This window comes from Pogoniulus pusillus, chromosome 39, assembly GCF_015220805.1.
Source record: "Pogoniulus pusillus isolate bPogPus1 chromosome 39, bPogPus1.pri, whole genome shotgun sequence".
Lineage (NCBI taxonomy): Eukaryota > Metazoa > Chordata > Aves > Piciformes > Lybiidae > Pogoniulus > Pogoniulus pusillus.
This window is the reverse complement of record NC_087302.1, coordinates 7963536-8083517: the sequence shown is the minus strand read 5'-3', so window position 1 is coordinate 8083517 and position 119982 is coordinate 7963536. Positions and strand designations below refer to the sequence as shown.

Sequence of the window (119982 nt, the reverse complement as noted above, 5' to 3'; positions counted from 1 at the left end):
CCTCCCACCGGGGGGCTCTGATCTCTGCCCCCTTCGCTCACTTTTCGGGCTCGGCCGAGCGATGCCCCCGGGCACAGCTGCGTTTCCTGTGCCCTTCACACATCGAACAGACTTTGGGTTCGGGCGGGCAGGGTGGAAAGGTAAAAATTCCTTTTGGCTGAGGGCTGGGAGGCTGAGCCTGAGCTCCCCAAGGCTCCCACTGGGGTCTAGGGGGGGAGAGCGGGGTCAGCCAGCCGGTGTGGGGACAGAGCCCCCAGTCCCCTTGCCTACTGCCGCCCTGAGCTGGGGGAAGTGCCTTTCGTGGCGCCGAGGGCACTGCCAGGGGCGGTTCCTGCCCCCGGGGATGCTCCGGCCCTGCTTGCGCAGCGCGGCTGGAGCGCGGAGCCTCACCGGCAGCGGGCACCGCCTGTACCAGCCCCGGGGGGCGCACGGCGCCACCTGCGCACCTCCGAAACCAGCCTCAGCCTGCCCAGGTCTCCCACTCTCCGCATTAGCTTCCCCCCGCCCAGGTCCCGGCCCCGGGCCGGCTCCGGGGGTCCCGCGCACGTGGGCGATGCAGCCGCGGAGGCGCGCCCCCCGCTACCTGTAGCTTTGGCCAATCAGAAAAATCCCTGCATCGTGGCGCAGCCAATCAGCGGGCTGTCGCTAGGTAGATTAGAAATGGGGGTCAAACAGAAGAGGGCGGGCTCCCACCCATGGTGCAAGCGCTCTTGACCAGTCACGGCAGGAGGAGGGTGATGATTGACAAGGAAACAGGCTAACCATAAGGCACGGGGCGGGGCGCGCCGCGGGGGAGGCGTGCTCCGGATGAGAGCGACACCTCCCTTAACCAGTCACAATAGGGAGGCGCGCCGCGGGGGCGTGTCGCTGTGTGGCGGGAGCCAATGGGAGGCGGGGGCGGGCCGGCGGCAGCGGGCCCGGGAGCGGGGCGGCGGTGGCGACCGGAGTCGCGATGGGCCCGCGGCGGGCGGCTGGGCTGGCGCTGGTGCTGGCGCTGGCGGCAGCGGCGCTGGGGCTGCGGGAGCCGGCACGGCACCGGGCACGGCTCCCTCGAGGCAGCAACGGCCTGGCGGCGGCGGTGGCGGCGGTGGCGGGAGAAGGCGAGGCCTGCGGCGGCCTGCGTGGAGACCCAGCCGCCCTCGGCAACAACACGCACCAGGTGAGGCGGCGGCGGCGGCCCGACCGACAGCCGGACGGACAGACCGACAGACCTCCAGAGCCAGCGGGGAGGGGCAGCGGGACCTACCCGGGCCGGGCCGGGGTGGGGGGGGGGCGACATGGGACACTGAGCCCCGCCCCGCTCCGGGATAGGCGGAGGGACAGCCCCGACCGGCCCTGGCCCGGCCTGACTGGCGGCCCGTGGGCAGGGCGGACGGACAGACGGACGGGAGGACAGAGACATCCTCCCTGCATCCTTCGGGCGGGCAGGCAGACATCTGCCCTGTGTCCTCTGGGACAGACAGACAGACAGACACCCGCACGCCCTGGCAGAGACAGACAGACATTGCCCTGGGATGGACAGACAGACAGACAGACATTGCCCTGGGATGGACAGACAGACAGACAGACATTGCCCCCTGCCTCCCCTGGCACGGGCAGACACCTGCATCTGCTGGGGTAGATGGACAGACAGACAGACGTCCCGCGGGGTAGGTGGAAGGACTGACAGACGTCTGACTCTGGGCTGGCTCCTGTGTCCCTGGGTGAGCAGGAGCAGGATGGGGCAGACAGACAGACAGACGTTGCCCTAAGGGGCAGACAGACAGACAGACACCAGCCCATGGCTGCTGGCAGAGGCACCTGCTGCAGCGGGACAGACAGACGGACAGCCCCTGGGATGGATGCATGGATGGATGGACAGACAGACATCCCCCTCCATCCTCTGAGGCAGGCAGGCACTGCCTGGCACCTGCTGGCAGAGGCACCTGCTGGGGTGGGACGGACAGACAGACAGACAGCCTGTGCATGGCAGCGCACCCCTGTGCCCCCCAGGGGCGGGTGGAGGCTGCCCCCGGGGCTGGCACCAGCCCCGTGCGGGGATGGGTGCTGGGATCTGCCGGGAGCTGTGCCAGGAACTGCCAGGATCGATTCCAGGATCTGTTGGGATCTGTTGGAATTGGTGCCAGGATCTGTTGGGATCGGTGCTGGGATCTGTAGGGATCAGTGCCAGGATCTGCTGGCTCTCGGCTGCCAGCTGTGCCCGCCCTGCTAGCCCTGCCAGTGGCCGCAGGGTGGCTGTGCCAGCCCAGCCTGCCCATCCCCGCGCTGGTCCCCTGCCAGTTTGCCTACTTTCTGCCCTCCCCTCCGTGAGGCAGTGCCAGCCGCGGGGCAGGGCACAGGGACACGGTTGGCACTCTGCTGTCCCCTCCCTGCCAGCTCTGGGCTGGCCCTGCACAGGGGCTGGGGGCTCTGGGGGGCATTGCCAGGCTCTGAGTGGGGCTGGGGAGGTGCCAGCACTGGGCGGGGGGGGGAGTACTGAGGGGACTCTCCTGTCCCCGTGGGGATGGTGTCACTCCTGGGTGGGTGACAGGGACCACCAGGACCGTGGTGTCCCCGGGGGGGGGGGGCACGTTCGGGGCACTGCCACCCTGCCCTGGGGTGTCCTGGCGCCGGTGCCCGCACTGAGTGCGCTGCTCTGGCCTCTCCTGCAGTGTGTCTTCGATGACCTCAGCGGCTCCGTGTCACTGTCCTGGGTTGGGGACAACACTGGGGTAAGCCCTGGGGGGTGCTGACCCCCCCCGACATCTCCAGTCCTCTCCGGGGGTGGGCACCAATGCCCTCATCCTGTCCCCGAGGGGCTGCTGGCACCTGGGCTGGTGGCATGGGGGTGCCCGGGTGGGGGCAGCTCTTCTCCGTGGGGCTGGGGACACACAGCTGAGCGCTGTGGCTGTGGCCTGACCTCTGTGCCCCCTCCCTGTGTGCCCCCTCCCTGCCCAGGTCATCCTGGTGCTGACCACGTTCCAGGTGCCCCTGGTGATCATGAGCTTCGGGCAGTCCAAGCTCTACCGCAGGTGAGACCTGCCCGTCCCCACCCGGGGACTGGCACCTGGGGGGTGGGTGGGTGGGCAGGCAGGGGACCCCCCTCCCTCCCCCTGCCAGGGTCTGGTGGCACTGCTGCCCCCTCCCGTGGCACTGCTGCCCCCTCCCGTGGCAGCGAGGACTACGGGAAGACCTTCACGGACATCACGGAGCTGATCAACAACACCTTCATCCGCACCGAGTTCGGCATGGCCATCGGCCCCGGCAGCTCGGGCAAGGTGGGAAGGGGCCTGGCACCGCCGCCCCCCGGCGCCTGCCCGCCTCCTGCCGCGCTGCTGGCACTGCTCCCGCCGGGGCTGAGCCTCCTGCCCTGCCGCAGGTGATCCTGACCGGGGACGTCTCGGGGGGCAGCCGCGGGGGTCGCATCTTCCGCTCGGCTGACTTCGCCCGGAGCTTCGTGCAGACCGAGCTGCCCTTCCACCCGCTGCTGCAGCTCTCCTACCACCCCCGCCGCGCCAGCCTGCTGCTGGCCCTCAGCACCGAGGTGAGGGGCAGGGGGCACCTCCCCGGGCACAGCCCTGCCTGCTGCTGCTGGCCCCGCCCAGGGCCTGGCTGCGTCCTGACCTCCAGCCCCGCCCAGGTCCTGGCTGTGAGCTGAGCTCCATCCCCGGCCAGGTCCTGGCTGCGTCCTGAGCTCCATCCCTGGCCAGGTCCTGGCTGTGTCCTGAGCTCCATCCCTGGCCAGGTCCTGGCTGTGTCCTGAGCTCCATCCCTGGCCAGGTCCTGGCTGCGTCCTGAGCTCCATCCCTGTGCCCAAGGCCTGTCCACGACCTCAGCATGGGGACAGGGACATGGCTGGGGATGGTTTGGAGGCCCAGAGCTGAGGGCAGGAGCTGGGGGGGGTCTGGGTCTGTGGGTGGGTGGGTGTCTGTGGGTGTGGGTGGGTGTCTGTGGGTGTCTGTGGGTGTGGGTGGGTGTGAGTGGGTGTCTGTGGGTGTGAGTGGGTGTCTGTGGGTGTGGGTGGGTGTCTGTGGGTGTGAGTGGGTGTCTGTGGGTGTGAGTGGGTGTCTGTGGGTGTGGGTGGGTGTCTGTGGGTGTGAGTGGGTGTCTGTGGGTGTCTTTGGGTGTGGGTGGGTGTCTGTGGGTGTCCCTAGCCTCGCTCTCTGCTCCCTCAGAACGGCCTCTGGGTCTCCAGGGACTTTGGGGCGAGCTGGCAGGAGATCCACAGAGCTGTCTGCTTGGCCAAGTGGTAAGTGGCTGCCTGCAGGGGGCGCTGCTGGCACCCTGGGGCACTTTGTCACACCTCTCTGGGGGTCTCCTCTCTCTCCTCCTCTTCCTCAGGGGTGCAAACAACAACATCTTCTTCACCACCTACCTGAACAACTCCTGCAGTAAGAGCTTCGTGGTCCGGGGGGAGCCGGGGCCTGGGGGGGCTCTGCTGGCAGGGGAGGGGGAGTCACCCAGTGGTTGCTGGTGGGTGCTGGGCAGCACCCTCAGGCCCTCAGCCTCTTCAGGGCTTGCCAGGCAGCCCCAGCGGTGCCACCTACAGCTCTGTAGTGGCACTCAGCCCCAGGGTGTCACCCTCAGCCCTACAGTGTGACCCCCAGCCCCAGGGTGTCACCCCCAGCCCCAGGGCATGTCCTCTGGAGAGCCTCCCCAGCAGCCCCCTCCCCAGCGGGCATGGCTGTGCCCAGAAGGGGCCAGGCTGGGTGCCAAGGCCCAGGCAGTGGCAGCGAGGGGGCTGCAGCTCCTTAATCCCTGAGCCTTCTCCTTAAGAAGCTGACCTGGGGCTGCTGGAGCTGAAGAGGACCAACGACTTGGGCAGGACCTTCAAGGTCATCGGCACCAAGATCTACTCCTTCGGCCTCGGGGGTCGCTTCCTCTTCGCCTCCGTCATGACTGAGAAGGTCCTTGTCAGCCCTGTGCTGCCACTGCCCCTGCTGCCCCCCCCCCTCCTGGCGAGGAGGATGAAGGGTGAGGAAGCTTCTCTCCCCCAGGGCACCACCAGGCGCATCCACGTCTCGCTGGACCAGGGGGAGAGCTGGAGCATGGCTCAGCTGCCCTCCGTCGGCCACGAGCAGTTCTACTCCATCCTGGCGGCCAACGACGACCTGGTCTTCATGCACGTGGACGAGCCAGGGGGTGAGTGGGCACAGCTGGGCACAGCTGGGCACAGCTCTGCGCCTCTGGGGGTGGGGCTGGCCTGGCCCTGCTGTGCCGCGGAGGAAAGACTCTGCCACGAAGGGGTGAGGCCACAGCTGGGCACAGCTTTGGGCCCCTGGCGCTGAGGAGGGCTCCCAGGAGAGGCTGGAGCAGGTCTAGAGAAGGGCACCAGAGGTGGGGAAGGGTCTGGGGAGCAGGGCTCGGGGGGAGCAGCTGAGGGAGCTGGGGGGAGCTCAGGGTGGAGGAGGCTGAGAGGAGACCTCGCTGCTCTCTGCAGCTGCCTGAGGGGAGGCTGCAGCCAGCTGGGGTTGGGCTCTGCTGCCAGGGCACAAGGGGCAGGATGAGAGGAAATGGCCTCAAGCTGCCCCAGGGCAGGTTCAGGTTGGCCACGAGGAACAATTTCTGCCCCTCGAGGCTTGCCCAGGCCTGGCCCAGGCTGCCCAGGGCAGTGCTGGAGTGCCCACCCCTGGAGGGGCTCCAGAGCCTGGAGCTGTGGTGCTGAGGGCCATGGCCTGGCAGTGCCCTGGCACTGCTGGGCTGAGGCTTGGACGCCTGCAAGCTGCTGCCCGTGCCCGCTGCAGACACAGGCTTTGGCACCATCTACACCTCTGACGACCGTGGCATCGTCTACTCCAAGTCCCTGGAGCGCCACCTGTACACCAGCACGGGCGGGGACACAGACTTCACCAACGTCACCTCCCTGCGCGGCATCTACATCACCAGTGTGCTGTCCCCGGGTGAGCGCCGCCCCGCGGGCACTGCCAGCCGCCGCCTGCGCAGGCTGCACGGAGCGGGACGCGGCGGGCACCGTCCCACACCCGCCAACTCCTCCTCATCCTCCTCTTGCCTACTTCTCATCTTCCTCCTTCCCCTCTGCCCCTCCTCTCCCCCCCCCAGACAACTCCATCCAGTCTGTCATCACCTTTGACCGTGGGGGGCAGTGGATGCCCCTGCGGAAGCCCAAGAACACCACCTGTGACTCCACGGCCAGGAGCAAGGAGGAGGTGAGTCTGTGCCCCCTCCCTGGTGCCACCTGTGTGCTGAGCAGGGAGCCAGCCTGTGCCCTGGCTCCTGCTGGAGACGCTGAGGGCATAGGGACAGCTGGGCACGGGGCTGAAGGTGGCACTGTGGGGCTGAGGGTGGCACTGTGATGGGGCCATGGGTGGCACTGTGGCGCTGAGGGTCATGCCATGGGGCTGTGGGTGGCACCGTGGGGCTGTGGGTGGCATTGTGGTGCTGAGGGTCATGCCATGGGGCTGTGGGTGACACCGTGGGGCTGTGGGTGACACTGTGGTAGGGCTGTGGGTTCACTGTGGGGCTGCCTGGCAAGTCAGGCTGGGGGGCCCTGGGGGTGCTCCCCAGCATCCACTGGGCATTAATGGGTGACTGCCCTCTGCTGGGTCTCTGCGGGCTCCTGGCTGGGCACTGCTCCCTCTCTCCTTCCCTCCTCCTTTTCTCTTCCTTCTTCTGCTCTTGACTCTTTTCCTTCTCCTTCTCTCCTCCTCCTCCATCTCCTCTCCTCTTCCTCCTCCTCTCCTCTTCCTCCTCTGCTCCTCTTCCTCCTCTGCTCCTCCTCCTCCTCCTCTCCTCCCTGTCCTCTCCTCCCTCTCCCCTCCTGTCCCTCCTGCAGTGCAGTCTCCACATCCACGCCTCCTACAGCATCTCGCAGAAGCTCAACGTTCCCATGGCTCCTCTCTCCGAGCCCAACGCCGTTGGCATCGTCATCGCCCACGGTACCAGCCCTGCCCCGGGGTGGGGAAGCAGTGTGGGGACGGGGAGCCCAGGCTGGCACGTGTGCCATGTGCCCACCTCCCTGCAGGCAGCGTGGGGGGAGCCATCTCGGTGATGAGCCCTGACGTGTACATCTCGGACGATGGGGGCTACACGTGGGCACGGATGCTGGAGGGGCCTCACCACTATGCCATCCTGGACTCGGGGGGGCTGATCGTGGCCATCCAGCACACCAGCCAGCCTGTCAGCGTCATCCAGTACGTGCAGGGCAGCCTCAGGCCGAGGGGGGGCTGGGCAGGTGCCTCCTGAGCCGCCCGAGTGTTGGGGGAGGGGAGAGGAAATGGCCTCAGGTTGTGCTGGGGACAGGCTCAGGTTGGCAGCGAGGAACAACTTCTGCCCCTGGGGAAGGGAAGCTGAGAAGGGTCTGGGGAGCAGGGCTGGGGGGGAGCAGCTGAGGGAGCTGGGGGGGTCCAGCCTGGGAAGGAGGAGGCTGAGAGGAGACCTCACTGCTCTACCACTCCTTGGCCAGCTGAGGTTGGGCTCTGCTGCCAGGGCACAAGGGGCAGGATGAGAGGAAATGGCCTCAGGCTGCCCCATGGCAGGTTCAGGTTGGCCATGAGGAACAATTCCTGTCCCTCGAGGCTTGCCCAGGCCTGGCCCAGGCTGCCCAGGGCGGTGCTGGAGTGCCCACCCCTGGAGGGGCTCCAGAGCCTGGAGCTGTGGTGCTGAGGGCCAGGGCTTGGCAGTGCCCTGGCATTGCTGGCTTGGCCTCGAGGACCCCACACGGTTCCGTGGTGCCAAGGTTCCCCCTGGCCCTGGCAGGTTCTCCACGGACGAGGGGCAGTGCTGGTACCAGTACAGCTTCACCTCTGAGCCCATCTTCTTCACCGGGCTGGCCTCGGAGCCTGGCGCCCGCTCCATGAACGTCAGCATCTGGGGCTTCCGCGGCAGCTTCCTGGCGCGGCAGTGGCTGTCCTACACCATCGACTTCGGCCAGCTGCTGAGCCGCCCCTGTGAGCGCCGCGCCGGGCACCGCGCGGGGGCAGGGACCTGGGCACAGCTGGCATGGGGGGCACACGGGGCTGAGGCTGCATGGGGGCAGGGACCTGGGCACGGCTGGCATGGGGGGCACACGGGGCTGAGGCTGCGTGGGGGCAGGGACCTGGGCACAGCTGGCATGGGGGGCACACGGGGCTGAGGCTGCGTGGGGGCAGGGACCTGGGCACGGCTGGGCTGGAGGGCACAAGGGGCTGAGGCTGCATGGGGGCAGGGACCTGGGCACGGCTGGGCTGGAGGGCACAAGGGGCTGAGGCTGCGTGGGGGCAGGGACCTGGGCACGGCTGGGCCGGGGGGCACACAGGGCTGAGGCTACGTGGGGGCAGGGATAGGCAGGGAATGGGAGTAGATGGGGCTGGGGGCACACAAGTCTGGGGGCAGACAGGGCTGGGGACAAGCAGGGCTGAGGGTAAATGGGGCTGGAGGGCACACAGGGCTGGGGGTGAGTGGGGCTGGGGGCACACAGGGCAGGGGTGAGTGGGGCTGGGGCCAGGCTGCAGGTGCCATTGGCAGAGCCCTGGGCAGGGCTTGCGGCGCTCAGCCCCCGCGGTGGGCAGCAGGCGCCAGGGTGCCGCGGGTCGGAGTTGCCAGGCGGGCGTTGGTGCCCGGGCGGCCGTGGCAGCGAGCGCCGTGCCCCGCAGGCGAGGACAAGGACTACATCATCTGGCTGGCACACTCCAGCAACAGCAGCGACCCCAGCGACGGCTGCATCCTGGGCTACAAGGAGCAGTTCCGGCGGCTGCGCAAGGCCTCGCTCTGCCACAACGGCAGGGACTACGCCGTGGGCAGGCAGCCCTCGCCCTGCCCCTGCACGCTGCAGGACTTCCTCTGGTAGCCGCCGCGGGCACCCCCTGCCGCGGGCACCCCCCCGCGGGCACCTCCTCCCCACCCCTTCCCCGCTGCCGCATGGCTCCAGCTGGTGCCAAGCTGGGGCTCAGCTCCTTGCCCTCCTGTGCCCATTGCTGTGGCACTGCTGTCACGCACTGGGTCCTGCAGTGCCCCCAGCTTGGCTCTCCCTTGCCCAGCTGCCCCCCGCGCTGCCGTGGGGCCGGTGGGCAGTGCCACCCAGCTGCGTGCCCGGGGGGGGTCTCAGCTGCCTGTGCCCTCCCCCCGCAGTGACTTTGGCTACTTCCGCCCCGAGAACCGCTCCGAGTGCGTGGAGCAGCCTGAGCTGCGTGGGCACGACCTGGAGTTCTGCCTCTACGGGCGCCAGGAGCTGCTGCGCACCAGCGGGTGAGGCTGCGCCCCCGTGGGCACCCCCCGGGGGCAGGCTGGCACCCAGCGGCCGCAGAGCCTGCCCCGGTGCCACCGCCTGGGTGCCACCGCCTGGGTGCCACCGCCTGTCCCCTCCCCCCCCAGGTACCGGAAGATCCCCGGGGACAAGTGCGTGGGGGGGGAGAGCCCCAGCCGGGAGGAGAAGGACATGAAGAAGAAATGCACCAGCGACCTGCTCAGCCCCGGGCAGCTGGTAGGGCACCGGGCACGGGCTGGCACCCGGGCACTGGGGCTGGGTACTGGGCACTGGGCGCAGCTCTGGGCAGCAAAGGCACTCTGAGCATTCGTGTGGCACCATCTGGGCACATTGGCAGCTCTGGCATGGGTGGCACCAGCAGGGCACAGTGACAGCTCTGGACATCACTGTGCCACGGGGCTGGGGCAGTGACTTCTCTGGGCATTGGTGATGCCAGGGCTGGCCCCTGGGGGTGCTGGTTGGGTTTAGGGGTGTCGCCAGTGCTGCCCAGCCCCAGGCTTGTCCTTGTGCCCGCAGGCAGCGTCGCCCAGCTCCATGCCCATCGTGCTGGCAGTGGTGGCAGTGCTGTTTGTCACTGCTGCTGCCAGCGTCCTGCTGGTCAAGAAATACGTCTGCGGGGGCAGGTGAGAGGACACCCAGTGCCCAGTGCCACCCACGCACCTTGGCATCACCCGGTCCCACCCCTGTACCCCACTGCCACCCACACACCTTGGTGCTGCCCACATAGCCCAGTGCTACCTGCCCACCTCAGTGCCACTGGCACACCTGGTACTGCCCGCACGGCCCGGTGCCACCCACACTCCCTCTGTCACCCTCACACCCCACTGCCGCCTTTACCCCGATGCCACCCCTACACCTCGGTGCCAGCCGCGCCCCCTGGCGGCAGCGCGGTGCCATGGCAGGCAGTGCCCGGTGCCATGGCAGTGCCGTGCCCGCAGGTTCCTGGTTCACCGCTACTCGGTGCTGCGCCAGCACGCGGAGGCCAACGGCGTGGAGGGGCTGGAGGGGCTGGGCAGTGCCAGCCTGGCCACCAAGGGAGGCTACCATGATGACTCCGACGAGGTGAGCGGGGAGGGGGGCCCAGGCTGTGCCCCCCAACTCTGCTGGGGCTGGCACCCACCCCTTGGGGGCACCCACACTCTGTCACCCACCCCTTGGGGGCACCCCTATGCTGGCACCCATGCCCCTGGCGACAGCCTCGTGCTGTCACCCACCCTTCAGGGGCACCCCCACTCTGTGTCCCCCTGCCCCCCCATGTGCCACTCTCCTCTCTCCCCAGGGCCTCCTGGAGTGACACTGGGGACACCACCGTGGCCCCCCCAGAGTGGGCAGAGCCCTCCCTGTACCCTCTGCCTGCCCCCCCCCCCGAGGGCTGCTTTGCTGCTGGGTCCTGGGGGGGTCTGCACTGAGCCCCCCCCGGCCTGGGGCAGCTTTTCTGGGCTTTTCCTCCTGGGGTTGTCCTTTAGGGAGCCAAAAACCCCTCCCGGACCCCCCCCAAATAAACATCCTGAGGGGGCTGGGGACAGACCCTGCTGGGGGGGACACAGACACAGACCCTTGCGGCCCCCCCTGGCCCTGCTGCCTCTTCCTGCTCCAAAGCAATACCAGCCAGACCCTGCCCCCCCCGGACCCCCAACTTTAGGTGTGGGGGGGGTCCCTGTGGCCATGGGGTGACAGCCAGACCCTGCCCCCCTCCCGGGACCCCCCCCAGGATGTTGCAGCAATAATGAGACAAAGATTTGAAGCCTTTTGAGGCGGGGGGGGGAGGGTGCAGGTAGAACAAAAAAGGGTGGGGGGCATCTCACAGCAGCTCCCTCCCCCCCCCGCCCAGTCCCCTTAATTCAAGGTAGGTTCTTTGCTTGCCCCCCCCCCCCGACCCCCCCTCTTGCCCTCCCCCCCCCAGGTTCTGGTCCCAGCACTGTTAAAGTCCCTTACACTGGAACCCCCTTTTTGGGGCTGGGGGCACTCCCATGTAGCCCCCCCAGTCATAGCTGAGGTCCTGGGGGGGGCTTCATATGACTCCCCCTTCCCCCCCCCACTTTGCACCCCAGTTTGGCTATGGCTGGGGGGGGACATTACTTGAGCACCTCCCCCCCAGGCTGCAGGGACTGGGGAGGGGTCCCCTGTGGTGTGTGTGTGCCCCCCCCAGTGGTTAGGGGTGGAGGGGGGGCCCAGAATAGGGAAAGGGTCCCCCCCCAGCAGTTGAGAGGGGGAGGGGGCTCCCAAAATGGGGAGGGGGTGCCCTGTGGTGTGTGTCCCAGTGGATAGGGGGGGCACAGAATGGGGAGGGGGTCCCTTGTGTGTGTCTGTGTGTCCCCCCCCCAGCTATCAGGACAGGGCCATGTTGTCATGTGTGTGTCCCCCAGCATGGCACTGGCAGAACTGGGGGGACCCTCCCCCCCCTTCCAGCCCCCTCCTCCCTTCCAACTCCCCCCCCCCCTTGCATGTGCTTCAGCGGCCCCATGGGACTCGCTTGGGGACAGGGGCTGGGGGCAGGGACAGTGTCACAACCTCCCTCCCCCTCCCCCACACTACAAAGCCATAACCCCTGAGGGGGGGGGAGCAGTGGCACCCCCAGCCCCCCCCATTACCCCTGGCCTGGTTTGGGGGGAGGGGGCAGGGGCTGAGCCCCCACTTTGTAAGGGCAATTTCTGTATATTTGGGTTAGAAATAAAGCCAAAAATGGACTCCTGAGCTCCTGCTCCGGGGGGGGCACTGGAGGGGTAGGGGTGAAGTTGGGGTACAAGCTGGGGGGGGGGCACCTGGGTGGGGGTGAGAGGATGATGGAATGGGTGGGGCTGGGAGGGACCTCCCCAGCTCCTCCAGCCCAGCCTGGGCCCCCCCTGCAGTGCCTGCGCCTGCAGCTCGGTGAGCAGCAGGGCACAGGGGGGCAGTGCCAGGGGCACATGCCCGGGGGGGTGCCAGCAGCTGCTGCCCCTGCAGCGCCAGGGGGCACCCAGGCGTAAAAGACTAAAGTTTAATCCAGTTTAAGGCCACTCAATACAAACGCACAGGGGGGGGGGGGGGGGCATGCAAGTATAAACCGGGGGGGGACACACAGAGATCTGGGGGGGGGAGGCTGCCGGTGGGGCTGGGAGGGGGCTTTAGGGGTGCCTGGGATGGACGGGGGGGGGGGGGGGCATGCATCACCTGCAGGGGTGGGCTCAGTGTCACCAGGGCCATCAGAGGGGGGGGGAAAAGTGGCTCCTGCCCCCCCGGGTTTGTGCTCCAAGGGATGGGCACCTCCTGCCCCCTCTTTTGTTTCGTTTTGCGGGGGGGCAGGATCCAGCCCTCAACACCAGCCCAAGCTGTGCCAGGGTGGGGGTGTGCCAGGATGGTGCCAGCTGGATGTGGGGTCAGGGATCCACCACGGACAAGGACACTTTGGGCCAACAGCAGTGAAGAGACCGAAAAGGTCTGGGGGGGGGTGGGGAAGAATCCCCCCAGGGACTATCATCACCCTGGGTCCGTACTGGGCCCACTCAGTGCCACCCCCACCCCCCCTCAGTCCCTGGCAGGGTCCTGCTGCTGCCTTGAGAGGAGAGGAGAGGAGAGGAGGAGGGAGAGGAGAGGAGAGGAGAGGAGAGGAGAGGAGAGGAGAGGAGAGGAGAGGAGAGGAGAGGAGAGGAGAGGAGAGGAGAGGAGAGGAGAGGAGAGGAGAGGAGAGGAGAGGAGAGGAGAGGAGGAGGAAGAGGAGAGGAGGAGGAAGAGGAGAGGAGGAGGAAGAGGAGAGGAGGAGGAAGAGGAGAGGAGGAGGAAGAGGAGGGGAGGAGGAAGAGGAGAGGGGAGCGAGGAGGGGAGGAGGAAGAGGAGAGGGGGAGGAAGAGGAGAGGAGAGGAGGGGGGAGGAGAGGAGAGGAGGGGAGAGGAGGGAGGGGAGGGGAGGGGAGGGGAGAGGAGGGGAGGGGAGGGGAGGGGAGGGGAGGGAGGGGAGGGGAGGGGAGGGGAGGGAGGGGAGGGGAGGGGAGGGGAGGGGAGGGGGGAGGAGAGGAGGGGGGAGGAGAGGAGAGGAGGGGGGAGGAGAGGAGGGGGGAGGAGAGGAGAGGAGGGGGGAGGAGAGGAGAGGAGGGGGGAGAGGAGAGGAGGAGGAGAAGGAGAGAGGAGAGGAGGAGGGAGAGGGAGAAGGAGGAGGGAGAGGGAGAAGGAGGAGGAAGGAGGAGAGGGAGGAGGAGGAGAAGGAGAGTAGGAGAGGAGAGATAGGAGGGGGGGGGGGCGGTGTGTGGCTTCCAGGCGGGCCGGGCCGGGGGTGGGTCAGGGCTCGGGGGGCGCTGCGGGCCCGGGGGGGTCGGGGCTGGGGGCCGCGGGCTGGGGCTTGATGCCCCGAGCCTTCATGTAGGAGATGAGCTGCTCGGGGATCTCGGCCAGCACGTCCTTGGCCAGCCGTGCCATGCTCCGCACCGCGCTGCCGCCGCACAGGTAGTCCCGGAACGGCACGAACTGCGGGGGGGGCCGCGCTGCCGCCGCTGCTCCGCGGCCCCACAGACCCCCCCCCCACACGTCCCAGTGCCCCCCTCCAGAGCCCAGTGCCCCCCCATGTCCCAGCGCCCCCCACACTGTGCCAGTGCCCTCCCTGTCCCCACACACCTCCAGCTCCCAGCATGTGCCCCCCCCATACCCCAGTCCTCCCCCACCCCTGCCCCCCCCACTTCCCACTGCTCCGCCATGCCCCAATGTGTCCCCAAATCCCAGTGCCCCCCCCCACTTCCCAGTGCCCCCCACTTTACTTCTCACTGCCAGCCCCCCCCAAATATCCCAGTCCATTCCTTCATCCCCCATCATGCTGGCACCAGTTGGTGCTCCCCCCCCCGTAGCAATGGGGATGCAATGGGGCTGATTTGGGGGGGGGTTCCCCCCTCCCCAGCCCCCCCGGTGGGGCAGTACCTGCACAATGTCCCTCTCGGCCACCCTGCCGCGGGAGGAGATGCGAATGTCGTCACCGTCCAGCTCCACCATGGCTGGGGGGGCACAGGCAGGGCTCAGCCACCCACGCCCCACGGCGGGGGAGACCCCTTTAACACCTCCCCCCCCCCCCGATCCCGAGCTGCAGGGCAGTGAGAATGGGAATTAATTACTGGGGGAGCTTTAATTTGGGAGGGATTGGGGGGGTGTCTCTATGGACCCCCCCCAAAACAAAACGGGGGGGCCCTCATTCACCACCATCCCATCACCATCACCCCCCCCCCACCAGCTGAGCCCTGACAAATTCAGTGCACGGTTCCCCAGTGGCCAAAGGCAGAGCTGGTTCCCACCAGACCCCCCCCTCAAACCACCTCGGATCCTCTTTGGACCCCTCCCGGACACCCCCAAATGCCCCTTGGACCCCTCCCACCCCCCAGCCCCCCCTCCAGCCTCACCATCGAACTCAGCCTGGCCCACTCCGACGATGATGATGGACATGGGCAGCTTGGCAGCCTGCAGCAGCCAGGTGGGGTGCACAGAAGAGACCCCTAAGTGCCATGGTGCCCCCCCCAGCCCCCAGAGGTGCCAACCCAGCACCCACCTGGCTCTTTGTGCAGCATCTTTGCTCGGAGGGTGGGGGAGAGGCATCAAGACAGGGTGCCAGTAGGGAGCTCCATGTGACACCCCTTGGGCACCCTGGCATGGCTGCTGCCTGCTCCCCATGCTTCAGGCTATGGTGGGCATCCAGTGCCCGGGTTGTAATGGGCACCTTGTGCCCTGGGCCGTGATGGGCACCATTCACTTGGAGTCATGATGGGCAGCCCACATTGAGTGCCATGGTGGGCACCCTGCCCCCAAGGCTGTGAGGGGCACTCCATGCTTGGGCTGGTGATGGGCACCCTGTGCCCAGGGCTATGATGGGCACTCCATGCTTGGGCTGGTGATGGGCATCCTGTGCCCAGGGCTATGATGGTTATTCTTGGGGTTGTGAGGGGCCATGGTGGGCACTGTGCATCTGGGGCTGTGATAGGCACCCAGGGTCACGATGATCACCCCACACCCAGGTCTATGCTGGGCACCTTGTGCCTGGGCATCCTGCACGGCACTCCCCAGCCAGCTGCTGCACCCCCACCAGAGGGTGACAAGCAGGAGCTGCCCAGCCCACGCTGTGCCCCTGTGCCACCCGTGGGTGCAGGACAGGCACCCAAAGGCCCAGGGAGTGCCGCGTGGGGACCACGAGGCTTGAGAGCACAGCCTGGGGACCTGGGGGAGCACAGCAGGGCAGGGGTGCCCGGCAGCTGGTGGCACTCACGTTGACGATGGCCTCCTTGGTCTGTGCCATGTCGGAGATGACTCCGTCGGTGATGATCAGCAGCACGAAGTACTGGGAGCCGTCCAGCACCGCCGCGGCAGAGCTGGGCACAGCCCCTGAGTGGCACCGCCGGGGGGGTGGAGATCCCCCCGGCCCCGCCCCAGACACCCCCCACCCCTCGATGCTGGCACCCCCTTACCGGGCAACGTGGTTGACCACGGGGGCGAAGTTGGTGGGGCCGTAGAGCTGGACGCTGCGCAGGCTGCGGTGGTAAGCTTCGAGCACCCCCTCGATGCCACTGCAGGCAGGGTTGGCAGCGTCCCCGTTCTGCCAACACAGGTCCAGGGGCAGAGTCACGGAGTGCCAGCGGGCACCTTGCTGGCTCCTGGGCAGATGTTGCCCCCCAGCACCCCCAGGGCCTTCTCCTGGGAGCTGCTCTCCAGCAGGTCCCCCCCCAGCTGTGCTGCTCAGGAGGTTGTTCCTGCCCAGGGGCAGGCCCTGCCCTTGCCCTGGCACAGCTGCAGGAGCTTCTCCTCCCAGCAGCTCTCCCAGGACCCTGCTGGCCTTGCTGGCCATGGGGGCACTTTGCTGGCCATGGGGGCTCCTTGCTGGCCATGGGGGCTCCTTGCTGGCCATGGGGGCTCCTTGCTGGCCATGGGGGCACCATGCTGGCCATGGAGGCTCCTTGCTGGCCATGGAGGCTCCTTGCTGGCCATGGGGGCTCCATGCTGGCCATGGGGGCACTTTGCTGGCCATGGGGGCACCTTGCTGGCCATGGGGGCACCTTGCTGGCCATGGGTGCTCCTTGCTGGCCATGGGGGCACCATGCTGGCCATGGGGGCTCCTTGCTGGCCATGGGGGCACCTTGCTGATCATGGAGGCACCTTGCTGGCCATGGGGGCTCCTTGCTGGCCATGGGGGCACCTTGCTGGCCATGGGGGCACCATGCTGGCCATGGAGGCTCCTTGCTGGCCATGGGGGCACCTTGCTGGCCATGGGGGCTCCTCGTTCCCTTCCAACCCAAACAGTTCCACCCCGCTCAGCTCCCCCCAGTCCCCACTCGTCCATCCCACACTCCCTGAGCTTCCCCCGCAGCGTGTCCCGGGCGGCAGCATCCCGCGGCTGAGGCTGGCACCACTCACCCTCTGCCCTCCCTCCCCTCCCCCGCCCTGCCGCCCGGCGCTGGGAGGCTCTGGGGGCGATGCCAGCACATCCCCCCCCCTCTCCCTTTTCCCTTCGGAGGGCACCCCCTTGCCCTCACCAGCGGGAACTCGTGGGACACTCTCCCGTCGGGGGGGATCTTGGCGCCGAAGCCGAGCGCGGGGAACATCTTATCGCTGTCGTAGTCCTGGATGATCTCCCCCACGGCCTTCAGCGCCATGGTGTAGGCGTTCAGCTGGTAGGGGCTCAGGTAGTGCAGCGAGGTGGACTGCGAGGGGTTCCCTGCGCGGGGTGGGGGCGCTCAGCCAGCTCCGAGCCGATCCCCGCCCCCTCGGCCATTTAATGATCTCCCCCCCCCCAGCTCACCGTTGGAGGCAGTGAAGTCGATGGCCACAGTGAAGTTGATCTGCGTCCTGCGTGGGGGGAGAAGTAGCTTTAGGCATCCGGGGTGGGCGATGCAGGATGTGACCATGGGGCTGAGGGGCACAGCTCCCTCCCCAGTCACCCCCCTGGCCTGCAGACCTGCTCTCTCGCGGGGGGCACCCCACGGATTGGGTGTGTGCCACTCACCTCACCCCCGCGATGAGGTTTGCCACCCCTCCTGCACGCAGGTGTCACCTCCCGTGCCCATGGTGGGTGCTGGGGGCGCCCTGCCCAGGACCACACCGGCCCTGGTCCGGTCCCCGGCGTGAGCAAAGCGAGGCTCATGTCCCCCCACCCCCGTCCCGCCCCCGCGGCGCTCACCCTCCCCTGATGTAGTCCAGGAAGGTGTGGTCGGACTCGACGGCGAAGGAGAGCAGCGTCACCTGCGGGGGCACGGCTGAGCCGGGGGCAGTGCCCGCGCCCCTGCCCCCCCCCTGCCCTCCCTGCCCTCACCGTGCCCGAGTTCAGGTACTTCTTCTTCTTCATCTTCTTCCTGGGGTTCACCACCTGTGGAGGGGGAGCAGGGGAGCTGCAGGAGGGCACCACGGAGGAGGCTGTGACACCCGTGGGGGCAGCACGGGCACCTTGGGGGCAGGGACTGTGACACCCCAGAACACATCATGGGCACCTTGGGGTATTAGCAGCCAGGGGTCCAGCACAGGGACCATGCCCCGTGGGGTGCAGGTTAGGCACTCAAAGGACCATGGCACCCAGGCATGTAATACAGGATCCATGGCACCCTAAGGTGCAGGATGGGCACCCAAAGGACCATGGCACCCAGGCATGTAGTACAGGATCCATGGCACCCAAAGGTGCAGGATGGGCACCCAAAGGACCATGGCACCCAGGGAAGCATAACGCCCATGAGTGAAGCATGGACACCCGAGGGACTGTGATGCTCCAGGGTGCAGCACAGGACCATAATGCCCGTGGGTGCAGCAGCAGCAGGACCGTGGCACTCATGGGTGCTGCCAACCGCCCCCCCCCCACCCCGGTCCCTGTGCCACTTACCTCGTAGACGTTGAACTGGCTCTGCCCCCGTGCCAGCTCCCGGTAGCTGGTGGTGAACTCCCCGATGAAGTCGTGGCTGTGTGGGGTGCCAGGAGGGTCACCACCAGCTGGGCTGCAGGGGCAGCCTGGGGTGGGGGTCGCCAGGGTGCCCCTCCCCGCGGCTCACCTGCCGTCACGGTCCCAGTCGTACACCTCCACCTTGATGGCTCTGCAGGGCAGGGAGGGGTCACAGCCTCTGCCCAGTGCCCCCCAGACCCCCACCGGAGAGGGGTCACAGCCTCTGCCCAGCACCCCCCAGACCCCTCCAGACCCCCCACAGGGGAGGAGCTGTGATGGGTCCCCATGGGTTTGTTTTGACGCCTCCTTGGGCCTTCTTCTCCTCCTCCTCCTCCTCAGGCTGTTTCGGTAGGCTATTTTTATCCTCTGTTGCCACAGCAACGTCCGACAGGGGCCAAGCCAGCGGCACGACGCCAGGCTTGTTTGCCAGGACACGCAGCTGGTGGCACTGCTTTTGGGGAGGGGGCACACCCCCAGCCCTGCCTGTGTGCTGCTGCCGGAGACTGTCGCCCAGGTGGGCAAACTGAGGCACGTGGAGAGGGCCGGGGCAGGGCTGTGGGCACCAGAGAGGAGGACAAGCAGGTGGTGGCACCGGTTCTGGGGAGGGCTGGCACCTCGCTGGGGGTGCTGGCAGAGCCCCCTGCCCTCAGTGGGGAAACTGAGGCACACAGCAAGGGGCTTCTGGAGGGCCTGAGTGTGGGCACCAGAGAGGAGGACAAGCAGCTGGTGGCACTGGGTTTGGCAGTGGGCACACCTCTGTGGAGGTGATGGGAACCCAGGCGGGCAACTGAGACACGTGGCATGGGCTGGGGCATGGCTGTGGCACAAGCAGCTGGTGGCATTGTCTTGGGAGAGGGGGCTCAGCCCCAGGGGTGGCTCTGTAATGATGATGAGGAGGAGGAGGGTGAGGATGATGGAATCCATCACCCATCTGGATCAACTGAGGCATGCAGTGAGAGCTGCTGGCAAGCCTGAGGGCACCACAGCAGAGGAGAAGCAGCTGGTGGCACTGGCGTGGGGGAGAGGGAACACCCCCAGGGGTGGCTCTGTGATGATGATGAGGGGGAGGATGAGGATGATGGAATCCATCACCCAGATGGGTCCACAGAGGCATGCAGCAAGAGCTGCTGGAAGCTTGAGGGCACCACAGCTGGCGAGGGTGCTCTGAGCGGCAGGGGGCACCTCCCCAGGGAGGGAGCCTGCTGCCCAGCTGGGCAAACTGAGGCACACGGCGAGGGGTGGGGCAGGGCTGTGGGTGCGCTGCCCAGGAGCGGAGTGAGCCTAGGAGCCCCCCGGAGCCCCCCGGAGCCCCCCGCGGCCCCGGCACGCACCGGTCGTAGTCGCCGTTGCAGAGGGCGCGCACGGGGATGGCGAACGCCTGCCAGACCGGGTTCAGGGTGTTCCGCACCACCTCCGTCTTGTGGCAGATGGTGAAGCTGAGGAGGGGACACCACCAGGTGGCACCAGGAGGTGCCGCCCCGGCGGGCACCCAGCCCAGCACCCGAGGGGTGGCTCTGGGAGACCTCCGCCCGAGCCAGCCCAAGCCCCTGGGGCCGCTGAGGTTCCGGAGCTGTCTCAGGGCTGGGGATGTGACATTGCCGCTGGGGGTGGCACAGCGTTTTGTGGGGGGTGGCACCGTGGTTTGGGGGGGGTTGGCACTCACGTCCCGTCCTCGTTGCTGCGGTAGAAGACCATGAAGGGATCTGACTTGCCGAAGAAGTCCTTCTTGTCCAGCTTGTTGGCACAGAACTGCAGCGTGGCCACGTCCTGCCGCGGGGGGGCACCGAGGGTGGTGTCACCAGCCCCGGACCCCCCTGGGCACATCGGGGTGCAGCTTCTTGGCTGCAGGGATCACCCTCGAGGGACCCAGAAGCCATGGGAACGTGTCAAGCCTGCCCCTCATCTTCCTCATCCCAGCGTGAGGAAGGCCAAGAAGGTGCAGCTATGGCAGGGCGGGGGGGGGGGGGGGGGGGGGAGGGGTCTGCAGCCTCCTTCCATAGGACATTGAGGTGTCCCCAGGGTGTCCCCAGGGCCGTGGCTCACCCTGCAGTTGCCCAGCTCTTCGGCGAGGAGGATGATGGTGCCACACTTCTTCCCGGGGATGCCACTGCCAGGAGGTGCCATGAGCCCGGGGGACACTCACACACCTGGTGACCGTGGTGTCCCCTCCCCCACCCCCCACCCCGGGCCCCTCCAGGACTCACCCATTGGACATGGCTGGAGCAGGTCTCCTGCCCCGGGGGTGTGTGGTGGCTGTCCCCATCCTGCTGGGACACAGAGGTGTGACAGAAGGGATCCCACTCCCCACCCCCCCTCCCAGTTAAGCTCAGATCCCCCCCCCAAACCCTCCCCCCCCTCAAAGGGGACACATGGGGAAGCTGTCACCAGGGGCTGGACTCCATCCTGGCCACCTGGCCAAGGACCCAGGCACACTGCCAGGGACAGGGCCATGGGGACACTGCCAGGCAGCCTGGCACAGGCTACCCCGGGGGGAAACTGAGGCACAAGGAGGTGGGGGGGGGGCGGGAAGGGGCTCACGTCAGAGGCTTCTCCAGGCGGCTGCCAGCTGAGCCCACGATCTCGCCCAGGGTGCAGAAGGCCTGGCCCAGGAAGTCCTGCGGAGCCACCGTGTCACCAGGGGTGCCCCCCGGGCTGGTGGCAGCAGGGCACAGCTGCCAGCCCCACGCTTACGTGCTTGGACAGGTCTGGGCTCTTGGAGTCCACATCGTACCTGGGGACAGAGCAGGGCACCTGGGCCAGGGGCTCTGGGCACAGGGGGGCCCTGGGGACAGCCATAGGGAGGGGATGGGACACGGGAGGGGAGGATGGGAGAGGGTGGCCAAGGGCGTGGGATGGAGGTGGGACAGGGATGGGGACAGGAACAGGATAGGGGTGGGGACGGAGTGGCCTTGGGGACGGCAATGGGGGCAGGGGTGGGCACAAGGATGGTGATGGCACAGGAGTGGAGACGGCAGGGAGAGGGAGAGGGAGAGAGGAGAGAGGAAGGGAGGGAGGGAGAGGGAGAGAGGGAGAGAGGGAGAGGGAGAGAGAGGGAGAGGGAGAGGGAGAGGAGGGAGAGGGAGAGGGGAGTGACAGGGACATAGCTGGGACAGGGCTGGTGGTGAATGGGATTGGGATGGGAAAAGGGATGGGGATGGAGAAAGAGGAAGAGGGACAAGGACAGGGACTGGAGAGTGACAAGGACACGTCTGGGACAGGGACAACTGCAGCACCCTCCTGGCACCCCCAGGCACAGCCTGAGCCACCTCAGCCAGCTCTGGCACGGGAGAGGGACACAAACGTGGGGAGGCTGCAAGTGAGGGACACTGGGGAGAGAGAGGCTGTGGTGGTGGTGCCAAGAGGGGGGCAGTGTGGGGGCACTGGGGGGGCCACTGGGGGCACTGGGGGGCCACTGGGGGCACTGGGGGGCCACGGGGGGCACGGGGGCCACTCACAGGTCGAAGCGCAGGTTCTGCTTCTCCTCGAAGAAGTAGTCGAGGACGAACTTGCGCAGGAAGTCAGGGTTCAAGGTGTTGTCGATCACCTCCGTGCGGCCGAACTGCGGCGTGGGGACAGCGGCGCCAGGTGGGGACGCGCGGGCGGGGCCGTGGGGAGGAGGCCGTGGGGAGAGGAGGGAAGGGAGACGTGGGGAGGTGGAGGGGCAGGGCCATGGGGGCGAGGGGACACGAGCTAGGGGCCACGGAAACAGGAGCGTGGTGACACCCGCGGGGACACAGGGAGGTGAGGAGGTGGGGATGGGGGTGCAGGGACACGGGGGCAGGGGCACAGGTGTGGGGACAGCGAGCCACGGGGACAGGGGCGTGGGGACTGACACGGGTATAGGGACGGACATGGGGACAGGGAGTCATAGGGACACAGGGACACGGGCAGAGGGACGTGGGGACACAGGGACACAGGGACACGGGCAGAGGGACGTGGGGACACAGGGACACGGGCACAGAGGGACATGGGGACACAGGGACACGGGCACAGAGGGACACAGGGACACAGGGACACGGGCACAGAGGGACACAGGGACACCGGCAGGAGCAGCCCGACAGGGGCTGGCGCCGGCAGAGCAGCACAACGTGGCACAGGGTGGCACAGGGTGGCACAGGATGGCACAGGGGACAGGCGGCCAGGCACGACGGCCCCAGGTGCCCCTTTGTCATCGTGTCGGGGCTGTGCCCCAGCCCCGCCCGGCCATTGAGGCCCCTCCAGCCCCTCAATTAAGCCCCGGCGCTAATTACAGGGCAGGGGGAGGGGGGCGGGGGGCGGGAGGCGGCGGGGGGGCAGGGGCGACCCGGGGGTGTCCCCAAGTGTCCCCTCTCTGGGGGACAGCCAGCAGTGATTGGCCAACTGTTTGTGTGCTGACAGCTGATTGGCTGCCTGCCCAGCACCCCAACATGCTCCCCAGTAACCCGACATGCTGATTGGCTGGCACCCCAAGATGCTGATTGGCTGCCTGCCCAGCACCCCAACATGCTGATTGGCCAACTGACCAGCACCCCGGCATGCTGATTGGCTGGCACCCCAACACCACTGGCATGCAGGTTGGCCACCATCTGATATGCTGATTGGCCAGCAGGCTGGCACCCCAACATACTGATTGGCTGGCTGCCCAGCACCCCAACATGCTGATAGGTCATAATATCACCATGCTGATTGGCCAGTTGACCAGCAACCCTCCATGCTGATTGGCTGGCTGGCCAGCACCCCCACATGCTGATTGGCCAGGTGGCCAGCACCCCCACATGCTGATTGCCCAGCACCCCGCGCTGGTGCCCGCAGGTGCTGCCCTGGCACTCACCTCCCGCCACTGCCGGCAGCCAGGGCGCTGGGTGTACAGCACGCAGACTGGGGGGGCACACTCAGACCCCTGCACACCCTCTGGACACCCCCCCCACACCCCACCTCGACACTATCTGACCCCCCCAAACCCTCCGGACCTCCCCCGACCTCTCCCCCCGCCCAGACACCCTCAGGTGCCCCAAGCCCCTTCTGGACACCCCCCAGAGCTCCCCTGCCCCCCAGGACACATCCCTGGACCCCTGCCCTGTGCCCCCAGACCCCCACCATGGGCACCTTCTGGACCCCCCCAGGACACTCCTCGGACCCTCAGGACCTCCCCCAAACCCACTCCCCACCCTGGACGCCCCCAGCCCCATTGAAGATCCTCTAGACCCTCCCTGAAGCCCGCCCCCCACCCTAGGGTGCCCTCTGACCTCTGTGTGCCCTCAGCCCCACTGAAGTCCCTCACCAAGGACCCCATTCAGGACACCCCCCCAGCCCCCCAGCCCCACTCACGTGGGTCTGACTTGGAGAAGGTGTCCTTGTCCAGGAGCTGCCTGCGGGGAGGGCACTGAGTGTGAGTGTGCAGCAGTGCCAGTGTGAGTGCCAATGTGAGTGTGAGTGTGCAGCAGTGACAATGTAAGTGTGCCAATGTGAGTGTGCCAGTGTGAGAATGAGAGTGTGCATCAGTGCCAGTGTGAGTGTGCATCAGTGCCAGTGTGAGTGTGAGTGTGCAGCAGTGCCAGTGTGAGTGCCAATGTGAGTGTGCATCAGTGCCAGTGTGAGTGTGCCAATCTGAGTGTGCCAGTGTGAGAATGAGTGTGAGTGTGCACCAGTGCCAGTGTGAGTGCATGTGTGGGCCCCAGCCACGTCCGGGGGGGGGGGTGCACACCCCTCTGGGGGGGTCTCGGGCTCGTGTCGGGGTGCAGAGCCTTGGGGGCCCCCCCCAGAACCTTCCCTCCCCTCCCCGCCGCAGAGCTGGCAGCGTCCGGCCAGGGACTGGAGTGTCCCTGACGGCGTGGGAGGAAAATAGGTCGGAGCGGGCGGGGGGGGGTGGGGGGGCACAGGCTGCAGCGGGGGGGGAGCACCCAGCAGGGCTTTCCTGGGGGGTGGGGGCACAGGGCACCCGGCACGGCCAGGGGAGCACCCACGGCAGCCGAGGCGGGTACGGGGTATGGCGGGGGGGGGGGCACCCAGCACAATCTGGGGTGGGTGGGCAGGGGGGCAAGGGACAGGGACACTCCAGCACCCAGCACCCCCCCGGTCTGCAGCGGGGGGGGCAGTGAAGTTTCACACTCCCTCCCCTCCCATCATTTGGGTCCCCACAGTGACAACTCCCAGAGCACATGGGGGTGTGTCCCCCCCAGCCCCCCAGGCTGGCACCCACATCAGAGCAGGTGGGGCAGGATCCGCCTGGGGGCACCACCCCGATGTACCCCCTCAGTGCACCCAGTGCCCCCCAGTACTCCATGCCCGCAGCGTCCTCTGCTCTCCCAGTGCTTCCCGGTGCCCCTCACACCCTCCACCAGTGCCCCCCACTCTCCCAGTGCCCCCAGCACTGAGTGCCCTCATGTTCCCAGTGGCACCCCCAGCACCCTGCTCTCTCGGTGCCCTGCACCTGCGGTGCCTTTGTCTCTCCCAGTGCTTCCCAGTGCCCCCCGCACCCTCCACCAGCGCCCCCCACCACTGTGCCCTCCACGTTCCCAGTGCCACTCCCCCCATGGCTCTCCCAGTGCCCCCACACCCTGGTACCCACCACCCGCTGCGCTCCCCCCGCTCTCCCAGTGCCCTTCACCCGCAGCGTCCCTGCCTCTCCCAGTGCCTCCCAGTGCCTCCCACCACTCGGCCCCACCACCAGCCGCGGTCCTCCTGCTCTGCCCGTGCCCCCCCAGTTACCACCCCCACTGCTGCCGCTCCCCCAGTGCCTCTCTACAGCCTCCTGCTTCCCAGTGCCTCCCAGTGCCTCCCATTACCTCCCAACGCCGCCTGCCTCCGCTCCCCAGTGCCCCCCCGTACCCCAGAGCGCTGCCTGCCCCCGCGCCCCACTGCCTCCCAGTGCCTCCCAGTGCCTCCCAGTGCCTCCCAGTGCCTCCCAGCGCATCCCAGGATCCCCCGAAGCAAACTGCCGCCTGCTCCGCTGTGCTTCCCAGAGCATCCCAGTGCCTCCCAGAGCATCCCAGTGCCTCCCAGAGCATCCCAGTACCTCCCAGCACCCTGCGACGCCCAGCGCCTCCCGCTCCCACTGCACCCCAGTGCCCCCCAGCCGCCCCTCGCTCCCCACTGCACCCCAGTGCCCCCCAGCCGCCCCTCGCTCCCCACTGCACCCCAGTGCCTCCCAGTACCCTACAACGCCCAGCGCTCCCCAGCGCTCCCCAGCGCATCCCGGCGCATCCCGGTGCATCCCGGCGCATCCCGGTGCTCTACCACACCGCCCCCAGCCGCCTCCCGCCGCCTCCGGTACCTGCAGGACACCGTCAGCTCCACCCGAGTGGCCGGGACGGGGCCGGGGCCGGGACTGCTGTCCGGTTCCGGGCCCCCCAGGCCCGCCATGCTCCGGGCTCTGCCGCTACTCCGTTCTAACCGCCCCCGGTAATCGGTACCAGCACCAGCACAGACACCGCGATCGGGATCGCGATCAGCTCCTCCCCGGAACCGCCTCCGGCACCGCCCGGGGCTCCCGGTACCGGCCCCGCACCGAGGGGCTGCCCCGGTGTTTCCTACGGTACCGCCTCCGGGGGGCTCCGAACCGCCCCCGGTACCGCCCTCGAACACTGTGATCGCCCCCGGACCTCGGGGATCACCCCCAGCTCCACCCCTGGGATCGCCCCCAGACCAGTGGGATCGCCCCCGGTATCCACACCCTACCCCCGGGATGGCCCCCCGGGATCACTCCCAGGCCCCCGGGATCGTTCCCGAATCCCTGGATCCCTCCGGGATCGCCCCCAGGTCCCTCGTACCACTCCCGAACCTCCGCTGTCTCCCCCGGTACCCTCCCCTCGTGACCGCCTGGGGGCTCCTCCCAGGTACCACCTCGCCCCCGGTACTCCTGGCACCGCCCCCAGGTCCCCGGTACCACCCCAAGACCCCCAGTACCACCCTCGGACCCCGAGCTTGTCCCTGGTACCACCTCCAGCACCACCCCCAGGTCCCCAGCACCACCCCCGGACCTCCCGGGGTACACACAGGACGATGCAGCAGGGTTCAGTGGGCACCTACCCCCTGCCAGGCCGGGGGGGGAGCAGGTGAGGGTCTCCTGCTTTCCCCTCGCCCATTCCAAGCCCTGGGGGGGTAGCAGTTCCACCTGCCCCCAGCCAGCACTGGCACACTGCTGCCCGCAGGGGCACGCTCCCCTGGGGGGGTAGCAGTTCCACCTGCCCCCAGCCAGCACTGGCACACTGCTGCCCGCAGGGGCACGCTCCCTGGAGGGGGGGCGGGGGCAGGCACCCTTCACCTGCTTTATCTCCTGGGGGGAGCAGCAGCAAGCCCCTGGCTGTCGAAGCACGCTGGGCACCGCTCCCTCCAGTGCCCCCAAAGCCACCAGCGTGGGCACAGCATCGCCACTGGCAGGTCCTTTTATTGCAGGGGGGGTGGGGAGGGGCAGAGCTCCTGCCCCTACCCCGAGGGAAAAGCCTTAATGACCTTGACGTCATCCAAGGGCCGGTCCTGGGCGTTGGTCTCCACCATGGCCAGGCGGGCAAGGACGCCCAGGCCCTGGCACACCCTGCCGAAGATGCTGTGCTTCCCGTCCAGCCACTGCGCCGGCGCCAGCGTCAGGAAGAACTGACTGCCGTTGGTGTCCGGCCCCGCGTTGGCCATCGCCAGGATCCCGGCCCCTGCGGCACGCAGGCGTCAGGCACGGAGAGGGGGATGGAGATGGAGGGATGCATCGAGAGAGAGGGATGGGTGGGGAGAGAGGGATGGGTGGGCAGGGAGGGATGGATGGGGATGGATGGAGAGGGATGGAGAACGGATGGATGGAGATGGATGGATAGAGAGAGAGGGAGGGATGGATGGAGAGGAATAGATGAAGAGAGAGGGAGGGAGGGATGGATGGAGAGGAATAGATGAAGAGAGAGGGAGGGAGGGATGGATGGGTAGATAGAGAGGGATGGATGGAGGGAGAGGGATGGGGACGGATGAATGGATGGAGAGAGATGGAGACGGATGGATGGAGAGGGAGGGATGGATGGAGAGGGATGGAAATGGATGGAGAGGGATGGAAATGGATGGAGATGAGTGCATGGGTAGAGAGGGATGGACAGAGAGGGATGGATGGACGGAGAGGGATGGATGGATGGAGAGGGATGGATGGATGGAGAGGGATGGATGGATGGAGAGGGATGGATGGAGATGAGTGCATGGGTGGTGAGGGATGGATGGATGGAGAGGGATGGATGGATGGAGATGAGTGCATGGGTAGAGAGGGAGGGATGGATGGAGAGGGATGGATGGATGGATGGAGATAGATGGGTGGGGATGGATGGATGGAGAGGGATGGATGGATGGAGAGGGATGGATGGGTAGAGAGGGAGGGATGGATGGAGAGGGAGGGATGGATGGAGAGGGAGGGATGGATGGAGAGGGAGGGATGGATGGAGAGGGAGGGATGGATGGAGATGAGTGCATGGGTAGAGAGGGATGGATGGATGGAGAGGGATGGATGGGTGAATAAAACAGCGGCAAAAGAATGACTACTGACTGGATAGAGAAATGGATGAAGAAGGCCCAAGGGGTGGAAGGAGAGATGGAGAAGAGTGTGAAGAAGGATGCAGAGAGAAATGGGTGATGATGGGGTGGAAAGATGGAGGAAGGGATCATGGATGGATGGAAGGATGGACAGAGAGATGGAAGAGGGAGGGATGGACAGAAAAGGATGAAGAAGGACCAAGAGGCAGAAGGAGGGATGGGGAAGAGGATGAATGGAGGGAGGGATGATGATGGATGATGATGGATGATGGGTGGTGGCTGGCACACTCTCTGCTCAAGGTCCCGGGGGAGATGGCAGCCCGTGGCTGGAGGCCTGGGGCATGGCACCCCCACAGTCAGGCTCTCTGGGATATGCCACCCCAGAGCTGGGCTCCTGAGGGGTACCTGAGGCAAACTTGCCACCCCGAGACCCAAAGAGCCATGTTCTGGGGGACACGAGGGACATGCCAACCCATAGCCAAGGTCTTGGCATCATGAAGGGCATGCCATGCCATGCCATGCCATGGATGAGGCCTTGGGGGACACAACAGCCCATGGGTGACACAGAGGATGAGGCACCCCAGAGCTGGAGTTCTGGGGGACGTGGAGAACATCCCAGCCCGTGGGTGAGGTTCAGGGGGGCACAGGGGTTGTGACCCCCAATAGATGGGGTTCTGGGGCCATGGTGGGCGTGAGACACCCCCCCTGCCCCGAGCTGGAGTCCTGGGACTTGTGCCCCCCCCGGGGTGGTCTCTCACCAGTGAACTTGAGCTCGGGGTGCAGCTCATCCTCAAACTGTTTGCCGTAGATGGAGGCTCCGCCGCGACCTGGGGAGAGACGAGGAGGCAGGGGGGGCTCAGCCGGGTGGCACAGGAGGGGCTCAGCCGGGTGGCACAGGGGGGGCTCAGCCGGGTGGCACAGGGGGGGCTCAGCCGGGTGGCACAGGGGGGGCTCAGCCGGGTGGCACAGGGGGGGGTGCCACGGCCGCGGGTGAGGGCCAGGAGGGTGTCTCACCAGTGCCCGTGGGGTCCCCTCCCTGCACCATGAAGTCCTTGATGACTCGGTGGAACTTGGTGCCGTTGTAGTAGCCTCGGCGGCAGAGCTCGGCGAAGTTCTTGCAGGTGCGGGGGGCGTGCTTCCAGTACAGCTCCAGCACCATGGGCCCCATCCTGCCGGCGCCACCGGCGTCACACCGACACCCCCGCCAAGGACCAGCCCAGAGCCGGGGGGGAGGACTGGGGCTGGTGGGGGGCTGAGGGACCATGGGGGCTGGTTGGGACTGGGGGGTAACGGGGACTGGCCAGGCCGAGGGGGGCAGCTGGGACTGGGGGGGACTAACAGAGCTGCCCGGAACCGGGGGGCAGAGCCCTGGGGGCTGCTCAGCAATGGGGACAGCGAGAGGACACGGGATACCGGGAGACGCGGGGGGCTTCGAGCACGGTACCGGGGACTGTCTGGTGCCGGCGCAACCACGACTGAGGGCTGATGAGGTCTGCCTGGTAGCGGGAGAACTGGGAGCTAACGGGAGCTAACGGGAGCTAACGGGAGCTGCCTAGTACGGGAGTGGGGAGAACGGGGGCCTGCCGGTACTGGGAAACTAACGGGATCTGTTCTCTACCCGGGGAAGTTGGAGGTGAGGAGTACCGGAGGATCTGTCCTGCACCGGGGCTGTGGGACAGCGGGGGCTGCCCGGTATCAGGACAGGGAGCAGGGCCAGGGTCGTGGGCAGGACCTCCCGGTGTCGGTACCGCGACCCCATTCCTTACGTGGTCTCCATGGCGACGGTAGGCGGCTGCCAGGAGTCGGGGGGGACGGCGGCCATGGCGCTGCCGCTGCCGGCGGAAGGGCCCCGCAGCCGCCGCGCTTCCGGGGACACGCCCCCCCGGCGGGCGCAGCCAATAGAAGAGCGCAGCTGCCGGGGGCGGGCAGCCAATGGGCGCGGCGGGACGGCGCGCGCGGCTGTGACGTCGGGGGGAGGGGGATTCGAACCAGGCCCCGCCTTCCCCCGCGCGCCAGACCCCGCCCCCTCCCCCGCGCGCGCGCCGCAAGCGGGCCCCGGCGGTGAGCGGGCACCGGGGGGGGGCGGAGCCAACCGGAGCCGGGGGCGGGGCCAACCGGGACCCCCTGGGGGCGTGAAAAAAAGGGGGGAGCGGAGACCCCGCGGGGGCGGCGGGAAATGAGCCCCTCCGGCGCGGGGCTGGGACCGCCCGGGACGGGGCTTGGGGGTCCCGTGGGGGTCGGCACGCGGGGCTGGGCCCCCCCGGCGGCGGCTGGGATCCTCCCGGGAGGAAGGGGCTGCGCTGGGACCCCCTGGCGGTGCTGGGAGCCCCTCAGGGTGGGTTGGGATCCCCCCCGGGTGGAGAGCGCTGGGCTGGGATGCGTTGGTGGAGCTGGGACCCCCCCGGAATCCGTGCGGGGCTGGGAGGCTCCGGGATCGGGATGAGGGTCCCTTGAGGGTCGGGGTACGGGGCTGGGACCGCCGCCTTGTGGGGCTGGGAGCCCCCCGGGATGAGAGCGTGGGGCTGGGATCCCTCGGTAGGGCTCGGACTGCCTGGGGTCGGAGCGTGGGGCCGGGATCGGGATGGGGGTGCCCCGGGGGTCGGGCGTGGGGCTGGGATCCGCGGGAGTCGTTAGCGCGGCTGGGACCCTCCCTCCGGTGTGGGGCTGGGACCCCTCGGTGGGGCCGGGGACCCTCTGGAATCGGGATGTGGGGCAGGGAGTCCCCGGGGCCAGGGTGAGGGGACCCTTGGGGGCCGGGAATCGGCCGGTGCGGGGCCGGGACCCGCCGGGAAGGAGGGCTCCGGGCTGAGACCTCTCGGTGCGGCCGGGAGCCTCTGCGGCCGGGGTGCGGGGCTGGGACCCTCCGGTTTGGGCTGCGGGCCGGGGGTGCTGCCGGGCTGGGCTCTGGGTCTGGGTCTGCCCAGTGGGGACTGGGAGCTGCCGCGGTGGGGATGGGAGCCTGGGAGCCCCCCCGGGATCGGGGTGCTGGACTGGGACCCCCCACTCGGGCTGGCGGGGGGCTGGGAGCAGCTGGAGTGGCGATGGGACCCCCTGGTGGGATTGCGGTGTGGAACCCCTGCGGGGTTGGGGTGCTGGGACCCCCCCGCTGTGGGCTGCGACCCTCTTAGTTGGGGCTGGGGTCCCCCGGGATGAGGGTCTTGGGCTAGGGCGCCCCCTGAGTGGGTGTCCCAGGGGTCCCTTCAGGGTGGCGCTTCCAAGCTGTGCCAGCCCTGGTGGTGCCATCCCCGGTGGCACAAAGGCCTGACTGTGCCTGGCACCGGCGGGTGCTGCCCCTGGGTGCTGGCCGGTGCCACCCGAGCGGTGGGTTTGGGGACACGGGTGGGGGGCTGGGACTGGGGTGGGGTCTGTGGGTCACCCCCCACTCGCCATCAGCAGCTCCAGTATCGGTGCCAGGCCAAGGAGGAGGGGATGGCTGAGGAGCGAGGTAGGGCAGTGCCAGAGCTGTGTCCCCCCCCCGTGCCAGCCCCCGTGGCACCGCTGGCCCGGGGCTCACCCCACCTGTGCCCCCAGATGTCCGTTTTGTCACCGAGGAGAGCTTTGACTTCGGGACTCTGTCACCTTCTGACAGGTGAGGGGGGCAGAGGGGGCAGCCCACCCTGGCATCGTGAGGGGCATGCCAACCCGTGCCCAAGCCCACGTGGGACGTGTGGGAATTGCCACCCTGCAGCCAAGGCCCTGGGATCACAGCAGGGCATTGCCCCCCCCCCGGCTGGGGGTCCTGGGAGCTGTGCCACCCTGCAGCTGGCATTATGGGTGGCACAGAGCTTCTGGGTGGTATGGGAGGGGGCCATGATGATGCATGACGTGGGTGGGCTCAGGGTGGCAGGGCAGGGCTCACGCAGGCCTTCACCACACAGCCAGGAGGAGGAGGAGGAGGAGGAGAAGGCTGAGGAGAGCCCAGCAGGGGCTGGTGGGGGGAGCTGGAGCCCCCTGAGCGGTGCCAACCTGGAGGAGATGATGCGGGAGGCCACCCGCCTGGCAGCGCAGCTGGAGCAGTGCCACCTGCCCCCTCCGAGCCCCCCTGGCACCGCACCCCACACCCCCAACAGCTGCCACACCCCCCCGAGCACGCACAGCCCCCGCAGCCCGCGGCGCCAGACCTTCGTGGTGAAGGACAGCCCCGTGCGGGCACTGCTGCCCACGGTGCCCCCCCTCCCTGCCCCCCGCACCCCCGCCAAGGCCCGCGGGGGCCCTGCTGCCAACAACGTCCCTGGCACCTCAAAGGTAGGTGGCACCCAGTGCGGCCCCGCGTTGTGTGCCCCCCAGGACTGAAGTCCAACACCCAGCTCAGGGTGCGGGGGCCCAGTGCCACCCTCATGGCGCCAAGGGTGGCATCGTGGCCTCCCCTGCCCTGCCTGGGGTGGGGGCAGCCACTAAGCCCTGCCCCTCTGTGCCCTCTGTCTCCAGCTGTCACCCAGCTGTCACCCCACGGCATCGCCAAAGGGGCTCCCTTCGGCCAGGGTGCCCCCCCCCGGAGCCAAGGTGCCACCCTCCAGTGCCAGGATACCACCCTCTGGGGCCAGGGTGCCGCCCCAGAGCCGGGTGGGCCCTCCCCGGGTGGGCCCCTCTCGGCCTTGCCCACCTCGGGGGCAGGGGGCTGGGAGCCGTGGCAAGTCGGAGCCCCCCCAGGGGGGCACAGCAGGTACCAGGGGACAGGGGCAGGGATGGGCATGGGCAGCAAGGTGGGCAGGGAGCCCCCACAGCATAGGCACCTTCAGGGTGGCTGTCAGGATGCCCACCTCATGCCCCCCTCCAACCTCCCTCTCCCCAGGCCCACCCAAGACAAGAGGGGGCCCTGCCCTCTGCCCCCCCCCCACCCGCCAGCCCCGTGCCAGGGCCACCACCGTCTCCATGCCCTCCAGCCGCCCTGCGGTGCCCAGTGCCAACCCCAGGGCACCTGGCCGGACCCCGGCGGGGGGGGCACCCCGAGGTAAGGATGGGTGCTGCGGGGGGGGGTGCGAGGGGGGGAGGAGCGGGGCACACGGGGGGGGGGCACACACGGAGGTGTGTGTGGGGTTGACCCTGCCCCCCCCTCGGCGCCTCACTGCCCCACGGCTGCTGTGCCCACGCAGGTGCGGGGGGGGGCCGCTGGCACCGCTGCCTCGGGGTGCAGACCAGGCCCCCCCCCCAGCCGCCTCCGTGCCCCCCGCAAGCCGGCGATGAGCAGCACCCCGAGGTGACCCCCCCCAGGAGCCGCCCGCAGCGATTTGGGGTGCTTGGACCCTTCCCCTCCCCCCCCCCGCCCACTCCCCCTCCCCAAACTCCTGCCTGAGGCAGGGCAGAGCTGGGGGCCGGGGGGGGGGGCGAGGATTGAGCCCCCCCGGAGCAGGCGGAGCCACAGGTTGGGTTTGGCTTTCATTACAAAAGGTTCCTGCAGCAATAGGAAACCCCCCCCGAGACCCCCCCCAAACCCAGCACCCAGGGGTCCCTCATGCCCCCCCCGCCCAGCCCCCCCCATAATAACCTCCCCCCTGCGGGTGGGCAAAGTACTGGGTCGGGGGGGGGGGAGGAGCAAACATCTCTGCGCCAAACGACCCCCCCCCCCCATCAGCATGTGTGCCCCTCCCTGCCCCCGCCGGGGGGGTGGCACAATGTGGGGGGGGGCAGGGGGGCGGGGGGGGGAAGCTCCCCTCTGCTGTGTGTCTTCTACGTGTCTTTTTTAAATAAACTCCTCAGCAAGCACAGGTTGGCACTGGGGGGGCATGGCGCGGGGGGGGGCATGGCGCGGGGGGGGCATGGCACTGAGGGGCAGGGCACTGGGGGGGGGTATGGCAGTGGTGGAGGGCAGGGCAGTAGAAGTGGCATGGCACTGGGAGGGGCATGGCACTGGGGGGGGCGCACCCTGTGCCACCACCACGGCCCCCCCTCCAGGGTGCCAACTTTAGAGGCAAGGGGAGGGCAAATCCCTGCCAGCATCCAAAGTGCAATGCGGGGGGGGGGGGGGGGAGAGGAGGAGAGGGGTTTGGGGCTCTGTGCCCTTCCCCCCTCCACCCCCTCCTCCCCCCTCTCGGTGCCACCCTCCCATCGCAGTGTTGCCAGGGCGGTGGGTGCCAAGCTGGGTGCCAGTTAGATGGAGGTCTCGTCGCTCCTGGGGGGGCACGGAGAGGGGGGGTACATGTACGGACAGACAGGGGTGGAGGTGGGCACGGGGGGGGTAAAAAAACCAAGACAGACAAATGTATGATCGGGGCCAGGCTGGGTGCCAGGATGCCCTGCCCAGCACCCAGCGAGAGCCCGGGCAAGGGGCAGGTGTGGGGGCATGGAGGGGGTGTGGAAGGGTGTGGGGGGCACATGGGGGGCATGGGACGGGCTTGGGAGGGACATGGCGGGTACGGGGTGGGCATGGAGAGGGCATGGGAGGTGCATGTGGGGCCATGGAGGGGCATGGGGGGGCATGAGTGGGCACAAGGGGGGGGTATGGGAGGGCACAGGGGGGGTATGGGGGAGCATGGGGAGGTTTAGGGGGGGCATGGCGGGTGCATGAGGGGGGCATGGAGGAGATACGGGAGGGGTATGGAGTGGCGTGGGGGGCATGGGAGGGCACATGAGGGCGGGCACGGGAGGGGGCACGGGGGGGCCCCCGCGGGTTAATGGAGGAAATTAAAAAACAGAAATCTGTGCCAAGGAGGGGGGCAGGGGGGGAGAGAAGAGCAGGGTTAGTGCCCGCGGGCAGGGTGCCCGCCCTGGGCCAGCCGCTGTGCCAGCCTGGACTCACACACACACACACACACTCTCCTGTGGGCACCCCAGCACCTAGTGGGCACCTTGTGGATAGCCAATGGGTACCCAACGGGCACCACAACACCCAATGGGTGCCACAAGGATAGCCAGTGGGTACCCAACGGGCACCCCAGTACCCAATGGGCACCACAAGGATAGCCAATGGGTACCAAATGGGCACTCCATGGATACTGAGTGGGCACCCAACACTCAGTTGACCACCCATGGGCATCCTATGGGTGCTGCTAGAGATAATTGGCATCTCATGGATAATCAGTGAGCACACAACATCCAATTGGCACCCTGTGGGCACGCTGTGGGTGCTGTTAGAGCTGATGGGCACCTATTGGGCACTTAGGGATAGCCAATGAGTACCCAAAGGATAGTCAATGGGCACCCAATGGGCACTCAACACCCAAAAGGAGCCCAGTGGGCACTTCAGCACATAATGGGCACCTGACAAGCACACTGGCACCCAGTGGGCACTCAACAGGCACCATGTCATGCATTGGGAACAGTTACACCTGGCATCTCATGGGCACTCTTAGACCCAGTGGGCATCCTCACCCCTATGCCACCCAGTGGGTGCCCTCACACCCAGTGGACAACCTTACACCTGATGGGCACCCAAACGGCACCCTTCAGCCTGATGGGCAGCCTGGCATCCAATGGGCACCCAAGGGCCATCCTTTCACACAACAGGCACTCCAAGGGCATCTTTGCACCCAGTGGGCACAGAGACCTCTGCCACTTCATGGGCACCCAACCTCACAGGCACTCTTGGACCAAAGGGGCACCTGTTGGGCACCTTGGCACCCAGTGGATAGCTGATGGGCACCCACCAGTCTCCCTTTCACCCTGTAGGCACCTTTTGGGCACCCAGCAGCCACCCCTTCACCTGCTGCACACCAGTGGGCACCCTTGCACCCATGAGCCATTCTTTCACTCGGCCAGCACCCAGCCCCCCCCCCCCCCCGCGCTTGGCACCCCCTGGGCACCCACCCAGCTCCCTGGCACCCATCCCCTCCCGGCCGCGGGCACTCACTCGGAGCCGGAGGAGTCCTCGTCGGCGGTGCCCGCCCGGATGCTCATGGCGATGGGCGTCACCCCCCGCAGCTGCTCCCGCAGGCTCTGCCGGGGCCGGGGGGCAACAGCGCCCCCCGGGGCTGCCGCGGGCACCCCCCCCGCCCTGCTGCCCTCACTGCCAGGGGAGCCGGGGGGGGCACCGGGGCGCTGGGTGCTGCCCCGCTCGCTGATGGGGGGCAGGGACTTCTTCTTCAGGATGCCTGGCGGGGAGGAAGCAGCCAGGGGCTGGGTGTTGGGGGGGGCACCAGCGTTGAGGTGCCCCCTCCTTGGCACCCAGATGCTTGGTGCTGGGGGGGACCAGCGTTGAGGTGCCCCCTCCTTGGCACCCAGATGCTTGGTGCTGGGGGGGACCAGCGTTGAGGTGCCCCCTCCTTGGCATTCATTGGGGTAGCAGACCCCAGCCCGGCTGAGACCCCCCCCCAGATGCCCTCGGGGCAGTTCCCAGCCCGTACCTTTGTGGGGGTGGGGCAGGGGCAGCAGCGGGGGCAGGGTCTCGCCGTTGGGCCGGGGGGGGTCTCCCCGGGGGGGTCCCTCCACACGCAGCAGCTCGGTGCCCCCTGGGCCCTCGCTGTCGCTCGCCGTTGTCACGAACTCCCCTGGCCAGTAGGGGCGCCCTGGAGCCACCGAGATGTCGCCTGGGGGAGGTACGGGGCTGGGGGGGGGCACTGCTGGGATGGGCAAGGGGAGGGGCACCCCCCTCACATCTTGGGCCCCCCCCTCGGGGCGGGTGAGGGGCACTCCCTCTGCCACCCTGCCATGCTCTAGTTAGTGCCACCCACTGGCACCTCAGCCTGGGTGAGAGACCTGCTCCATACCCACTGGGTGCCCTCCATCCACACCCCCGGCAGTACCAGGCCCCCCCAACCCCACTGAATGCCTCTCACTACCCACCCAGGGTGTCCCTCACCCTGCCGTGCCCACTGACCACCCCCCGCAGCACCCCAGACTTGTTGAGAGACCACCCCCAGCCTCCCACTCTGTGCCCCCCTGGCACCCTGGGCAGGGTGAGGGACACCTCCAAACCCATTGGGTGCACCCCAGCAGCCCCCAGACAGGGCAAAGGGCAGCCCCACCCCGCCCCATGCCCAGTGGGTGCCCTCCCATCCCAATATGGACAGGGCAATGCCCCTCGCCATGCTCACTGGGTGCCCCCCATTGGCACTCCACACAGGGTGGAGGACTCCTCCATGCCCACTGGGTATCCCCAACCGGGGTGAGTGACCTCTCAAGCCCACCAGCCAGGGTGAAGCATCCCCCCCTCCCCATGCCCAGTGTGTACCCACGTTGGCACTCTGAATAGTGAGGGACCCCCTGCCCCCGACTTCCCCATCCCCCCCAGAGTGGGCCCTACCAAGCTCCTGCCAGCCTTAGAGCCCCATGCCCCCCCCGGGTGCCCTTCATCCAACTGTGTCTCGGCGGAGGGACCCCCATGCCCGGCGGCTGCCCCATGCCCGGCTGGCATTACCGGGGGCGGAAGGCAGGGGGGGCGCGGGCAGGGGGTCCCAGGCGTCGGGGGCGGCCTCGTCGGCGCTGTCGGAGGAGGGGCTGGAGCCGAAGGAGCTGTGCTCCTCCTCCAGCGACAGGTCACTGTCCGAGTCCGAGTCGTGCTCTGGGGGGCACGCAGCTGGGTCGGGGGGTGCCCAGCGACACCTCTGCCCGCCTCCCGCACCCCTCCCCGGGCTGAGCCCGGGCAAGCTCCTTGCATCTGTGAGGCTCCTACCCTCAGGCTGGTCCTGGGCGTCGAGGAAGAGTCCTCCAGCCTCGGCCAGTGCCCGCTGCCCAGGGCTGCCTGCCAGCCCCGAGTCCTCCCTGCCAGAAACGGCACCCAGCAGTGCCCACCAGCACCCAGCGGTGCCCAGTGGTGCCCTCCACACCTTGTCACCTCGCTGCCACCCCACAAATCCATCACCTTGCCACCTCAGCATCATGCCACCTTGCCACTATGCTGCTCCTCCATGCCACCCCATCACCCCACCACCCAAATGATCCATCACCTGCCAACCCACTGCCCACCTAACCCATAGCCCACCAGCCCATCACCCACCAATCCACCACCCACCCAACCCACCACTCACCAACCCACTACCCACCACTCACCCACCACCCCATCACCCACTCAACCCAGCCCCCCAACCCACCACCCACCAAACCCTCAACCCATCACCCACCCTACTGCCCACCAACTCAACCCCCAACCTATCACTCACCAACCCACTGCCCCCTAACTCCCCCCCCCCGCCGTGCCCCCCTGCCTGGTACCTCCGCACAAAGGGGATGTAGCTGTGGTGGCTCTTGCCAGTGCTGGGCAGGGAGCCAGTGGAGCCACCCAAGGGTGCTGGGTACAGCCTCCCTGCCACATAGGTGCTGTCGCAGCCATAGGCCTGCCGGGGGGATGAGGACATGCCAACCATAGTGGGGGCTTGCCCCTCGCCCCCACAGATGCCTCCCCAGCACCTCCTCAGGTGGCACTCACAGGGGTCAGGGTGGACTTGGTGGCCAGCGCAGGATCGGGCCCGCGGGTGCGGGCACAGCTGAGCCGCAGGCTCCTCCGCACCTCCTTGCTCAGCACCACGCAGAAGAGGAAGATGAGAGGACCCTGAGGTGGCAAGGGGGCAATTTGGCATGGGGGTGAGCATGGGGGGGGCAGCCAGTCCCCATCTGCGTGCTGCTGGGGAGCCACCCGCACCCCCAGGGTCCCCTGTGCCCAATGGGTGCCCACATCAACGCTTTGGATATGACACTCCCTGAGTGCCCCCCAGTGTCACCCCTAACCGGGTGAGGAGCCCCCTGTGCCCACTGGGTGCCCCACACCTTGGCACCTTGGCCAGGACGAGGGCAGTCTCATACTACTGACACCCCCCCCCAGTGTCTGCGGGACCTTTGGCACCCCTGGGCTGCGATGCCATGGGGAGCTAGGGGGGTCTACGGGAGCTGGAGTGGGCTCTGAGGGCACAGGGGCTGGGGGCTCCATGGGGTGCCCGGGGCCGTGCGGGGCCGTGAGGGGCGCGGGGGGGGTCGCACTGACCTGCAGGCAGTTGGAGACGGCGAACAGGTAGTGCAGCAGCAGCGCATCGCTGTTGACCGCCAGCAGCGCCAGCAGCCAGGAGAGGCTGGGCAGGGCCAGCACCGCCGCGGCCGTCCGCAGCCCGGAGCTGGGGCACGGCGTCAGTACCGGCCCGTGCCCGGCCCGTGCCCCGCCCGCCTCTTGCCCAAACCGTGCCCGAACCCTGCTGCCTCATGAGGACTGAGCCACCTCCCCCGCCATGGACACCAGCACCCTCTGCACTCCCACCCACGCGTGCCCCACGTCCTCCCTGTGCACCTGCCGCCTACGGGCACCTCAGTACCCTGGATTCCCCCCACACTCCATGCCACCTATGGGTGCCCCAGCTCCCCGTGTGCCACATGGGTACCCTCTACTGCCCCGATGACACCCCAGCGCCCAATGCTCCCTGCCGGCCAGGGGAACTCAGGCTTTCCGTGCTGCCCTGCCACCCACGGGTGCCCCTGGCCCCCGGCCCCCCGTGCCCTCGTACCTCCCAACTTATGCCCAAGCACCTCTTGCTCCCCTGTCTCCCAGAGACACCCAAAGCACCAAATCCCTCCTTGCCAGGCACCCCAGCGCCCTGGCCCCTTTGGGTGCCCCAGCACCCTGTACTCCCCTGCTCCCCGTGGGTGCCCCTGCCCTGGGTTACTCACGCCGTGCCCTTCTTCTCGAAGCCCTGCGGGGTGGCACAGGTGGCCCTGGCGGCCAGCACGAGGAAGAGGATGCCAATCTGCAGAGGGGCAGAGAGGGGTGAGCAGGCAGGTGTGGGGGACAGGCACCCAACGGGCGCGCTGGGCACCCAACGGGCGAGCCGGGCACCCACGGGCGAGCCGGGCACCCACGGGCGAGCCGGGCACCCCACGGGCAAGCCGGGCACCCACGGGCGAGCCGGGCACCCATGGGCGAGCCGGGCACCCACGGGTGACGCCAGCGCCACGCAGCGCCTGTACGCACAGCGACGGCGGCGGCGATGGGCCCGGCTAGGCTCCAGACCAGCGAGTCGTGGATGGAGAGCCAGCAGAAGTCAGGGTTCCCGTAGCCCTCGGGGTCCAGCCCCACCGCCAGCCCTGCCGGCACCGGCCGCGGCCGTCAGGGCAGGGCCCAGCGGGGGGGGGGAGGGGCGGAGCTAAGGAGGGGCGGGGCCAATGGGGAGGGTGGGGCTAAGGAGCACGGGGAGGGTAATTAAATGGGCAGGGCCAATGAGGAGAGGGGCTCGGGGTGGGACTAAGGGCTGGGACAAAGGAGGGGCGGGGCCAAGGGAGAAGGGGCGGGGATAAGACAGTGGGCGTGGCCAATGAGGAAAGTATGGAGGAGGGGCAGGGATGAGGAGGGGTGGAGCTAAAGAGGGGGTGGGGCTAAGTGGGGAAGGGGTAGGGCCGAGAGGTGGAGGCGTGGCCATTGAGTTGGAGGTGTGGTCATGGGATTGGGGCGGGGCTATGGCCTTGGGGAGAGGCCATTTAGTTGTGGGGGGGCCGTGGGCTGAGGGCTTGACCCCACGGGACCTATGTTGGGGGGTGGGACTATGCTCTCTGGGGCGGGGCTACACATGCAAACGTGACACCGCCCTACGCCAAGGTGATTGGAGGAGGTGGCCGAAGGGGCGTGGCTAAGCAGAGGGCGTGGAGCCCAAAGGGGCGGGGCGGTGGGCGCCCGCTGGGGGTGGGTGGTCCCGGGTGGGGGGGAGTTAGGAACAAGGCGGGGGGGGCGGGGGGGCGCTGGGGGTCGTGTGGCGGTGCAGGGGGCGGGGCCGGGGCGCAGGGGGCGTGTCCTAACCGGTGATGAAGGCAGGCAGCCCCCAGCCCAGCACGTGGTAGAAGCGCATGGGGCCGCGGTCCACGTGGCGGGGCTCGCTGCGACGCCGGTACAGATGCAGCCCCTCCAGCAGCGCCCAGCCCACGGCGCTCAGGTACAGGAACTGCAGCAGGATGGCCACCACCGTGCACGCCAGCTGGCACACACCGCGTCACTGCCGTGCCCAGCGGCGTGCCCAGCGACACCGCCCCCGACACCCCCCGCCGCAGACATCCCCAGCGATATCGCTCGGTGCCACCCCCAGGGACACCCCCAGGGACACCCCCAGGGACATTCTCGAGTGGCACCCCCAGGGACATCATTCCCCAGTGCCACCTCCATCGGTATCCATGAAAGCCCCATCCTAGAGGCTCCACCTTCTCCCACAGCTCCCCACCCTTTGGGACCCCCACCCAGTTTGAGATGCCCCAGTCTCAGAGCCCCACCCCCTTGGAGAGCCCCTCCCCCTTCTTCAAGACTCCTCCCCTTCCAAAGCCCCGCCCCTACACAAGACCACATCCCAGCCCTCCACTCAGCCCCACTCACTGCATCCCCAGCCCCACTCACTGCATCCCCAACCCCACTCCAACTTAACCCCGGGGGGGGCAGGTAGGGAGATCCCAACCCCTTCGAGCGCTCCCGCCATGCCCCACCCATCTCTGCCCCTCCCCCGGTGCCCGCTTTACCGGCAGGTCAGCCTGGTTGATGCCCAGCAGAAAGACGAGCTGTGCCAGCAGCAGGGCAGTGGCAGCGTGGCGGCGGATGCCATGGCGGTTGGAACGGGGGCCACGGGGCCCCCCCAGGGCCAGCACGGCCAGGAGCAGCCCTGCCAGCCCCACGCCCAGCGAGGCGTAGGTCAGGGCTGCCAGGGGCAGGATCTCTCCATTCTGTGGCACCGGGCACCCACCATCAGCCTGTGCCCTCGCTGGGCGCCCGCCGGGTATGTGCCATCCCACTAATCCATCGCCCTGGCACGCTGTCACCCCAGGACGGTGCCGCCCTGCCACTGTGCTGCTGTGGCACCCCACCACCCCATCTGCCACCTCAGTGTCGTGCCACCTTACCACTGTGCCACCCCTCCAGCCATCCCACCACACAACTCTCTACCAACCCCTCCCCACCCCCCCCCAGGCCATTGCCCAACCTCGGAACGCAGCCGCAGGTCCTCTCCACCCACCAGGTGCCTTCCCCCTCTGCCCGCCCCTGCCACCCGACAGCCCTGCCCCACAGCGTGGCACCAACTGCTGCCCACATGCCCCTCTGTGCCTGTGCCCTCTGCGCCCTGCTGCGTGCCCCCCCATGCCCACCTCGCGGCGGGAGATGTCCATGAGTACGGCGAAGCTGGTGAGGTGGTGGCACTGGCAGCTGACATGGCTCCGGTTGCGGAAGGCGACTTCGCAGCCCCTCGCCGACCAGCCGCCCGCGCCGCCCGCCCTGCGTGGCACCCTCAGCTGGCACTACAGCCTCACCCAGCCCGCCCAGGGGCACCCCCCAGCACCCGCAGCCAGCCAGGCACCCACCCCAGCTGGAGACACCCACCAGGGACGCCAATTGGCACCTGCAAACAGTGCCCATGGAGACCCAGCCCACCCGAGGATACCCACCGGTACCCTCCGTGTCGCTGATCACCCCTGGCGACACCCACAGCCAGCCGGGCACCCCCCCCAGCTGGGGACACCTACCCGGGGGCGACCACTGGAGCCTTCAGGCATTGCCCAGGGATACCCACCCCAACAGGAGGCATCCACCCAGAGACGCCCACCCACTCTCTGTGCCTGATACCCACTCATAACACCCCTGGTAAAGGCTGCCACCCTCGTGTCCTGCCACATAGCCACTTGTACCAGCGATGCCACCCCACAGCCCTGTCCCTGTGTCTGGGCAGCTGGGCATACCCTGTCCCTGATGTCACCCACAGGGGTCTGGGCAAGTGGGCATACCCTGTCCCTGGTGTCACCCACTACGGTCTGGGCAGCTGGGCACGATCCTGTCCTTGCATCACCCACCGGGGTCAGGACCCCACCCCCATGCCACTCACCCATATCCCTCAGGGGCAGCCCTGACTCTACCCACCACATGCCACCCTCTGCTCTCCCACCGCCAGGTCCGCAGTGCCCCCCGCAGTGCCCCCCGCAGTGCCCCCCGTGCCCGCTCACAGCAGGGAGTGGTTCCAGAAGACGCAGATGGGTTTGGAGCGTTCCTGCGTCTCCAGCAGCCGGAACTGGAGGGTGATTGGTTTGGGCAGCGGTGCCCGCAGTGCCCCTGCCCCCGCCGCGTGCACGCTGATGCTCACCACCGGGGTGTTGATGACAGGGCGCTTGGGCACCCTGGGGTGCACTGCGGTCAGGTCCCCAGCCAGGCATGGACACCTTGCCACCCTCCGTGATGCCCTGATGCACCCTGGCACCCCACGGAACAGCCTCCTGATCCCTTGTGCCCCCCCATCCTTGGGCACCACGTGGGCACCCTCCCAGCTTCCCATTCCCCAGCACCCCACGGGCACCGTTTTCAGTCCCTCCCCAGGGATCTTCGGGCACTCTAAGGGCACGCTTGGCATGCCAGGGGCACCCTTCTGTCCCTCCATTTCCCAGCACTTCAAAGAGGCCATCCCTCACCCTGGCACCACATGGGCACCCTTGGACACCCTTCCCAGACCTCCATCTCCCAGCACCGCGGAGATGCCCTCCCCATGCCCTCAGCCCGGTGGGCACCTGAGGCTGCGCTTGTCGCTGTCGTAGTGCTGCGGCAGGAGCCCTGCCAGGGTGCGGTAGATGATGAGGCTGGCGATGGCCTGGCCCTCGCCCAGCGCCGGGTGCCGCTTCTGCCGGGTCACCAGCGCCACCTCCTCCTCCTCCTCCTCCTCCGCCTCTTCAGCCTCCTCCTCCTGCCCACCTGTGCCCTGAGGTGGCTGCCCGTGCCCAGCCGAGGGATCTGGAGTGCAGGGGCAGAGGGAGGCTGGCACGATGTGTTGCCACCTACACAGCTGTGCCAGCGTCCCTGACTCTGCCAGCCCCGTGGGGTCATCCTGGGGCCCTCCTCTTCTTGCCAACCTCATGCCAAGGTTCCTGACCATGCCACTGCCACCCTGGGGTCCCCAACTCTGCCAGCCCAATGGTGATATCAGGGTGCCCATCCTGTCAGCTCCACTGCCACAGTGGGGCTCCCAGTGTTGCCAGCCCCATGCCAGGGTCCCCAGTCATGCCAGCCTTATGGCCAGACTGGGGTTCCCACGACTCTTGCCAGTCCCATGCCAGGGTTCCTCACTGTGCCACCCCCATCTTGTGGTCCCCAACTCTGCCAGCCCCATGGCCATATGGGAGCTCCCAACCCTACCAACCTCCTGCCAGGGTGCCCCTGATCCCGCCAGCCCTCCTGCCACACTTGAGGTCCTCAAGCCTGCCAGCCCCACACTGGTGTCCCCAACTATGCCAGCCCCCTGCCAGTGTCCCCAACTGTGCCAGTCACTCCCACAGCCATAGCTGCCTCCCCCCAAGCCCTACCAACCCCATGGCCACACTGGAGCCCCCCATCACCATGCCCACTCCCCAGCTGTGCCAGCGAGCCCAGCCCTGCCAGCCCATGGCTGTACCAGCACTTCTTCCACACGCCGGTGGCAGCCCCCTGTGCCCGCTGTGCCCATCCCCTGTGCCCTCTGTGCCCCCCCGGACTCACGCCTGCCCTCGGGTGCCCGGAAGACGCTGTCGGGCAGGATCACAGTGGTCTCCAGGTCCGGAGGCTTCTCCCCCCGCAGTGCCTCGTAGCGTGGCAGCCTGGCACCTGCCAAGCTGCCCTTGTCCAGCCGCACCACCGACACCACTGCCGCATCATGGCACACACCGGTTGGCACCCCGTGTGCCTGGCACCCATGGACCCCTGCACCCACAGACCCTGGCACCCCATGTGCCCAACAGCCACAGACCTTGGCATCCCATGTGCCTGGCACCCACAGACTGTAGCATCCAGGAGCTCAATGCACTCAGCCTCTGGCACCCATGGCCCCTGGCACCCTGTGTGCTTGGCACCCACAGAGCCCAGCACTCCATGTGACTGGCACCAATGAGTGCTGGCACCCCAGCACCCACAGCCCATGGCACCCATGGACTTCCAGCACATACCCACATCCTTGGGCACATCCCCTGGGCTCATGTATGCCCTTGGGCACACACACATATCCCCATGGCACACAGATGCCCCCAGCACATCCCCTTGTGCCCAACACCCTGCTCCTGGGCACCCCTCTGCCTGTGCCCATGGGGGTGCCCACTCACCGATGTTGGGGGTGACGATGGTGAAGGGGCTGAGGTAGGTCTGGGGCATGTTCTGTGCCAGGGCACTGGCATAGTCCTCGAAGTGCTTGAGCAGCCAGGCTGTGCCCCCCTCCGTCTGCTGGATCAGCTCCCAGTGCCGCTTGTTGCTGGTGTCCAGCAGGGCACTGCCCACCCGCAGCAGGTTCTGCCAAGCCCCAATGGGTACCTGTCACCCTGGCATCTGGGCAGGGCTTTGCTTCCCCACAATGCTCCAGGGCACCCTGGTGCCAGCTATGCTGTAATCCCCCGTTAAGCAGAGGGGTGCCCATTGCCCTGGCATCAGGGCTCATGGAAGGGGGCACTGTGCCCACTGTACACACAGCTCAGCAATTCCCTGGGGAGCAAAGCACGGAGGAGATGCCCTGGCACTGCCAGCTGCTCTCAGGCACTCCTTGCCCCAGCACTGCCTCTGGAAGGGACTCTCATTGCCTTGGCACTGAGCCTCCTCCACCGCCCCACGTTACATGAAGCAGGTGCCCTGGCACCTTTCAGAAGGCTGCCCATGACCCTGGCATCTGGACTGCTGTATTAAGCACACCCCCAGTGAGGGTGCCAACCACCCTAACACCCTGCAACAAGCCCCTCATGAGGGTGCCCATCGTGCTGATGTTGCACCTCCACCACCCCCCCACTCCCCTCATGAGGGTGCCCATCACCCTGGCACTGACCCTCCCGCACCAACCTGCCCACACGGGTGCCCATCACCCTCTGTTGTGCCTCCAGCAGCCCACGCTCTCTGGGCAGGTGCCCCTCCCCACGCCCCCAGCCCTGCGCTGTCACCTCTGTGAAGTGGGCATCCTGGGTGGCAGCCAGGCGGAAGCCGCGCTGGGCACTCTCGTGGCGCAGCAGCCGCGTTGCCAGGCCGTATGCCAGCCGCAGGTCGCTGCCGAAGTAGGCTGGGGTGTGCCTGGTGGCCTCCCGCAGCTGCAGTGCCACCCGCCGGGACTGTGCCACGTCCAGCCGGGACTCGTTCCGCGACAGCCGCTCCGCCTGCGGCGGGGAGGGCACCTCAGCAGGGACACCCTGCTGGTGCCACTGTGCCAACCCAGCCTATCCCATCCCAGGGTGCCAGCGTGGTGAGGCTGGAAGGGACCTCTGGAGCTCACCCAGCCCAACCCTGCCCAAGCAGGGCACCCACAGCAGCTTGCCCAGGGGCACAGTGCCCAGGGGGGGTTGGAAGCCAGAGCCCAGAGCTGGGCCCAGCACTGCAGATGTGCCCCCCCGGGCAGAACCTGCCCTGCTCTGCTGCCCACACTCTCCTCCGTGCCCCCCAGCACCCCACTGGCCTCCTTGGCCACCAGGGCACCTTGCTGGCTCCTGGGCAGATGTTGCCCCCCAGCACCCCCAGGGCCTTCTCCTGGGAGCTGCTCTCCAGCAGGTCCCCCCCAGCTGTGCTGCTCAGGAGGTTGTTCCTGCCCAGGGGCAGGCCCTGCCCTTGCCCTGGCACAGCTGCAGGAGCTTCTCCTCCCCACAGCTCTCCAGCCTGGCCTGCTCCCCTCTGTCACCCCATGCCACCCTGTGCCACCCTGTGCCAGCCCACCAGGACACTCACCCAGGCGCGCAGGGCAGCAAATGCCAGGGAGCTGCAGTTGAAGAGGTTGGGCGGCAGCCAGCCCTTGTGCTCGTCACAGTGCCGCACGGCCGTGCCTGCGGGCACACAGGTGGCACTGCCAGGTCACTGCCCCCTCCCTCAGCCCCATCCCAGCCACCTCACAACCTGGCACCCCCCAGCCCAGCTCTGCCACTCTAACCCAGCAGTGTGTCCCCACCCCAACCTCAGTGCTGTCCCCTCCCCAGCCCCACCTCAGTGGTGCCACCACCATGGCACACACCCCACACCCCCAACCCAGCAATGCCAGCATGGCATCACCCCTGCAAGCTCTGCCCGAGCAGTGCCACCACAGTGCCACACTCCTGCCCCATCTCAGCAGTGCTCTCATGGTGTCCCCTCCCCCTCCATGTCCCACTGGTGCCACCACAGTGCCATTCCCTAGCCCCATCCCCACTCTGCCACCACCTTCCCTGCCCCAGCAGTGCCACCTTGCCCCAGCTCCACCCCAGCAGTACCAGCACTATGCCACCCTCCTGCCCCAGTTCAGTAGTGCCACCATCATGACCTGCCCCAGCAGTGCCACCTCAGTGCCCTCCCAACCCCAACCCTGTGGTGCCACCATGGCATCACCTTCCCAACCCCATCTCAGTGGTGCCACCACAGTGTCCCCCCACCCCAAGCCCTGGCATCACCCCCACAGTGTCGTGTCCTTCCCCACCCTGCAGTGCCACTGTGGTGCCACTCCCCGAGCTGTGCCCAGGCCCCCACCTACCGACAGAGCCCCTGGGGCAGGGGGCAGCGGCTGGCAGCCCGAAGCGGGTACGTGGCCACCAGATGCTGGCCTCGATGGCACGGGGGCAGCTGTCATAGTTGACTGTGGGCAGAGCAGGGCATCACAGCAGGCTGGCACCGGTGGCACCAGTGGCACCTGGTCACCAGCACCCACAGTGGGGCGACAGCAGAGTGACAATGGTGCCCAGTTGCTGGCATCCAAGGTGCCAGCAGAGTGACAGGAGAGTGGCAGAGGTGATGACAACAGAGTGACGGCAAAGTGGCACAGGTTGGCAGCAGGGTGCCAGTGCTGCCCAGTCATTGGGATCCAGGTTGGCAGCCAAGTGATAATGGGGTGCTACAGGGTGATAGGGCTGGCACCTGGGTGATAGCAGCCATGGTGGCAGAGGGTGCCAAGAGGGTGACCACAGGATAGCAGCACAGGGTGGCAGCAGGGTGGCAGCAGTGCCAGCTGGTCACTGGCACCCAGGATGATCCCGGATGGCCCAGAGTGCCAGCAGGGTGAGCCAGGGGGACAAAAGGGACACACTGTGACACGGATTGGCAGACACAGGGTGGCACAGGGCGATAGCAGGGCACATAAGGTGACACAGGGTGACAGTAGGGTGGCAGAGGCGACAGCAGGGTGACAGCAGGGTGGCACAGCTGGCAGCAGGTGGCAGGGACACCTGTGCCCGCCCTACCTTCGCAGCCGCTGGCAGTCACCTCGGCGAAGGGGTTGTCGCAGCGGTCGCAGTGGCGCCCGATGACGCCACCCTTGCAGGGGCACTGCCCACTGGTGGCATCGCAGCGGCGCGACAGGGAGCCGGTGGGGTAGCACTCGCAGGGCAGGCACCACTCGCTGCCCACCGGGCGGTAGTGGTTCTCCTGGGGGCGGGGTGGCAGCGTTTAGCAGGGGCTGGCACCGTCCCCTAGAGCCGGGGCGGCACCGCCGGTGCCAGGGCAGTGCCCACCTTGCAGCGGCACTCTCCTGTCGTCTTGTTGCAGTCAGGGTCGAAGCCTTTGGTGACGTCGCAGCTGCAGGGGCCGCAGGTGGGGTGGCCCCACCAGCCCCGCGGGCACGGCTGTGCCTCCCTGCGTGGATGGCACCGCACGGCTGGCACCGCCTGGCAGAGCTACCTCTGCCACCTCAGGCCATCCCGCCTCCCTGCTGTGCCCATCCCATGCTCCTTGTGCCTCCATGTGCCCACCCTGCCCCTGCCACTGTGCCCCTTGTGCCCACCCTGCCAGTCCCACTGCAGCCATGTCCCTTGCAGGGTCGCTGTGCCACACATGTGCCACCTTGTCTCTTGCGTGGGCACTGTGCCCATCCCATGCCAACTCTACTCCTTGCATGGCACCATGCCCCCAGCGTGCCCCACCATGTGCCCACCATGCTCCTTGCACAGTCACCCTGCCACCTCCATGAGCACAGTGCCCTTTGTGTACCCACCGTGCCCACCGTGGCTCTCACATGCCCACCCCACAGCCCATGCAGGTGCCCACCATGCTGCATGTGCCCATCCCTCGCTGCCACTCACTTGTGCTCGCAGTAGGGCCCGAAGTGCCCCTGGGGGCACTCGCAGGTGTACCCATGTGCTGTGCCTGGCTTGCGGGCACAGGTGGCAGGGGACTGGCAGGGGTTGAGAGCACAGGCATTGACACAGCTGTCACCGAAGTAACCTGGGCACAAGGGTGGGCACAGTTGGGGACATCAGAGGGCAGAGGGTGCCACTGGGTATGGTGGAAGTGCCATGAGTGGGTGGCAGTTGGTGGCAATGAGAAGGGTGGTGGTGCCCAGAGAGTGCAGCAGTGCCCAGGAGACAGTGAGAAGAGGGTGGGCAGTGCCCAGGTTACAGTGACAAGGAGGGGGGAGGTGCCCTGAGGACAGTGCCAGGGTGGGGGTGGTAGTGCCCAGGGAAGGTGCCCATTACAGTGCCAGCAGTCCTGGGGGTGGCAGTGCCCAAGGGGCAGTGAGGGGTGTCTGAGCCTGGGGGTGGCAGCACTCAGAGGGTTGGCAGTGTGGGGGGGCAGTCCCTGGATGGGTGGCATTGCCAAGGGGTGGCAGTGCCTGGGGGTGGCAGTGCCGGGGTGGCAGTGCCTGGGGGTGGCAGTGCTGGGGTGGCAGTGCCGGGGTGGCACTGCCTGGGGGTGGCAGTGCCGGGGTGGCAGTGCCGGGGTGGCAGTGCCCGGGCGCCTCACCAGGGTGGCAGCGGCAGGAGAAGCTGTCCCAGTCGTCACTGCAGTAGCTGTGGGGTGGGCACGGCCCCGAGTCGCAGGGGTCGGGCAGGGCACAGCCTCCCTCCACGTTCACCTGTGCTGCCTGTGCCACGCTCAGTGCCACGGCGCCGCCTGCCGGCTCGCCCACGCTCACGCCCTGCGGCAGCGGGCACCGTCACCCCCGGGCACCAGCGCCCCTTGTTGGAGCCCATCAGCCCCTTGTGCCACTCCACAGCCACCCAGGAATCACTGCCATGCCACATCTCTGTGCCCACCCCCATGCCAGCCCCATTGTACCCACATCCTGGCATCCTGTGCCTGTACCCCTCAGCACTGTGCCATGTCCCCAAGCCTTGTGCCCATGCTCCACCATCATGCCCATGATGACCTCGTCCCCCATGCCCACGTCCCCATGCCCTGTGCCCGTGCCCCACTGCCAGGCTCATTCCCCGTGCACTGTGCCATATCCCCAAGCCCTGTGCCCACGCCCCTGAACCCACAGCCATGCCCCCCACGCTCCTGTGCCCATGCCTTGTGCCCATGTCCATACCCCTGCACTGTACTCACATCCCTGTGCCCTCTGCTATGTCCCCAAGCCCTGTGCCCATATCCCCATGCCCATAACCATGACCCCCCTCCCCATGCCCACGTCCCCACACCCTACACCACGACCCCATGCCCATACTCCCACCCCTTTGCCACCCACCCCCCCGCCCCATCCCATGCCCACCTACCTGCAGGCACCCCCGGAACCCCTGCTCCACGGTGCCACCGTCGCCTGCCACCCCCCCCACGCTCAGTGCCCGCAGCCGCAGCCCCTGCAGCTCCCCGGCCAGGTCTGCCACCGCCTGCGGGCACGGGGAGGGGCACTCAGACACCATGGGGGTGAGCAGGGTGAGGTGCCCACCCTGTGCCCCAGTTTCCGCCTCCCCCCGCCCCCTTGGTGCCAATCTACCTGGTGGCGGCCGTAGTCGAGGGCAAGGAGGAGGAGGGTGGCAGGGGGGGCACGGCCGGGTGCCCCCCGCAGCTCCAGCTGAAGGTGGTGCCAGTCGCCGTCGTTGACCTTGGCGTTGGGCAGCCGCAGCCATGCCAGGCGGGACCCCCCCTGCCAGATGCCAGCCTCTGCCTGCCCCTCACTCAGCTGCAGGAGGGACATTAGTGAGCCCCTACCCTCTGCTCCGGGGGGCACCCCTGGCACTGCCACCCCCCAGGGCAATATCCCCCCTACCAAGAGCGGTAACCCCCTGGCACTGCCTCTCTATGCCAGTTCCCTTCCATGGCCATAACCTCCCCCCGGGCAATACCTCCTACGCCAACCCCTCCTCTCCGTCCGTGCCCTCCCCCACGCCCCGGGGCACACCTGCAGGGTGAGGGTGGCACGGGGCCCCGCGCTGGCCCTCAGCAGCAGCCCCCGGGGGTGGCGAGTGCGGAACATGAGCCCCAGGTGCCAGGGCAGGGTGATGGGCAGTGCCAACCCGCTCCAGGACACCCTGCTGCTGCCCAGGAACCGCTGTGGGTTTGCCATCTCTGTGGGCAGAGAAGGAGGGCAGGGTGTGGGGGATGTGGGTGCTACCCCACGGACCCCCCCGTGCCCACCCGGGTGCCCCCTGGTACCTTCCTGGCAGGTCTTGCCCCCGAAGCCCAGCGGGCAGCGGCAGCTGAAGGTGTCCCACTCGTGCACACAGGTGCCACCGTTGTGACATGTGTTGGCATCACACAGGGTCTTCTTGGCAGGGCAGCCTGGGGGAGTGGGCATGGGGCTCACACCCACCATGGCACCTGGGACCCCTTGCCCCCAGCACAACCCCACAGCCCTGGCACCTCAACACCCCTCGTATCCCCCACTGCACGCCCGGCAGGCACAGTTCAACCACCTTGGCACCCCCATGCCCCTGATACAGTCCACCTATGCCCAGTGGGCACAAGCCCGCAGCCCTGACGTCCCCTAACCCCTCACCCCCCAGCTCCAGCGGGCACAGATCCCTTAACTCCAGCCCCATTGCTCCCTCACCCCATACCCGCCACACCCCCGGCCCCCGCGGTCCCCCCGGTGCCCGCCGCGCCCGCACCGGGCACGGTGCCGTTGTTGGCGATGAACGCGGCCATGTCGAGCGGGCGCTGGTCGATGCGCAGGTGCCGCATGCAGCCCACGAAGTGGCGGCTGCGGATCGGGAAGCTCTCGGGCAGGGTCGGGACCCCCCCCAGCAGCAGCGGCCCCGTCAGGTCCAGCGACCTGCAGCGCCACAGTCACCCGTGGGCACCCCCTGGGAGAGACACCCCCCACTCCCCCCCACACTCACTCGTGGGCACCTCCCACCTCCCCTTCCCCTATTACAGACTCCTGCCCACCCGTGGGCACTGAGAGAGTGCAGGCTCTGCACACGTGGGGACCCCAGGGACCCCCTCCCCACTTACCCACGCTCCCGCCCGTGCAGAGCCCAAGGAACTCCACCCGTGGGCACCCCCAGGGACCCCCCACACCAGTGGAGTCCCCTTCATAGAACCCTTCCCTCGTGGGAACCAAAAGGGACCCCAAGAGACCACCCATAGAGACCCCCAGAGATCCCCCCACAGGCACCCCCAGGGACCCCTCTGCCACCGGTGGGGACCCCCAGGGACTCCCTCAGAGAACTGCCCCACCCATGGGACCCCAAGAGACCCCTCAGGGAACGCCCACTCCCACCAGTAGGGACCCCAAGGGACCCCCAAGAGAGTCCCTGGGGACTCCGAGGGACACCCCCAGTGCCACCCATGGGGCTCTCAAGGGGACCCTCTCACCCATGGGCACGCCAAGGGACGCCCTCAGCCCTCACCCACCCACTCTTCTTACCCGTGGGGACTCCACAGGACCCCAAGGGACCCTCACGACCCCCTGCCCCCTCCTCCACGGGGACCCCACGGGCGCCTCCCCCCCGCCCGCAGTTACTTCTTGCTGCCGGACTGGGTGCCCTGCGCGGCGCAGGAGTAGTTGCCCAGGTGGGCACCGAAGCGCAGCGCCATGGCCGTGTCGCAGTCGTCCACGGTCACCACTGCCACCTTCTGCTCCGAGGGGCCCTGGGGCAGCCCCGAGCGCCCCAGCACCGGCTGGGGCCCCCCCTCAGCCTGGGCACGCAGCGCTCCGCATCCTCCTGCTGCCCCCCGGCCCCTCCGCCCGGCGCGGCCCAGCCCCGAGACCCCCACCCGGAACCTGCACCCGTCCGGACCCGACCCCCCCCCAACTCCTACCCATCCCCAGACCCCAACCCCTGCTCCGTGCGACCTCGGATCCCCCTGTTCCCCCCCACCCCCAGCCCCTCCGCTCCGTTCTGATCCATTCCCAACTCCCTCCAGCTCCATCCCAAGGCCCCCCCAACCCGTTCCCATCCCTCCCCAGACTCCTCCCATCTCCACCCCTCAGTCTCTCCCCCCTCCCGGTGCCCCCATCCGTGCCCAGACCCCCCCACTCCTCTTTCCCCCCCAACCCTCAGCCTATCCCTCCCCCTTGTTCCCCCATCCCTTCTTTCTTTGGCTCCCCCCTCACCCATCCTCACCCCCTCTCCAGTGCCCCCCCCAGTGCCTCCCACCTTGTTGTAGTAGTGAAGCTGGACACGGTGCCACTGCCCATCGCTGACGCCACCGGGCACAAAGGGGGACACTGTGGTGGTGGTCTCACCTGTGGGCATTGGCAGTGGGCAGTTTGGCATGGCCCAGGCAGGGGGTACAGGGATGGAGTGGGGGGGCAGAAGAGTTGGGGTGCCAGGGCTACAGTGCCACGGGTGCAGGGCCAAGGGTGGGATGCCCAGGACAGAGAGCCAGGGATGTAACACATGGGATGTAGTGCCAGGCAGTGCCCGAGATGCAGTGCCAGGGATGTGATGCCCAGGCTGCAATGCCAGGGAAGTGATGCCCAGGATGCAGTGCCCAGCATGTCACAAGCAGGATGCAGTGCCAGGGAAGTGATGGCCAGGCGGCAATGCCCAGGTGCGTGGTGCTGCGGTGCCCGGGGTGCTGGGTGGGCACGGTGCCCGTACCTGCCGAGAAGGTGAGCTGGACCTGCTCGCCCACGATCTCCAGTGCCACGAAGTCGTGCCGCTCGTTGAAGCGCCCATTGTAGAGCAGGAGCCCATCCCGCTCCTTGGTGGCAAACCTGGCACAGGGACGAGTGCCAGGCCCTGCCCATCACCCCCTGCCCCTCAAACCTCCCCCTTCACCCCACAGCTCCTTGCTCCACCTTGTGCCCCCTCACCTCATGCCCACCTGGAACCCATCGCGCCCCTGTCCCACTGCTCCCACAGGTGCCCCCCATGCCAAGGGGTCATTGCCACTCTGTTGGGTGCCACACTGTCCCCTGTCCCATTGTTCTGCTACATCCTGCTGCCCCATCCCCTGGCACCTGCCACCCTATGTCCCATCACCCGAGATGATGCCAAAGGAGCAGCCATCACCCCACATCCCACACGATGCCCACAGCATGCCCACCACCTCCCACCACTGATGGTGACCAGGGGACACCCAGCACCCCACACCCATTGCTCTGGATGATGCCCACGGAACAGCCCTCACCCACACCCACGGGATGCCCATCACCTTAACACCCCACACGGCGCCCACAGGGTACCCACACCCCATCGCCCAGGTGGGCACCCCCCATGCCCTGCTGCCCGCTGCCCAGCCCGGGGCTCACGTCAGGGCGAGGGTGAAGTGGAAGCGCTGGCGCAGGCCGCGGAAGGTGAGGAAGGAGTGGGGGGGGAAGCTGCGCGTGCTCATGGTGCAGAAAGGCTTCTCGTAGTGCCCGGGCGGGCACTGGCACCGGAACCCCCCCACCAGCAGGTTCAGGCAGGTGCCGCCGTTGCGGCAAACCCCTGGGGCACAGCGACCTCCCCTGGCACTCAGCTCGCAGTGTTCGCCTGTGCGAGGTTCGGTTTGTACCCAGTGCCATGCACAGGGTACCCAGCACCTCCACCCTGGCACCCCCAAAACTGGGGGCTGGGGGCACTGGAGAGCCCCTATCACATCTGCCCCCCTCCCTCTCAGCTCCAGAGCCTTCATCCCCAGCTCCATCACCCTGGCAACCGCCTCCCGTCACCATGGCAACCCCCCAGCATCTCCTCCCCCACACGCTGGCACCCTTCTACCTGGGTGTCCCCTGTCGGGGGCTGGCAGTGCCAAGGGGACACCCACGGCTGAGGGTGCTGTCCCCAGTGTCCCAGTGACCATGGTGTGTGTCCCCCCTGTCCCAGGCCAGGGTGCCCCCTACCCCAGGTGTCCCCAGGGTGTCCCCAAGGCTGTCCCTCAGCAGGGGCCCTGTACCTCCATCCCTGACCACCTGCAGGGACCTGGTGGAGGGAAGAAGGTGAAGGTGGCAGAGAGGAGGAAGATAAAGGAGACAAACAGGAGGAGATGAAGAGATGGGGATAGAGGAGGGATGGAAGAGGAGTGGAGGAGGGATGGAGAAAGGGAAGAGGAGGGATGGAGGAAGGGTGGAGGAGGGATGGCCAACAGAGGACAGCTGAAGGAGGGACAGCTGAGGAGGGATGACAGAGGGCTGAAGAGATGACCAAGAGGGATGGTGAAAGGCCAGGGGAAGAAGAGGAAGAAGGGAAGGCTGTTGAGGAAGGGGATGAAGGCTGCTGAGGAAAGGGATGAAGGCTGGAGGGACAATGGGAATGGGGGAGCAGTGGAAGTGGTGAATGTATGGATGATGGAAAGCCAAAGAGGAGATGGATGAAGGGATGATGGAGATGGACATCATGAGGATGGGATGGAGGGATTGATGGAGATGGATGGATGGGTGGATGGGTGGATGGAGAGGGATGGGTGGATGGAGAGGGATGGGTGGATGGAGAGGGATGGGTGGATGGAGAGGGATGGGTGGACAGATGGCTAAAGAGGAGCTGGCTGAAACCACAGCAAGGCTGAACCCCAGGAGGCTGCCAGCACCGCGGGAGTGCTGCCAGGCACTCGGTGCCCTCCGCTGTGAGCCCTCACCGGTGAAGTCCTCGTGGCACTCGCAGGTGTAGCCTCCCTCGCGGCTGCGGCAGTGGCCGTGGCTGCCGCAGGGGCTGGAGTAGCAGAGGTCGATCTCGGTCTCGCAGTAGTCGCCGGTGAAGCCGGGCGGGCAGCGGCAGCGCAGGCCGGTGACAGGGTGGATGGGGCGGAAGAGGATGGTGTCGGAGGCCAGGAAGGGAGCGGAGCTGTCGAACTGCAGCACCGAGACGCAGCGCAGGTAGTTCTCGCACGGCTCCCGCAGGCAAATGTTGTCGTCGAAGGGCAGGACGCGCTGGGCAGAGATGGTGGCCAGCAGGGAGCGGTTAAGGTAGAGCCTCTCCTGCAGCTCCTCGGAGGAGAAGAAGCGGGCGCCGTGCCCCGAGGAGGGCAGCAGCACCGACAGGCTGACGTTGAGGATGCGGGCGGCCGTCCCCACGTCGGTGTCCGTCTGGATGTTGAAGAGGACGACGCGGTGGCGAGGGGTGGCCAGGACGGTGGCAACCGCCTCCAGGAAGCGGCTGAGGAGCGGCGAGAGGAAGCGCTCCTGGGACATGTCGGCCAGGCGCAAGGTGATGCTGTTGCTCAGCATCTCGTCCGTGATCACTGTCACCCGCAGCGTGCACTGCGCCGTCGCACTGTGCACCCCGTCTGTGGGCCGAGTGGGACAGCAGGGGGTCAGGCACAGCAGCGGCCACCACGGGTGGTGGGGAGGGGGCACCCATCCTGGTGGCCGCCACAGGAAGGTGGGGAGGGATGGGCAGCATGGTGGCTATGGGGTGCCCACCCTGCTCAGCCACAGGACCTGCTCTGGGGCACCCATCCTGCTGGGTCACCATGTGATGGCCACCACATGATGGGGTCGGTGGTGACAGACCACAACGGAGCTGGCTGTGGGGCTGGGCACAGCACCCACTCTGAGGCACCCATCCTGATGCCCACGGTGGGATGGGGCTGGTGGGAGGGGGCACCAATCCCACTGGCTATGGGGCACCAACCCCACCTCACCCAGCAGCGCCTCGGGGCAGGGAGTGGTTGGGGACAGCAAAGGCTGTGCCCAGCAGTGGGACGTTCACCTTCCTCCTCCTCCTCCTCCCGGCCAGGACGAGGGGGCCGTGGGACAGATGGAGAGTGGGCGGTGGGCGGACAGATGGACGTGGCAGCGTGGGGTGGGGGGGGCTGGGGGGCAGGGAGAAGGGGATGAGGTGGGGGCTGGTGGTAGGGGGCCGGGGTTGCCCGGTGGCCGGTGGCTGGCGGGGGGGGGTTGCCATGGCTGCGGCTGCGGGGGCCCAGCTATGCCCCAGACCCTTTGTTCCCCTCCCGGCTGCCCCCGCCCTGAAGGGGGGCACGGCCTGGGCATGGCAGTGGGGGGGGTCCCTGCCCCCTCCCTTTGTGCTCTGGGCCCCCCCTTCTTTGTGCAGCTGGAGCGAGGACCCCCAGCAATGCAAGGGGGGGTCTTGAGGCACGGGGGGGCGAGGGGGGACATGTGGCTGGGGACAAGGGACGGCAGGACACGGCTGTGACTCACTTTCAACCCTACCCAATCCAGGGTGACCCCCCCCAGCAGCCCCCACCCCAGCACCCAAAGCAGGCTGAGCTTCACCAGCACAGATCCTCCTTGTCCCATTCCCACCAAACAGCCACAGTGGTTTGGGGAACCCCCAGTAGAGAGGCCATGGTGCTGGGGCTCCCCACATTCACACACCAAGCCTGCCGCCCCCCCCCCTCAAAATCCAAGCATTTGGCCTTCTGGAAACAGGTGCTGGGACCCCTCTAATTCTGCACTGGGCCCTGAGGCCCCCCCCCCATCCACTCATTGACCCCCTCCAAACTTACACATAAAGGGGAATGGGACCCCCATGCACACAGCAGGCTCTGCCCCCCCGCCCCAAATGCACATATAGGCCCTGTGCCCCCTCTAAACACATGAAGTGGGTCCTGCCCCCCCAAACACGCAGTGAGGTGTCAGAAGCCCCCCCAAATACACGCTTAGTGCCCTGTCCCCACCCCAAACTCCTGCTACAAGGTTCTGACCCCCTCCAAACACGCACTGGGGGATTGGACACCTCCAGGACACCCCAGGACTGGGTGTGGGGAAGGAAAAGGAGGTGTGTGGGGGACACCAATCGATGGGGTTGAGGGGACTGAGTGGGGGGGCAGGGGGCACAGCATCCCTGACACTGCCCCCTCAGATGCAGAGGATACAACTAAGATTGGGCACTGAGACCCCCAAACCCACCCAGATAGGGTCAGGAGCCACCTGAAAGGGGAAAGGGTCCCCACAAAGGTTTCCTCAGCTCCAGGTTTTAGCCCTGTAACCCCCTTCTCGAGCCACCCCCGCGAGGCTGTTGGGGAGGGGGAGGGAGGCAGAGGTCTTACCTGAGACGGAGACCCTCATGACGGCCTCCAGCGGGCGGTTGTTGTCCAGGGCGGGGCTGAGGCGCAGGTCCCCGCTGCGGGGGTCCAGCAGCACCAGGTTGAGTTCGTTGCCCTGCTCGAAGGCGTAGGTGAGGCTGTCGGAGACGTCGGGGTCGTGGGCGGGGATGCGGCCGATGACGCCCCCGGGGAAGCTGCCGGAGCGGTTGGTGATGTAGTTGTTGAAGAGGATCTCGAAGTTCTTCAGCTGGGGGCTGTTGTCGTTGGCGTCGCGCAGGCGCACGTGGACGGTGGCGCGGCTGACCAGGGGCGCCGAGGTGGCTTGGACCACCATGACGTACTCGGCCTTGGTCTCGTAGTCCAGGTCGGCCAAGGCGGTGAGCTCGCCGGAGAAGATGTCCAGCTGGAAGACCTCTGGGATGTTGCCCTCCACGATCTGGTACATGATCTGGGCGTTGGTGCCCTCGTCGGGGTCGGTGGCAGTGATCCTGGCCACCACCAGCCCAATGGGGCTGTTCTCCTCCACAAAGATGTCAAACTCGTCCCGCTCGAAGACGGGAGGGTTGTCGTTGACGTCCAGCACCGTCACTTGGATCTCCACCGGCGTCCTCTTGGCCGGGACCCCCTTGTCGACGGCGAAGGCGCGCAGGGTGTAGAGCGGCACGTTCTCCCGGTCCAGGCGGCGCAGGGTGCGCACGATGCCGGAGGTGGACTCGATGATGAAGTCGCCATCCCCATCGTCGCCCCCTTGGAAGGTGTAGAAGACTCGGCCATTGAGCCCCGAGTCGCGGTCGGTGGCAGAGACCTGGAGGACGCTGGTGAAGGCAGCCACGTCCTCGTAGACAGAGCCCTGGTAGGAGTCGTGGAGGAACTGGGGTGCGTTGTCGTTGACGTCGCTCACCAGGATCTCCAGGTAGGTGGTGTCAGACTTCTGGGGGATGCCGTTGTCCCGTGCCGTGATGGCCAGCGTGTAGGACACTTGGTCCTCGTAGTCCAGCTCCATCTGCGTGGTGACCGCCCCCGTCTCGGCGGCGATGCGGAACTGGGGGATGCTGTCCTCCATCAGGTAGGTGATGCGGGCGTTCTCCCCCGTGTCCTCGTCCGTGGCGCTGATCACCACCACCGTGGTGCCCACTGGCCGGTCCTCGTTGACGTTGACGGTGTAGTGGGAGCTCTGGAAGACCGGCCGGTGGGTGTTGGCGTCGGTGACATTGACCACCACTTGGGCAGTGTCCTGGCGGGTGCCATCGGAGGCAGTGATGGTGAGGAGGTATTGGCGCTCCAGCTTGTAGTCCAGGGGCAGGGCAAGAGAGATGAGCCCCCCCCCGCTCTGGCTGGTGATGGCGAAGCGGTTGCGGGTGTTGCCGCTGGAGATCTGGTAGGTGATGACGCTGTTGGCGTCGCGGTCGACGGCGGAGACGGTGAGGACGCTGCTGCCCACCGCCGCGTCCTCGTTCAGGCGGGCGCTGTACTCCCGCTGCGTGAATTCAGGGCTGTTGTCATTGACGTCCAGGATGGTGACGCTGACGCTGGCTGAGGAGGCCATGGGAGGGCTGCCCTGGTCCTGCGCCTCCACCTCGAAGCTGTAGAAGTCCACCACCTCTCGGTCCAGCTCGGAGGCCACCACGATCCACCCGGTGCTGTTATTGATGGTGAAGGGGAAGCCGGCGCCAGTCTCCAGCAGGGTGTAGACCAACCGCCCGTTGTCACCCGAGTCAGCGTCGATGGCTTGGACGTGGATGACAGAGTAGCCCACGGGGACGTTCTCCAGCACGGTGGCCTGGAAGGGGGTGCTGACAAAGATGGGGGCATTGTCATTGACATCCAGCACCTGGACGGTGACCAGGCCACTGATGTTGGAGAGGGGCGGGCGGCCGCCGTCCTGCGCCCGGATCCTCAGGGTGAACTCCTTGGTGACCTCATAGTCCAAGGGGCTGACCACGTCCAGGGCCCCCGTCTGGGCATCGATGTAGAAGTGGCCGCGGGTGTTGCCGCTGACGATGCTGTAGTGCACCAGGGCGTTGCTGCCCTTGTCGCGGTCAGTGGCTGTCACCCGCAGCACGGCTGAGTTGGGCGCCACATCCTCGGGCACCTGCGCCACGTAGCGCTTCTCACTGAACTGTGGCGCGTTGTCGTTGTCGTCCTCCACCGCGATACGGACGGTGGCCGTGGCGCTGCGGGGGCCTGGCTCCTGCCCTTGATCCGTGGCCTCCACCAACAGCTCAAAGGCCTCCACTGCCTCGCGGTCCACGGGGCCACGGGTGCGGATGACGCCCGAGCGCGGGTCGATCTCGAAGACCTCGTTGACGCCTACGCCATTGAGGAGCCGGTAGAGGACGTTGGCGTTGGGGCCGGCGTCGCCGTCGGTGGCCCGCACCGTCAGCACCTCGTAGCCCACCTCCAGGTTCTCCCGCACGCTCTCCCGGTACTCAGCCTGCTCGAAGGCCGGGTCGTGGTCGTTGGCGTCCATCACCGTCACCGTCAAGGTGGCCATGGCGCTGCGCCGGGGCGTGCCGCGGTCGGTGGCCGTCACCCGGAAGACGTGGGTGCTCTTGCTCTCGCGGTCCAGGGGCGCGGCGGTGGTGACGGTGCCGGTGGCAGGGTCCATGGAGAAGAGGGCGTCGGAGCGGCTGTCGAAGAGGGCGGCCATGGCATAGCGCAGCTGCCCTGCCTCCCCCTCGTCCATGTCCACCGCTGTCACCTGTGTCACCGCCGTGCCCGCTGGGCGGTTCTCCCCCACCGAGGCCTGGTAGCTGGAGGGCTGGAACTGGGGGGCGGTGTTGGGGCTGCGGCGGGAGCGCTGCTGGCTCGGCAGGCTGCTGGTGGCACCAGTGGCTGGGGGGTGCCCAACGTCCAGCATCTCCTCAGCACCCCTGGTGCCCCTGGGGGCTTTTCTGGTGCCCCCAGGGACTTCGCTGGTGCCCTTGAGGACTTTGCTGGTGCCCCTGGGGGCTGTGTGGGTCTCTCCAGTCGCTGCAGCATTCCTGCTGTTCCTGGCACCCCCGGGGGCCCTTCCGGTCTCCCCGGTTCCTCCGGTGTCCCTGGGGACTTTCCCGGTGCTCCTCACGGCCCCAGGGGCATTCCCAGTGTCCCCAGCAGGTCCTCTGTTGCTGGTGTCCCTAGGGATGCTCCCAATGTCCCGGGCATGTCCAGCATCCCTCTCGGTGCCTGCAGGGACCGCGCCGGTGCCGCCGGCAGGCGCAGTGTCCCTGGCGTTCCTGGGGACCTTCCTGCTGCTCCTGGGCACTTTTCCAGTCTCCCCAGTTCCTCCAGGATCCCTGGCGTCGCCGGGGACTCTCCTGGTGTCCCTAGGGAATTTTCCAGTCTCTCCAGTCCGTCCAGCGTCCCTGCTGCTCCCGGGCACTTGCGTGTCCCCAGCATCCCTGCTGCTGCCGCTGCCCGCGGGGGGGTTGGTGTTCCCGGTGCCGCCGGCATGCTCGGTGCCCCTGCTGCTCCTGGGCTGGCCAGGAACTTGGGTGCCCCCAGTGCGCCCAGCGCCCCCAGTACCCCCAGTGCCTTCAGTGCTCCCAGTGCCTCCGGTGCCTCCGCTGCTCCAGATGCCTCCGTGGCCTTGAGTATCCTCAGCGCCCGCGGGGCTCTCGGTGCCGCCGGTTCCTTGGGCCCCGCCGCCGCGACCGCCCCCGCTGGAAGCGCCGCTGCCCGGTGCGGTCCCGACGCCGCCGTGGTTCTCATTCCCTCCGATGCCCGAGGAGGTTCGGTCGCCGCCGCTGTCCCCGGTGCCGCTGGAAGCGTCGGTGCTCGGTGAGGGCCTCTCTGCGCCGCTGTCCCCGGTGCCGCCGGAGCCGCCGCTGTCCCCGGTGCCGCGGCGGGGCTGGAGCAGCGGCAGGATTACGCCGTGCGGGCAGGTGGCGGTGGCGGCGCTGGTGGCGGAGCCGGGTCCCGGTGCGGGCAGCAGCAGCAGCAGCACCGGGAGCAGCACCGGGAGCGCGGCCCCGCGGGCGGGCGGAGCGCCCATGGCCGGTGCGGCCGGTGCCGCCGGTGCCCGCTGAGCCGCCGCCGGTGCCGCCGCCTGCGCGCTCCCGCCGCCCGCGCGCTCCCGCCGGGGCGGGGCCGGGAGCTGCACCCACCGGCGCCGCGCTTAAAGGGGCCGCGCCGCATTCACACAGCTCCGTACACCCCCAAACGCCGGGGCCGCACCGCGGCACCGAGCAGGGGGAGCACATGGAGCACAAGCAGCGAACAGGCGTGCGGGGGGCATGGCACAGAACAGACAGGTGCAGGGCATGGCACACAGAGCACACAGGACAGACATGTGCAGGGCATGGCACACAGAGCACACAGGACAGACATGTGCAGGGCATGGCACACAGAGCACAGGACAGACATGTGCAGGGCATGGCACACAGGGCACACAGGACAGACATGTGCAGGGCATGGCACACAGGGCACACAGGACAGACATGTGCAGGGCATGGCACACAGAGCACACAGAACAGACATGTGCAGGGCATGGCACACAGGGCACACAGGACAGACATGTGCAGGGCATGGCACACAGGGCACACAGGACAGACATGTGCAGGACTTGGCACACAGGACAGACATGTGTGGGGCATGTCCCACGTGTGCTGCGTGTGCCCTGTGCATGCTTCGTGCAGCCAGGTTCTGTCTGTGCCCCACACGTGCGTGTTCCCTGCCGTGCCCTGCACCTTCTACATGGTCACAGCTTGTCCTGCTCGGGGCATGGAACAGACAGAGCACAGGCAGGGCACACACAGAGAACACACACGGGGCACATAGAGCACACAAAGAGAACACACACAGGGCACACAGAGCACACGCATGGCACGCACACAGGGCACGCACAGAGCACACGCATGGCACACACAGGGCACACACACAGGGCACACAGAGGGCACACAGAGAAAGCATACACAGGGCACACAGGTGCAGGGCATACACAGCACAGGATATGCATATTCAGGACACCTGCCACACCCATGTCACATATGTGCCACACACATGTCACATGCCTGTCACACGTACCTGTCACACCCGTCACACCCAACACCTACAGGGCATACATGTCACTTGTCACACACATGCCACACCAGTGACCCCAGTGACCCCACACTGGGTGCCCACATCCCAGCCCTGTCCCAGCTGCCCTCTGCTGTGATGCCACTCTGGGGAGTGTGGGGAGGTGGGAAGGGGGAGTAGGGGCACTGCAGGCCTGGGCAGCAGGAGCAGGGGGCGCTGGGAGACTGCCAGTTTGCCCCTGGGAGGGACTGGAGGGCACTGGGAGGCTGGGGGGGTGGTGTGGAGTGTGCCCAGTGGGGCCAGGTGGGGCTCAGAGTGGTGTGGGAGCAGCCCCTCCACGGTGCACCTGGCACCCATCCCAGTACCCTCCGGCACCCACCCCAGCACCCATCCCACCTCCTCCAGCACCCATTCTGGCACCCCTCTAGCAGCACCCATCCTAGCACCCATCCTGCCCCTACAGCACCCATTCTGGCACCCCTCTAGCAGCATCCATCCTGACTCCCCAGCACCCATTCTGGCACCCCTCTAGCAGCACCCATCCTAGCACCCATCCTGCCCCTACAGCACCCATTCTGGCACCCCTCTAGCAGCACCCATCCTGCCTCCCCAGCACCCATTCTGGCACCCCTCTAGCAGCACCCATCCTGCCACCCCAGCACCCATCCCAGCACCCATTCTGGCACCCCTCTAACAGCACCCAGCACCCGTCCCGAGTGCCGGGCATGCCGGTGCAGGGCCCAGCCCGGGGCAGCAGAACGGGTCGGATGGGTGCGGGGCGGGTGGGGGGCACCCACAGGCAGGGTGGGTGCTGCTGGGGAGCCGCCCGGGGACCCCTCCCCGAGGGCTGCGCTGACTCACAGGGCCCCTCCCCGGCTCCATCAAAGGGCGTCAGGACGCAGCCGGCCGCGCCGGGGTGGGGCAGACAGGCAGGGTGCCCCCCCCAGCACCCATGGGTGCAGCCATGGCGCCTTCCCACGGCAACCTGGGGGGGAGGCAGAGTGCCAGCTGCACCCCCCCTGCCCGCGGGAAACTGAGGCACGCACCCCCTGCCCCCTTGGCTCCAGCTCCTGGGAGGGGGGGGATGCCAGAGTGGGGGCGGGGAGGGGAAGGGAATCCCAGACCGTTGGGAGACCCCAGGGCGTGGGGGAGGTCCCATGGCGTGGGGGGGGCTAGGTATATGCCGAGGGCGGGGGTAGCCCTGGACGTGGGGGTCCCCAGAATGGTATGGGGGGGGTGTCATGAGGCTTGCAGAGAACAGCAGAGCCTGGGGGGCCCTCGGGGGTAAGTGGGTGCCAGGGTTTGGGGGGGGGGGGGTGGGAGTCGTCCTGGGAGAGACTCCAAGCAGTGGAGGTGTGGAGGGGTCCCTGGGTGTGGGGGGCTCACAGAGTGGGGGGCACCAGGGCGTGGGGGTGGTTCCCTGAGCACTGAGGGGGCGCCAAGGGAGTAGAGGGCCCCAAGATTTGGGGGACAGACTCCAGGCACTCTTCACATGCCACTGTGTGGGGCTGGGGGAGACCCCCGGGGGGGTGGACGAGCAGAAGGGCAGCAGGACCCCCCCTTGCCCCTCTCCCAGGTGGGGCTCCCCCGGCAGCCCCTGCCCGCACAGGCAGCTCAGCAGCTCTTGGCTTTATTGGAGCAGAGAGGGACACTTGGGGACGTTGCCACCCTGGGGAAGGAGGTGCTTTGGGGGGGGCTATGCCCAGCCCTGCTTGGTGCGTGTCGGGGGGGCCCACACGCACGCCCAGCCCCCCCCGTGTCAGTCCTTTGTCCCGTGGCGGGTGGGGGGGGGCAGTGGGTCCCTGAAGCCAAGGCGATGGCACAGCCCCAGCAGCAGCAGCAGTCCAGGGCCCCGGGGGAGGGCCCCGGGGGGCGGCAGGGGGGGGCAGGCCTCAGGCGCTGTTGACTGCCAGGTTCTGCATCTGCTCCTCCAGCGCTCGCTGGCTGCCCCCCGCGGCCTTCTTCTTGCCCTCCTGCTGCTTCTTCTGCTTCTTGGACAGCTCCTGCTCGATGGGCGCTGGCCTGACGAAGGGGATCAGCTCCCGCAGGTCTGGGGGGGACACACAGAGTGTGGGGGGCACACTGGCAGGACCCCCGCCCCGGCACCCCCCCAGGCGCCCAGGCTGGATGAGAGGTTGAGAGAAGGGAAGGGAGGAGGGGCCTGGGTCTCACCTGGGGGCATGAAGGCCTGGAGCTTCTCGGGGATGAGGATGCCCTCCTCGGTCTGGTGGTTCTCCAGGATGGCGCAGATGGTGCGGGTGGTGGCACACATGGTGGCATTCAGCATGTGCACGAACTCCACCTGGGGGCACACGGTGAGATGGGAAAGGCAGGGGCCAAGGGGCTGCAAGGCCAACTGCCAGCTGCTGAGCTTGAGTCACAGCAACTCCAGCTCCAGGCTGGGGGCAGTGGCTGGCAACTGCCTGCTGGGGACGTGAGGGTGCTGGGGGCAGTGGCTGAAGGTGAGCCAGGGGGTGCCCAGGCTGGCCTGGCCAGCAGGACCACAGCAGGGACCTGTGCCCCTATGCTGGGCACTGGGAAGCCACCGTTCAAATCCTGGGCTCAGCTTTGGGCTCCTCACTTCCAGAAGGACACTGAGAGGCTGCAGCAGGGCCAGAGAAGGGCACCAAAGGGTCTGGGGAGCAGGGCTGGGGAGGAGCAGCTGAGGGAGCTGGGGGGGTTCAGCCTGAGGCAGAGGAGGCTGAGGGCAGAGCTCACTGCTCTCTGCAGCTGCCTGAGAGGAGGCTGCAGCCAGCTGGGGCTGGGCTCTGCTGCCAAGAAGCAAGGTGGTAGGATAAGGGGAAATGGCCTCAGGCTGCCCCAGGGCAGGTTCAGGGTGGCCATGAGGAACAATTTCTGCCCCTTGAGGCTTGCCCAGGCCTGGCCCAGGCTACCCAGGGCAGTGCTGCAGTCCCCACCCCTGGAGCTGTGGTGCTGAGGGCCACGGCTTGGCAGTGCCCTGGCACTGCTGGGCCGAGGCCTGGGCTCAGAGAGCTCCTTTGCAGGCTGGCAGGATGGCCTCTGCCCCTGTGCCCCCTGCCCCTCACCTTGTCCATCATGCGCTTGGTCTGGCCGTAGCGGATGCGCAGGCGCCGTGCCTGGTAGTCAGTGCAGTTGGAGCAGGACACCAGCTCGCGGAAGGCGCCGGAGCCAGGGAACCAGGCCTCCAGGTCCAGCTTCTTGCTGGCAGCGTGGTTCAGGGAGCCTGAGGGGTGCAGTGGTGGGCACAGCGCTGAGCCTGCTGCCCCCGGCCCCAGCGTGCCCATCCCGGGGGGCAGCGGCAAGGGAGGCAGTGAGGGAGCCCTGAGGTGGCTTGGGAAGGGAGAGCAGTCCCTGCCCTGCGGCACAGCTGGAGGGGGAGCATGGAGCAGCACTGCCTTCCTGAGCTGCCAGGGGAGCTGGGACACGGTGGGAAGGACAGCAGGGACGGTGCCAGTGTGCCAGGAGGCCCACACGGGGTCCTGCTGGACCTAGGGCAGTCTCCATCCTCCACAGCCCGGGGCTGAGGCACCTCAGAGTGGTGGGGACAGAGCCCATGGGAACGCAGAGCTGGGGACAAAGCTGAGCCAGGAAGGAGGTCAGGGTCACAGTGACAGCCAAGGGGTTGGCAGAGGTGTCTGCTGTCCTGTGGGGCCTCCGTGCCAGGCAGAGAGGAAGCTCCTGCCCCTACCTGAGACGATGTTGATGACGTGGTAGGGGATGCCCAGGGACTGGTAGAACTCCTCAGCCGTGGCCATCATCTCCTCAAACATCTCCCAGGACTTGTTGTCGTGGGGGGAGGCATAGACAAACTGCTCAATCTGCAGAGAAGGGAGGAGGTGAGGGGCACCTGCCCACGGTGCCAGCTCTGGGACACTGCCCTGAACTGCCACAGGGTGGGCAATGACAGAAGGGCCTATGCTGGAAGGGACTTGAGAGCTCATCCACTCCAACCCCCCCCTGCCACAGGCAGGGACACCTCTCAACTAGCCCAGGCTGCTCAAAGCCTCACCCAGCCTGGCCTTGAACACCCCTGGGCAGGAGGCAGCCACAGCCTCCCTGGGCAGCCTGTGCCAGGCTCTCACCACCCTCACACTCAACAGCTTCTCCCTCAGCTCCACTCTCACCCTGCTCTGCCTCAGCTCCAAACCATTCCCCCTTGGCCTGGCCCAGACTCCCTCAGCCAAAGTCTCTCTGCAGCCTTCCTGCAGGATCCCTTCAGGCCCTGGCAGCAGCTCTGAGGTCCCCCTGGAGTCCTCTGCAGGCTGCACCCCCCCAGCTCCCCCAGCCTGTGCTCACAGCAGAGCTGCTCCAGCCCTGGCATCATCTTTGTGGCCTCCTCTGGCCTCACTCCAGCAGCTCTGAGTCCCCTTTTTGCTGAGGCCACCAGGAATGCCCAGGGAGGGGGCTGGATGTGTTTAAAAGTCGTCTGGATGAGGAGCTTGGGGATATGATTTAGGGTTCTAGGTTGGATTTGGTGATCCTTGAGTGGCTTTGCCAACTTGAATATTTCTCTGATCCTCTGACTGGAGGCAGGATTGGAGGTGAGGGCTCAACAGAGCAGACCTGAGGGGCAGGATCACTGGAAAAGGCTTCCAGGAGACCTTGGAGTGGCCTTCCAGGATCTGAAGGGAGCCATAGGAAGGCTGGGGAGGGACTATGGACAAGGTCTTGGAATGAGAGGAGGAGGAGGAGGAGGAGGAATGGGTTTGAAGTGGCAGAGGGGAGATTGAAACTGGATGTGAGGAAAGGGCTCTCTAGAGTGAGGGTGGTGAGAGACTGGCACAGGTTGCCCAGGGAGGTTGTGGAGCACAGAATCACCCAATGTGATCAAAGATCAAAGATCACATTGGGTGATTCTGTGCTCCACAACCTCCCTGGAGATGCTCAGGACCAGGCAGGATGAGGCCTTGAGTGACCTGTTCTAGTGTGAGGTGTCCCTGCAGGAACTGGCTGAGCTTTGAGCTCCCTTCCAACCTAAACCACTCTATGCTAATCCTCTCCCTTGCCCTGCTGCCTCCTGGGGAGCTGCTTCCACACATCCAAACCTCACTCTTTGAGAGGGCTGCACTCAACCCAGCCAGGACCTGGAGCTGGGAGCGAGCCGAGCCTGGCGCTCTGAGCTGCAGCACCTCCGGCAGCTGGCAGGGGCAGTGCGGGGCCGGCTCTGAGCTCACCTTCTCGAACTGGTGCACACGGAAGATGCCGCGGGTGTCCCGGCCGTGGGACCCCACCTCCTGGCGGAAGCAAGTCGACAACCCTGCGTACTTGAGAGGCAGCTCCTCGGGTCGCAGCCACTCGTCGCGGTGCAGGGCTGCGATAGGCTGCTCGGAGGTGGCGATCAGATACTTCTCGTCGATGGAGCTGTCCTCTGCCTTCTCGCTGCCTTTGCCGATCACCTTGGCAGGGGGGAGAGAAAGGGCAGAGAATGGGGTAGGGTGGAAGGGAGCTCAGCCAGCTGCAAACCTTCCTGGCACAGGCAGCTCACACCAGGCAGCTGGTGCCCGGGAGCTGAGCTGCTGGGCACGGAGCTGCTCACCTTGTAGAGCTCCTCGTCGAACTGGCTGAGCTGGGCCACCTCCTGCATCACCTCCTTGCGCATGAAGAAGGGGGTGTAGACAGGGGTGTAGCCCTTGGCACGGAGGCTCTGCAGGGCATACTGGATCAGGGCCTGCTCCAGGAACACCAGGGGACCCTGGGGACGAGGGATGCCACCACCTGTCACACAGACAGCCCAGGGCACCGACCCTTCTGGCTCAGCAGGTCCGGCAGGACACTGAGCCCACACTGCGCCCGGGGTGCTCCTGCTGCCAAGCTCAGCATCACCCTCGGGACACTGGAGAGGATCTGGAGGGTGCCCAGGCCATGGTGGTAGGGGCAGAGCCTGTGTCATGCAATCTGGCTGAGCACAGAGGCTCCTGTCAGCACAGTGAGCTCAGTCTGGGTGGGGGGAAGCCACAACCCCCATCCCCCCCTGCTCCCCTCAGCTCCTGCAGCCCCACTCGGGGCAGGATCACCCAAACTGGTCTCCTTGCTCTGGTGGCCAGGTGGGAACAAGGCACGGAGAGGAGGGGATAGAGCTGGTGCTGGGCTGTGGCACACCTCAGCTGGCACAGCCTAGCATGGCAGGGCACTGCCAGCCCCTCACCTCCTCACTTCAAGGCGTGGAGCTGTGACAGCAGCCACGCCACGGCCACACCCCCAACATGGGCACACCCCGGGGGAGAAGCAGCCCCCACGTCCCCAGGGCTCCCCCCCAGCCCCGAGGGTTCCCGTGCCCCCACGGGGGCTGGTTGGCACCTTCAGGAAGTAGCCACGGCTGCCAGCCACCACGGCCCCCTTCTCCCCCTCGTAGCCATCCACCATCACCACCAGGTCCACGTGGGAGTACTTCTTCCTGCAGCTGCAGTCGCCCCACACCCGCTCCACCTTGTTGTCCACGTCCTGCACACAGAGTCCTGCAGTCACCGAGCTGCTGGGCTTGGAGAAAACCTTTCAGGCCGTGGAGCCCAAGCCCCACCCCAGCAGTGCCAGGGCACTGCCAAGCCATGGCCCTCAGCACCACGGCTGCACGGCTGTGAAAGCTCTCCAGGGATGGGGACTCCACCACTGCCCTGGGCAGGCTGGGCCAGGCCTGGACAAGCCTTGAGAGGCAGAAATTGTTCCTCGTGGCCAACCTGAACCTGCCCTGGGGCAGGCTGAGGTCATTTGTTCTTTGGGAGAGGAGACCAACCCCCACCTGGCTCCTTTCAGGGAGCTGCAGAGCGTAATGAGGTCTCCTCTCAGCCCCCTGCATGCTGAGCACCCCCAGGTCCCTCAGCCAGAGAGCAGTGGGAGCAGCACTGGCACCACTCTGCACCGGGATGCCCAGCCTGGCACCCCAGCCCTCACCCACTCTGTTCTGCAGCCCCCTGGCAGCCAGCCCAGCCCCACTGCGCTTCCCAGGGACAGAATTCCAGCTGGATGAATGCAGGCGGCAGAGGGAGATCCCCCCCGCGCTCCCCCCGCAGCTCGGAAGCGACTTTCCCATGGCTGCCCCCAACAATGCCCGCGTCCAGCCCCGCCGGAGCCGCTCTTTGTGCGCTGCCAGCAGGACGGCGCTGCCTTGTCATGCAGATGCCATCCACCGCCCGGGGAGCGGGGGGAGGGCTTGCGGGGGGCCCTCCCCCGCCGTTTGTCTGCCGGTGCCGAAGCGGGACGAGGAGGGGCCCTACCTCATCGTTGCTGATGGGCACCGAGGGGTGCAGGAGGTTGCCAATCTCCCGCAGGCTCTCGAAGCGTTCGGCCTCCAGCCGCAGGCGCTCGGCGTCGCACTGCAGGATGGCCTCATCGATCAGCAGCCTGACCTGCTTGATCTGCGACACCTGCAGAGCCTGAGACACGGCCCCCGTCAGCCGCCGACGGGCACAGCCCACCCGGGGGCTGCCAGCGCAGGGTGGCTCACCGCCGAGCCTCGCCCAGCCCGCATGCCCTCCGGATCAAGCTTCTGGAGGGAGAGCTTGAGCTGGAGACATCAAACAAGAGCCCCAGCAGAGGACAGAGGGACAGCAGAGAGGCTCTGAAGAGCTGCACCTGCTTGAGCTGGGGGACCTGCAGAGCTGGAGAGGAGACCCTGCTGTGAGGTGGGGAGGGGGAGAAAGCACTCAGTGGCCGCCAGCCGAGTGTGGCTCATCAGGGATCCTTGCCCAGCCCACGCAGCTTCTGGAGACCATGGGCTGGAGACACCAAACAGGAGCCCCGGGAGACAAAGGAGGGACAGAAGCGAGGCTCTGCAAGGGCCTGAGCGAGCTGCAGCGTCACACAGAGCCTGGCAGGGACAAGGACAGGCAGCTCCACGGCAGCTCCTCCAGCATCGCAGCTGCCGAACCGGGGAGGGAAAGAGCAGGGAGGAGGGGCCAGGGAGAGGACAGAGAGATGGAGGCTGCTCAGGCGCCCCTGGGACGCCCAGCAGGAGCCCCAGATCCCTGAGCACGTCTAGAACAGAGACTGAGCAAGAGCTGTGTGGGACGGGGGGAGTACAGCTCTGCCTGGCAGGGGGCTTGGGCAGTGCCCCCCACTTTGGTGCTGGGTTTTGGGCACCCCACACCATCAACCTGGGCAATGAGAGGTGAAGCTCTGGAGCAGCTGGGTGGGCTGGGGGCACAGTGTGGGGAGAGGAGGGCAGACTCACCCCCAGAACATCGGCTGTGAGCTCGTCGAGGTTCTGAGCGCTCTCCGGTATGGCCTCATCTGTCCCCACAGGCTCCTTCCTCTGTGAGGGCAGCAAACAGAAACTGCAGCAGGGTTAGAGCAGAGCTGGAGGGGAACAACCTCCCTGAAGGGTGGGAGGGTGGCCCCGGGGGGGAGATGCCAGCAGTCAGTAAGCTGCCAGCAGCAAGTGGCTGCCAGGGCCTCCTGCCCCTGCCTCACCTTCATCTTTTCACCGATGGTCTTGCTGCAGAGGTTCTTCAGCTTGTTCAGGTTGTCCACACGAAACCTGCCTGCAGAGCAGGGGGTGCAGCTGTCAGCCAGCCACGGGGTGGCAACGGGGCTGGCACCCCCATCTGGCACCCAGAGAGGCCACAGAGGGAGCAGCAGAGGGCACGGCAGCTCCAGGGGTGCCCACTGCCACGGCCCCTGGGTGCTCTGGGAGGAGAGAGGTGGTGTGGGGCATGGCGTGGGGCTGGCAGTGAAGTGGGGCAGAGGTGTGGGGGGAGCAGGGGGGGGCATGCAGGGATAGACACCTGAAGTGATGCTGCCCTGGGACAGGGCCACAGAACTGCAGAACGCCCCAGGCTGGAAGGGACCCCTGAAGGTCATCCTCACCCCCCCGCAGTCAGCAGGGACACCTCAACCTCCAGCAGGTAGCTCAGGCCCCACCAAGCTTGAGCAGTAAGGGCTGAATGGAGCCAGGGGCTTGGGGCCACAGCTCTGAGATTCAGGAGGGCACCAGGAAGGTTCCCTTTGGTGACAGCAGGGACAAGAGGGGCAGAGCCCAGGACGCAGCCAGCCCCTCCTGGCAGTGCAGCTCAATCAGAGGCACCCCCAGCACCCCAGGGAGGTGACACATCCCCAGGGGGATGACACCCCCAGCACCCCAGGGAGGTGACATCTCCACCTTCAGACAGGGCCAGGGGGAGGGACAATCAGAGCCAGAAGCGCCGAAGGTGAAGAGCCAGGGAGCAGCACTCGGCACACCTGACCCCGGCAGCGTCGGCCGGCGCCATGGCAGCAGGCAGCAGGCAGCGGGCAGCAGGCAGCGGGCAGCAGGCAGCGGGCGGGATTGCATCAGCCTGCGGCTCGCCAGCGCACCCTGCCCGCCCCGCGCCCCCGGGAGCCCCACGCACCCTGCCAGCCCCACGCATCCTGCCAGCCCCACGCACCCGCCAGCCCCACGCACCCTGCCCGCCCCACGCACCCTGCCCGCCCCACGCCCCACGTTTCGGGCCAGCGCACCCCTCCGCAGCCCCCCCAAGCCTGGCAGCCTGCAGAGCTTGCCCGGTCCCGAGGGCTGCAAGGCTCCGGGCACAGAAGGGAAGCGGTGCCCAGGGCAGGGCCGGGGCCAGGGCACGGCGCCGGGCACGGGGGAGCAGGGCTGGGCGCTGGGATTAAAGGGGCGTTCGGAGCCTTCTCTTTCATCCCGGGGGGGGCTGAGGTGTGCTGGGAACCGCGGGGGCTGGGGGGTACCCACCGCACCCTCCTCTGTGCCCCACAGGGCTCAGCAGCGGTTCCTGCAGCCCGAGCAGCCCCCGGGGGTGCAGCCCCCTCCGCCTGCCCCCGGGGGTGGGGGTGGCAGTGTGGGACACTCCCCCCCCCCCCCCCCCGCCAACCCTGCCCGGATCCTGCAGCAGTGCGGCTCAGGAGTGGATCACTGCGGATCACCCGTGGGGACCCACGTGTGAACCGGGGGGGGGAGCTGGCCCCGGCGACCTGTCCCCTCTGAGGAGGGCAATGCGGGGAGCCCCCAGGCCCAGGGAGGAGGGGCAGGGGGACCCCCCGCAGGGATGCACCGCAGGATCCCCACCCCCGGAGGGGGAAGATCCCCCGAGGAGATCCGCCGGGGCTGGGAGGGGTCCCCCAAAGGTCTCCCCTCGCTGCGAGCCAAACTGGGGCGAGGCTTCAGGGGCAGGAGCGGCAAAGAGCCACCCCGAGGGGTGCCCTGGGGAGGGCAGAGGGTGGCGCAGGCTGGCACCGCAGGCTGGCACCGGCTGAGGACAGGCCGCCAGGGCGCAGGGGGCTGGCAGGGGTCCCCCACCCCGGGACAGAGGGTCCCCTCCGCGGAGGATGTGCCTGGACCCCTCCGGTCCCCCTCCGGTCCCCTCAGCCCCCTCCCCAGCCCGGGAGGTGCCAGCCCTGCCCGTTCCCCGCTTCCCCTCCACGTACACCTCCGCCAGGCGCCGTCGGCCCGCACCAGCGCGTCCACCAGCGCCGGGTCCTTGAAGCGCTTGAGCTGCATGTCCCGCACCATGGCGGGGTCCCCGCCCTTGTCGGTGCGGAACAGGTCCAGGTCCAGCACCATGATGGCGACAGAGCAGCTCCTGCCGGGCCACGCCGCGCACGCGTGGGGAAGCGCTGCCCACTGCGCCTGCGCGGAGCCACCGCCGCCTGCGCAGCAGCGCCACCGCCCACCGCCAGGCGGCGCTGCGCAGGGGCCGTGCCGCGGGCAGCAGCGCCGCGGGCAGCAGCGCCCTCTGGCGGCGCGGAGGAGGCGCTCGGGGGGTCGCTTCTGGGCATCTCTCGGGGACCCCCTCCGGGGGTTCTGGGGGACCGCTGCGGTGTCTCGCAGCACCCTCGGGTGTCATCGCCTCGGCAAGCCCCGGGCGGCCGCGGGGCAGCTCCGCACCTGCCAGCGTCCCCGCGGGGGCACTGGGGGTGCCCACCCCCCTTCTTGTGCCACCCTGCAGCATCCCGTGGCACAGCCGCGGCTCCCGGTGGCATTCCGCGGTACCACCATGGCACTCCGCGGCACAACCATGGCACTCCACGGCAGCTCACGACGCCTCCTGGCATGACCACGGCATCCCCTGGCACAACCATGACTCCCCATGCCATTCAGTGGCACAACCACGGCATCCCCTGGCACAACCGTGGCACTCCGTGGCATCTTGTGATACGACCATGGCACAACCACAAGTCCCTGTGGCACCACCGTGTTGATCCCATCCTGGGGCTGTGGGCACTGTGAGAGGGGGGCGTGGGTGCCCCCACCCATTCGGGGGCATTGTTCCCCTTCCCCCATGACTGTGGGGCCAGCGAGGGTCACCAAGATTCATTAGTGTGGTGCCAGGACACAGGGCTCCCCTGGCACCGTTTGGGAAACGAGGAGAGCTGGTGGCTGGCATTGGTGCCCAAGTCCCTGTCTCAGGGACCGTGGGCTCTGCAGGAACGAGGTGGTTTGGTGAGTGGGTCCATAAAGTGCCATGCCCTGTGCCAGGGGCTCCTAGCAGCAGCCACCTGCTTTGGGGCAGAATCACCCAAACTGGTCAGTTTGTGCCAGTGGCCAAGTGAGTAAAGGGCAGGGAGAGGCTGTTGCGGAGCTGGCACTGGGCTGTGACATACCTCAGCTGGCATGGCATAGCATGGCCTGGCCTGGCATATCCTGGCATGGCTTGGCATAGCCTGGCATGGCCCAGTCATGTCCCACTAGTCACTTGCTTTGGCACCCTGAGCTGTGACACCATGCCTGCAGCTGGCACATGTGTGTGCCCCCCTCCCTGCCCCCTGTGCACCCCTCCCCCCACGTTGTCCCCTGCATGGGTGCCCCCAGCCCACACACGAGCCCCCCCCCACACGCATGGGCACCCCCAGGGCACATTCACCCCTTCCATGTCCTGGTGTCCCCTTGCCCAGCCAGGTGGTGTGGGTGTGACAGAAGGGTGGCAAGGGGGTGGCATGGAGTGACAGAGGGGTAACAGAGGGGTGACGCTGGGTGGCACAGGGTGGTATGGGTGACACGGGGGTGACACAGTGATGATGCTGGAGGTGGCACGGGACAGGGAGTGCCAGAGGGTGACATGGGGCTGCCGGGGGGGTGCCGGGGGGGTGCCGGGGGGCACACAGCCGGAGCCAGCGTACAAAGCCCACAGCTCTATTTGGCATTTCTCGGCGCTCGGCTGCGGGGGCACAGCGTGGGGACAATGTACAAAAGCTGTCACCAAGCTCCGGTCCGAAGCGGGTCCCTAAGGCCACGTTGGGGGGGGAGGGGGTGGGGAAGGGCGGGAGGGGGTGGGCACGGTGCCCCCTCCGGCCCTGTCACAGCTCCATGCCAGCGCTGCTGCTGGACGACGTCTTCAGTGGCACCGAGTCGAAACCGTCCGCGGTCCTCTGCGGGGAGCGTGGCGTCAGCGAGGGGACAGCTCCGTGCCAGCCTCTGCCCCTCCCGGGGGTCCCCCCCTGCCGTGCCACCCTCTGCCCCTTCCGGGAGCCCTCCCCTGCTGTGCCAGCCTCTGCCCCTTCTGGGAATCCTCCACCACTGTGCCACCCTCTGCCCCTTCCAGGGGTTCTCCCCTGCTGTGCCACCCTCTGCCCCTTCCGGGGGTCCTTCCTTGCTGTGCCAGCCTCTGACGCCTCTGAGTGTCGCTCCCAGGGTGGGGAAGCTGAGGCAGGGAGCGAAGGGCACCAGGCGGGTGGCATCCCTGCTGGCTGCTGCGGGGCTGTGCCCCTCTCACCTTGGCCGTGAGGGCTTTGATCTTCCCGAAGAGTGACTTCTTGGTGGCAAAGAGGAGGTCGTCCTCGGCGTCCTCGCCCTCCATGATGGCACAGCTGTCGGCCCCTGGCAGTTCGCTCTCCTTCGCCGCCGCATTCATCACCAGCTTCGAGTATTTATACTCCAACCTGGTGCCAACCGAGGGTGGCATCGACCCCACCACATCACCGCTCCTGCCTGCGTCTCTTCCCCCTCCTCCCCCGCCAAAACCCACCCTGGTGCCACCTACTTTTGGTTCTTCTTCCAGAAGTAGGCAGCGAGGGCGGCGAGGAGGACGGCGGCAGCGGTGCCAGCCGAGATGCCAACCTTGAGCCAAAAATCCACGCTGCGGCAGCTCCGCACCGTCTGGGGCGGCAAACTCTGCCCACCGCGGCACAGCCTCGGCTCCCGCCACACGTAGGTGGTCCTCTGAGGGGGTTGGGCACACAGGAAGGGGGTGAGGGGGGTGGGCGATGCCCTCTCCCCTCCGTCCTCCGACTTCACGCCAAGGCCGTGGTGGATGAGGGTGGTACCTGGGTGCCACCGAGGCAGGCGCCAAGGATGGGGCGGTAGTGGCTGGCAGAGCAGCGCGGGCAAGCCTCGCCTGTCACCCACAGGAAGTGGAAGGTGCAGCCGTCGCAGGTGCCCTCGGGGCATTTGCTGGGGGGGGGCACACAAACCAGAAGAGCTTGGCGGGGAGGGGCTCGGCTGGAGGTGCCAATCGCTCGGCGGGGCACAAGGACAGCCCCAGAGCGACCCACAGGGCACGAGCTGTGCCCTAGGTGGGCAGGAGATGGAGGTGCCACCCTGGGCGGGTTGTGCGGGGGCCGAAGGGTGGCACCTCCACAAGCTCCCCTCCCCCGAGCCACCAAGGTCCCCCCCCCACTCACCTGGGCACGCTGAGGGTGCCAGGGCCCGGGCGCAGCGGGTCGCAGCGCAGGCGGATGGCAGTGGCCCTGCCGCCGCTGCAGGGCTGGGTCACGTCGTTGGACCTGGCAAGGGGCACAGGGCACAGGGGCGGTCAGGGCAGGGCGCAGCGGGGTGCCCGCGGGGGTCGCCCCCGCCCGCGCTGCCCCCCCTCACCTGTAGAAGAAGATGATGTCGGGCAGGGTGGGGTGCCCAGGGGGGAAGAGCTCGGGGGGAGAGGTGATGCCATCCAGTGTGGCACTGGTGGTGACGCCTGAGGAGGCAGAGAGGTGTCCCCGTGCCACTGACTGCACTGTCCCGGTGGCACCGCGGTGTGCACTTGGCACTGCAGCATCCCCATGGCATAGGAATGTTCCTGCGCCTCGGGGGTGGCACAGTGGCACGGGAGTGGCACAGTGGCAGCAGTGTGCCCCCATGGTACTGGGTTGTCCCACAGGCACTGGGGTGTTTCTGTGGCACAAGGGTGTCCCCATGGCACAGGGGTGTCTGAGTGGCACCAGTGTGCCCCAAAGGCACTGAAGCATCCTCATGGCACAGAAGGTCCCCCAGTGGCACTGTCCCAGATGGCACCAAACTGTCCCCATGGCACAAGGGTGTCTCAGTGGTACCAGGTTGTCCCCATGGCACGAGGGTGCCCCAGTGACACGGACTGAGGTGTCCCCATGGCACAGAGATGTCCCAAACCAGAGTCCCCCAGTGGCACTGACCAGGGTATGCCAGCGGCACCAGGGTACCCCCATGGCACTGCTGGCTTTGGTGGCAGAGGGGACAGCAGTGCCCCCCAGGGGTGGCTCACCCAGCAGGCGGTCGGCCAGGCTGACAGGCTGCGAGGACACTGCCACCTTGTAGCCCATGACGTCGGGTGGCACCACGATGGCCTGGCACACGTAGGCTGTCACCAGGCGGGCGGCGTCCCCTTCGCCCGCGGGCAGCCGCACGTCCGTCACGTTGTCGGTGCAGGTGGCAACCTTCCTGCCCTGCGGGCACAGCGTGGGCACTGCTGGGGGCAGCTGTGGGGCTGCTGAGGGTCCTGCTCTGGGTGCTGAGGGTGATGTGGGGGCAGCTGTGGGCGCTGCTGGGCGTGCTGTGGGGGCTGCTCTGGGTGCTGTGGGGGCTGCATTGGGTGCTGTGGGCATTCTGGGTGCTGCTGAGGGTGCTGTGGGCATTCTGGGTGCTGCTGTGGGTGCTGTGGGCACTGCGGGTGCTGCTGTGGGTGCTGTGGGGGCTGCTCTGGGTGCTGCGGGCATTCTGGGTGCTGCTGTGGGTGCTGCCGCTGGTGCCGCGGGTGCCGCCGCCCTCTGCCAGGCTCACCTGGTGCCCGCAGAGGCTGATGTTGAACTGGTGGAAGTACTTGAGGCCCTTGGCAGTGAAGCTGGGGCCGCTGGCGAAGGCGGCGCCGGATGCCAGCGCCGAGAAGTCGAAGTGCAGGAGGTGCCCTGGCAGCGGCAGCGAGAAGCTGCAGTTGTTGTAGCAGAGGGAGCGCAGCTGCGGGGCACAGGCGACGCTTAGCGACAGCTGGTGGCACAGAGCGGGCACAGCCCTGGGGGGTTACCCCCTCCAGGGACAGGGCGGGAGCTGGCAGTGCCCATCAGGGACAGCCAGACGAAGGAGAGCTGTCACCCACCCAGGATGGCCAAAGGGGCTAATGTCACCTCCCTGGGGACAGCTGGGAGGGGCTGGCACCACCCGTCCAGGGCCAGATACTGTCACCCACCCAGGATGGCCAGAGGGGCTGGTGCCACCCACTTGAGACATGTTGGGTGGGCGGGGCTGGTGCCACACCTCTGGTGCCCACAGTGTCAACCATCTGGAATGGCCAGTGGGGGGGGGGGGGCACTGGCATCACCCACGAGGATATCACTCTGCCACCCACAGACCCCCCAGCCCTGGGGACACAGAGGGGTAGGTCACCTGGTTGCTGTGGGTGCCAGGGCCACAGAAGTGGCAGGTGGGGGTCCCGTCGGAGGGCTGAGCCCGCAGGTAGGTGCCAGGTGGGCAGGGCCGGCAGGTGCCTGAGGTCCGGTCCAGGGCGTTCCCGGGGGGGCAGGGGGCGCAGGACCCGGCGGGCTCGGGGGCACAGCGGCGGCAGAACGAGGCCACCCCCCCCAGCACGTTGGTGACATTGATGGAGTAGAGCTTGGCCACGTCGCTGGTGTAGCGCCGGCCCTGGCACCCACAGCCGCGGGCACCGTCACCCGCCGGGCACCACCACCCACCCGCCCCCCTCGGCACAGGCACCCACAGAAACACCCACGGCACCCACTGAACCCACAGCACCCATTGAACCCACGGCACCCACAGCAGCACCCACAGCACCCACTGAACCCACAGCAGCACCCACCAGCACCTATGGCACCCACTGAACCCACAGCAGCACCCACACCACCCATGGCACCCACTGGACTGACACAACCTGCAGCAGCACCCACAGCACCCATGGCACCCACTGGACCCACATAACCTGCAACAGCACTCATGGCACCCATGGCACCCACTAAACCCACAACACCCACAGCACCCAGAGCAGCACCCACAGCACCCATGGCACCCACTGGACCCACATAACCTGCAGCAGCACTCACAGCACCCATGGCACCTGCTGAGCCCACAGCGCCCACATCACCCACGGCACCCACTGAAGCAGAGTGCCCCGGCAGTGCCCGCGGGTGCCCGGCCGGGTGCCCCTCACCGCCTCGTGGTAGGGGGTGCGCTGGAAGGCCCAGGTGAAGCTGGTGGTCGCGTTCCTCTCCACCACGTAGGTGTAGGACTGCTTGCCCTTGGCCCCCGTCCACGTCTCCACCGGCGTGTTGGTGCGGGAGTTGATGCCCTGGGGGGGGCACGGGGTTGGTAGGACCCCCCCAGAACTGCTGCGTGTGGCCCCCCCCAGCCCCAGCCCCCACTCACCACCATGAAGTAGAGCTCGCAGCTGACGCTGCAGATGGTCTCGAAGACGAAGCTGATCCTGGCCACCTCCTTGCTCTCTGCGTCCTCCAGCACCGGGCTCGGGGGGCTGGGGGCAGCATGGGGGCACTGCCACGCTCTGCCCCCCTGCTGCCGTCCCCTCGCCACCCCAGCACCGGTGCCCACCTCACCTGAAGCCAGGGACCACCAGCGTCAGGATCATGAAGTCGTTATCGGATGCTCCTGCGCCGGTGTAGATGTAGTCCCCTGCCACCTCCCAGCCTGCGGGCACAGGGTGACAGCTCAGCAGGGTGCCCGCCTGCCCTCGCGGAGGGGCACAGTGTCTTGGTTGCTACCTGGCATCCCCTTGTACTCGAAGTTGATGCCGCTGAGGACGGTGGTCTCCATGTTGGGGGGCAGCACATTCCACCACTTGTACTCCAAGCCCAGCACCGGCTCCGTGCCCAGCGGGCAGCTGAGGCAGCCTGGGGACAGGAGGGGACAACCCTGCACCGGGGTGGCACCCACCTCTTTCCACAGGTCTGGGTGTCCCAGTCACCCCTTGGGCACAGCGATGGGCAAGTCACCCCTTGGGCACAGTGCTGTTGCCATAGGGACAGCAGGGGACAAGGCTGCGCTGAGGGGGCACCCACCTTCCCCCACAGCCCTGGGTGCCCCCCGGGGACAGCAATGGGGACATCCTGGGACTGCAGGGCCAGGGGAGGAGAACTTTGTGCCAGGGTGGCACCCACCTCTCCACAGCAGCTCTAGCTGCCTCGATCACCCTTCGGGGGCAGCAGGATCCTTCCTGGTGCCATTGGAGTAGCAGCCACAGCGACAGGAGGGGACAATCCTACGCTGGGCTGGCACACACCTCCCCCTGGCAGCTCTGGGTGCCCTGCTCACCCCCTGGGCACAGCGGCAGGGTCGTCCTTACCGGAGCCGTTGGAGTAGGAGCCGTAGGGGCAGGGCTGGCAGGCGCTGCCGTTGCCCTTGGCGAAGCCTGGGTTGCAGGGGGGGCACTTGGACTTCACCCCCGACGGGGGCAGCTTGGCCGCCTGCGGCAGCTCCTCGCTGCAGATCTTGGGCTCTGCCCACTTGAACATCAGCTGCGTCTGCCCGGGAGGCAGCGAGGGGGCTGAGCTGGGGTGGCAGGCGACATGGGCACAGCAGGGGACGACCCCGGGGTGTTTCCTCCCCCCCGCCCCCTCCCCCGGGCCGGGCTGTACCTCGCCGTGGGCATCGCAGGCGGTGTGGGTGTAGAAATAATCCTTGTCGGTGCAGGGCGGGCGAGGGCGGCAGGATGCTGAGCCAGGCTCTGCCAACCACCGGGGAGATGGCAGCTGGGTCAGCCTGGCAAAGGAACCTCCCCCGTGTCCCCGCGGGATGCCACCATGCCACTATTCCCGTCGCCGAGGGGTGGCAGAGCCTCCCTACCCCCCTCCCATCAGCTCTCCCGTCCCCAGGGGCATCCCTGCAGGGGTTGGGGTGCAAAGGGCACGCTTCGGGTGAGGGGACAGAGGGCACCTTAGCGATGATGCCACCCGCTCGATGCCAATGTTGAGTCCCCTCCTTGCACTCTCCCTTCCCCACAGCCATCCCCAGAGGGCAGAGGTTGACATGAAAAGGGGACCAGATTGCCACCTCCGAGCTGAGGGCACAGAGGGCACCTCACCAACGTCCCCAGGGGTTGCCACCAGCACCGTGCCCATGTTTATTCCACTCCTTGCCCTCTCACCACCTCTCCCTCCCCCAGGGGCATCCCTGCAGGACAGATATTGAGAGAACAAGGGGACCTGGTTGCCACCTCTGGGTGAAGGGACACAGGGCACCTCACCAATGTCCCCAGGGGATGCCACCAGCACCATGCCCCTTTTGATGCCCTTCCCTGCCCTCCCATCACCTTCCCCAGGGACATCCTTGCAGGGCAGACGTTGGGGGGGGACACGACAAGGAGACTCGGTGCCACCCCTGTGTGAGGGGCCAGGGGAGGGGACACCCTACCAGCATAGGTGCCAGGCTCGCAGGGCTGGCAGGCAGTGGCTCCTTTGCTGGAGAAGGTGTCAGCAGGGCACAGCTGGCAGGCAGAGGAGCCGGCGGCGGGGGCGAAGGTGCCAGGTTTGCAGGGGAAGCACTCGGAGGTGTAAGCCACCCCTGGGCACGGGGAGGGTGCTCAGGGGGTGGAAGCTATGGGGTTCTTGGGGGGGTTAGGGTTAGGGACACCCCCCTGGACTCCTCCCCCATCCTGCACCCACCTACCTGTGATGCCAATGTTCCTGACCAGCACTGGTTTGGGCACCTTGGCCCAGATGGAGAAGGCTGTGGTGCGCCAGTAGAGCACATTGTTACCTCTGCTGAGCTCCACCTGGGCAAGGGGGCAGGAGGGGATTGGCACACATGGGCAGAGGGGGCTGAGAGATTAGCCCCTGCCTGGCATCACCAGCCCTGAGGTGGGGGGCATTGGGTCACAGCATCCCATAATGCCAGCGTGGTGAGGCTGGGAGGGACCTCTGGAGCTCAGCCAGCCCAACCCCTGCCCAAGCAGGGCACCCACAGCAGCTTGCCCAGGGGCACAGTGCCCAGGGGGGATTGGAAGCTCTCTCTCCCTGTCCCCCCTGAGCCAGAGCCCAGAGCTGGGCCCAGCACTGCAGATGTGCCCCCCCCGGGCAGAACCTGCCCTGCTCTGCTGCCCACACTCTCCTCCGTGCCCCCCAGCACCCCACTGGCCTCCTTGGCCACCAGGGCACCTTGCTGGCTCCTGGGCAGTTGTTGCCCCCCAGCACCCCCAGGGCCTTCTCCTGGGAGCTGCTCTCCAGCAGGTCCCCCCCCAGCTGTGCTGCTCAGGAGGTTGTTCCTGCCCAGGGGCAGGCCCTGCCCTTGCCCTGGCACAGCTGCAGGAGCTTCTCCTCCCCACAGCTCTCCAGCCTGGCCTGGTCTCCCTCCATGGCAACACAGCCTGAGGGGTCTCAGCCACTCCCCCCAGCCTGGATCATCCCAAACCAGTTTGGGCTCCACTCTGTGCCCGCCACAAGATGGGGGGGGGGGGGGGATGAAGAAGCTGAACAAGACCAGACCCAGCATTGCCCTCGCTGAGGGACTGCCCCCACCTGCTGCCTGCTCTGCAGCCTCACAGAGGGGTGACACAAGGCTCCAGAGGGGCTGCCCCCAGGGACCTCCTCCCCCTCCCCATGCACCTCCTGTCACCCCCAGCTCACGCTGTGGAACTCCCAGCCCTTGTCTGTCGTCCTCATCCAGCGAGACTCCTCCACCGTGGGCTGGCACTGATCGTTCTGCACCTGGGGGGGACAGCACCAGAGACTCCCAGGCTGGCACAGCCCCTGGGCAGCACCAAGCCCAGCCCAGAGCCCTGCTCTGCAGCGTTCACATCGACCCACAGCCCCAAGCACCACATCCAAACCACCCTGGAACACAGCTGGGGGGCTCCAGCACCCCCCTGGGCAGCTCACCCCAGTCCCTGACCACTCTCCCCTGGTGTCCAATCTGAACCTCCCCAGCCTCACTGCCCCAAACCTGCAGCGTTGCTTGGGGCTGTTGTGCCCCAAGTGCAGGAGTTGGCATTTGGCCCTGGTGAGGCTCATCCCATTCCCCTTGGCACGTTGGTCGCAGCCTACCCAAGTCCCTCTGCCCTCCTTCAAACCATCACTGCCACCTTGGTGCCATCTGCAGACTCGCTGCTGACTCCCTCTCTGCCTGAGCGTGGGGGTGGGGACCTCACTGCGTCCTCAGGGACACACCCACGGCCCCTAGAACCTCTCAGTCACCCCCCCCGGCACCCCACCAGCCCCTGGCACCCTTCCAGCCCCTGGCACCTACAAAGAACTCGAAGACGATGCTGCTGTCGGGGTAGATGTACTCGAAGGAGACGGTGCCAGACTGCTTGAGGTTGACGGCGTACATCAGGGTGGCAGTGCACTCGTCGGTGTTGGAGGCCACATAATCGCCCAGGGGCTCCCACCTCGACCTGTGCCATGGGGGACACACAGCCTGGGCACCACTCTTGTGCCCAGCCCCCCCAGCAGCCAGGCCTGGGGGCAGTGGGGAACAGTCCCCGGGTGGGCGAAGCAGAGGTTGTTGGATGCGAGGTTTGGGGCCGGCACAGGGGAGCCTGGGGGTGGAGGGCTGGGGACAGCACAGGGGGCATGGCACTAGTGCCCAGGGCGAGGCTTTGCCCAGCAGCTGGTGAGAGGAGGGTGGGCAGGATGCAGCAGATGAACACTGAAGGGGCTGCTGGAAGTAGCTTACGTCTGCCAGCTGCACAAAGGCTGCGGCGCAGGGCGGCTTGGCACTGCCAGTGCTGCTGGCTGGCCAGGGGGCTTGGTGGCACAAGTGGGTGGCAGGAGGCCTTCGTGGCACAACTGGCTGCAGGAGTGGCTGGTGGCTGATGATGCTGCTGGCTGGCAAGAGGATTAGGTGGCATAAGCAGCTGGCAGGAGGGGTAGGGGCATTGAGTGGATGGGGGGAGGGTTTGGTGTCTGCTGGCAAGAAGGTTTGGTGGCACAAGTTAGGTGGCAGAAGGGCTTGGTGACAGAATTGGCTGGTGAAAGGGCTTGGTGCCACCAGCTGGCAGCAGGGGTTGGTGGCTGCTGGCACAGCTGGCTAGCAGGAAGGCTCAGTGACACAGCCAGCTGGTGGGAGGGCTTGGTGGCACAAGCAGCTGGCAGGAGAGCTTTGTAGCTGCTGGCACTGCCCCAGGGGCCACCGTGGAAAGCCAAGTAGCAGGCTCATGGCACAAAGGTGCAGGGACCCCCATGGGTGCTACCTCTCTGAGGAGGACTGGCAAGGGTATCCCAGGGGCTTGGGGGTCCTGCCACTGCAGGCAGGTGCCATGCTGCTGGGCTGTCCCCTTGCTGTCCCCTGGCATCCCCTCCCACAGAAGGGTGACAGAGGAAGCGTGGGAGAAGGAGGGAGGTGAGGCAATGTGGTGCTCTGCACACACGGAGCTGTCTCAGCACCCATCTGTGCCCAGCCCCACCATGCCAGGGCAGCTGAGTGCCCAAGTGCCCTCCTGGAGGGTGAGCAGGCAGGTCCACCCCCACCATTAACAGGAGAGAACTGTGCCAGGGGAGCACATGCCCACTCACCCCGTGCAGTTCTCCACTGCGTCCCCAAAGCCATCATCCACCTCCAGGTTGGTGGCGACGTTGGCAAAGCCGTGGGGCACTTCGTCCCACTCGTCGAAGCGGACGCCGGTGCCCAGCGAGTAGGTGCCCTCTGCACAGGGCCTGCAGGCTTGAGCCTTCATGTCCAGGAACTCCCCTGCCTTGCAGGAGAAAGCTGCAAAGGGCAGCCCGGGGTGGGCACGGGGAGGGCACATCCTGCTCCCCTCCCTGGTGCTGCTCCAGCCTCAGCATTTTCAGCTCATCAGAGGGTGCCCGGTTGGGCTTGGCACCTCCCACCCCCAGCGGTCCTGTGCAGCTCCAGGTTCCCCATCCCAAGCGTCCCTACGAAGCTCCAGGTCCCTCATCCCAAGCACCATCCCTGCCTGGCTCTGGAATCCCCCAACCCGAACATCTCTGTGCAGATCTGGGATCTCCTTATCCCAAGCATCTCTGCATAGCCCCAAGTTCCCTATCCCAAACATCCCTGTGCAGCTCTGGGATTCCCTCCATTTCCAGCATCCCTGTGCCCTTCCCAGTCCCTTGTCCTGAGCACCCCTGCATGGTGCTGGGATCCCTTATCCAAAGCATCCCTGCACAGTTCCAGGGATGAGGTAATGCTGAGCATCCCTGCATGGTGCTGGGATCCTCCATCCCGGACATCCCCACGTGGACCTGAGTCCCTCATTCCCACTACCCCTGCATGGCTGTGGAGTTGCCCAATCTGATCATCCCTCTCTAGCTCTGACATCCTCCACCCTGAGCATCTCCACACGGATCTGTCTCCCTCACCCTGAGCACCTCTGCACGGCTCTGGGATCCCCCACCCCAGCATCCCTGCACAGCCCCCCCAGACCCAGCCCCTCTGATGGGTGATTTTTGGCAGCGCCCCAGCACCAGGCAGGATGTGACCCCGCGCTGAAGCAGGCTGCTGAGCCGCAGCACTCCCCGAGCCTGGAGGGGAGGGAGTGTGTGTGGGTGTTGCACCCCCCCGGCGCATCCCGGCGAGGAGCTGCCAGCGCTGCCGGGCGCTCGCTGCCGCCGCAGACAGGTCCCTTTGAAGGCGTCGCTGCGGCGGAGCTGATGAAAAGCTTCTGCTGCTTCTTCTCCAGGCTCCTCTCCCTCCCCTCGCCCTCATTTCCTACCCCTGCCCTACCCACATCCCACCACCGCTCCTCCCGCATATTCCTCCTCCCCCCCCCGGCCTTACAGCACTCGGTGCCCCTGACGGGGTCGGGCAGGCCGGTGCAGAGTCCCGGCGTGTGTGGCACTGCCACCCTCCAGCGTGAGCCTGAGCTGTCGCACGCTGTGTACTCGTAGTGGTACTCGGACTGGGGAAGAAAAGAAAAGATACTGGGAGAGGTGCGGCCCCAAGACCCCCCCTCAGTGCTCCCCCCAGCCCCGAGAGGCTGTGTCATCCATCCCCCCCTCCCCAGACCTCATCCTCCTGCCCGGCTGCCTCTGCATTGATAGTTTTAGTTCGAGCCGTTGTGATGTCCCACAGCTCCCAGTGCCCCCCAGTATGGCCCAGTTCAGCCAGGACTGGTCTGTGCGGTGGAAGAGGATGCTTGGGGTGGGGGCTGCTGGCAGTGAGGGGTGCTCGGGGTGGGGGGCTCCGGGGGAAGGGAGATACTGGGGCAAAGGGGGGTCTGGGGGAGATGGAGAGGCTCAGGGTGGGGGAATGCTTGGGGCAAGGAGAGAGCTCAGAGTGAGGGGTGCTGAGGGTGGGGGATGCTGGGCGTGGAGGGGCAGGTGGGGCAGGAGGGTGCTTGGACGAGGGGGGTGCTGAGAGTGAGGGGTGCTGAGGGCTGGGGCATGCTCTGGGCAGGAGGGTTCTGGGGTCTCAGGGGGTGCTGGGGGCAGAGGGATGCCTGACTGGGAGAACACAGAGGATGGGGCTGTGGGCAGGGTGATCCCCCCCACCCAGGACATTCCCCAGGGCGGGCCGTGGGGGTCACCCATTCCATGTGCACATGCCCAGGACCACCCCATGCACGGAGCCGGCTCTGGCACAGTGAAGGTGACAGCACTGCCACCTCCTCCTGAGGGGCGTGCGTGCGCTGCAACCCTGCTCCCCACCAGTGCCAGGAGCAGATGGCACCGTTCCCGGTGCCGTTTGCCTTGGCGTGGCCACACGTGCCCCTCATTAAACCGGCTCAACCCGGATGTGCCGTCCTGCCACGGGCACCCACCCACTGTGGGCACCCCCCGGATGGCACCCGGAGCAGCCAGGAGGAAAGGAGAAGGGGAGGCGACAGCAGGGCACTGTGACCCCCCCCGCCGCCAGCTGCCTCCGAGCTGGGACTGGCTCAAGGCCGGTGAGGAGGAGGCGACGCCGGGGGCAGGTGAAGCCCAGTTTGGGAGGGGTTTAGTCCACCGGGCAGGGTGAAGGTTGGGTCTGGCTGCCTGGTGGGGTGGGGGTGAGGGAGTGACACTATTGCCCACCCCCACCCCTCCACTGCAGCATCTGTGGGGTGTCGGCGGCGGCCGTCGTGGCTCCGTGCTCCCGGCAGACGCCGGAGCGTGGCAGGTTGGCAGCCGAACAAGGCTTTGATGTTCCTGTCTGGGAGGGGGAAGAGGGAGATGGGAACAGGGGGGATGGAGACGGGAAAAGGGGGGGCAGAGGAGGGCGAAGGCGCTGCCTGCACCCCACCCCCCATCCCGGGTATAGGCAGCACCAAGCCCCTCCACGGCCCTGGCAGGAGGACACAGAGAAGGGTGCCCATCCCCGTGGGCAGCGTGGGGTCGCCCAGGATCATCCCAGCATTCCCGAGCACTGCTCTCGCTCCCGAGGGATTCCCCCGAGAAGTGGAGGTGGTTTCCCTCTTCCTAAACTTCTCCTCCCCCCCAACCCGATCGATGCCAACCAGCAGAGCTCCATCCACGTTGGCTCCAAACTCCCAAGAAATTGACCTAATTCAGCCCTGGGGCAGCTCCGCGGCAGGAGGAGGACCCCAGGCTGCCGCCACCACCCTGAGGGGAGGGAGAGGACCTGTCCCCCGGTATGGGGAGGGGACACACGGACACGACACACACACAGACAGAGATGGGGACAAAGAACATGACCTCCAGGGGAGTGATCCCTCCCGGGGCTGGCACCAGCTGCAGTCTATTGTTCCCCGCCCGGGCCGGCGGAACACGGAGACACAGACACAGAAACTGGATCACGGCACACGCAAATTACTGCCCCAGATGAAAGGCAGCCACGGCTTGGGGACAGCTTCGGGGGGGGGACACACACACAAACACACACCCCAGGGGACACCCCGAGAGGGGATATTTGCAAGATGCTGGGGGGAGGTCAAGCTCAGCATTGCTGTCCCTGAGGTCCCAGCCGGGGGTTTCTCCACGCAGGACACTTTGTCCCCACTTCAGGCCACCGTGTGCCGGACTGGCAGCAGCACGTGGGTGATGGGGACGTGTGTGTGTCCCCCCCAGACATCGCCACCTTGTCACCACCCCCTGTAGCTGTCAGCACAGGCCGGGGCTGGCCACATCTCCGCCTCCCCCTGGGATCAGTGACCAACAAAGACCTGGGGGACACAGACTGCAGGTGGCTCCAGGGACCAGCAGGCTGAGCTCGGTGTCCCTAAGGCCCCCCCCCCCCCCACGAGGAGCAAAGCCACCCCCTCTTTACCCCCCCCAAGTCCCTAGAGGGGATCCCCCCCGTACAGTCCGTCGGTGACAGATGCCCATAGCGACAGACCGGGAGCCTCTGGGGACTGGTTGAGCCCCCGGGGCCCCGGGGCGGGGGCCAAAGCCCCCTCCAGGCCCCAACGGACCGAACATTCCCCCCACTATAGGGACCCTCCTTCAATAGGGCCGCCCCCATCCTATGGGGACACATCCTCGGTGCTCCAGGGCTCGGTTCCGTTTACCGGGGGGGGAGCGATGTCGGTTGACGGTTCCCTCCCCGCTCTTCTTCCTCCCTTTCCCCCTCCCCGGTTCCGGTACCTCCTTGCAGACGTGCAGCCGTTCCCCGGTGAGCCCCGGCGATACGGTGACCGCCAAGCACAACATCATCACAATCCGGTCCATGGCTCCGGTACCGGTACCGGTCATGGCGCAGCGGCAGCAGCGGCGGCAGCGCTCGGCCCCGTGCGGGCACCGGCCCCGCGGCCCCGCCTCCCGTCAACGGCCCGGCCCCGCGCACGCACCTGCCGCCACCTGCCCCCGCCCCCGGCAACGGGAGCGGCATCGGGAACGTTACACCGGGAACGGCACAGAGCGTTGCCCCCTCGGGAATGTTATCCTAGGAATGGCACAGGGAACGGCACCGAGCATTGCTCCCCGGGAACGGCACCGAGCATCAGCCCCCGATTACGTTATCTCGGGAACGGCACCGAGCATCAGCGCCCGCGAACGGCACCGGGAACAGCACTGAGCATCGTTCCCCTGGAAACGCCATCCCGGGAACGGGAATGGCACCGAGAATCGTTCCTGGGGACGGTAGTGGGAACGTTATCCTGGGAACGGTATTCATCACTGCCCCCGGAATGGGAGCCTGGGAATGGCACCGAGTGTCATCCCGGGAATGATACCGGGAACGTCATGCCGGAAGCAGCATCGGGAACGTTATCCCGGGAACGGCGCTGAGCATCGCTCCTGGGAGCGGCACCGGGAATGTTATCCTCGGAGCGGCACCGGGAACAGCCCCGGGAACTGTACCAGGAACGTTATGTAGGAAGCCGCATAGGGAACGGTACCGGCAGCGGCACCGAGAATCACCCCCGGGCACGGTATCGGGAATGTCATCCCGGGAACGGCACCAGCACAGGGCATCATCTCCAGGGACGGCGAATGCACCGTGAACGGCCCCGGGCATCTCCTCTGGAAGCAGCATTGGGAATGTGTTCCCTGGAACGGCACCGGGCACCTCCCCGGGAACGATACCGGGAACGGTCCCAGGAGCGGCCCCTGAAACGTTGGGGAAAGCCTCAGCCCCGCGAACGTTATCCCGGGACTGGCACCACGGATGGACCCCGGGAACGGCACTGGCACCTGTCACCGTCCCCGGGAACGCTATCCCGGGAGTGCGTCCCTGGGAACAGCCCCGGTAGCCATAGCCCGAGAACAACAGCGGGCACTGCCCCGGGGCACCGGCACCGGACCCCCGGCTGAATATCCCCGTGGGAAGGCACCGTGCCCCGCTCCCTCCGCCGGTAACGGCCCCTCCTCCCGGCCCCCAGCAGCAGTGCCCGGTGTAGGGGGCACCGGGACGCGGTGTGTTGTGTCCCCTCCTCAGCACGGTGCCAGTCCCGGATCCCCTAGGAGGGGGACACGGGCAGCTGCGTGGGGACGCAGGGGACATGGCACTGCGGTGGCATTAGGGTGCTGGTGTGCACCGCGGGGCTGGGCACACAGCACCACGGGAACGCAGGGCACGGCCGTGGGGTGGGGACAAGTCTGTGCCCATGGCAGCAAGGGACAACACTGCGGCTACAGTGGCATGAGGAGGTGGCTGTGCCCTGTGGGTGTCTATGCCCAGGGCTGGCATGGTCTTGTGGGACACTCACACGTGGCTACGTGGCCACAGCTGCCTGGCACAGCCCAGTGTGGTGCTCATCTGCTTGGCACGGAGCTGGCACACATGGCACAGTGCTTGGAGGACTTGCACAGCCCCAGGGATGCTCATGCACACTGTAGGGCCTGGTGCCAAGCTCGGATCCACTGCAAGGCCTGGGGTGGCTGGCCCCGGTGCCACGCTCACCCCCTTGGCAGATGCTGCACCGGCCAGCCCCCGTGCCAGGCTCACAGCTGTGGCAAGTCCTGGGCTGGCTGGTGCCAGACCCACACCTGCGACGGGCCCGAGGCTGGCCGGTCCCGGTGCCAGGCTCACTCCCGCGGCAGGCCCGGTGCTGGCCGGTCCCGGTGCCAGGCTCACTCCCGCGGCACGCCCGGGGCTGGCTGCATGCCGGCGGCGGGTCAGAATCGCAGGGCGCTCACAGGCCGTGGCCTCGCCTATCTGATCGACTCATCCCGCCCGCCGCCAGCCACCGCACAGCGCCCGCGGGCTTCGCGGAGCTCTTTCTTCTCATCTCGGCTGGGTCTAGCCCGGCCGATCGAATAAGATCAACGTGTAGGGGGCTGGGGGCCGCGCCGCACACACCGCCTGGCACAGCCAGACCCACACCGCACACGCACACAGACCCACACGCACCCAGACCCGCACCGCACTCTCGGACACACGCTCGGAGCCGCTCGGACCCGCTCAGACCCGCACGCACCCGCGGCCATCCCGCCCCGGCAGCGCCCGGCCCTGCGCCGCCCTTTTATAGCGCGGCCGCGTAGGGCACGACGGGAAGCGGCTGGCCGGGCCCTGCCCCAGCGCGCCCCCTGCCGGCCGGAGGACTCGCGGCCGCCCACGCCGGCGCCGCAGGACCGGGCATGAGGAATCCCCTGCGGATCGCCGAGTCCCAGCCGGTAACCCAGCACTGCCAGGGCGCCACCGAACTGTGTCGCTCAGCACCGTGTCTTCACGGCTGTTAAAGCCCTTCGGAGGGTCCGGAGCCTCTTCAACCGGGCAGCCCATCCCAGTGCCAATGGCTCTCTCTGTGAAGAGCTTTCTCCTAATATCCAAGCGCTGAGCCCCTTGCTTTAAAGGCTCATTCGTTCCCGAGCCCTTCGCTTTAAAGGCTCATTCGTTCCCTGAGCCCTTCGCTTTAAAGGCTCATTCGCTCCCTGAGCCCTTCGCTTTAAAGGCTCATTCGTTCCCTGAGCCCTTCGCTTTAAAGGTTCATTCGTTCCCTGAGCCCTTCGCTTTAAAGGCTCACTCGTTCCCGAGCCCTTCGCTTTAAAGGCTCATTCGTTCCCGAGCCCTTCGCTTTAAAGGTTCGTCGGTCTCAGGCCGCTCCGGTTGGGCTCTGCCCCCGCAGCGCCGCCGCCTCCTGCCACTCCCAACGTGGCTGCCTCGCCCTGCCGCTGCCGCCGCGGCCCGAGGGGGCGGCAGTGCCGCTCCCGGCGTGGCGGGGCCGGGGCCGCGGGGGCGGAGCTCGCCGCCCCGCCGGGTGCCGCAGCGGCCGTGGCCGCCGGGGGCGGGCGGGCGGCGCGGGCTGGGCGGTGCCGCCGGCGGGGTACACATCGCAGCTGCCCCGAGGGCGCGGCGGCGCCGGTGCCGGTGTCGGTGCCGCTCCCAGCATGGCGGCGGCGCTGCCCCGGCTGCCGCTCCCGCGAGAAGCAGCGGTGAGTGCTCGCGAGAGCTGCCGCGGCCGCCATGGAGCCGGGCGGCGGCGGAGGGGCCCCGGGGCCGCTCCCCGGCAACAACAAGGCCCGCGGTGGGCCCGTGCCGCCCGCCAAGGCCCGGGACCTGGGCCGCCCGCCGCGCAAGGACTCCGAGGTCAGCGCCGCTGCCGCGGGCCCGGCTCCGGGGCGGGGGGGGGCGGGCGGCGGGCGGCCGGGCCGGGCCGGGCCGGGGCTGCGTCGCTGTGCTCCCCGCCGTGAGCTCCGGGGACTGCTGTGCGGTGCCGGTGGCCTCTGCCGTCCGCTTCTGGCCTGACCCGAGCGGTGCTTGAGCTCCGCTTCTGCCGGGCCGGTCCCGGGCCGGTCGTGGCGCCCTCCCAGCGCCGGTGCTTCGGTGCCGCTTCGGCCGGGGCAGGGCCTGCAGCAGTCTCCCTCCCGCTCCCCGCAGCCGGTTCTTTGGTGCCGGTTCGCCCGGGGCCGCTCCTGGGCCAGCTGCTGCCGCAGTACCCGAGCCGGTGCCTCGGTTCCGGTTCTCCTGGGGTCGCTTTTGCCGCCTCGAAGCCTTGCTCGGGCACCTCGGCAGGGAGCCTGCCCTCTGCCAGGCTGGTTCGGTGCCGGCTGCGCCTGGAGCCCGCCGGGGCCGCTGCCAGCTTCCCGTTGGTCCCTTGCTCGGCCCTGGGCCGGTTTGACCTGCCTGGGACATGGGAGCGGCTCAGTCCTGGCGCTCCAAGCGCCCCTGGCACAGGTCACCTCCCTCTCAGGGCTGCGCTGGGCTCTTGCTGCCCAGGCCCGGGGCTTGAAGGAGACAGGAGAGAAGCTGGGGCAGAGCTGTTGTCAGGGTCTGTTGTGCCAGGCCAAGGGGAGATGGTTTGGGGCTGAGAGAGGCAGAGGCAGAGTGGAGAGAAGGGAGAAATGTTTGGCAGTGAGGGTGGGGAGAGCCTGGCCCAGGCTGCCCAGAGAGCTGGCAGCTGCCCCCTGGCTGGCACCACCCCAGGCCAGGCTGTGTGGGGCTGTGAGCAGCCTGCTCTGGCTGCAGATGTCCCTGCTGAGTGCAGGGCTTGGGCTGGAGCAGCTCTGAAGGTCTCTTCCCACCCAACCCAGGCTGGGATTCTCCTCACCTTTACCAGTCAGCACTGGCCTGGTATGGTGCTGAGGGCTGGTTTGCTGTGCTCCTGCACATCAGGTTGGTGGTGCTGTGCTGCCCAGTCCAGGGCTGGCTCTGCTGAGCCTCACCAACCCTACCAGGAGCCACCAAGGTCCTGCTGGGGACCTCTGAGCTGTGGTGACATCAGGAGGGTCGGGGGGCTCTTGATTTATCCCATGGCTTTTCCACTCTGTCCCCTAAATCCACGTTCATTCCTGGGATAGCTCTGGAACCAGCCACTTTAAGGGGTGAGGAATGACAGGAGAGGGCTGTGAGTAGCTCTGTGTGATCCTGGAATGCTGGGGGACATCTCCCAGCCCCACCAGCAGCTGCTGCTGGATCAGCTTGGAGTGCTGGGAAGCACCTCCCAGCCCCACAGTCTCACCAGCAGCTCCTGCTGGATGATTCTGGAGTGCTGGGAAGCACCTCCCAGCCCCACAGTCCCACCAGCAGCTCCTGCTGGATCATCCTGGAGTGCTGGGAAGCACCTCCCAGCCCCACAACCCCACCAGCAGCTCCTGCTGGATGATTCTGGAGTGCTGGGAAGCACCTCCCAGCCCCCCAGCAGCTGTTTCATCCTCTCTCCCCACAGCTGGCATCCCTCTGGTGGGGAGGGACAGCCTAAATTTTGGGACCCACCTCAAATTGTTCTGCATCTGTGCGACGCAGCTGAGCTCTGAGACCTCCTTGGTCCTCCTTAACCCTTTCCTTACCCCTGCATTGCCCCAGCCCCCCTCTCCCGCTTGGTGTCCTGGGCGCTGCGGCAGCTGCCGGGGCGGAGCGGCGGCGGCGGTGGCTGCCCGGCGGCGGCGGTGGCTGCCCGGCGGCGGTGGCTGCTCGCTGCAGAGCCGGGCTGGAGGTGCAGGAGGTGGGTTGGGAGTTGCCTTGGCAACGTTTCCTGCTGCTGCTGCAGGGACATTTTGTTTTGTTCTGCAGCAGATCCAGCCCTGGATTCCCGGGAGGATGAGGTGGATTTGGGAACCTCTTGAGGATTTGGGAGTTTAGCTGGAAAATGCTGGATTTGAAGTGATTTGCTTGGTTTGGGTTTTACTTTTCCTCTCTTTTTGCTTTCAGGGCTACTCTGAGTCCCCAGATCTGGAGTTTGAATATGCAGACACTGACAAATGGGCAGCAGAGCTCTCTGGTGAGGGATTTATCCTGCTGGAGCAACCATCAAGCAGCTTTGGCACCTCCCTCAGGGTCTCCAGCCCCCTTTGTCCCTCCTCCGAGGCCGTTGCCATCCCAGCAGGCATTCCTTGTGGCTTTGTGCTGGGTGGTTTGGGTTTTTTTCCTCCCTTCCCTCTTGGCTGCAGGTGCCCAGGGCTGAGCTTGCCCTGGAGGCTTGCTGCAGGTGGCTGGAGCTGTTCTCTCTGCTCTCTTGGCAGAGCTCTACAGCTACACTGAGGGGCCTGAGTTCCTGCTCAACCGCAAGTGCTTCGAGGAGGACTTCAGGATCCATGGTAAGAGTCTAGAACCAGTCAGAGCTGGAAGGCACCAGAGGGCTCAGCCAGCTCCAACCTCCTGCCATGGCAGGGACACCTCACACCAGAGTAGGCTGCCCACAGCCTCAGCCAGCCTGGCCTTGAACACCTCCAGGGATGAAACTTCCACCACCTCCCTGGGCAGCCCCTGCCAGGCTCTCACCACCCTCCTGCTGAGGAACTTCTTCCTGAATTCCAGTCTGACTTTCCCCATTTTCAGCTTGGTTCCATTCCCCCACTCCTGTCATTCCCTCACAGCCTCAAAAGTCCCTCCTCAGCTTGTAGCCCCCTTCAGATCCTGGAAGGCCACAAGAAGGTCACCTGGGAGCCTTCTCCCCTCCAGACTGCACAGCCTCAGTCTGTCCTCACAGCAGAGCAGCTCCAGCCCTCTGCTTATCCTCCTGGCCCTTTGGGCACCTTCCAGCACCTCCACAGACCTCTTGTCCCAGGGGCTCCAGAGCTGGACACAGTACTCCAGGTGGGGTCTCAGCAGTGCAGAATAGAGGGGGCAAATCTCCTCCCTTGCCCTGCTGCCACTGCTTTTCCCTCTCTCCCCTCACACAGCCTGCCCTTGGCCCTCTCCCCCCTCACAGGAGGGTCAGGATGCTCCTGGAGGAGATTGTTAGGCTGGCTTGGTTTGGAAGGGACCTTCAGGATCACCCAGCCCCAGCCCCCTGCCCCAGGCAGGGACACCTCCTGCTGGAGCAGGTTGCTGAAGGCCTCTTGGGATAAGGGATTGAGGCTGAGTCAGAAATGTCCATCTCAGGGTCAACACCCTGAGGTCACCTTCATCCTGGGGTATCCACCAGGGCCCCCACAGTGATCACCTTGGTGTCCCCACCCTGCCATGTCATCTACCCACTAACACCCAGTCTGTGGCCTCCATTGTGTCCCCACCACTGTGGCCACCTCAGTTCCACCACCACAGAGCCACCATCACCCATCTGCACTTTGGGACCACCACCAATCCTCTGTCCTGAGGCCATCAGTGTGTCTCCCACCTCGGGGGTCACCATCTTCATCCAGCAGGTCTCCACCACCCTGGAGCTCCCAGTAACACCCAGTCTAGGGCCACCAGCCTCCAGTCTAAATCTCTCATCTTCAGCATATCCCTTCTCATCCTGTCACTCCGTGGTGGTGTCTGGGGCAGGCCCAGGTGCCCTCAACCTTCTCTGCTTTGTCTTGCCAGTGAGGGAGAAGAAATGGACAGAGCTGGACAGGAACCAGCACCGCACCCACGCCATGAGGCTCCTGGACGGGCTGGAGGTCACCGCGCGGGAGAGGAGGCTGAGGGTTGCCAGAGCCATCCTCTATGTGGCCCAAGGTGACTTCAAGCTTCTGCCACCCCCTTTAGTTTCCCCCCTGGCACCATCTGGGTCGTAGGTTGGAGGCTGTCAGAGCAATGAAGGTTCTCTTCTGGTCTCTTGGTTTCACCTGGGGGTGTCCTGAGCTAAGCCGAAGCTCTCGTGGGAGCCTCCCAGCTCTGGCTACAAACCATTGAGGTTGGAGGAGACCTCTAAGGTTGTGGAGTCCCAAGCCTGAGGCCAGAACTGCCTGGGCACCACTGAGCCCTGGAATCATGGAATTGTTTAGCTTGGAAGAGATCTTTTAGGTCATGGAGTCCAGCCCTTACCCCAGCAGTGCCAGGGCACCACCAAGCCATGGCCCTCAGCACAGCTCCAGGGCTTTGAAAGCTCTCCAGGGGTGGGAACTCCACTTCCCCTGGGCAGCCTGGGCCAGGCCTGGGCAAGCCTCAAGGGCAAGAAATTGTTCCTCATGGCCAACCTGAACCTGCCCTGGGACAACTGGAGGCCATTTCCTCTTGTCCTCTCCCTTGTTCCTTGGGAGCAGAGCCCAACCCCAGCTGGTTGCAGCCTCCTCTCAGGCAGCTGCAGAGAGCAGTGAGGTCTCCTCTCAGCCTCCTCTTCCCCAGGCTGAACCCCCCCAGCTCCCTCAGCTGCTTCACCCCAGCCCTGCCCTCCAGGCCCTTCCCCACTTTTGTTGCCCTTCTGTGGCCCTGTTGCAGCCTCTCAATGTTCTTCTGGGAGTGAGGGACCCAAAACTGACCCCAGGACTCAAGGTGTGCCCTCCCCAGTAGACACAATCCCTACTCTGCTCTTGCTGGCCACACTGTGTCTGATCCAAGCCCAGGTGCTGGTGGCCCTCTTGGCCTCCTGCTCCTCCCCAGCTCCCTCAGCTGCTCCTCCCCAGCCCTGTTCTCCAGAGCCTTTGGCCAACCTCTCTGTGCCATCCCAGCTCTGCTGCACTGCTCAGGGCAGTTCCACCTTCTCCAGATGGAGGCTGTTTTTTGTTCCCCTCTGGTGGGGTGGGATGTGGTTGGGGTCCCTGCAGGGCAGGGCTGCAGCCAGGCTGTGCTTGCAGGCACGTTTGGGGAGTGTGGCTCTGAGGCTGAGGTGCAGGCCTGGATGAGGTACAACATCTTCCTCCTGCTGGAGGTGGGAACCTTCAACGCTCTGGTGGAGCTGCTCAACATGGAGATCGAGTGAGTGCTGGGGGAAGGGGATGGGTTGGAAGGGACCTTAAAGCTCATCCAATGCCAGCCCCCCTGCCATGGGTGGGGGCAGCCTCCCTGGGCAAGCTGTGCCAGTGTCTCCCCACCCTCACCACAGAATCACAAGGGCTGGAAGGGACCTCCAAAGCTCATCCAGACCAGCCCCTGGCAGAGCAGGATCAACTGGAGTAGGTCACACAGAACACATCCAGGCAGGGTTTGAGCATCTCCAGAGAGGGAGACTCCACAGCTGCCCTGGGCAGCCTGTGCCAGGCTCTGTCACCCTCAGAGGGGAAAAATCCTTCTCATGTTTCCATGAAGCTTCCTCTGCCTCAGCTTCCACCACTGCCCCTTGTGCTGGCACTGGGCATCACCCAGCAGAGCTGGCTCCAGCTCCTGCCACTCACCCTGCACACATTGATAACCATGGGCAAGGTCACCTCTCAGGCTGCTCTCCCCCTGGCAGCACAGCCCCAGCTCCCTCAGGCTCTCCCAGCAGAGCTGCTCCATTCCCTTCAGCAGCTTTGTGCTGGACTCTCCAGTACCGCAGATGAGCAGGTGCAGGACTCGCTCCTGCCGTGCCCGCGGGGTGTGGCAGTGGCCTGTGGGCAGGGGGCAGCTGTGGGCAGGGGGCAGCTGTGGGCAGGGGGCAGCTGTGGGCAGGGGGCAGCTGTGGGCAGGGGGCAGCTGTGGGCAGGGGGCAGCTGTGGGCAGGGGGCAGCTGTGGGCAGGGCTCCCTCTGAGGCTGTTCTCCCCCCGCAGTAACAGCGCAGCCTGCAGCAGCGCGGTCCGGAAGCCTGCGATCTCCCTGGCCGACAGCACCGACCTCCGGTAGGGCCTCGGCAGCGCTGCCCTCTGTGGCCGGCAGCCCCCAGGGGGCGTCCCGGGCTGTGTCCCGGGCTGTGTCCCGGGCTCTGTCCCGGGCTCTGTCCCGGGCTGTGTCCACCTGAGCGAGCTGTGCTTAAGAGCGATGCAATTGTTTGGGTTGGAAGAGACCTTTCAAGACCAATGAGTCCAAGGCTCAGCCCAGTAGTGCCAGGGCACCACCAAGCCATGGCTCTGGGCCTCCACTGCTGCCCTGAGCAGCCTGGGCCAGCCCTGGACAAGCCTCAAGGGCAGAAGTTGTTCCTCATGGCCAACCTGAACCTGCCCTGGGACAACTTGAGGCTGTTTCCTCTCAGCTTGTCCCTTCTTGCTAGGGAGCAGAGCCCAAACCCCATCTGGCTGCAGCCTCAGGGAGCTGCAGAGAGCAATGAGGTCTCCTCCAGGCTGAACCCCTCCAGCTCCCTCAGCTGCTCCTCCCCAGCCCTCTTCTCCAAAGCCTTCCCTACCTTTTTTGCCCTTCTCTGGACCTGTTACAGCTCTTCAACGTCCTGGAGTGAAGAGTCCAAAACTTACCCCAGGACTCAAGCTGTGACCTCCCCAGTGCCCAGTCCAGGGGGCACAATCCCTGCCTGACTCCTGCTGCCCACACTGTGTCTGCTCCAAGCCCAGATGCTGAGGTCCTTCTTGGCTCCTTGGGGCTGCTCAGCCTGTAACTGTCCCTTGTGCTCAGCCTGTGTGCAGCTGCTTTGGGCCATGAAGGCAGAACAGAGCTTTGCCTGCTTGGACCTGCAGAGATGTTCTGCCTCAGTGCTTCAGCTCCCATCTTCAGCTGTGCTTTGGGTTCCCAGAGCCCTGGCTGCTGGTGGTGCCTCCATAACTCACCTTGGCCTGGTTCTTTCTGCAGGGTGCTGCTGAACATCATGTACCTGATCGTGGAGACTGTTAGGCAGGAGGCTGAGGGGGACAAACCTGAGTGGAAGAGCATGAGACAGACCTTCAGAGCAGAGCTGGGTGAGCACCAGGTGCTTGCAGGTTGATGGAATGGAGAAGTGAAGGCTTTGAGGAGACCTCAGAGTGGCCTTCCAGTATCTGAAGTGGGCCTAAAGGAGGGCTGGGGAGGGACTATTGATAAGGTCTTGTAATGAGAGGAGGAGGAATGGGTTTGAAGTGGGAGAGGGGAGGTTTAAACTGGATGTGAGGAAGAAGTGAGGGTGGTGAGACCCTGGCACAGGTTGCCCAGGGAGGTTGTGGAGCACAGAAGCACAGAATGGGATCAAAGATCACATTGGGTGATTCTGTGCCCCACAACCTCCCTGGAGATGCTCAGGACCAGGCTGAATGAGGCCTTGAGTGACCTGTTCTAGTGGGAGCTGTCCCTGCCCATGCCAGGGGGGTTGGATCTGGCTGAGCTTTGAGATCCTTTCCAGCCTAACCCATTCTATGATGTCCAGGTCTGATGAGCTAAGAGAGTGAGTTGAGGTTTGGCTCCAGGCTCTACCTGATGTGTGCTGCCAGCACTGGGTTGAGTTCTGCCAGGCTGAACCTTGCTGGTGAGCAGAGGGCACCAGGTTGCCTTTTTCTGCTCTTTGGGTGCTCACTGCCTTGAAGGGGAGAGGGGAAGGAGTTGGCTGTTGGGGGTTGTTGCTGCTTCTCAGAACCTCTGGGGAAATGATGGAGGTTCCAAGGTCTTGGAAAGGAATCCCAGACCAGTTTGGGGGTGGAAAGGAGCTTTAAGATGAGTCCAGCCATGCCCTAACTCTGCCAAGCTTGGTGCTGAGCCGTGAAGGGTCCAGGGTGAGAGGAGGAGCCTTGGAGCTGAGCAGTGTGAAACTGCAGAGGGTGCTGAGGGTGGTGGTGCTGGGGGTTGGGGTGAGGAGAGGGACAAGGACTGCCTTGGACAGTGCTGCTGTGTGCTTGCAGGAGCTCCCCTGTACAACAATGAGCCCTTCTCTGTCATGCTCTTTGGGATGGTGACCAAGTTCTGCAGCGGCCACGCTCCACACTTCCCTATGAAGAAGGTTTTGCTCTTGCTCTGGAAGACTGTGCTGGTGAGGAGGGCCCCTGGGGGTGCTGCCAAGTCTCTTGGGCTTTGGCATTGGGCAGAAGAAGGAAGTTCTGCCCTTGAAGCTGACTGAAACTGCTCCACACTCTTGCTTTGATGTTCAGTTTGTGCCCTGTTAGGGAGTTGTGGAATGGTTTTGGTTGGATGAGACTCTTAAGAGGATGGAGTCCAACCCAGCAGTGCCAGGGCACCACTAACACATGGTCCTCAGCACCACATCTCCCTGACCCTGAAACCCTTCCAGGGATGGGGACTCCATTGCCTTGGGCAGCCTGGGCCAGGCCTGGGCAAGCCTCAAGAGCAAGAAGTGGTTCCTCATGGCCAACCTGAACCTGCCCTGGGGCAACTGGAGGCCACTTCCTCTTGTGCTGTCCCTTGTTCCTTGAGAGCAGAGCCCAACCCCAGCTGGCTGCAGCCTCCTCTCAGACAGCTGCAGTGAGGTCTCCTCTCAGCCTCCTGCAGGCTGAACCCCCCCAGCTCCCTCAGCTGCTCCTCCCCAGCCCTGCTCTCCAGACCCTTCCCCACCTTTGTTGCCCTTCTCTGGGCTTGCTCCAGCCCCTCAGTGTCACCCTCCTATCCCTTCTGCCTCTGCCAACAGCACAGCAGCATGGGCACAGGCAGCTCTGTTTTCACACCCTGGGGAAGGATTTGGCCCTCCTGGAGGGCAGGTTTGGGGCGGGCAAGGTGGCCAAGTGCCCAGTGCCATGCACGGGGGGCACGGCCCAGGCTCAGGCTGCTCTCTCCTCCCTTGCAGTGCACCCTGGGGGGCTTTGAGGAGCTGCAGAGCATGAAGGCAGAGAAGAGAGAGATCCTGGGGCTGCCACCACTGCCCGAGGACAGCATCAAAGTCATCCGCAACATGCGGGCAGCCTCCCCCCCGGCCTCCGCCTCCGACCTCATCGAGCAGCAGCAGAAGAGAGGCCGCAGGGAGCACAAGGTGACAGCCAGGGGGACAGCTGGGCAGATGGGCACAGCCCAGTGCCAGGCCTTTTAACTAAGCCCAAGTGCAGGGTTCTGCACTTTGGCCACAGCAACCCCAAGCAGCTACAGGCTAGGGCCAGAGTGGCTGAGAGCAGCCAGGCAGAGAGGGGCCTGGGGGTGCTGGGAGAGAGGAGCTGAAGCTGAGGCAGCAGTGCCCAGGTGGGCAGCAGAGCCAATGGCATCCTGGGCTGGCTCAGGAGCAGTGTGGGCAGCAGGACAAGGGAGGTTCTTGTGCCCCTGTGCTCAGCACTGCTCAGGCCACCCCTGCAGTGCTGTGTCCAGTTCTGGGCTCCTCCATTGCAGAGAGATATTGAGGTGCTGGAAGGTGCCCAGAGCAGGGCAGCAAGGCTGGGGAGGGGCCTGGAGCAGAGCCCTGTGAGGAGAGGCTGAGGGAGCTGGGGGGGTGCAGCCTGCAGCAGAGGAGGCTCAGGGCAGAGCTGATTGCTGCCTGCAGCTGCCTGCAGGGAGGCTGTAGCCAGGTGGGGTTGGGCTCTGCTGCCAGGCAGCCAGGGACAGAGGATGGGGACAGAGCCTCAAGCTATGGCAGGGCAGGGTCAGGCTGGATGTTGGGAGGCTGGATGCCCAGGGAGAGTGATTGGCATTGGCATGGACTGCCCAGGGAGGTGGTGCAGTGCCCATCCCTGGAGGTGTTTAAGAGGAGGCTTCATGAGGCACTCAGTGCCAGGAGTTAGTGAATTAGGAGGTGTTAGGGGATAGGTTGGACTGGATGATCCTAGAGGACTTTTTCAGCCTGGGTGGTTCTGTGACCTGCACTCTGCCCCCAGAGCAGGCCCCGAGGTGCTCAGCTGCCAGCTCCTCTCCCTGCAGGCCCTCATCAAGCAGGACAACCTGGATGCCTTCAACGAGCGAGATCCTTACAAAGCTGACGACTCCCGGGAGGAGGAGGAGGAGAATGATGATGACAACAGCCTGGAGGGGGAGACCTTCCCCCTGGAGCGGGATGAAGTGATGCCTCCCCCCACCCAGCACCCCCCCAGCGACCGCATCACCTGCCCCAAAGGCCTGCCCTGGGCCCCCAAGGTCAGGTGAGTCCATGGGGCAGAGCTGGGGTAGGCTTGGGGGAGTCCTGGAGTGGTTGGGGGAGGGTGGAGGCTGTTAGCTGGGGAGAGGCTGGGCAGGGAGCTGAGCTGAGCCTGGGGAGAGGCTGGGCAGGGAGCTGAGCTGAGCCCGGGGAGAGGCTGGGCAGGGAGCTGAGCTGAGCCAGGGGAGAGGCTGGGCAGGGAGCTGAGCTGAGCCTGGGGAGATGTTGAGGTCTGGAGTGGCTGGAGGAGGGTGGAGGCTGTTAGCTGGGGAGAGCCTCTGCAAGGAGCTGGGGGAGATGCTGCTGCTGGCATGGCCAAGCCAAGGGTTGCTCTGGTGCTGTGCCTGGGTGGGGTGGGCTCAGCACCACCCCCCAGCAGGAGGCTTTGGCTGTGGTGCACCAGCAGGATGTGAGCCCTGCCCTTGCCCCCGCAGGGAGAAGGACATTGAGATGTTCCTGGAGTCCAGCCGCAGCAAGTTCATCGGCTACACGCTGGGCAGGTGGGCTGGGCCCGGGGGGCCCTGTAGGCACTAACCTGGGGGCTGCTGCTGCCCTCTGCTCGGCCACAGGGGGGTCCCGAGCTCTCTGGCTCCGTGGCTGCTGGCTCAGCTTTGCTCCTGCCTCTCTCCCTTCTCTCTAGTGACACCAACACTGTGGTGGGTTTGCCCAGGCCCATCCACGAGAGCATCCGCACCCTCAAGCAGGTCAGTACCTGAGTGAGCTCCTCCAGCTCCTGCTCTCACCTGGGTGTCCTTTCTCCATCCCCCTGCACCCACCAGGGCCTGGGGTGCCTTTTCCTGGCCCCTCTCCCATGTACTCAAGCCCTGTGATGGGAGAAGCCTCCATTTCCCACCCCATTTCCCACCCCTTCCCACTGGCTTCATCCTTTTCTGACTGGGGTTGTCGCAGAGCTGAGGCCAGCAGCCACCTCCCTGCCTGTCACTACTGGGACAGGAGGGACAGAGGTTCCTGGAGGGGTTGGAGGTGGTGGCAGCCTGGGGTGAGCCTCTGCTGTCTCCTGCAGCACAAGTACACCTCCATAGCCGAGGTCCAGGTGCACATGGAGGATGAGTACCTGCGCTCGCCGTTCTCTGGGGTGAGTGCAGAGCAGGGTGGCATGGAGCTGAGGAGGGTGGCATGGAGCTGAGGAGGGTGGCATGGAGCTCCTGGGCTGGGAGCTGAGGACATTTGGTCTCACCAAGGTTTTTGGCTGGGCAGTGGAGGCTTTGTTCAGCTGAGGAGGTGGAGTTCTCCCGATTTGGCTGGGCCAGAGGGTGGGATGTGTGAGGAGGCTCTGGGCAGGAGCTGGCAGTGTCCTGCCCTTGAGGTGGCAGAGCTGGGAGCTGAGCTGGGGCCGTGGTGCTGGGGGGAGCTCCTGCTGTGAGGTTCTCTGCTCTCTCCTGGCACCAGGGGGAAGAAGAAGTGGAGCAAGTCCCTGCAGAGATCCTGTACCAGGGCCTGCTGCCCAGCCTGCCGCAGTACATGGTGAGCTGGAGCCTGGGGCTTGGGCCTGGGCTCAGTGCTGAGGGTTCCCTCCACTGCTCCCTCTGTGGCCAGCGATGCCTCCAAGGGTTCTTCCCTCCCCAGGGGTGCATCCCAGCTGGGACAGGCCAAGGGGAGGTGGTTTGGGGCTGAGAGAGGCAGAGGCAGAGTGGAGAGAAGGGAGAAATGTTTGGCACTGAGGGTGGGGAGAGCCTGGCCCAGGCTGCCCAGAGAGCTGGGAGCTGCCCCCTGGCTGGCACCACCCCAGGCCAGGCTGTCTGGGGCTGTGAGCAGCCTGTTCTGGCTGCAGATGTCCCTGCTGAGTGCAGGGCTTGGGCTGGAGCAGCTCTGAAGGTCCCTTCCCACCCAACCCAGCCTGGGATTCTGTTACTGCCTCTGACACTGGGAGTGAGGCCTTTGGCTGCTCCCCCACCCCCTTCTCCACCTCTCCTTTCTCCCCAGATTGCCCTGCTGAAGATCCTCCTTGCTGCAGCCCCAACCTCCAAGGCCAAGACTGACTCCATCAACATCCTGGCAGATGTCCTGCCAGAGGAGATGCCGTGAGTGCCCCTGGGGGGCTGGGCAGGGGAGGGTGGGACCTGGAGGGGGGGGCCGTGCAGGGTGGTGTGGTTTGGGCTGAGGCCAGGAGCTGTGCTTAGCTGCCAGAACTGGGTGCTGAGGGGCCCAGGGCGTGGCAGGGCTGCCCACTGGCAAGGTGTGGACACTGCCCCAGCCCACAGCTCTCTCTGTGCCCCTCAGGACCACAGTGCTGCAGAGCATGAAGCTGGGGGTGGATGTCAACAGGCACAAGGAGATCATTGTCAAAGCCATTTCTGCTGTGCTGCTTCTCCTGCTCAAGCACTTCAAGCTCAATCACATCTACCAGGTGAGGTGGGGCAGGCTCTGGCCACCCTGCATGGGGCTCTGGGGTTGGAGAGGACCCAAGGGGGAGCTCTGTTCATAGCAGCCCAGAATGGGGGGGTTGGGAGGGACCTCTGGAGATCATCGAGTCCAATCCCCCTGCCAGAGCAGCATCACCCAGGGCAGGTGGCACAGGAGCACCTCCAGGTGGGGCTCCACACAAGGAGACTCCACAGCCTCTCTGGGCAGCCTGCTCCAGGCTCCAGCACCCTCACAACAAACAACTTTCCCCTCCTGGGCTCCAGTCTGTGCCCACTGCCCCTGGGCACCACTGAGCAGAGCCTGGCCCCAGCCTCTTTCCCCCCACAGCTGCTTTAGCTCTTGCTGAGCACTGCTCAGCTCCCCTCTGGGGCTGCTCTCCTGCAGGCTCAGCCCCAGGGCTCAGCCTCTGTTCCTGCCAGAGCTGCTCCAGGCCCTCAGCAGCTTCCCAGCCTGCCCTGGGCTCTCTGCAGCACTTCCCTGTCCCTCCTGAGCCAGAGCCCAGAGCTGGACCCAGCACTGCAGATGTGCCCCCCCTGGGGCAGAGCAGAGGAGGGGATCCTCCCTTGAGCTGCTGTCCACACTCTCCTCCATGCCCCCCAGCACCCCACTGGCCTCCTTGGCCACCAGGGCCCCTTGCTGTGCCATGGGTATTGTCCCCCAGCACCCCCAAGGCCTTCTCCTTGGGGCTGCTCTGCAGTAGGTCCCCCCCAGCTGTGCTGCTGCCTCTCACTGCTCTCTCCCCAGTTCGAGTACATGGCTCAGCATCTGGTCTTTGCCAACTGCATCCCTCTCATCCTCAAGTTCTTCAACCAGAACATCATGTCCTACATCACTGCCAAGAACAGGTAGTGAAGGGCCAAGACCTGCTGTGGGCAGGGGGATCCCTGCTTGCTTTGCCCCCTCCTTGGCTGGTCTGTGGTGGGTGGGAGGTGTGGGGCAGGTGGGCTCTGGGGGCAGCCTCTCAGACACCTCCTGCCCTCCCTGCAGCATTTCGGTCCTGGACTACCCATACTGTGTGGTGCATGAGCTGCCAGAGCTGACTGCTGAGAGCCTGGTGAGTGCCCTCCTCCTGCCAGCTCCTGGCACCCAAGAGGCATCCTGGGGGCACCATGGATCCCACACCCAGACCCTGGAACCCTCAGCACTCCTGTGCTTGGCAGGCTGAGCCCCCCCAGCCCCCTCAGCTGCTCCTCCCCAGCCCTGCTCTCCAGACCCTTCCCCACCTTCGTTGCCCTTCTCTGGGCCTGCTCCAGCTCCTCAGTGCCCTTCTGAGAGTGAGAGGCTCAAACCTGCCCCCAGCACTCCAACTGTGGCCTCCCCAGTGCCCAGCCCAGGGCTGCACTCCCTGCCCTGCTCCTGCTGCCCACACCACTGCTGATCCAGGCCAGGCTGCTGGTGCCCCTCTTGGCCACCTGGGCACCCCTTGGCTCATCTCCAGCTGCTGTCACCTACACCCTCAGGTCCTTTTTCACTGGGCAGTTTCCAACCACTCTGCTCTGGGTCTGGAGCCTTCGTGGGGTTGTTGTTGCAGCCCAGATGGAGGACCTGGCACTTAGCCCTGTTGAGCTTCATCCCATGGATCCAGCCTGGCCAGGGCCCTCTGCAGAGCCCCCAACCCTCCAACAGATGAACACTGGCACCCAGCTTGGTGCCACCTGCAAGCATACACAGAGGCTGCCTCTATCCAGTTGCCCAGAGCACTGATAAAAGACATCAGTGCCTGGGGACACTGCTGGTGCCAGAGCCACCAACTGGAGTTCACTCTTGCCTGCCCCTGGCCTCTGCTTTGCTGCAGGAAGCTGGAGACAACAACCAGTTCTGCTGGAGGAATCTCTTCTCCTGCATCAACCTCCTGCGCATCCTCAACAAGCTGACCAAGTGGAAGCACTCTCGCACCATGGTGAGCAGCCAGGGGGGTCCTGGGGCTCCCCCCACTCACAGGATGCCTGGCCTGGACCCCAGGGGGCTGTGGGTACCTCCAGCAGCACCCCAGACCTCGCTGGGGAAGGGAATAGGAGAGAGGGTGGATGGGAGGGGGAAGGTGCAGGCTGCAGGGAAGGCTTTGTAGGATCACAGAATGGGTTAGGTTGGAAGGGAGCTCAGAGCTCAGCCAGTGCCAGCTCCCCTGGCATGGGCAGGGGCACCTCCTATTAGAACAGGTTGTTTAAGGCCTCATCCAGCCTGGTCCTGAACACATCCAGGGAGGTTGTGGAGCACAGAATCACCCACTGTGATCAAAGATCACATAGAGTGATTCTGTGCTCCACAACCTCCCTGGGCAACCTGTGCCAGGGTCTCACCACCCCCAAACATCTTCCTAACATCCAGTTTCCATCTCCCCTCTGCCATTCTAAACCCATTCCTCCTCCTTCTCCTGGCCTTACAAGGACTGCTCCTTCTCCAGCTTACAGGGCTGGAGCAGGCCCAGAGGAGGGTTTGTAGGTGCTGGATGATGGAGGAGAGAGAGGTCTGGGGAGGGACTTTTGAGGCTGTTAGGTAGGGAGAGGACTGAGGAGGATGGAACCAAGCTGGAAATGGGGAGAGTCAGACTGGATGTGAGGAAGAAGTTGTTCAGCATGAGGGTGCTGAGAGCCTGGAAGGGGTTGCCCAGGGAGGTGGTGGAAGCCTCATCCCTGGAGGTGTTGAGGCTGTGGCCAGCCTGATCTAGGGTAGGGTGTTCCTGTCCATCCTCATCCTTGGAGGTGTTTCAGGCCAGGCTGGATGAGGCTCTGCACAGCCTGATCTAGTGTGAGGTGTCCCTGCCCATGGCAGGGGATGTTGGAGCTGGATCCTTGTGGTCCCTTCCAGCCCTGACTGATTCTGTGATCCCATGGAATGGTTTAGGTTGGGAGGGACCTCAAAGCTCAGCCAGTTCCAACCTCACTCCTGGCATGGACAGGGACACTTCCCACTAGAAGAGGTCACTCAAAGCCTCATCCAACCTGGTCCTGAACACCTCCAGGGGAGGTTGTGGAGCACAGAAGCACCGAACGTGATCGAAGATCACGTTCGGTGCTTCTGTGCTCCACAACCTCCCCTGGGCAACCTCTGCCAGCATCTCCCACCTGCAGCAAACCATTCCAAGCTCATCCTGCAGGGAGTTTGCCACCTTCCAGCCCACCTCAGGCTGTAACTCTTCCCTTCTCTCCCTTCCTTTCAGATGTTGGTGGTCTTCAAATCCGCTCCCATCCTGAAGCGAGCGCTGAAGGTGAAGCAGGCTATGATGCAGCTCTATGTGCTGAAGCTCCTCAAGGTGCAGACCAAGTACCTGGGCAGGCAGTGGAGGAAAAGCAACATGAAAACCATGTCAGCCATCTACCAGAAGGTTCGACACCGTCTCAACGATGATTGGGCCTATGGCAACGGTAGGAAGCTCTCCTGGCACCTCTCTGGTGCCCTCTGCTGCCTTTCGGTAGAGCTCTGTGCTCACAGCTGTCTCCTTCCTGCTTTGAGCCTTTGGCTCTGAGAAGCTCAGAGGAGTTGGAGGTCTCTTCCAAGAGAAACTGGGTCAAGAACTGGCTGGAGGGCTGCTGGGCCCAAGGAGGGATGGTGAACGGTGCCACATCCAGCTGGCACTAGAGGTGTGCCCCAGGGAGCAGTGCTGGGCACAGTCCTGTTGAGTATCTTCATTGATGAGGGGTTTGAGTCCAGCATTTCTCAGGTCCTGTCTCCTTGGGCCCTGACTCAGTTGGCCTCTGGCTGTCTCCATCTCTCCTTCCATTCCTTCTCCCTCTCAGCACCTCCTGAGCTGGCAGCTGCACGATGTGAGGTTAGAAATTCCACCCCCACAAAGCTTTTAGTGTCTTCTCCTTGTGGCATTTGATGCCCACAGGAGGTTGGCTTCTGTGCCCCAGAATCAGTCAACTGCTGGGTTGGAAAGACCTCAGAGAGCCTCGAGTCCAACCCCCAGCCTGTGCCCACTGAAATGTGGCCCCAGGGTGCCACCTCCACACCTTTCTTGCACACCTCCAGGGTGTCTAATCCACTCTCCACAAAGATCTTGCAGGTTCAGGTTGGCCATGAGGAGCAATTTCTGCCCCTTGAGGCTTGCCCAGGAAACTGCCCAGGGGCAGTGCTGGAGTCCACATCCCTGTAGGAGTTCTGAAAGCCCTGGAGCTGTGCTGCTGGGGGCCCTGGCTGGGTGGTGCTGGGGGCCGTGGCTTGGTCATGCCCTGGCACCACGGGGGTAGGGCTGGGACTGGCTCTTGAAGCTCTCTTCCATCCAAACCACTTCCCTGACTCCATGGGGGAGCTGCCAGTGCCTGGGCACTCAGAGCCGCTGGTGGTTGCCTTCTCCTCGCCTTGTGCCTTGCTCTCAGCACCTGGCAGACCTTTCCTGGGGACTTGGGCCTGGCTGCAGCCCCCCGAGGCCCCCTCTGACCCCTTTCTCTGGTCCCCTTTGCCAGACCTCGATGCCCGGCCCTGGGACTTCCAGGCTGAGGAGTGTGCCCTGCGTGCCAGCATCGAGCGCTTCAACGCACGCCGCTACGACCGTGCCCACGGCAACCCTGACTTCGTGCCCGTGGACAACTGCCTGCAGAGTGTGCTGGGCCAGAGGGTCGACCTGCCCGAGGACTTCCAGGTCAACTACGACCTGTGGCTGGAGAGGGAGGTCTTCTCCCGCCCCATCTCCTGGGAGGAGCTGCTGCAGTGATGGATGGAGCCGGGGAGGCGGCCAGGGGCACGCTGCGGGAGGGGGCTGCGGACGCCTGGACCTGCTGTGGGCTGGGCTTGGGGAGAAGCTGGAGGTGTGGGGTCCTTGCCCCCTCTTGCCTTCTGCCAGGCTGTGCCTGAGCTGAGGGTGAAGCCTTGAGGGAGGCCACAGCGGTCTGGAAGTCTCCTGTTGGATGGCTGGGGGGGAGCTGTGCGTGCCCCTGGCTGAGCTGCCTCCTACCCCCCTGCCAGCTGGGATGGAGAAGGGGGAGTGGGACGGGACCGGGCGGAGGAGCCTCCTGGAGCTGCTGTGGCAGCCAAACGGTTTGTCCCAGCGGCCAGACGCCGCCTGGGGACACGGCGACAGGGCCCGGGGGTGCCGGGGTGAGGGGGGTGGGAGGGGGGGTGGAGGAGCTGGGGAGGGCTGCAGGCTGCAGTGCCCCCCGGGCCCGCTGGGTGGCGCGGGCGAGCTGTACAGAAAGACCTGTGCTGAGAGCTGAGCTGAGTGCCTGAGCTGCCTCTGTCTGTCCCCCCCCGTGCCCCCTGCCCCCAGCCCGCCGCAGCGGCTGCACATCAGCCAGAGGGTGCCCAGCTGGCCGGGAAGGGCACCGGCGGCCAGGCCTGGGACAGCCACAGGGTGGGCAGCAGGAGCAGGGCAGGGATTGTCCTCCTGGACTTGGCACTGGGGAGGTCACAGCCTGGCTCAGTTTTGGGTCCCTCACTCCCAGAAGGACATTGAGAGGCTGCAGCAGGTCCAGAGAAGGGCCACAAAGGTGGGGAAGGGTCTGGAGAGCAGGGCTGGGGAGGAGCAGCTGAGGGAGCTGGGGGGGGTTCAGCCTGGGGAAGAGGAGGCTGAGAGGAGGCTGCAGCCAGCTGGGGCTGGGCTCTGCTGCCAGGGCACAAGGGGCAGGATGAGAGGAAGTGGCCCAGGCTGCCCAGGGCAGTGCTGCAGTCCCCACTCCTGGAGGGGCTCCAGAGCCTGGAGCTGTGGTGCTGAGGGCCATGGCTTGGTGGTGCCCTGGCACTGCTGGGCTGAGGCTTGGCCTCTGTGGCCTGAAAAGCCTTCTCCAGCCAGAAGAATTCCAGCTCCTGCCCTCGCTCAGCCCCAAGCCGTGAGCTGAGCTGTGGGCCCTGTGCTGTCCCCTCCAACCCAGGGCAGGAGGCAGGTGGTGGCCTCCAGCCAGAGCCAGGGGCCTTAATGCTGCACCCTGACCTCATCCCCCAGTGAGCAGCAGCCTTTGGGTGCTTTCCTTCCCCTCTCTGCCCCCCCCTGCCCCCAGTGCTGCTGGAGGAGCCAGGCTGGGGGGATGCTGGAGGAGGAGGAGGTGTGAGCCAGGCCAGGCTGTCTCCATCACACCTCACTCCCAAGCGTTCCCAGCTGGGCTGAGCAGGAAAGGCCTCATTAAACCTGGGCTTTATTGCTTACAAGTGACCAAAGTCCCTCCCTGGCTGCTGGGAGAGGGAGACCCTGGGCAAGGGGGGTCCTGGGCACGGGTGGGCACCCACCACGGGCAGGGCTGTTGAGCCCAGGGGGTGAGGAACAGCCTCCGAGGGCTCCAGGGTTGGGGCCAGGTGCAGCCAGCAGGGTGGGTGCCTCGGGGCCGTGGTGCCCAGCTGAGGTTGCCCCCACCCCAGCACCAAGCTGGGGAGGGCAGGAGCTGGGCAAGGTGGGCTCCCAGCTGTAGTGGGGGGGGGGCATTGTGGCAGCTCCTGGTGTGGGGCTGAGCAGGGGCAAGGGCAGAGATCCTGCTCCTGATCTTGGGCCCTTTGCTTCTAGGGGAGGGGGCCCAGGGGCTGGGGATGGTGCAGGGGGGGGTCACTGTTTGGAGGTGTGGTGCTGAGGGGGGGCCCAGTGCCTGGAGATGCTGGGTGGGGAGGGGTCCCACTGGCTGGAGATGGGATGGGGGAGGGGTCCCACTGGCTGGAGAAGTGGTGCTGGGGGGGGGGGGGGGGGGGGGGTGGGGGGTGTTGTCCCAGTGGCTGAAGGATGGGATGGGAGCTGCTGCTTGGAGCCCCCCCACCGGCAGCCGTGGAGTACACTGGATGCAGTGAGATGGTTTCCCCCCCCAGGACTGGCCATGAAGGCAGCACCAGTGAGAGGCTTCCTTCAGCGCCCCCTCCTGGGGCCACTGAGATGCTACCAGGGGTGGGGGTCCCACCTACTGTGCTTCAATTCTGCCCCCCCCCATCTCACTCAGGCAGGGGGATGAAGTCCAGGGGTGACCCCCCCCGGGTGGGACCCATGGCTGAGTCACAGGAAGCATTGGGGTGCATTGCGGGGGGGGCTAAGGGTGACCCCACCAAGCTGCTCCCAAGCCCGTTGGTGCTTTGGGGGGGTGGGCAGCAGGGTATGGGTGGGGGCTGGGGGGGTGGCAATGGTCTGTGTCCCTCCCCGGGGGGGCATCACGTAGCCCAGTTCAGCAGGCTGCTGGTGGCCTCTCTGCCCTTCACCCTCAGGGCCACCAAGGGCGGGGGTTTGTAGTCGTGCTTGGGGGGGGGCTCGAAGCGGTGAGTGCCCAGGGCTGGGGGGGGGAGGCCGTGCAGGGAGTAGAGGCTGCTGATGCCAGGGTGGGGCCCGGGCGAGGTAGGGATGCCCATGGAGCTGGCGAGGTTGCTGTGGGGGGAGGGGTAGGGAGACACGCAGGGGGTCGCGATGCTGTCGGTGGGCAAGACCCCCCCGGGGCTGCCGGGGCTCGGCCACAGGTTGTGCTGCAGCTGCAAAAGGAGGAGCAAGATCAGCCCCGAAATGGGGGGGGTGGGGGTGTGAGGGAGTCAGCTGGAAGTGGGGACTATGCCACCCCCCCCCTCCCCGGGGATCCCCTCACATCCCCCTCCGTGAATCCTCTTCACCCCTCCCCCCACCTCAGCCTCCTCCCCTTGGATCTCCCTCACCCCTTCCTTGGATCCACTTCTTCCCCTTGCCTTGGGTGCTCCATAACAACCCCCCCCCCAGTTTGGACTCCCCTCTCGCCCTCTGCTTATGGATTTCCCCCTCCTCAATTTGTATCCCACTCACACACCCCCACACCCCCCCCTTTTGGATCCTCTTCCTCCGCACACACATTTGGATCCCTCTCACCCCACTCCGTTCGGATCCTCCTTAGCTCGCTCCCTCCCACCTCGATCCCTCTCCCCCCGGATCCCTCTCCCCCCTTCCTCACCTCCCTCCTTCCCCCACCCCGCATCTATTTTTAATTGCTTGGGGGGGGGAAGGATTTCAAGCAGGATTCAACCCCCCCCTCCCAGCCCCTCCCTGCGAGGTGCCTGTGGGAGCTTTGTGGGGTGCATGAAGAGAGAAAGGAGGCAGCTCAAGAGGCTTCTCGGAGGGGGCACCCCAAGACCTGCCCCAAGGACTGGGGGGGGGGGGCAGAAGAGGACCACCCCCCAGGTGGCAAAAGGAGCTGCTGCTGCTTTTCCCGCGGGTGGGGAGGAGCCGCAGGGCACAGGGCTGGGAAGAGGCAAAGGTGGGTGCTGGGGGGGCACCTCCCAAGGCCCCTGGGTGCAGCGGGACGGGAGCCTTGCCCCGGCAGGGGGGCAGGGGGGGCAGGCAGCTGCTGCGGCACCTCTCACCTCCTGCATCTTCCCGAAGCGTTCTCGTTTGCGCCACTTCGCCCTGCGGTTCTGGAACCAGACCTGGGGCAAGGAGGAGGGAGGGGGCTGAGATGCAGGGACCCTCTGACCCCCCCCCCCCCGCCTGCTGAGACCCCCAGCCCTCTGCTGGGCACAAGGGCACAGAGCTCCGAGGGGTGACTGCGTCCTGCCCGCTGTGGCGGTGGCTGAGCTGGGCACCTGGGCTGGGACTCCCCCTCTGGAGCTCAGCTGCATCCCGGGAAAAGCAGCTTCTATCCTGGCGTCAGCTCTGCCCAGCGCCACCCGAGGGGTGGCCGTGCCCATCCCTGGGGGTGCCAGGGCCCTATGCCCGTACCTGCACCCGGGCTTCGGTCAGGTCCGTCCGCAGTGCCAGCTGCTCTCGGGCATAGACATCTGGGTAATGAGTCCTCTGGAAGACCTTCTCCAGCTCCTCCAGCTGGAAGGTGCTGAAGGTTGTCCTGTTCCTCCTCTTCTTGCTCTTGCCCAGGGGCTCGGGCAGCTCGGGCAGCTCGGGCACCTCATGCTCCCGCAGGCTGGGTGCTGCCAGGGGGCATCTCAGCTCAGCTGCGACTTTCATGGGCGCTCTGCAGGCTGTGGGCATCGCCTGGTACCTGCCTTTGCATCCCTTCTCGCTGCCTGCCAGGGGGAGGGGCACAAGACGGGAGGCTGTTAATGGTGCTAATGATGCTAATGACACCAAGAGCCCTCCGAGCCAGCGCCCCCCCCCCCGCCCCCCAGCCCGGCCTGCTCTCGGCCGCCCCAGGGGGATGCTGAGGTCCAGCCTCAGGAGAAAGTGGCTTGGCACAGGCAGGCAGCTGGTCCAACGCCCCCGGGAGGGCAAGATCCCTGCTCGGCGGGGGAGCTGTGGACAGGCAGCACCCCCCGGGGGTGGCAGAGAGTTACAGAATGGTTCGGGTTGGAAAAGACCTTTTTGACCATCGAGTCCAACCCAGCAGTGCCAGGGCAGCACCGAGCCGTGGCCCTCAGCAGCACAGCTCCAGGGCTCTGGAAGCCCTCCAGGGATGGGGACTCCACCACCTCCCTGGGCAGGCTGGGCCAGGGGAAGAGATTGTTCCTCATGGCCAACCTGAACCTGCCCGGGGCACCTCGAGACAGTTTCCTCTCATCCTGTCCCTTGTTCCTCGGGAGAAAAGCCCAACCCCAGCCTGGCCGAGGAGTCAGAGAGAGCAGGGAGGTCTCCTCTCAACCTCCTCCAGGCTGAACCCCCCCAGCTCCCTCAGCTGCTCCTCCCCAGCCCTGTTCTCCAGACCCTTCCCCAGCTTCCTTTCCCTTCTCCAGTCCTGCTCCAACCCCTCAATGCCCTTCTGGGAGTGAGGGCCTCAAAACTGAACCCAACACTCGAGGTGTGACCTCACCACTGGGTGCTCAGAGACCCACGGCTGAGGGCACCCTCTTGGATGCTGCTCCTGAGGGATGGATGAGGAGGAGCATGGAAGGCGAGCAGGAGGTGCTCAAGGATTTACTCAACTCCTCCTCCCTCTCCTCCTGCTCCCTTCCTGCTGGGGCTGAGCCTACCCCTGCTCAGCAGCCCCCGCAGCAGCCCCCCCTGTCAGCACAGCCTGCCCCAGCGTTGGGCTTTGTTCTGACCCCCAGGGCTGACCTGGGTGCAAGGGCAGGCTCTGCCTGTCCCCGTGCCAGCATCTCCCTGCCTTTGGCACCCTCAGGAAACTGCAAAGGAGAGAATCAATTCCCCCCCTCCCCCCTATCTTTTTACTCAAGATCTGCCTTTGGAGGCCAGAGCAAGCAGTCTGGGGGCTCCCCCTACTTTCCCCTCCTGGACTGTCTTTGGGGTGTCTGATGGAAAGGGTTCAAGGAGCACAGGCACTGCCATGCGTTCCCCAGGTCGCCTTTCCCTCCCAGGGAGGTTGCTTGTGCCCAGGCAGAGCTCTGGCTCCAGCTCGCTGCTGCTGGGCCCCCAGGCAGCTGAACTGGTGAAAGGGGAAGCAAAGAAGGGAGCAGCTTGGAGAGAGTGAGGGGACGCAGGGACATCGCCACCGGGAAGGGCCAAGTTTAGCTCTGCTTCTACCTCCAGCACCAGCCCCAGAGAGTTGGGATCGCTGCAGGTGGAGGGGGCAGGATCAGGCTCACAGCTTGACTTTGGGCAGGGCGCAGCGCTCGGGGCCAGCGCCGGGGGGGGGGGGGAGAGGGAAATGAATCCAGCGGGACGGATCCTCCTTCCCAGACCATTCCCTGTCCTGTCCCATTCCAGGGGATCAGGGTCCCCAACGCTACGAATCCAGCAGAGCTTTTGTGGCCCCCAGGGCAGCCTCTGCCGCTGCCCTTCCCCAGCTTTCGCTTTGGAGTTGTTTCCTAACGAGGGCAATTTGGGGGTGGGGGTTGGGGGGGGTGGGGTACGGCGCAGCCGAGAGCTGCTTTGAATTAAGGGGAAAACGGTCTCGGGGGTGTGAGCGGGGGTCTGGGGGTGGGAGATTCCTCTTGGTACAGAGCTGGGTACGTGCCTGGTGCTGGGGAACGGTGAAGGGATGAGGCCGAATTGCTGTTTCCTTCCTGTTTTGTCCTCCAAAGGGCTCAGCCGCCGGGCCCAGGGGGGTGGGGGGTGAGTGGGAGTGGGTGTTAACATTAACAAATAACTCTGAGCAAAGAGTGGGGGGCAAAAAAAACACCCCAAACCACCCCAAACGTGATCAAAAATAAGGGAGAGGGGAAAAAAAAACCAACCCAAGAGCCAAATGAAGGAAATGGCTCAGGTTTTGGGGAGCTTTTCTCTCTCTCTTTTTTTTTTTCCCCAAAGCCATTCCCGAGCGAGCCCACGCGGGACTGCGGCGTGGGAGACAAAAACACCATCTCTGGCCCCAAAGGAAGGAGGCAAAGTCAGGAGGGGTGCAGGGTGCGGGCGTGAAGCTGCGGAAACGCGGGCGGAGAGGATGGAAAAGGGAAGAGAGAAGAAGTTTTCTCTTCCCTCTTTTTCTCTTCACCTCCCCTACCGAATTCCTCCCCAAGTGACACCCCCGGCACGGTTCGGAGGCACGGGGAGGGGGGGGGGGGGGGGGGGAGGCGGCAGCTGGGGAGCAGCTGTAAAATTCCTGGGTTAACCGAGAAGGGAAAGGGAGAACTCAAAGGGAGGGATGAGGGCACCGAAAGGAACCGGCAGAGAGATCCCCAATCGCCAACCAAAGGCACCGCCGGCGACGGCAGCATCACCTCCGCCGCACCGGGAAGCAGGTAAGAGCGACGGAGGGGTCCGAGCCGGTGTCCTCGGGACCTCCGGGCCTTTTTCTACCTGTTCCCCCCGAGCTGGGAGTGGAGCAGCTGGGCTGGGCCCCACCTGGTTCCCATTAACCCACGGCGCTGCTTTTTTCTTCCTATATTAAAGTGAAAAGCTTTAGCGAGGGGAAATAAAAAGCCTGCGGGACCGGAGAGCCTCCAAAGGATGCGACGAGCTCTGTGAGCCCCGGGCAGAGCCGCCCCGACCGGGAGCGAAAGTGCGAGGTGAGCGGCGGGTCGTGCTCGGTCGGTGGAAGCCACGGGGAGAGAGCCGGGGAATCCGGTGTGGAGCCGCCGGGTACCGGTGTCCCGGGAGCGCGGAGCTCTGCGTGCCCCGGAGCTGCGAGCGGGGGAATGAGGAGTTTGCATCTCTAGGGCTGTGCACCGGGGAACCGGCAGCGCTGGGGAACCGGCAGCGTTGGAGAGTTCGGGAGCCGTGCGCCGGGGAACCGGGAGCGTTGGAGCTCCGGAGCTCTGAACCCCTCCAGAGCCGTGCACCGGGATCAATCGAGCCCCGGAGCTGTGCACCGAGGAACTCTGTGCTCTGCAAACCCTGCGGTCCGGCCTCACCGGCCGGGCACCGGGAAACGGTGTGACCCGAGAGCGCTGAAGCTCTGCAGCCCCGGGAGCCAGGAGCTCTGGACCGGGGGACCTGGGGATGCTAGATGCCCGGGGACCAGGAGCTTTGCATCCCCTGAGCCATGGACCGGGGAACCGGGGAGATCTGATCCCCGAGAACCGGGCGCGCCGGAGCTGCCAGAACCGTTGCACTGGGAACCGGAGTGTTGAAACCCCAGAACGGGGAGCGCTGGACCCCGGGAGTCGTGCACCAAGGGAACCGGGAGCTTTACATCCCCGGAGCCGCGCACCGATGAGCTCCGAGCTCTGCAAATTCCGGCCGGGAGCTTTCGGTGCTGCTGTGTGGCCGTAGCGCCGGTAGCTGCCTCCGGTCCTTGCCCGGTGAGGCTCCGTCCCGGGCAGCTGCAGGCGGCCGCGCCTCTCCAGCCTCCTCCGAGCGACGGGTCCGTTTCCCAGTGCCGGTAACGGGTTTCATCCCCGGCGGTCACCGCCGGTCCTCAGTCTGGGCCGGTCCCCGCCGTCGCGGCAGCGGGACCGAGTCTCTCCGTCGAGCTCCGTTTCGAGAACGGTCTCGGAGACTTCGGTCTCTGCGGCGACACAGTCCCGGCTGCCCGGTACACAGGAGCACCGGCCCGGTCCCCGGCTCCCGTCGGGACGTGCCCTGACCGCCTCTGCTTCGACGGGGCCGGAGGGAGGGTCCCTGCTCGGGGGGCAGCGGCAGGATCAGGCCCCCGGGGGGTGGTAGAGAAGAGAGAAGAGAAACAGAAGGGAGCGGGGAGCGGTTGAGGGGTTCGGCGGCTCCGGCGTCCCCCCTTCCACCCGCCGCTCTCCCCGGTACCTGCAGCTCCGGGCGGGCAGAACGGCTTCCCATAGACGGGCACGGCGACGGGGCCCGGGCCGGTGACCCCCAAGTACCGAGGCTCTGCCTTGTCCGGGGGACAGCGAGCCGGGCGGGGGCTGAGCGGCGGCGGGTACTGGGGAGTGAGTCCCGGTGGAGTCCCGGTGAAGGCGGTGGGAGAACGGGGGAGCCCCGGGAGGGGTCCAGCCCGGTGAGGAGGGGGGAAGGTCGGGCAGCCCCGTGCCTCCATGCCGCAGGTTGGACTGAACGGGGAAGGGGAGGTGGTGGAGGGGGGGCGGATTTTGTGCGGGGGGCTGGGGAGGAGGGGGGTGGCCGGTGGGGATGGGAAGGGAGGGGATCGCTCAAGCACCCCCCCACTCCCGTACCCCCCCCAGCCCACTTCCCCAGCTCCACAGCCAGTCACATGCGTCCTCCATCCCCTTCCTTAACCCTCTAATCCCAATTTCCACCAGCCCCAGCCCCAGGGTTCCTTTCCCGAGTGGGTCGGACTGGAGAACAACCCCCCCAGCCCCCCCCCCTCCACCCCATCCTCAGGGCAGGGGCTGTAGGGGGAGCCTCCTGCTCCTCCCCTCCCAGCGCTCCCAGTGTCTCCCGGCTACAGGAAATGCCCAGGGCCCTTCCTTCGGTTAAAGCTCCATCCCCGACTGCTCCCAGCAGCTCCAAATCCCAGCCAGGGATAAACCTGCGTTTTCCAGGCATCCTCTGGGATGTTTTTCCCCTTTTCTGAACCCATTTGTGGACTTTCCCTTCCCAAAGACAGGGCTGAGGCCTGGACAAGAGATCCAGAGGGGGATTGTGACCCTGGGATGTGGAATCAGGCAGGATCACGACCCTGGGATGTGGGATCCAGGACCATTTGTGATCCTGGGACATGTCATCTAGAGATGATCACAGCCCTGGGCCATGCAATCCGAGGATGCTCATGACCTTGCAACGTGAGTTCTGGGGATGTGTGACCCTGGGACATGGGATCCAGGGGAAATCACCACCCTGGAGCACAAGATCCAGGATCCCACGGTGCACATCCTCCGAGGAGGACCTACCCTGCTCCCTGCTGATCCCACATCCCGTGGTTTGGATCCCTCCCCACCCCAGCAGCCTGGTTTTGCTGGAGTAGAGCAGCTCAGGGCTTGCCTGCACTTCCCCCCCCCCCCCCCCCCACACACACACACTTTCTTTTCTCCTTTTTTAGCTCCTCTGCTTTGGAGCCTCTTTGGCTGCTCCCTGGGGAGGGCATTTGGCTCAGAGCGTCGCGGGGGGGTGGGGCAGGGGAGGATGATCCAATTTTGGGGGTGTTTGTGTGCAAAACCATGGGACAGGTTTAGTGCTTCAGGGGCTGCGTGGCAAAGAGAGAGACCAAGGGGCAGGGAGAACGGAGCCGAAATGGGCTGGGGGGGTGGGGGGGAAGTTTTCCATCTCCATTTGCTGCTTCTCCCGACACAGGACACAGATTTTAGCTCATCCCAGGGAATTTCTCCTTCCTATGGGTCCAGGAGGAAAAATATCACCCACAGCTATCAGGCAGCAAGAGGTGGAGAAGGACCAGGAGTGGAGTTCGGGGGCAGAACAGGATCGCTCAGAGCATTAATCGCCCCTCTGGAGCTTGCCGTGGGTTCACTGGCAGGGCTGGAGCAGAGCTCTGTCCTCCCAGGCACAGAGCAAACCTGGAATTCCAGGAAAATCCCTTTTTTTTTCTTCATTAATGAGGTTGTGGTGAGAAAACTCCAACCTAAGCCCCTGCCCTGCTGGAGGGGAGGCTGTGGCACGAAGCTGTGCCCTGGCAGCGCAGGGAGGGTAAATCCCAGCTGGCATTTGCTGAGGGAAGTGGCATTTGCAGGAGGATTCCTGCCTGGGGAGGGGGAGATTCCAGGCTCAAATTGATTCCAGCATCGAGTCCCACAGGAGCTGGATCTTCCGACAGGGGCCTGAGTGCTCTGTGCCCTCTCCTCGCTGCCCTTTCATAGGGCTCCTTCTGCGTCCCCCAGCCCAAAGCGTTCCCCGGAGCTGCTCTCTGCTGGCCACAGCTCACTGTGAATTATTGCTGACGAGGGATTTCCAGAGGGATTTCCAGAGGGATTCCAAGAGGGATTCCAAGTCCTTCAGCTTGCAGCAAGTCGTTAAACGTTATGGGCCATCTCCTAAGCCCTGTAAAAGATTCTCCTTTCCGATGTGGCTCTCCTGGATTTACTGCTGGAGCTCGCAGGAGTTTAACGCAGAGGGCCGAGCCCGTCCCTGTGTCCTGGTGGTGAGGAGGAGGAGGAGGGGCAGGCTTGGCTGGGGTGTGCTGCTTTTCCATCAGCGGGACCCCACCCTGGGCAGGTGGAAGAAGCCTTGGGAAGGTGGAATTTGGGATATTTGGGAGCTGCAGGGCAGGGAGAGGAGAGGTTATTGGTGGGGTTGGTGTTGGGTTGTGGAGCTGGTGTGAGGGGTTTGGTCCCTCCAGGGAGTAAGGTTCCTCTGGGCTCCTGAATCTGCCACCAAGCCTCTGCTCTGGGTGTCTGTGTGTGCAAAGCCAGACCACACTCATCCTCCTGGCTTGCTGGGTGGCTGTGTTGGGTGCCTTCTAATCAGGGACAAAGGCTGTTGGGGGAGAACAAGGTGGGTGCCACCCTGGATGGGTGCCAGCATGGGACTGAGCAGAGCAGGGAGGTCTCTGTGGTGCTCCTGGGGCTTGCTGAGCTACAAACCAGATCATTTCTGGGCAGAGGATGACCTCAGCAAAGCCCTCTGCTGACAGGCTTCCAGGAGGAGCTTTTCACAGTGTCCTGCTCTCCAGCTCTGACATCTCCACAAGGAGAAGTGCTGCTGGCTCAGCTCTTGGCTCGAGATGACCTTTTGTGGCCCCATCTGCCACCAAAGGAACCATGGCATGAGAGTCACCAAGCGCAGAGGGAGGACTCCAGCAGGACGCTCTGAGGCCAAACATCTTCTGGTTTCAGTTTCTCTTGCTGGCTGGGAGGAGGATTGCTTTTCTCCCCCCTCCTTGCATCCCATTGGCTTTCCCAACCGTCTCCAACCGTCCCGGAGAGCTGCTTTGCCTCCCCTGGGATCAGAGGATGTCACTGCAGGGCTCGGCGGGAGGCCAGGAAGCTTTGCAGAGCTCTGTGGTTTGAAGGTCCCTGCGCAGCCAAGGCTTTGTGATGTTAGCCAGAGCCTTGGGAACGCTGGCAGGGCATGGAGTGGTGCCTCGGGACCAGGAAAGGGCTTCTCCTTCTCCAGGGATTTGCTTTCCCTCCCAGCCTGAAGGTCAAACCCTGGGGCACTGGAGCTGAGGGGCAGCAGAGCCGAGGGCCAGCAGTGCTGCTCCAGCCCATGGGCTTCTCCTCCGGGAGGTTGATTGTTGTGACTGTTTCCTTTGGGTCCCACGGCTTGGGAAGAGAGCTGAGGAAAAGCTCTGGTGGGAAATGCTCCACCTCTGGAACCATTCCAGGGCAGGTTGTTTGAGCAACCTGCTCTAGTTGCAGCTGTCCCTGCTGAGCT

The 119982-nt window shown here is 66.3% G+C and overlaps 9 protein-coding genes and 1 non-coding gene across 20 annotated transcripts; 3 read left to right on the top strand and 7 right to left on the bottom strand.

The window, feature by feature from the left end:
- The first annotated feature begins 936 nt into the window (after nucleotides 1–936).
- Nucleotides 937–11868, top strand: SORT1 (sortilin 1). 2 transcript variants are annotated; one of them, XM_064173584.1, is made up of 20 exons: nucleotides 937–1159; nucleotides 2652–2711; nucleotides 2938–3011; nucleotides 3155–3257; nucleotides 3359–3523; nucleotides 4155–4228; nucleotides 4321–4370; nucleotides 4759–4886; nucleotides 4977–5121; nucleotides 5724–5879; nucleotides 6040–6146; nucleotides 6773–6875; nucleotides 6962–7130; nucleotides 7696–7886; nucleotides 8571–8760; nucleotides 9046–9162; nucleotides 9289–9397; nucleotides 9698–9804; nucleotides 10120–10243; nucleotides 10461–11868. In XM_064173584.1, the coding sequence occupies exons 1-20, from the start codon at nucleotides 953–955 to the stop codon at nucleotides 10473–10475; spliced, it is 2394 nt and encodes a 797-aa protein (XP_064029654.1). In that variant the 5' UTR covers nucleotides 937–952; the 3' UTR covers nucleotides 10476–11868. The 2 variants fall into 2 exon arrangements, with proteins under 2 accessions (XP_064029654.1, XP_064029653.1); XM_064173583.1 differs by having other exon boundaries at nucleotides 938–1159; nucleotides 4756–4886.
- Nucleotides 11869–13374: 1506 nt separating this feature from the next.
- CPNE5 (copine 5) lies at nucleotides 13375–25635 on the bottom strand. The gene is made up of 21 exons (XM_064173405.1): nucleotides 25296–25635; nucleotides 23351–23391; nucleotides 22854–22900; nucleotides 21499–21602; nucleotides 20735–20774; nucleotides 20582–20658; nucleotides 20248–20307; nucleotides 20087–20150; nucleotides 19707–19810; nucleotides 19375–19479; nucleotides 18153–18194; nucleotides 17987–18062; nucleotides 17429–17482; nucleotides 17297–17358; nucleotides 16919–16965; nucleotides 16653–16834; nucleotides 15591–15718; nucleotides 15392–15494; nucleotides 14535–14592; nucleotides 14062–14135; nucleotides 13375–13617 (listed from the first exon to the last, which is right to left on the bottom strand). Exons 1-21 carry the CDS (start codon nucleotides 25382–25384, stop codon nucleotides 13432–13434), a joined length of 1743 nt encoding a protein of 580 aa, XP_064029475.1. The 5' UTR covers nucleotides 25385–25635; the 3' UTR covers nucleotides 13375–13431.
- A 755-nt stretch (nucleotides 25636–26390) lies between these two features.
- On the bottom strand, nucleotides 26391–29365 carry PPIL1 (peptidylprolyl isomerase like 1). Its single transcript, XM_064173406.1, has 4 exons — nucleotides 29287–29365; nucleotides 28535–28689; nucleotides 28279–28347; nucleotides 26391–26667 (listed from the first exon to the last, which is right to left on the bottom strand). The coding sequence occupies exons 1-4, from the start codon at nucleotides 29340–29342 to the stop codon at nucleotides 26447–26449; spliced, it is 501 nt and encodes a 166-aa protein (XP_064029476.1). The 5' UTR covers nucleotides 29343–29365; the 3' UTR covers nucleotides 26391–26446.
- A 138-nt stretch (nucleotides 29366–29503) lies between these two features.
- PSRC1 (proline and serine rich coiled-coil 1) lies at nucleotides 29504–33223 on the top strand. 5 transcript variants are annotated; one of them, XM_064173910.1, is made up of 7 exons: nucleotides 29504–29581; nucleotides 30917–30965; nucleotides 31052–31109; nucleotides 31399–31765; nucleotides 31949–32183; nucleotides 32313–32471; nucleotides 32614–33223. In XM_064173910.1, exons 2-7 carry the CDS (start codon nucleotides 30950–30952, stop codon nucleotides 32811–32813), a joined length of 1035 nt encoding a protein of 344 aa, XP_064029980.1. In that variant the 5' UTR covers nucleotides 29504–29581; nucleotides 30917–30949; the 3' UTR covers nucleotides 32814–33223. The 5 variants fall into 5 exon arrangements, with proteins under 5 accessions (XP_064029980.1, XP_064029981.1, XP_064029979.1 ...); XM_064173911.1 differs by having other exon boundaries at nucleotides 30914–30965; XM_064173909.1 differs by lacking the exon at nucleotides 29504–29581 and adding an exon at nucleotides 29678–29855.
- CELSR2 (cadherin EGF LAG seven-pass G-type receptor 2) lies at nucleotides 32884–61371 on the bottom strand. Of its 4 annotated transcripts, none has more exons than XM_064173905.1 (35): nucleotides 57378–61371; nucleotides 55002–55649; nucleotides 53698–53920; nucleotides 53045–53160; nucleotides 52598–52686; nucleotides 51961–52118; nucleotides 51104–51267; nucleotides 50649–50774; nucleotides 50395–50561; nucleotides 49990–50175; nucleotides 49769–49882; nucleotides 49017–49191; nucleotides 48356–48497; nucleotides 47789–47909; nucleotides 47519–47702; nucleotides 46816–46917; nucleotides 46044–46138; nucleotides 45272–45481; nucleotides 44453–44636; nucleotides 43857–44000; nucleotides 42896–43115; nucleotides 42341–42511; nucleotides 41492–41618; nucleotides 40871–41071; nucleotides 40167–40341; nucleotides 39348–39460; nucleotides 39047–39123; nucleotides 38373–38499; nucleotides 37821–37943; nucleotides 37607–37728; nucleotides 37068–37156; nucleotides 36813–36956; nucleotides 35800–35982; nucleotides 35307–35547; nucleotides 32884–34156 (listed from the first exon to the last, which is right to left on the bottom strand). In XM_064173905.1, the coding sequence occupies exons 1-35, from the start codon at nucleotides 61348–61350 to the stop codon at nucleotides 34129–34131; spliced, it is 9462 nt and encodes a 3153-aa protein (XP_064029975.1). In that variant the 5' UTR covers nucleotides 61351–61371; the 3' UTR covers nucleotides 32884–34128. The 4 variants fall into 4 exon arrangements, with proteins under 4 accessions (XP_064029975.1, XP_064029976.1, XP_064029977.1 ...); XM_064173906.1 differs by having other exon boundaries at nucleotides 32884–33629; XM_064173907.1 differs by having other exon boundaries at nucleotides 35800–35961.
- Nucleotides 61372–63862: 2491 nt separating this feature from the next.
- Nucleotides 63863–72903, bottom strand: SARS1 (seryl-tRNA synthetase 1). The gene is made up of 11 exons (XM_064173724.1): nucleotides 72717–72903; nucleotides 70764–70834; nucleotides 70525–70605; nucleotides 69569–69727; nucleotides 68655–68798; nucleotides 67894–68049; nucleotides 67532–67753; nucleotides 66046–66175; nucleotides 65423–65580; nucleotides 64548–64677; nucleotides 63863–64425 (listed from the first exon to the last, which is right to left on the bottom strand). The coding sequence occupies exons 1-11, from the start codon at nucleotides 72850–72852 to the stop codon at nucleotides 64268–64270; spliced, it is 1545 nt and encodes a 514-aa protein (XP_064029794.1). The 5' UTR covers nucleotides 72853–72903; the 3' UTR covers nucleotides 63863–64267.
- Nucleotides 72904–74405: 1502 nt separating this feature from the next.
- ELAPOR1 (endosome-lysosome associated apoptosis and autophagy regulator 1) lies at nucleotides 74406–88098 on the bottom strand. Its single transcript, XM_064174003.1, has 22 exons — nucleotides 87918–88098; nucleotides 85174–85294; nucleotides 83949–84141; nucleotides 82681–82828; nucleotides 82062–82142; nucleotides 81106–81211; nucleotides 80851–81000; nucleotides 80076–80164; nucleotides 79784–79961; nucleotides 79203–79331; nucleotides 79038–79128; nucleotides 78850–78955; nucleotides 78635–78772; nucleotides 77857–78111; nucleotides 77257–77430; nucleotides 76742–76922; nucleotides 76102–76198; nucleotides 75909–76010; nucleotides 75552–75678; nucleotides 75269–75447; nucleotides 75002–75167; nucleotides 74406–74657 (listed from the first exon to the last, which is right to left on the bottom strand). The coding sequence occupies exons 1-22, from the start codon at nucleotides 88023–88025 to the stop codon at nucleotides 74586–74588; spliced, it is 2991 nt and encodes a 996-aa protein (XP_064030073.1). The 5' UTR covers nucleotides 88026–88098; the 3' UTR covers nucleotides 74406–74585.
- A 1785-nt stretch (nucleotides 88099–89883) lies between these two features.
- LOC135191583 (small Cajal body-specific RNA 2) lies at nucleotides 89884–90131 on the bottom strand. The gene has a single exon (XR_010308852.1). It is a non-coding gene; the product is annotated as a small Cajal body-specific RNA 2 (non-coding RNA).
- A 204-nt stretch (nucleotides 90132–90335) lies between these two features.
- Nucleotides 90336–108727, top strand: STRIP1 (striatin interacting protein 1). Of its 3 annotated transcripts, none has more exons than XM_064173459.1 (21): nucleotides 90336–90386; nucleotides 93361–93430; nucleotides 93672–93746; nucleotides 94957–95091; nucleotides 96150–96270; nucleotides 97042–97110; nucleotides 98009–98115; nucleotides 99025–99152; nucleotides 99921–100103; nucleotides 100976–101193; nucleotides 101624–101689; nucleotides 101830–101893; nucleotides 102214–102285; nucleotides 102600–102674; nucleotides 103134–103231; nucleotides 103431–103557; nucleotides 104319–104419; nucleotides 104562–104628; nucleotides 105370–105474; nucleotides 106735–106939; nucleotides 107981–108727. In XM_064173459.1, exons 1-21 carry the CDS (start codon nucleotides 90351–90353, stop codon nucleotides 108226–108228), a joined length of 2370 nt encoding a protein of 789 aa, XP_064029529.1. In that variant the 5' UTR covers nucleotides 90336–90350; the 3' UTR covers nucleotides 108229–108727. The 3 variants fall into 3 exon arrangements, with proteins under 3 accessions (XP_064029529.1, XP_064029528.1, XP_064029526.1); XM_064173458.1 differs by lacking the exon at nucleotides 90336–90386 and adding an exon at nucleotides 91029–91145; XM_064173456.1 differs by lacking the exon at nucleotides 90336–90386 and adding an exon at nucleotides 91155–91299.
- A 1903-nt stretch (nucleotides 108728–110630) lies between these two features.
- On the bottom strand, nucleotides 110631–116731 carry ALX3 (ALX homeobox 3). Its single transcript, XM_064173733.1, has 4 exons — nucleotides 116482–116731; nucleotides 112153–112454; nucleotides 111798–111860; nucleotides 110631–110942 (listed from the first exon to the last, which is right to left on the bottom strand). Exons 1-4 carry the CDS (start codon nucleotides 116729–116731, stop codon nucleotides 110631–110633), a joined length of 927 nt encoding a protein of 308 aa, XP_064029803.1.
- Between the last annotated feature and the right edge of the window lie 3251 nt (nucleotides 116732–119982).

Excerpts from the sequence above, each read along its gene's own strand:
- CPNE5 (XM_064173405.1), bottom strand. The coding sequence starts at position 25,384 with ATGGCGGGCCTGGGGGGCCCGGAACCGGACAGCAGTCCCGGCCCCGGC. Across the intron at positions 20,659-20,734 it reads GCCCAGACCTGTCCAAGCAC|GACTTCCTGGGCCAGGCCTT; the intron begins GTAAGCGTGGGG and ends GTGGCTCCGCAG. Across the intron at positions 18,063-18,152 it reads GACTGGGACCGTGACGGCAG|CCACGACTTCATCGGGGAGT; the intron begins GTGAGCCGCGGG and ends CACCCCACACAG.
- STRIP1 (XM_064173456.1), top strand. The coding sequence starts at position 91,177 with ATGGAGCCGGGCGGCGGCGGAGGGGCCCCGGGGCCGCTCCCCGGCAAC. Across the intron at positions 97,111-98,008 it reads GCCGACAGCACCGACCTCCG|GGTGCTGCTGAACATCATGT; the intron begins GTAGGGCCTCGG and ends TTCTTTCTGCAG. Across the intron at positions 105,475-106,734 it reads GGAAGCACTCTCGCACCATG|ATGTTGGTGGTCTTCAAATC; the intron begins GTGAGCAGCCAG and ends CCTTCCTTTCAG.
- SORT1 (XM_064173583.1), top strand. The coding sequence starts at position 953 with ATGGGCCCGCGGCGGGCGGCTGGGCTGGCGCTGGTGCTGGCGCTGGCG. Across the intron at positions 5,880-6,039 it reads CACCAGTGTGCTGTCCCCGG|ACAACTCCATCCAGTCTGTC; the intron begins GTGAGCGCCGCC and ends TCCCCCCCCCAG. Across the intron at positions 8,761-9,045 it reads ACGCTGCAGGACTTCCTCTG|TGACTTTGGCTACTTCCGCC; the intron begins GTAGCCGCCGCG and ends CTCCCCCCGCAG.
- CELSR2 (XM_064173904.1), bottom strand. The coding sequence starts at position 61,350 with ATGGGCGCTCCGCCCGCCCGCGGGGCCGCGCTCCCGGTGCTGCTCCCG. Across the intron at positions 47,910-48,355 it reads GGGCCCTACTGCGAGCACAA|GGAGGCACAGCCGTGCCCGC; the intron begins GTGAGTGGCAGC and ends CCATCCACGCAG. Across the intron at positions 41,072-41,491 it reads TGGACATCTCCCGCCGCGAG|AATGGAGAGATCCTGCCCCT; the intron begins GTGGGCATGGGG and ends CCGGTGCCACAG.
- PPIL1 (XM_064173406.1), bottom strand. The coding sequence starts at position 29,342 with ATGGCCGCCGTCCCCCCCGACTCCTGGCAGCCGCCTACCGTCGCCATG. Across the intron at positions 28,690-29,286 it reads ACCGTCGCCATGGAGACCAC|GATGGGGCCCATGGTGCTGG; the intron begins GTAAGGAATGGG and ends TGGCGCCGGCAG. Across the intron at positions 26,668-28,278 it reads CCCCGAGCTCAAGTTCACTG|GGGCCGGGATCCTGGCGATG; the intron begins GTGAGAGACCAC and ends TGCGTGCCGCAG.
- ELAPOR1 (XM_064174003.1), bottom strand. The coding sequence starts at position 88,025 with ATGACCGGTACCGGTACCGGAGCCATGGACCGGATTGTGATGATGTTG. Across the intron at positions 79,332-79,783 it reads CTCCTACTCCAACGGCTCCG|GCTGCCTCAGCTGCCCGCTG; the intron begins GTAAGGACGACC and ends TCCTGTCCCCAG. Across the intron at positions 74,658-75,001 it reads TCAAAGCCCTCACGGCCAAG|AGGACCGCGGACGGTTTCGA; the intron begins GTGAGAGGGGCA and ends CGCTCCCCGCAG.
- SARS1 (XM_064173724.1), bottom strand. The coding sequence starts at position 72,852 with ATGGTGCTGGACCTGGACCTGTTCCGCACCGACAAGGGCGGGGACCCC. Across the intron at positions 70,835-72,716 it reads CGACGGCGCCTGGCGGAGGT|GCAGGTTTCGTGTGGACAAC; the intron begins GTACGTGGAGGG and ends CCTGCTCTGCAG. Across the intron at positions 69,728-70,524 it reads TCACAGCCGATGTTCTGGGG|GCTCTGCAGGTGTCGCAGAT; the intron begins GTGAGTCTGCCC and ends GCCGTGTCTCAG.
- ALX3 (XM_064173733.1), bottom strand. The coding sequence starts at position 116,731 with ATGGAGGCACGGGGCTGCCCGACCTTCCCCCCTCCTCACCGGGCTGGA. Across the intron at positions 112,455-116,481 it reads CTGCCCGCCCGGAGCTGCAG|GCAGCGAGAAGGGATGCAAA; the intron begins GTACCGGGGAGA and ends TCCCCCTGGCAG. Across the intron at positions 111,861-112,152 it reads TGACCGAAGCCCGGGTGCAG|GTCTGGTTCCAGAACCGCAG; the intron begins GTACGGGCATAG and ends TCCTTGCCCCAG.
- PSRC1 (XM_064173908.1), top strand. The coding sequence starts at position 29,697 with ATGAGCCCCTCCGGCGCGGGGCTGGGACCGCCCGGGACGGGGCTTGGG. Across the intron at positions 29,856-30,913 it reads GGTGCTGGGAGCCCCTCAGG|CAGCTCCAGTATCGGTGCCA; the intron begins GTGGGTTGGGAT and ends ACTCGCCATCAG. Across the intron at positions 31,110-31,398 it reads ACTCTGTCACCTTCTGACAG|CCAGGAGGAGGAGGAGGAGG; the intron begins GTGAGGGGGGCA and ends TTCACCACACAG.